The sequence below is a fragment of the Strigops habroptila genome, chromosome 14, assembly GCF_004027225.2.
Source record: "Strigops habroptila isolate Jane chromosome 14, bStrHab1.2.pri, whole genome shotgun sequence".
Taxonomy (NCBI): Eukaryota; Metazoa; Chordata; class Aves; order Psittaciformes; family Psittacidae; genus Strigops; species Strigops habroptila.
The window spans coordinates 4,079,982-4,204,335 of NC_044290.2; the positions used below are offsets into that span (position 1 = coordinate 4,079,982).

Below are 124,354 nucleotides of genomic sequence, written 5' to 3' on the forward strand. Positions count from 1 at the left end.
CCAGCCACATCCTTTCCTCTTGCTATCGTTGAAGTCAATGTTATTAACATGAAGGCAAATGCAGGGCACTTTTGAAGCCCAAACTTCTGAAAACATAGACCCTGTCTTAGTTCTAGTGTTGATAATGAAGGTGATTTTGCCCTGCATAGCAAATAGTCCATAGCAGGGACATTCAGTAGGAATATTCATTTATAAGCTTAGATATGAGGAAATTGTACCCTGCTCGTATAACACACGTGGCTATAAAGAAGAGTGGCAATACTTACAGGTAATAAAACTCACTCACTATTCGAAAACAGCTGCACAAACCACTATCTGAACTATTTCTCTTAAAGTATTTTTCCTTCTATGGAAATAATTTTGCCTCTGATGGTGATATCTCTCTTTTAGATTATTGCATTTCAAGGCTTTGCAAGCTGAAAGAGGCACCATCCTCTTCCATCCTTCTCCCTCACCCACCACACCAGCTAGAGCCCTACACAGGTATGTAACAGACCAGGGTGGAAAAGTGCTGGTTTTCACCCTGCACAAAAGAGGTGACTTCAGTGGGCACAAGCCCTAAAGGAAGAGGGTCCAGAGAGATGCCAGAAGTACCAGCAGCTCCGGGGAAAACTCAGTGGCCTGTGACCTGGGTTAAGTGGGAAAGCAGCAGCGGCTACATGGAGCAACCTTAAATGCCCAGATGAGAGGATCCCAGAAACTCATGGTATTAAACTCAGCCAAGGAATCCATTCGCGCATAGAAACGTGGTAGTGTATTTTGCTAGTCTGTACCATGTCTAGCCTCCAGCGTGCCTATGAACACACAGCACTTTTGAGGAAGCCTAACCTTGACATTCAGCAAACCATCTGAGTGACTGTAACATCCTCCCAAGCTCCCTGCTCAGATTCATCTCCCCCTCTTCCCCAAATAAAGACTTTTCTCATCACCCCCTTTCTCCTGAGTTTACAATGACACTCAGTGGCCAGGAGGATTCCCTGCAGTCTACACTCATGCTACAGCATCCAACAACTAATATTCATTATATATTACACACGGCAAGTGTCTTCCATGAGTTTCAGGATCCTCAGACAGGGTTCAAATGGTATGGAAAGATCATGGAAGGAAAAGCTTAAGAAAAAGGTGAAGGAAAACCATAATCTCTTTTCCAATTTGTGCAGTGACCTGGGAAATATTTTCCATCAATCCACATCCAGGCTATTAAAAAGAGCAGACCAGAGGAGGCGAAGGCAGCTCTAGATCAAATTATTGAACAGGCACATTCAGAGAACATGTAGTCCAAGCAAATCACACTGCTAACACATAAACCCAAATTGCAAGCTGAAAAGTCAGGTATTTATAACAGAAAACTTTCATTCTGTTATCTTCATCCACCTCCAAGGATGGATGCAAAATAACTGCAAGAAGCACAACATGAAAATCTGCCTCTGGAGCTTTGTCCTTTTGCTTTCTTAACACAACAGAATTTTTATCAGTTCTGAGAAGCTGGAACATGATGGGTAACTGAAAGAGGATCAAATGAAAACACTATTGTGTGTGGACAAATCAGTGATGAATAATTTGAGACCATTTCCAAAGAGCATTTAATCAGAAGGTTTGAAGGATTCTTATACATCTCTCCAGCAGTATAAATCACATTGATACGATGCCTTTCAGCTTGACCAAGACACAAAAATCTGCTTTCAATGAAATAAATATTTGATTTACAGCATTCCTACTCTGAAAGGAAAACAAGTAATTAGATATCACACTTCAGCCATTGTAACATTAGGCATTTCCTAGAGTCTGCCTCCCATAGTAATCTCCTCTTCCTTAAAGTCCTGTCTGTGTTATTTTTCAGGAAAGAGTTTGACACTTTTATCAATATATCGATTCGGGGCTGTATCTTGGGCAGATGCACAAAAAGCAGGAATTCTTTCCAATTATTTTACAATGTAAAGCACATGTCATTTTAAGTGCATACAATGATAGAATGTTAAACCATGGATTTTACTGCTTCTTACAATAACAATTCCTCTCATTTAAGATCACTCACTTCTTTTTGGACTAGAACATTAATGCACCACAAAGGAAAAGGGTTTCCATCCTATTTGCTTGGAAAGGGAACTCATTTAAAAGCCACACAGGGGTTTTGGTTTTGTTCTTATCATGGTGGCATAACTGTGTTTTCCATCACTTCAGAGACAGCTCTAATAAGATACACCTTATTATTAAACATTATTACAGCTGCCAAGTCAAGCACTCAAAAGACAAGAAATACAAGAATTCAAGTTTGGTTCCCAGCAGGTATAGATATATGATATTAACTTTATAATAAGATCTGCCTTTGAGTTCTCTGGATTTTTTATCCCCAGAACTACACCCACTGAGCATAATTTAGGCACCCTGAATGGGCCCCTGATGACAGCCAAGTCTCTCCATATCCTGCAAGCAGGATCAGGGACCAACCTGACTGCACTGAGTATTAGTCAATGTCCACCACATGCTACTGCTAAAGGAACATCAGTAAATAAGACACCAGAGTATCAGAGTACTCAAATAAAAAACGCATCACTGAAAACCATTTGGAAAAGCCATCATTTAAGCAACTTCCCCAGCATCACATCAGCAGTCACTAAAACTTGGAAGGGAAATGAACAGGCACAGGGCCTCCCCTCGATGAAGCATCCTCAAGTCACCATACAGACATCCCATGTGCCATCTAGCCCATAAGAGCTCCAAAACACACACACACTGAAGGACAGAATTTGAGAGGCATTAATGGCTTCGTGGCTCATCTAGATTGCACATACTCAGAATAAACTAACACAGTCCAGCACCGATAAGCACACTGCATGCCCTGAAAGCCACTTGGTCTTTCTTAGGGCTAAAGGCCGTCTATAATTAGCTCCATCTCTTTCAGATGAATAACAGCCTAGAAAGTAGCATCCTTAATCCTCACCCTTCCTTCTCATTTACCATTCTAATGATGGAACGCTAAACTAAAAAAGTGTTCCAGTGTAAAGAAACATGAGAGAAACAGGGGATTCTACCTCCCATAAAATATTGACTCACTGACAAAAAACCCAAAACATTTCTGATTATTAAACAGACATTTAAATTACAACTGAGAATGACTCCAGCTGCCAAAACAAGAGAACTCAATGTTGCAAAGCTCCAACACATTAACATCATGTGTGGACTAGATGACTTTTAAAGGTGTCTTCTGTTCTGCTGACACAGGGTACGCCGCAGTGACCACACACTAGCTGTATAATATGCAGAATTTATTAAACAAGCACACTAAAGCTAATAAGCACACTAAAGCAAGCACGCTAATGTGAATTAGGTAAATATCTCTATATATATAGTGAATAAGTACAATAAAGCAAATCAGAGATATAGGTAGGTAAGTACCGAAAAAAGTTAGCAATGCATTAAATTATTACTGTATAGAGAGAACAGAGTTTAAGAAGAAATACATCACCAATTACCCCTGAATCATCATCCAGGCCCACACTTGCAGCTGGGAAGCCCTATTGCAGCCGATGCCAGGAGTCTGAGGTAATTGGGAAAATTCCTACTCCCATAGGTAAGGCTTCTCTCATGGCCACAAGAGGGTCCCACTTTTATACCCTTAGAAACACAACCAGCTTTATGCCAGATCTCTTCTTGTTCACTCGCGGGCCCCTGCAGTTTCTCGTGATCTCACCATTGTCCACTCTGAGAGCATTGGCAAGGCATCCCAGTGCGGCCGAGTATGAAGGTCATAGAACAGCTGCACACCTATGTTTTCCTGTCTCTTTTCAACAGCCAGATGAATATCTATCAAATACACTGTGACAAACAACATACTCTCTTATGTCTCTCAGTCATGAGAGGGAATCAACTCTCAGCTAGGTTCCCATCCATTACATCTTCCAACCCAAACCATTATGATTCTATAAATCCCTGCCAGATTAATCAACTAGGAAAGCCACCAAAGTGACCTCAAGTGAGAATTTTGCCCATAGTACTCAGCTTCCCCGGTAAGACTCGTGCAGGATTTACACCAGGCAGGAATTCAGCTTCCGAAGGAACTCAGCTCTCCACAAACATTTGCTGATGGAATGCACTGCGCATAAGCCTGCTGCCTCAGTTACACAGGACATATTGGCGAGGCAGGTCAGTTTATTTCCATGGCAAGTGCTGAGCATTTAATTGCACAGCAAGTCCATGCCATCCAGTAATTACAACCTACCTGCCAATTAATTTTCTCTTTCCCTCTTCCTCAAGCCTGCAGCTGCTACATAACAGTGATCACACTCTGCCTTTATTCAAACAACCTACAATAAATACACAGTTAACCAAGAAGTCTATTTAGCAAGTAATAGCTGCTATTAATATTAATGGCAACTACACAGGCATATTGCTGGGAAAATTAATGTGTATGGTATTTACTTACTAAGAGCTGGGAGGCTGTTGGAAAGCAGATGAAGATCAGAGATTAAACTTGTTACTCAGGCCTTGCTTAGCTTAGATAAGCCAGCAAATGGCTACTCAAGCGTGGAAGGCTCTTGTGCAGGTATCCCATGAGGTTTCTTTAAAAAAATAAGTTGTTCTATTGGAACAAGAGAAGCAGGAATTCCCCCAAATCTCCTGATCTCTTCCCTCACCAGACCTGATGCACAGTGGAGCTTTTATCCAAAGCCCAGGTACCCCACGGAATCGTGCAAGCAGGACATGTGGAAATGCTTTCCTTTCCCACCCCATCTTTCAGAGGCCAAATCTATGTCCTGAAAATATATCAATTAAACCCTTTCTCTTCTGAACTGTCTATGAAAATCACACCTTAGGATCTTGCATTGCATCTGAGTGAAAATAAAGGACAAGCAGAATACCAAAATAGGAACTACAGGAGCTGAAGAGGTAAGAGAGGCATGCTGTGTAACAGCATAATAAAAAGAGTTTATTCCTAGCATTTTACCTGTGGAAAACAAAGCACTTCACAACAATGGCAAACATTATAATCTGTTTACAGCAGAGACTGATGCATAGCAAAGAATTTATCAAAAATAGGGCAAACCAGTAACAGCATCAGGAATTGCATCAACCTCCCAGCAGCCACTTCAGTGCTCCACAGCCAACTGTGCATCACCCAAGGACACCAAATAACTGACAGATGACTGGGAAAAATGAAACACCAGGAATGAAGAGGAATAAAAGAGAGATTCGTATTGTTCAGTTACTCCGAATGATATCCAACTGTACTAGCTTTAAATAACTGCAGTACATACATCTTCATCAGACCTATTCAAAATTAGACGAATCAAGTCCAAGAACTGCCTTTTCTCTGCCCTCATTTCCACTGCAAGTTACCTGAACAGCCACAGTGACGCAGACATTGACACTGCAGGTGCTTAAACTTTACTGGGTGAGAGTTTTGTGCCAGAACTCTGTGTATTTCCCTGCGCAAGAATAATACCAAGACAACGAATACATCTCTCAAAGTCATCCCTATTGAGATAGAAAAATGGGCGAGTATTTATCTAAGCTCTAACTCCAAAACGTTCATATTAGATCCAACATGTAACCCTTTCATATGAATAGTTTCATTGCTATAAATTAAAAAAAAAAAAAAAATCTTACTTTTTTGGTTCCTATCAGCCAAAGTTACTTCTGGAAATAAAGCATTGAAAATAGACACTTCTCAGCCAAACCCTACAAAAGTTCATGTTTGGCCAAGGACAGCTTGCTCTCAGATCTCTGAGAAGCAGCTAGAAAGGTTTGGGGATATGGATTATTTTCAAAACTAAAAAAATCCAGCATTCCACCAGAAGGTGCCAACAGCCCGAACTGAGGTGAATAAGTGCCACGTGCTGCTTCCCCACAGTGATGTACTGGGAAGGAAAGTGGGACAAAGATGAGTGGGAGATTGCCCTCACAGTAGGTCCTACCACAACTAGGCAGGACACATGGTTGTCTGAGGTCCAGAGCGTGTCCACGGGTACAAAGAAACTTCACCATCTTCTCCATAGGCAACCATCTGTTCTTCAGTCTTTCTTTTCAGTGCAAATATGCAGCAACACGGACGTTTAAAAAAAATAAAATACACAATACCCTCTAAGTAGTAAAAGCTCTTTGTTTTGCAGTCTGAACAAAATGCTGTGCAGAGCACTGCAAGCTTAGAGCAAACCACTAGTGGCCCCAGGCATCCTAAAGCACATTGGTGCTGTCCTGCCAGCCACTGTCACCGAGGAGTCAGAAACACTGAGACTCTGACAAACAAGTGACTCATCTCTCGGGCATCCCTGAGCTTCAGTTTTGCCAACATCCTCACCAGAGAGCATGCCAGAGTATGCAAACTACCCTGATACGAAGATGACTTCAAGACATTTCTCTATCCAAGACTAGAAGAGCAGAGGAAGCTCCGTAAAGTATCACTTTACTTTTTCCTTGGAGTCGCATTGGTTAAACTGCTTTAAGCTCATTCATGGCAAAAGGCTGTTCACACAAATGGATCCAGCTGCAGCAACCACCGAGATGATTAATTCACTTGGGCACCAAGGCTGACCGGACACTGCAGCCACAGTCCAGCCTGACCCAAACACAGCAACACATCCAGCTGCCACAAGCCTTCCCCAGCTCTGCTTCCTCCAGAGGCACTGGCAGCAACCCCCGGATTCTGTCAGGTCCAGACCTAGGCTGATCATTCCTGGACACCCCGACCCTATTGTACAAACTGTGTGGCAGATTTTTTACAATCTGTAGAAGAGTCCTTAGTGGGATTGCAGTGATTTAATTGTACAAATACAATTTAAGCAAAGGCTCAGTAGGGAAGCAAACATCAACATAGCTTTACGGTCAAAACAACAGCAGCTTTTGCTATGGAGCAACCATTAAGCCCAGAAAGAGTTAAACACAGCTCACTGTCCCAAAAACCTGTAAAGTAAACAAATAGCAGACATTTCTAGGATGAGGCAAGGTCCTCTTATCAGCCCGGAGGGAATTTATATCCATGAGTTAAGCCATAAGAAGATATGCTTATGTAACAGAAGAGTTTACACAGCACCAAAGGGCTCCAGGCGCTGCCTTAATGCCTCATAACCTTCCAGGCTCTGGAGCACTTTATATTTACACTCCCCCCTTCACTACCTGCAAGGTTTCCTGGGATTTTAGCATAGCGCTGTAGTATTTTATTTTACAAAAATGAAATGTAGTTTCATGCCATGCTGGCATGTGACTTCATTGCTTTGTCAAAATTAAAAAGAAACAAAGCACCATGTTCCTGTTCACCGCCTTTGTCATGTCATGAAGTTTACTTTGTTAAATAATACTAAGAGCTGAAAGCAACAGTGATCCAGCACCTGCTACGGGGCCAACCACACAGCCATGTGATGTCCCCTCATCACTCTGGGATGTTTTGCCATTTCATTTATTCAGACAAGCAGAAAGCACAAGGCATAGCTGGTGCAGCACCTCTCAGGCAAACTGCTCCTGGCTGCCAGTACATCAGTGCTTGCTCCCAGAACACCTACCAAAACACCCCAGAAAGTCTTTTTGTTGTTAATGATGGACTGCATTTGGAAACAATGTGCTTTCAAATGAATGAACAGCTAAAGAAGTATATCCTAATAAAGCTGACTTACATGATTATGGGCAGCTGCATAACCAGCCAAGGACCTCAGTTTTAACATTAATAGGGTCAACCTTTATGGTGTTTGGCTTCTGTCACTGTTCAATCTTTGACCTCTCTCCACCCAGTTTTCTCTCTACATCCCACAAATCTCATGCTATATAGAGATATACTACCAGAATAACACAGATCTGCAGCCCTTGTCTTGACCATCAGCTGGTGAGTGATGAGCAAGGGGTGCCCACTCTGCCTCATGCTTCTCTGCATTGACTGCCCAAGGGCCAGGTTCAGTGGCACCCATGTGGCAGCAGCAAGCCCAGACCAGCTCTGTGTTTCAAAACTACATCAGTCATTTGGGGAAGGATCTCCAAGGGCTAAATGTCATAATGAAAAATTATTTGGTATTCATCCAAAACCAAAACAAATCAGTCTCACTCAAGCCAGGACACCTCACCCTTGAATTCCCTCCAGGCAAGATCAACAGTAGATGACAGTGTCATGCTTCATAAACGTCACATACAGGGCCAAAACTGCTTCTGCCTTCACTGACTATAAGGGATGAGGGACCGTTATGCTCATCTGCTTTGGCCTCCTGTGTTACCTGAGCCAGGGAGCTCAGCAGGAATCACTCTAAATTGAAATTGTCAGGAATCATCCCTTTGCTACTCTGAAAACATACATTTTTTCCAGCTATTTTCTTTTGGGAAAAGGAAAGGGTTTAGCTACTACAGTTTTACGTAAAATGTATGTATGTGAAAAGGTACTTGTACGATATTACCCAAAATACAGTATAAGCACAGTTACCCAGTACCATCCTATTATGTTCAACTACATATATACATATACACGCCTCAATGCCTCTATGCTAAAAGGCCCACAAAAAAACTTGGTTTTATATCAAGAAAAGCAACAAAGGTTGAGTGGCATGTGCAGAGTTTTAATACCAGTGTTATTCATAGAATCAGAATGGGTTGGGTTGGAAATGACCTTAAAGCTCAACCAGTTCCAACCCCTGCCGCAGGCAGGGACACCTTCCACTAGAGCAGGTTGATCCAAGCCCCTGTGTCCAAACTGGCCTTGAACACTGCCAGGGATGGGGCAGCCACAGCTTCTCTGGGAAAAGTCTGTGCCTGCGCCTCAGCACCCTCACAGGGAAGAGCTTCTGCCTCAGAGCTCATCTCAATCTCCCCTCTGGCAGGCTAAAGCCATTCTCCCTTGTCCTGTCATTACCTGTTCTTATAAAAAGCCCCTCTCCAGCTTTCTTGTTGACCCCTTTAGGCACTGGGAACTGCTCTAAGGTCTCCCCTTAAGGAGCCTTCTCTTCTCCAGGCTGAACAAGCCCAGCTCTCTCAGCCTGGCTCCAGAGCTCCAGCCCTCACAGCATCTCCTTGGCCTTCCCTCGACCCACTGCAACAGTTCCATGTCCTTCTTACGCTGGAGGACCCAGAGCTGAACACAGGACTGCAGGGGGGCGGGTCTCAAAAGAGTAGAGGGGGAGAATGCTCTCCTCAACCTACTGGTCATGTTTATTTTGGTGCAATACAGGATACTCTTTTCTGGTGTTCTGGGCTGCAAGCACACACTACCAGGTCAAACTAGGCAAGAGTGGGATGGATTGGAGTTCTCTTCTCCAGCAACTTTGAAGTCCTCTTATTATGTTAAAAAAAAAAGAAAAAAAAAAGAAAAAAAAAAAAAGTGGTGTGTGTTTTTAAATTAAAACAACAGGGGAACTGTGAAGTGGGTTTTTTTAGGGTCAGAACCAATCATAATGACATCATTTATATTTATAAATGCACATGACTCATTCGGGCATCTCTGTTGAAGTGGTGGATTTCTTTCCAGTAATTTAATAGCTGAATGAGTTTATCAAGAAAAAAAACAAACCCCCATCATTGATATTCACACTGAGAAGCTTGAGAGACTTTACAAAATCCACTTGCATTTGACACTTCTCCCAGCTCCAAACAGCAAGTACACAATTCCACAGAACTCTTTGTTCCTGGAAGATGCAGCCCCAGTTCAACTTCATATATCAGCTTGCCTAGAACAAACATTTTGTACTTACAAACAGCATCTTAATTGACTAGATGAAAAAAGCAGAGCATTTACTCCACATAACAAATAAGCACGTATTTTCTACGTCTTCTGCCACATTTCCAAGCATATGCATTAGGATAAGATCTAAGTGCTGAACACATCAACAAATCCCGTGTGCCAAAACTGTAAAGCAGTTACAGTTTTCACACCTGGATCTCTACCCAGGTACCAATGAAACCTGACAGTTCTTCCAGCATGAAGAAAAGAGTTGTGTGTCTAGACAGACACATGCGGTGAATTAGATCGCTGTCACTTGACTCGTGGGACTCTCCAAACTGAGTTATGATCTATTTGTATATCTGATTTCTTGCATATGCCTTAACCATTCAATATCTTTGTCATGCAAACCACAGCATGAAGCATATTACTGTATTAATACTCCAAATATTTTTAATCCTTTAGGCAAGACTTAAAATTTTCTGTAATTCAAAATTTTCAGTGACTGAGTTTCCAGTGATGAGAGCAAAATGATTGCTTCCCATACCAGAAATTGTAAGTAGCTATTCCTTACTTACATCTCCCAGCAGAAGTCACGGATGCTTGAATTCATTTTTGTTAGGGATTAACAGAACATACAAAGCATCATTATTAAGTAGTAAAACCAATTAAATTACAATAGCCTGGAAAATAATTTCATATTTGTATTACAAAAATGTTAATTCCCAAAGATGCCATTCTCAGTCCTGACCTGGCTTCTTTACACTGAAATGGCAGAGGGTGGGAGCATTTACTTTAAGCACTTTTACAGTGAAAATGAGTGCTGGAGTGAAGTCCCAAGCAATTGAGCACATGAACTGAACACTCCAAAAGAGGGTACAACAGCAGAAGACACCTCATTCTTCAGGACAGCATGTAGCTGAGACCCAAAGTTAGCAACGATGCAGAGAACTGAGAGCCCACTCAGTTTTAGTTTAGAAATATTCAAGGCAAAAAGAAAGAGTATTTCCACAGTCTGACTTACACAATTATTTTGCTTTCAAACAAGAAACTCCATTAAGATGGGACTTGCTTGCATGCATATGTTTTCTATCCCCTGCCTGGCATTTTCAGCAGACCCTGTGATGATCATCTGGGCTGGGACTGGTCAAGAAGAGCTCTCCAGCAAAGCCATGCAACGTTTCTCCATCACCACCTACCTTTTGCTTCTTCCTGACCTATGCAAGATAGCAGCTGAGACACAAAGTCATTCCCAGAGCTCTCAATCCCCAGGGCCACACTGCCAAGAGGAAGCAGACTCTGCATCAGCACCACTGATGGTAGTGTCCCTGGGGCCATCTCTGCCATCTAACAGAGCAACTGGACATGGCTTAACAGAACCATACTAGAGACAGGGTCTCATATGGAGCTTCCTTGCTTCTTCCCTACATGTTGCACCTTGGTTTTATCTTTGCAACACCCTCCCAAAGCCCTGATTAATTATTCAAGATTGACACAGAACCCTCTTTTTCCTGATACTCATCTCACTTTTTTATACATGTACATTTCACACACACTTGGACCACTTTTCACCCCCTCTGGCATGTCAAATTCTGATATAATTTATTAATCAGTTGAGACAACAGCCTCCAGGAGCCTATTCTCGTGTTTATGTTGAAGCACCAATGCTGCCAAATCCAGAGGACTGCAGTGTCCAAAATAGCAGTTATTTTGGCAGTGTGTAGAGCTACATGTGATGTATCCAGCACAACAGCAAAAGCTCTAGCAGCTTTTTCTGATCTTTTTTGAATGGAACAGGAGGTATTTTTCTTAAGTGCAAATCATTTAACATTGCAACAGACACAAAACTCATTAAGCCAGCCCAGACAATGATCACACCATCATCGTAATTCCATTGAAACCACTTGCCTCTTTCAAGAGGACCAACACAATACAATCATCAGAACATTTTTCTGGCAGTTAGCACCCTTATTTGTTGTGAGGGTGAGAAGTGAATTGAAGCTTCCTCAGTTTTCTTTTGTTAAGGTCCCAATTAGAAAATCAGTGACTTCCTGAGGTTGCCACAACATTTCAATGACCCAATTTTTCCACTGAAGACCACAAACTTCATTGCACTTCACAAGCTGAGCAAATTGAGCTGCTTGCTTGTGAACCAGCACCAGTATGACCTTTACTAATCATCTCTTCCTATTTAGAATAAAATTCATGTTTCTTATGACTTGTGGGTGTTTTGCAAATGCAGTAAGAGAATAACAGCATGGTTTCTACAGGATGAGAATGCAACATGTGAGAAGAGATAATCCCTCGCCACATCTCACAAGCCCACATGCTTGCAGGAAAGCAGAATATTCCCTAAAAAGCAGCATGCTAAGGAGATGGATTGCAAAAATCCCATTATATAGCACTGAGTGGAAATGCCAGAAAGCCACCCCTACTGCCACTGCCCTCACATCCCACCCTGAGCCTGCAGGGAAGAAGTTGCTGTGTAGGTGATGAGAGACACAAATCTTTTCTGACAGCCTGACAGCAGGCTAAAGCCACCCAAACCTGAAAATGACTGTCTAAGAACAGGCTGGTTTTCAGCTATCCAATATCAGCTGAACCTTGCATTCATTTCTGAGCTAGAAAGATGCTAAGCAGCACTTCTTCCACTAAGGGCTGTGTGCCTTCACATTTTAAAGCTGATAGGTAAAAGATACAGATAGAATAACTTCATGTCAGTGGGATAAGCAGTTTTCCATAAGCCTTGCCCAACCGTTCACTATTTCCTGCAATTCACGAACTAGAGAACACCAGATGAAACTACAAGGCAGTAGGTTTTAAACAAAGACGTGGAAATACTTTCTACCCACAACCGTGTGGTTAAACTGGGGAACAGTCTGCCCCGGCATGTTATGGCCAAAAGCCAGTGAGGAGCCAACACTGCTGATGTCCTCACCTCCCCCTTTCTGATGATCACCACCCACAGTGATTTTTTTCTCTCTTACTCCTGAAGATGCATACAAGGAGATCATTATTAGCTTGACCTAGTTTCCTCAGAGATGCTACAGCAGTAAATCCAGGGACAGGACGAACTTTATTGATGAGATGTCCCAATTTTCATTCCTCATAAATTGTTTCATGTTGGTGATTTTTCTTTCCTCTCGCACAAAAGTCAGGGCAAGAAATGAAGACTACAGCTAGAGCTAACATGGCTCAAATCAGCTCACAATCACAGACAGAGAAAAAACTGTCAAGCTCTCCTATGCATAGCTATAACACACATCCTACAAGTTGTAGCAATGCATGTGGGCAAACGTTTTTGAATATCATCAAGACCTAAAGCAAGTCTTTAATCACATGTATGCTTACACTTCTCTGATTTCAGACTGCTGGAGCTTAGATTCAGGCTGACACAGAAAAGCCAAGCAATAGCATGGGAAGAAATGCAATTAGGGAGCTGGACAGGCACCGGGAGCAGCATGAGTGAAGGGCTAAGGAAGGAATGCAGTCCTGAAACCAGGAGAAAAGACTAAGCAAAAAAAATAAAAGTACTGTCTGGAGAATAAATTACCTGTACTGTTGCAGTATGCAAGTATTTCCAATGTTGCCACAAATTGAAAGTCCTCATTTGCAATGGACTTGCAAGTCATATCTGAGAATATTTATACAGAATTCTGCTGCAGCTGCTGTGTCAGGGTCCTTCTTACTACACACCAGAGAATCCAAACAGGAGTAAGTCTCTACCTTGTAGCAGAAAGCATTTCATTTCTTCTGCTGCAACGAATTCCTACTGAAGTTTTTCCTATATCTGGGGGTTTCATAACACCTCCGCCCTTTGTAGATTCCTGCAAGCCTAGTAAAATCCTGGACTCACACCTTCTTCCCCTCCATGGGTCCTCTAATTGGGTTTTCCTCAACTGCTGTCTATTTTTACAAACCTTGCTTTTGTTTGCTTTAGCTGCAATTGGCCAAGACACTCAAAATTTACATGGGGAACTCTCAGCAAGGCTGATGTGCACGGAGGATACAATCATAACGGGTCTGGTTTCTTATTAAAAAAAAAAAAAGCTAGAATATGCCATTTTTCTGGCAGGTGTGAGGATGTGTCATTTCAAGGAGGAGATGCACAATTAATGATCAGAACACTTTGATATTCTACACTCTGGTTCTTTTCCTTCTGGGCTGCAAGTCTGGATAGCTTCAGCCACAGAGAGGAAAGCTGTGATAACGAATGATGTGTGCAGGGTGTGCTGCCTCCTGCCTGTGCCAGCAGCCTGGGAGCATCTGCTGCCAGAGATATTCTTTTTTAGCAATAATTTATTATCTCTCTTAAGAAATAAGAATCCCTAAACTTCTGCCAGTATACACAAATCTCTATTTTGCACCACTTCTCACTGAAAAATCTTCCCACCATCCCACCATCTCAGCTGTAAATTTAGGGTGATAGTTATAGTGGGACTGTCAGCAAGTGAAACACAGACTGTCACAGACCATCTTCAAAGGAACCAAAAAGTACTGATACTTCTCCATACCCTCAAGTAAGATATTTTCATCCTGAAACATCACAAGAACAAAAATTATACTAAAAACAACTCTGGCACCAGCGAAACATGGGAGTTTCTTACCTTATTCATTATGCATAGATGAACATTTATACAGCATCCAAGATATGCATCAGCAGCAACAGGGGAGTTAAGGGAAATCAGCAATTTCTGCAAAAACTGAGGTCTTATTACATGAGGAACATGCAAAAGGATTGCAGGGCACTTTACAGACTTGGGCAGGTATTACTCTCACACCTCAGTGCTCCTGTTTGCTTTTGTCCTACCCTAAACCAGGCCAAGATAGTCTTTATCCAGAGCCTGTACTTAAGTTTGCCAGGGGAAAAGCATTTGCACCACAATGGCGCACTGAGATTCTGGACTTTCTGTACAGAAAAAGGAATGGAGAACTTTTCCTCCAGTTCAGAGTCAATTTCAATGCAGGAGTGAAGCAATGAGCTAGGTAACTCCTGCTTGCTTCCCTGCAAGGTTCCTCCAAACCGAGTAATTTTTAAAAGATGTTTTGTTGCCTAAACAGGAGTGCGAAACTATTGGAAGAGAAAAAAGCAGATGAATTTAAAATAAAAGAACCTAGGGCACAGATCTCACTCTTCTGTCTCCTGCAGAACAAAAGGACAAGGGAACATACAGCTCTGCACACTGCGGTAGATGAGGGCAATCATAGTGGCTTCAGGTATGAAAAGCAAAGATGGGCTCTTGCATAAATCTCAAAGCATTCAGAAAAGCAGCATTCCAGCAAAAAATGTGCTTATTGGCTTTGGTATTTACAGTCCTTTCCCTCGCCAGACAATCTTGTCTTAATGGTATCCTATTGGAACTCCTCAAAACGCACAGACACCCACTAATATTTAAGTGACAATCTAATGATGTAGCTAACAAAACCAGCTGGTTTTCACCATGAAGTATTACTGACAATCCTCACTATATGCCTAAAGTTTTTGATAACTAATCTGGAATTCCTATTAAAATGAGGAATTTCTAAATCTCAGTGCTGCACAGTCTCTGATGACACCCCTTTAAATTTGGACTAGCCAGAAATACAGACTTTCAGCCTTAGTTAACTGCTATTGATTCTCCTGAACTGGCACAAGGGGAGGGAAGCAATATTTTAACTTTCCTAAGGAGAGTTTTACTTTGAAATTTTGGTCTTAATATCATGACTTCTTGCTAGCACATGAGATCAAAATGATGTTGTCTAAACTAATTACCCTAAAGAATTCCCAGAGAAAGCTCAGATGGAAATTAGTAATCCTCAAAATACTTTGATTTTTCTGAGACCATTTCCTCAAAGAAAACAGATTCTTCAGAGAATTTTCAAACAGATTTTCAAGTTCTTTCAAATTTGCCACCTAGAAGCGAGAATGCAAAAATCTCCAGACAATTTGTGTTATGTTTGGGCACTGATGCACACAGACAAGGAGTGGCATATACCAAACTTTCTTCCCTTTTTGATCCTGTCACTACCTTAAAAGCCGCTACGCAGCGAAAAAACTAATCCAGGCAAATCTGAAATGTGAATAAAAGTAAACTGAATAAGATTTCTCAGAAGAACAAAACTTAAATCTACTCTTCCACTTGTTAAAAATCGGATTAAAAACAATGATGTTGCAGTATAATGTCTGTCTTCATTCACCCTCTATATAATCAGTAAAGTGACAATTCAACACATCTCCCAAGAATCTCACTGCCTGGAATGCGAACACGAGAAAACATTTGACTCTTTCAGCTGTTAAAAAAAGAACACATCCATCAAAAATGGACCATTAGGTCAGAGGGAGAACTGGATTTAAGAGATTATCAGTGTATTGGAATGTTACGCTTGTAGTATTCCCACTACAATAAGCGGTACTTTAAATAAATAGTGAGAATTACATGTGTCTTTTCAATTATTCCTACAGTGAATTTCTTGCTGAGGAAAGTTGTTGATCCTATTGAAGGAGCACAACCAACCACGGTCTCCATAGGGTTGCCACCTTGCCCCAACACACCTTATGTAGTCAGGAGACCCAAGGACCTGGCCTAGTCCAGCCCAAAGCCCAAAATTTAGTTCTTGGCCTCATCTGTGTTAGAAAAGCTTTCCTGCTGCTGCTTTAAATGCACAGCAAACTCTCTTCCTGCAGAGACAGCATATGGCAGTACGTGATGACTGATACCAGGGTGCCAAATAAAATCTGTCAGGCTCATGAAATTATTGTTGCCACTGCAGCCACAGGGAGGGTTTGCTAACCTCCAGCTGGTTCTGAGCAACTCTGCTCTTCCAAGTCCCAACAGGTATACTTATACCAACAAACTTTACTCCTGGTAAAGTCAGCGTGCTCCTGACATGACTTTTTTTATCCCTCCTTTAAGATTTCCTACCAGAGCAACCCTATCATCAACACATCCATCTTGAGCCCTTCTTACCCTCAAATGAATAAAGCCAGAAAGAATCCTGTCTTTGCAGGCTGCTATAGATGCACTGCTGAATGACTTTCCTCTTATTACTCCACAAAGCTGATGTGAGAAGAAGGGACGTTGAGAAGTTGAGCAATTCTTTGGGTTTTTTTCCAACTGCTAGAGTGGAAAGATTAAAAAGAAGTATTCCTGTTCCATCACAATCCATCTTCCTACCCCAAAAAAATCCCCACTTTGATCATCATGTAACATTTCTTGACACTGATGTCTACAAATATAACACCTAACACCCACTTCCAAAACATCTGTTAAAATTCTAAGCACAGCACATATACCACAGCACACAGAGATAAAGAACAGAGAATTAGAAAAGAAAAAGAAAACTAAAGATCATGACACTTTCAGATGCATCGGTGGTGGTGACCATGTAGGGTACTAACTCATCTATGTGCACCACTGTGCAACGACAGCACAGAGCTCTCTACAGATCTTTAAAATAATTGACATGGGCTTTTATCCATGAAATGTGCATCATATTTCTTAGGAAAAAATCATAAGGAGCTATAACCTAAAAAGGATCACATTTCTCAGCAACTGGCACCCTCTTTTGCTGACAGGGAAAAACATAATCAGTGCTAACATTTTGTTTCCGAAACACAGCTTCTATTGTCATCACATTTTGACTCACCAGCACATAGTATCAGCCTGTAGTTGGCAGATTTAATTTCCTGCTAGTGCAAATACATGGCCCTGTTCAAGCCCACAACTTATCCACCAGTGTAACACATGAAGTGTCATAAGCTTACATTTCAATGAAATGAATAGTCCAAATTCTCTGCTTTCAAGAGCCACAAACGAGGCAATATCCTTAAATTCACCAGCCCAATAGAACTAACTTGCAGTGACAGCTGCCAGCAGCTTTTCACTGCACTCATGAGGAATCATCACCATTTCTCCATCAGAGGAGCTGACAGTGCTAATGGTTAAATTTAAAAACAATTGTCTAAATTACCAGAAGTTGTAAGCTAACACCAGCATAAAGGCCCGGCACCTCAAAGCCTGGTCTAATTAGTGCAGAGAGCAGGGAGAAGGTTACGGTGGACAAGATCACCTCCTGCTGAACAGAAAGGAGGGACCAGGTTTGTGTGTCAGTGAGATGTTTAAGTTGCTTTTTTACTTCTAGATATTACTTGTTGCTTTTCCTGCACCACTACTGTGCCCTCTGCACAACCACCAGCCAGTGGGACAACATCTGGCTTGAGATCTACCTTCAGTTTTGGGAGACTCCTCATGGGCTGAAGGTAAAAATGGGTTGACATGAAACTTTCTGCATCACCTAAAACTTTGAAGTTTGTAACCAGCCCCCCAGGAAAGCTTTCTGCTGTGTTAAAGCAGGTATTTCCCTCTTGCTGCTGGTAGGAGACTTTCCTTGCTTTTAAATCTCGAAGCATGGGTTGCGGGAGGGAGCACGAGATCTGTGCAAAAGAGGCTCTTTGTTTCTGGCTTTGTACATCATGCAACACATTTCAGTCCTGGTTTGTGATAAGCTCTCTAAATTGTATGATGAGGCAGGGACAGCAGGTTAAAGGCAGGCTGATATCTTCACAACCACACTTCAGGCTCTACTTTGGCCTTTGGCAACATGGCCCTGGGAGAAAACTTCCTATTTTCTCTCTCCTCAGTACTGTTTTCTGCAAAACAAATAACATCTCTGCAGAAGAGGAACTATTCGTGCACATACGTCAAAAGGCAGTTCATTGAGATGAAGGACTTTTCACATTGTTGTGCAAACTACAACTCCTCTGTGCCTACAGCTGCTTGAAGCATCACTCCAGCAACCCAAAATGCATTGAAAATACTCATCAGTCAATGTTCTTCCTAATGAGCTATACAAATCTGGAAAGATCTGGAAGGTTGAGCTTTTTAATCACAATATACACAGGAGAGCTGAGAGCACAAGGAGGTGTGATAAAATTACCCCTTCAAATACCAAGAAAATGAAGATGTTTTTCACCCTTTTTTCTTTCCTCCTGGAAGTCTCTCTAAGAGTCCAAGCAGTTAAAGAGGTAAACATTCTGTCCTCTAAGAAGGATGAAGTAATATTTAATCAGTAAAAGACTTTCTCTTTACTATAGATTGATTCAATCTATTGATTTTCAAAAGAAAATCTGTTTCACTGGAGATCTTCATGCAGTCTAATTAAAACCACTTTCTTCCTCAGTTACTTAACACAGTGCCCAAGCATAGATCAACACCACTTTGAAAGGGTTCGCAAAGCTGCCAGAGACTGGCCACTGTGTCTGAGGAGCAATAAAAATTATGCTTTTTTACATATATTGGATAATTCAGTTATTTCATAATCAGCTGCACTGTGTCAGTTTAGTTTATTCACCTGTTATGCTGTTTAAAAATGCAAAGGACACAGCACTTCATTGTCGTTTCATGTGCTGCCACCTAAATCAGCTGCAGAATCATTTCCCATCTTCTGAGAGATGCCACCACCTCTCTGCCATCGTGGTCACACTAAGGGTTTAACATAGAAACAGAGCAGATCTGCACTCACATAGGAACACCCTGCATGCAAGTCACTGAGCAGTGCATCACATAAATACATGCTTTGTGTTTAGCGGTGGCTGTAAGGGGAAAAAACTAGGAACAAAAGAGAAAGTGGGTACTCCTTTGTGTTCACAGTGGTATAAGGAAACAGGTGAGAGACCAAGAGACTCCTGCAATTTGGGTAAGGATTTTGTGCCCCAGAAAGGGTGACAGTTGTTCCAGAGAGGAAGAAGAAGGCACAGAGAGTGGTGGAGGAAGCAAGTTATATCCAGACCACCAAGAGATAAGAGGTGTTTCCTTAAGACTTACGGTTCTCATTATTTTTACTTTCTAGTCCTTCTCTCTCAATAGTATTTTGGCTTTCACTGCATTGTCTGGTTCTTTCTAAAAGACCCTTGAAACGAGGAGCCTTGTTGGAGAGAACTAAGGGATTTGATAGCCTAATTTAATATATGAGAGGCAATTTCTAAATGCTTTTCCAGGAGAGGGAGGTTAAAACTTTGCTAGCCCTGTAATAAAACCACCTGCTATCAGCTCAGATTGGATTTGAACTGGACTGCAAGAGAGGCGAGACCTTGTATCCCCTTAACAGCACATCTCCCTCTTGTCTTCAACACAAACCAGCAAAAAGAAATTTCAAAATATTTCTGTTGTTGTTCTTTCCTTCCAAAAGGAAATTCTTTCTCAAAGCATTTTCAGTGTCAAAGGACATCACAACCCAGCAGGCTGGTTTCAGAGCTTTTACTACAGGCCTTTTATGTCCCTTTGCAGTCAGTGCTTTGGAAACCTGCAGTGATGGAGAGATTGGCTCCCAAGACTTGAGTTCTAAAATTCTCCAATTCAGACCACCACAGAGCTGCATTATCTAATAACAAGCAACTACAAACTACAGCTTAGCTGTCTAGGGGCAGTTTGCCACAAAACCTTAGGAAGCTTTTACCTAGCTGCCACTGCTCCTTTACTGCATCAATAAAAAACTGAACACACCCATGTTTTATAGTTTAAACATTAACATTCCTATGATTCAGAAAGCCACAGTAAGGCTCTAATGCATGACACTTTCATATCTTAGTTAAAAATAATCTTATAATTAATTAACTTTAGTTAAAATGAGGAATTTAACCAGTAACCTCTAATTGCTTTACTCCGTAAAATTGTAGTTGTACCACAGACACATTTCTATACTGAAGCTACTAGACAGCGGTTGACTTTTTTTAATGCCCAGACATTTTTCCATCAGAAAGATGTGGTTTTAGTAAAATAAATATTTTTATATGGAAAATATCATTTGAAAGGATATTAAAACTATGTTTTTAATAAATTAACCTTCACAGAAAACTGAACGAACTTCTGGTTTTAATCTGAGAACACAAGCACTCCCTTGGGGAAAAGGGAAGAAACTTAAAAGGTGAAAGGAAACAAAATCCAGAGAAGGAAAATGGAAAACTCAATACCTGCGTTGCCAAAGTGGCACTGGAAATTTATAGCAAGCATGCTTTTATTTAGCAAGTGCAGAAGGTGGAAGCAATTGGTCCAAGTTTATACAGTAAGTCAGAGGATGAAAACCCAAGAAGGCTCCCCTCCTCTGGCAACAGCCACCAGAAGGAATCAGCTTCAGAACAGCAAAGGTTGGAGCCAAAAGTGGTTTCTTTTACTCTGTGCAGGACTTTCACATCAAAACTTGTAGTCACAGACTCTGTCATAGTAGTGGTATCATGCACATTCCCCAGCTGCAAACACTCATTCACTTGTGCAAGTTGGTAAAGTAATTTCAAGTTGGTTTAAAACCCCCAGATGAAAGATGAGTGAGAAAAGTGCTCCAATACCAGCCTTTAGTCATAGAATCATAGAATAGTTAGGGTTGGAAAGGACCTTAAGATCATCTAGTTCCAACCCCCCTGCCATGGGCAGGGACGCTTCACACTGGACCATGTCTCCCAAGGCTCTGCCTAACCTGGCCTTGAACACTGCCAGGGGTGGAGCATTCCTTGTAGGCTCCCTTCAGATACTGGAAGTTGCTCTGAGGTCACGACACAGCCTTCTCTTCTCCAGCCTGAACAGCCCCAACTCTCTGAGCCTGTCTTCATACGGGAGGCGCTCCAGCCCCCTTACCATCCTCGTGGCCCTCCCGTGGACTTGCTCCAAAACTCCTTAATACTCAGAGGTAGCAATACAGAAACATTCAGACCCAGGCTGCAGGTTTTTTCTTACTCATTTCCTTGAGGGTTCATTTATGCTGGATACCACTAATGAGCTTGATTAATGAAGAGTCAAGTCTTTGGCTCCAAGCTAGACTACACGCATTTCTAAGATAGTTCATGGAACAGTCTGCTTCAGAGCAGGGAGGTACTTTGGAAAGCATCAGAATGCAAAACATCTGCACAGGCTCCCTTTGTTTATCACCTCTCATGGGCTCCAGAACATAGTGGCTAAGTAAACAAGAGACTGTTACAAGCAGCAACCTTTTTCTTTCAGCTCTGACATCTTTGTGGCATCTACAACCCAAGCTCAGCCCTCCCTTGTTCTTAGAATAAAGCTGCAAGAGGGCCAAGATGCATTCTTAAATACACCTTCATTAATATTAAAATCCAACCTTGTGAGGGCAACGCTACTCCCAGTGAGAATAAATTAGTCAGATTTCCTCAGTTTGCCAGCCAGCCAATTAGAAGACAATTCTTGTTTGTACACAGCAAAACAGTAGCAGCAGTCAAGCACAACTGTTGAAATACCATCACTCCATCCAAGGCAAAACCACACAGATTTCTATATGATGATGATTCTTCCATTCATGGGAGCTCACAAATCCCACATGGCAGTGTTGAGAATAACAGTAAATCTTGATGCTTCTCCCAGAAATGACTATGCTTACAAAGAGCACACTGAAGTGAAAGGATATCATATTTTTCCTCCTTTTCTTAGGATTCTTTCTGGCTCACCCTTTCCAGGACCAAGTTTCAACAAATCCAAGAACTTCTGACATTGCAATACCTCATTTTCTAGCCCTGCCCTCAGGATCCTGATGAGGATTTCATTACAAGCTCTGTCCCCCAGCCTTACTGCTCAAGTTTCAAGACTTTGAATGGAGGTGTTTCAATACAAATTTTTGGAAAGGGGAGAGAGGGAAGGAATCCAAATAAAAAAAAAAAGACTTATCTGCTCTACCATTCCATTTCATTCAGAGGCACTTTGTGAGAGAGAATGAATTCTGAGTATCAGTAAATTTGCATAATCCAGCCACCCACTATCAGGCTGCTTAGCTCAAATTTGGCTATATATTTTCCCTTGCCAAATTGTTCCTGCAGCAGGCCCCTTACTTGGCAGAATTGCTGCTGCTATTCTGGCTGTAGAACACATTTAGAGGGGAACACTTTGTTCCAGTGTGTCGAATTTATCCTCAGCAAACTCTTCCTTCCTGCTCACGGTGCCACCAACACCAGAGCAGCCCCAGCCTCCATCCTGGCTCATCCATCCTCCAACTCCACAGCTCCACCACTCCATCTTTTCTTGGGAGTCTTGAACAATTGCCAGAGTCCTGTCAATGGAACCACGTACCCTTAAATAACTCAACTCAATGGGCAGCATGAAAATGCTTGGTGCAGGACTTATTTTGTATAAGTGGAGTGACAGGAGCTGCGTTTAGAGGCTGATCTCCAGCCTAAATTTGGGTTTCTTTAAAACTGTGACAAAGTTACATGCCTTTCTTCTGCCTCAGTTCCCTCAATACAAACCACATACAATAAAAATCCCTATGAAAAAGACTGCTGGACAGAATTAATGCAGAGTTTCTTCTCTCATCCCGCCCCAGCTCATCAGGCCTGGAGACTGCTGTAACAACCTACTCTTCTCTTTGTCCAAGTTATCATCATCTCCGTTGAGACACGGTGATAAAAAGGAAGTGGGAGATGCTGTCTGTAAACCCAGACCCCTGAAAGGGACAGAATCAGGATTTTGGTGGTTTAGGTTTTCTTTTAAATTTGTGAGAGGTAACCATTAATTCCCCCTAGGAATCACTGAGGTTGCTTACTGTTGTTCCTGAAACAACGCTAGAAGACAAAAGCTTAAATACTTAAATGCTAGTACCAGGTTGCAGGCCTTTAAAACATCCAGCAGAAAAGTACCGTCAAGTACTCTGCTCCCAAACTCAAAGCTCTTTTACGAGACAAACATTTGCACTGAAATGAAAGAACCAGATGTGTGTTGCCACAGAAAATGGAATAACACAACTTGTAACTTGCTTATACCTAACTTTGCCATAAAATCATTAACCTTTTAGAGCTTATTTTGAAAGAGCTGAGCACTTTCTATTCCACATAATATTCTTCTGAATAGAAAAGCACTCTCAAGTGAATTTAGACTAATGAGAGAAGTCTGTGATAACACTTGAACTCACCCATTTATCTTTTGAAAAGAAACAGCATAAGAACATTCACTATACTTACAAATTTCCTTCAGGTTTGTTCTCTATGATGAGTTTAATTCCAGACCAGTTCCATTAGTTTTGACTTTGGTGGTTTTATATTGTGCTTGGTTCTTCCCTGCGAATCAGTTTGAGATGCACCAACAACTTGCATCTGAGAGTCATGGAAGAGTAATTAACTCAGGGTTAACATCAGCTGGGTTCACAAATGAACAAGTGATTCAAAGGTTAAAGGCTTCACATTCAATTCGCCAGATATATCCACACAGAGACTGCCTTAAAGTAATTTGCAGTAATTAATACATGTTATGAGCTGGCAGTACCCAATACAGGCACGTGCCAGATTTATGCTTGGATGGGAGAGAGAAGGGACACTGCTGTCAGGGAGAGAGCTTTCTGCTTGACACATATAAAAACATAACTCTTGTACTACATCATCACTACCTTTTCTAAGCCTGGCAGAATGCAGCCAGACAGCCTGATGTCTCTAAACCAAAAAACTACTGAGGATGCAGTTTGGCTTCTACAGCAGTCAACTATTTTAACACCCCCATCATTTCTACATTTGTATTTCTTCGATGAAGGTTACACTTGTTGCTGCTCCTGAATCTACCATCCAGACCGGGTTTCGTTCAGAGCTGTCTAAACTGAACTTTCAGTAAAATGGCATCTTTTCTCCTTAATATAGAGCAATAAATCTTGCTGTTGGGAATAGCAAATTTGTCTTTCTCTGTTGAGAAATAACACAACCAGGAAAGCAAATTACATCAAATTGAATATCTAGCCTTCGTATTCCCAGTTATTAGGAAAAGGGAAAAAAAAAAAAAAAAAGATATGCAGTAACTTTAAAGGAAGCCATTCTGCCAAACAACTGTCTCCACCTGAAAAATGAGAATTACTAGCACTCTCTTACCTTGTGGATGAAGTCCCAAGCGAGCTTCAGGCCTAAGTTGTCTTGTAAATGCAGCACGGCTTGAGCTCAGACATGAGGAGGAGGAAAACACTTTGAGAAGTGCTTGAACTTAGTTTCATTACTTATCACTGAAAATTATTTGATTGGTTTCTGAATGAAACCAAATGAGCTGAAACCACCCATTTAAAGTATCAACAGCTCCAGAAATTAAAGGTAAACACCCTGAAAATCAATAAGCCTGATTCCTAAAAGTGAGGATGAACAAAGTTAAGCAGAAGAGTAGAAAGTGAAAAATCCAACCATCCTGACGCTGAAATCCTTAAATGGTGCGAAAAGTAGCTAGAGAAGTTACAGGCACTTTAAAAATGGGATAGTTTACCAAAGCACCAATGTACATATTCCTAATAAGTTTCAGCCCAATGCTGGGTTGTTTGGAGTTTGGAGACATTTCTAGAGAGAACAAATGCATCAGGACTTCGTAACTACTAAAAAGAAAGAAGTATTAAAGAAATGTCCATATACACAACAGAGGCTGTGGGAAAACCCTTAATTCTGTCCCTACCTAACTTTTGACTTGGGAATTCATAGAATTCATATAAGGCATTTTTGCTACTTTATTTCTTAGAATTGTAGAATGGTTTGGGTTGGAAAGATCCTTAGGATCATCCAGTTCCAACCTCCCTGCCGTGGACAGGGATGCTTCACACTAGACCATGTCTCCCAAGGCTCTCCAACCTGGCCTTCAACACTGCCAGGGATGGGGCAGCCACAGTTTCTCTGGGAAACCTGTGCCAGCGCCTCAGCACCCTCACAGTAAAGAACTTCTTCCTTATATCTAATCTGAACTTCCCCTGTTTAAGTTTAAACCCATCAGCCCTTGTCCTGTCGCTACAGTCCCTGACGAAAATTCCCTCTCTGGCATCCTTGTAGGCTCCCTTCAGATACTGGAGGTCTCCACATAGCTTTTCTTCTCCAGGCTGAACAGCCCCAATGTTCTCAGCCTGTCTTCTTACAGGAGGTGCTCCAGCCCCTGATCATCTTCGTGGCCTCCTTTGGACTTGCTCCAACAGCTCCACGTCCTTCTCATGTTGAGGACACCAGCACTGCCCACAGTGCTGCAAGCGGGGTCTCACCAGAGCAGAGCAGAGGGGCAGGTTCACCTCCCTCAATCTGCTGCTCGCTCCCCTTTTGATGCAGCCCAGCACACGGGTGGCTTCAGGACTGTGAGTGCACGTTGCTGGGTCATGTTCACACACGTCCCCCAAGAGCGGGTCAGACCAACAGACGGGTACCTCTGCACCCTTCAAGATAGAGTCTCCTACTACTATCACCCACCACTTTCTCTTGGATGCACTGGTATTTACCCTCTTTACTGGTGCTGCAACTGGTTGTTCTTCTGTTGTGGTGGGTGTCATCTCGTCAGCCCCCACAGAGCTGTGAAGTGGTTCTGGGTGGGGATGTCAGGCTTTGGAGGAAGCCCCTTGCTTTTATTTGTCCTCTCCCTCCTCTGTTGTTGTTTCCCATGACAAATTTCCAATCCCCTGGATTAATGCCCTCTTTCCTTTCTGTGTGTGCCACTTGTGCCTCTGCTCACTGGCTGCAGGTCGCCCACAGTTTGAGCCCAGAGGCCCCAGTCCAGCTCCCTCTCAGCTTCCTGATGTCCCTCAGGTTTGTGACTGTCTCCCTCAGCTCAGCCACCTGCTGCAGGAGCTCCTGCGCTGGGCTGCACCGTGTACAGCCCAGTCCACTGTTCACCCTTGCCTCAAGAGAAATGTCGAGGCGCTTTCTACACCCCGAGCTCTGTGCTGCAGCCTCCCCTGTCACTAGCTCCTCTGGGTGCCAACACCAGCCACCACCGGGGTCAGGCAGCGGTCCCCAGCTCCAGCCTGAGGCGGCACACATTCTTCCCACCCAAACCGCAATCCACCATGGGGACCCCCATACTGGTTATCTGCAGGACCCAGCTCCTCCCATCCCCAGTCTGGGGAGCTCTGGTTGAAGCACCGGGAGCCCAGGGTTAACTGCATCTCTGCAGGCAGTCACCAGCTGTCATCTTCGAAGGCCAAGGGGAAGCGGGAAGGCTCCTTTCCAGAGGGTTTTGCAGCTGTTTATGGACAAGTGCCAAAAGCAGAGATTCTGGAGTCTGGGATTAGGAGCCTATGGGGGTGAACATGCCTCAGGAGCAGCAGACCCTTTCTGGGAGCTCTTGGGGTAGGTACTAATGGTACCCCAGACCTCATCACCCCATTCCTGCCTGCACAGCACATCAGTAATTACCTCGCGCATTCCTCCTGCTCTTCCTCCATGCGCCCTGCTCCCCAGCACCTCAGCTGGCTTCACCCTCCTGTTGGGGACAACAGAGGGACATCAAGAGCATGACACTACAGATGCTGCTGTGTGAGTGAGGCGGGGTGATATGGGGAGCTTCCTAGGCGGGCGTCTCAGCCCTAGTCCTGTCCCGGTCTCAATGCCAAAAACCTTCCTGGTGTGTATGATGGAGGTGTCCAACATGGTGGAGCTCAGCACAGGCAAGCAGGTGCAGGAACAGGGATGCACCTCCCACACCACAGGGTGTCCTGGCCAAATCCTGCCCGGCCAAAGCAACTCTTTAATTAGCCTGTTTTTTCATGGAGGAAATGGCTTCCAAGGCAAAATGCCATCAAAAGCAAACACCCAGCACAGCAGAAGTCTGAAAATACCCCCACAAGCCAAAACCCAGATCTCATGGGAGGTGCTGAGCCGTCTCAGCCATCTCACCTCCACCTGTAGCTACGCTTCTCTCTGCTTCTCCACTTCCACAACCTCATCATGCTGCTGCCCTCTGCCACCCTCGGCATCCTTAGGCACAGTAGGACATGCGTGTTGTCCTCAGTCCTCAGTGAGCACAGCCACTGCTGTGCAAGTTTGTCTGCTGTAAGGGCGACCAGTGACATCTACACTTCAGTGCCGCCCTTGGCCGCACACTACAAGCCCTTCACTTTGCTCATTATCAGTTTACAGTTGGCAGCTGCCAGCATCTTAAGCTAACTTAGCTTGGACTTGTCCCCGCCAGGCCTACAACACAACTCTAAATTGAAGCAGAAACTTATCCCTGAAATAGAGTGCAGAAAAGCCTAATTCCCTTTCTGACACCAGAAACTTTGAATGTTTCTTAAATCAGAAGCATCAAATGCTCTCAGCTCTATGTAGACTTTGATTCTCTTCCACAGAGTTTCTGAAGCCTGCAGATAAAGCAATATTAAGACATCCTGCCAGAGCCATAAAGCTTCAAACTATACGAAGAAAGACAACTGATTTTCAGCAGCCTATCTGGGTTGCCTGGCTGGATTAAGTGTGAGTAAACCCTTCCACCTTGCAGGGTAAAAACTTCAGGTATTTGCACATTTTCTGATGGCTGAAACACAAGCCAGCCCAGTGTGACCAGCTGGAAGCATTAATGTGCAATAATGTAAAAGCAGTCAAATACATTATCATGACTGTCACTCAGCAATAGCTGTGTAACATGAATAAGGAACACATCAAATCTGTTCTCAATAATTAGCACTATGTGTTTATATAGGACTAGGGTTGCATATTAAAACGCACCTGATTTATTCTTCATAAGCAATAAGTATTTACTACTACATCTGTGTCAGCTGTATAGATTCAGATCTCATTTTTTAAAACTATTAATTGGTATTTAATTGGCATGTATTACCATACTAGTTATATACATCCTAGTTGTGAGTGCAAATATAATTCTAATAATTACATAACTAGTTATGCTTTCAAGAGCCTAATATGTAATGCAGTGCAGACAGCTTCCCTTGCCAGAGAAAAACAGCATGTAACACACACAGAGTAACATTTTAGAAATGCTTAAATCCTCTTTTCAAAATGGACTTTGGTCTAAAGAATTTTTTGGCTTCCTAGTGCTTAAGTCCAAAATTTATTATGCCACTGCCATTCTAAAACTCTGCTATACAACCCTACCAGCATTTTGGTTCCAGCCAGTTAGCATATACAAAGCCCTGTAAGACCACCAGACCGCTAAAACAGGCTGAGTGGCGCTGTACCTCCATGAGGATCCAAGGTGGGATTATCCCTCCTAGTAGAGAATACCTATGTTTTACCTACCTCTCAAGCTATTTAGGGTACAATGTAAGGCTCTTTTCCAGCAGCCAAATCTCCCCTGACGCTGCAAGTGTCCCCACATATCCCCCCTCTAAGCACTGAAGAAGGCAGAGAAACCCCAGCCCCTTTTCTGCACTTCAGAAGAAAAATCCATCCCCTAATTGGTAGCTGTGAGGAAAAACCATCAGGTCCAATTCTTTGCTCCGACACCACCTCCCATCTTATCTTTCCCAAGTCCCTCAAATACACAGGCTGCTGGCCTCATTTTTGCCAACTTAGAGATATTTCTATTTCTACCTGTAGCTCAGGGTACAGGAACTCTGTTGCAACATTTCACAGGGCTCAGCAACAATCATGCTTCCAAGCCCAGATACATGTCTTAAGATGAATACACTCTCTGTATCTCTAGAAGCCTACAAAACCATATTTCTGTATCTGAGGCCAAAGGCCTACAACTTCCTAGCCGTTAGGCAGCTCAGCAAGAGGCAGAGGGTACCAGAGCCACCGGCCTCACCACACCCCAGAGCATCCTACAGCTGTAGTTAATGGGGACAAAAAGGCTGCATTTGTCAGTCTGACAAAAACAACCCCAAGATGCAGCATTTTCTCAGAGTTCAATGACTCCTCACACAGAGCCTCCTCTCTCCTGAGCAACACTCCTGCAGCCCTTTATCCGGATCTCTTTGCTTCCCACCAGCAGGAACAAAAAGCCTGAAGCTATTCAGCTGCACTGACCAGGCTTTCCCCCCTCAGAGTCTGACTGTGTGAGTGATGTTTATCTTTCATTTCTCCTGTTGAGCCCAGTGCAGGAAAATCCCCCTGAAGATAAATCCCCTCTTTTTTAAATGTTAGATTTTAATGGAAGTAGTTTTTAGTCAAAGATTTGCTGATGGCTCACAGTGAATAATAAAGCCTTTGGCTTATAAACAATTGCACTTGTATTACCTGATCTTTCTTTTTGTCATGCCTCACTTTTTATCTTGTAGAGGTTACTGAAGTGGTTTTTGTTAGTTATTGCTCAAAAGAACCATTTGATTGTGCTTGTACAATGCAGCCACAAAACTCTGTATCATCATTGCTGGAGTCGTCCTGATAGCTATTACCAAATAAATGCCTGACCATCATAAGCAGTATAGAGAGAAGGATGATGGAAGGTAGGAGAGCTCTTTATGGGTCCCACACGAGTACCATACCAGTCACCCAAATGGGAAAAAGGATGTTTCCCCTATTTTGGCATGGCTGCATGAATGCAACTGACTGCAAATACCAATTTACCTTAGAGACATTTTCTTCACATGAAGCTCACTACCTGGGGAAGCGTGCTTCAACAGAGGGTCTCTTCTGGAGATGCCCGGACAACAGCAGTGCTCAGGACTACCAAACACACACACACATCCCCTTTAGCCAATTCTAGGTAAATTTTATATTTAAGGGAAGCATTAACATTGCACGTTTTGAGACCAAATACATACAAATTATTGCAGACAGTTAAAGCAAAGGCACAAATTCCCACCAGGAAGCAAGGAATAGTTTTATGGCTGTGAAGCTTTGTGGAGCCAGGAACATGCCCACTGCCATGTGAGCTGATCGTATGGCACGGCAGATTTTGATGTTCTCTTTGCCATATGTCATGTACTTCAGAGCTCTTGTGCAAGCTGCCAGGAGGCAAGAAAAACATACTATTAGTGGGGGAAAAGCAAATATTCCATTTTCTAGACAAACTGTAGGGGCCTGAGTGCTGGGCTGTCTTCAGTAATAAAAGTATTAGTGTTTTTACATAAATATGCTGGTCTAGTCCTAGGCTGATTAGTAAAGAATTGTAAATGTACCTGGCTATCCTCAGCCTGCAAAAGACTATGCTCCTAGTGATTAGTTCTTAAATCTTGGAGTTTCTGAACACTGATTTTCTAACTGATTGTGTGCAAGTTGCCATGAAAGTAAAAAAAGGGTCCAAACCCCTCTCCAATAAACAAACAGATCCCTGTGGTTCCACTGTTCCTCTCCAGTGCTCCTGTTTATCCTCATCATCCACCAGCCGCCATGGTGACAAATAGATGAGTCCCTGAGGAACAAACCTCTCTGGGTCAGTGTGACTGAGGAGCCAGCAGCAGCTGGTGGACTTGGCCATGGCATTGTGCAGCTTCTCCAGGCACTGTCTGAACAAACCCCTCTGCCCGGAGCAGCCCACGAGGGCTCAGGCAGCACATCACTGCAGCAGCCCCAGATGGAAAAATGACTGTTGCAGTGCTGTTCCGAAGATAATTTCAGGGCTGGAAGTAGAGCACACAGAGTAAATCCTCTGCTCTGTTTGGTCAAGGCTTTTAAAATCAAGTTTATTACGGATCTAAAGAGCGACAAAGTCTGATCCAAAGGCAATGGAAAAACTAGAACAAAGAGGACTTCATTGCTCTCACTAAAGCCTACGGAAGCACCCACCCAACTGGAATTTTCACTGGCTGAAATCCCCTTTCAGCAGCAACGTCTGACAGTGATAGACTCTGACACATACCCTCAAATAATTAAGCTAGAAAACCATTAGAATAAAAATATAACAAATGGTTCTCAGCTTCCCCAGAGGCACTAAAATCTGGAGGCAAAAGTCAGCTTACAGATGAAACTGGCGGCAGTCAGAGTCCCTGCCTGGTGCTGCAGGGCTTCTGCATATTCTCCTTTCCTGCATAACACACACCTGCACCAAGAGCCTCTTGGAGGAGTTTAGGAAAAAGAAACCCATAGGAGGAGGCAGATAATGATGAGGGAAATTACTAAGTGGAGGCAAGCGGGTTTGAGTCGCACACATGTCTATCTCCTCACCCCGACAGCTGTGCCAGGAGGCAGAGCACTACCCAAGAGCTCTCAGCACTGCTTTGTAATGCCCCGAGCGTGGCTGCTGCTGGAAGAGGTTTAAATAATCCACCTCAAAACGGATGCTGTGATGCCAACCTCCAAGGCAGAATCACCGCTCAGTTCAAACATCCCCAAAGCTCTGAAGCTCTGTTCAGAGGAAAGGATATTAGTTCTTGTTCAATTTTTAATCACTGGCTTCCTCCAAAACCCATTGAAATCTAAGGAAAACTGCCTGTGACTCAAGTGAGTTCTGACCCAGACACTAATTTGATGCTTGACTGGGAATTGTTTCTTTGGCAAAAGGAGATTCTTTGGGCTTCCACCCTTTTCTCATATCCATTAAGAGTTTTTATATAACTTTTATAAAACCAAGATGAAAAAACATCCGTTTTCCTATTAACGGTTCCTCCAAAGCAGGGTGGGAGTTTCCCTCTCCACCATCCTAGCGGCAGCTGACTGCTCCCCATCAGCTCCTCTTGTGGTCGCTCGTACAAAATGCAGACTATTCACCTGAAGGTAATTTCTCTGTGTGGACAAAGAAATATTACAGAACTCAGGAAATAAAGGAGAGTTTCCAGAATAAAGCCCTTTATTAACAAAAGGCTGAGCGGCTGGGATGAAAGCATGCTGTATGTTTTGCATACTCCTCCAAGTGGAGTTTAGACTGTAGAAAGAGATGATTCTTCTTTGGGGGAGAAATTTGCAGATATAAATGCTATCATTTTTCCATCAGTAGAGTGGGATGTTTAATGGGACTAAAAGCCTTCCTACCTTGAACAAAAACAAATCAAGTACCAAAAGCAACACTGCACTGAGCATAGAACTTCCAGAGCTTCTTCAGCCACATAAAAGGTACCTCAGATTGCCAAATCAGAGCCGCTGCTGTCCCTGGCAGTACCTGTGCTCTTCAGGCCAGATCTCTGCCAGATGTTTGGCACCATCCCTGCAACATACGGGACTGTGCAGATGCTGTGTTGTATAACAACAAAAAACCTTTCCAGGAGCCAGTACTGTCTCCTTTGTACTCACATGCATGGTGAAGAAGGATGCTGGGGTTTGGGTTTGGTTTTTTTTCAGTGTACAATTCAGTGTTTTAGGTGGGGAAGAAAGAGTTCAAGTCTAAGAGTAACACTGGTTTGAGTTTCCACAGGAAATAACTTAGGGTTATTAACATGTATTTTTTCCATTGTAAAATGATCCCAAATTCTCTAACACAAGGAGAAGATCCTAAAAACCCTGCCAGAGCCCTTACTGCTGAAATTTACTGTGATAGCACACAGTTTACACTGTTCCTCTACTGCACAAACCAAGGACAAAGCCTTTGATCTCTTGCTTGCAATTATATGGAATTGGACTCAGCAAGCCTCATGGTGCCTGCCTATAGCAAGTGTGCAGTGTGCCACTGGCCAGATTCTCCACGGGTGCAAATCCATGTGGCGTCTCAGACCTTCTGCTGGCAGTGACTCTACCCTTCACATGTGGCAGCAGGAACAAGAGAGCAATGCACTTGCTCATGAGCGCTGTAATTAAGAGGTACCAAAGCAGGTCCCTCTTAAGTTCTTTATATCTGGGAGGGCTTTTAAAAACCCACTCAATTACATTCCTGAAATAACACTGCCTGAAACCTGTTACACAGTCTTCTTTAGAGATCTTGGAGAGGGTTCAGATTCTCTCCAGTGACTCCTCCAGTGCTAGGATGCTTGCCTCTTAAACATCTGAGCGGGGAGAGAGAGCTCGAACTTTTAATTACAGTATACCTGTAAAGTCAAATTGAAGGACATATTCAACTGCATAAGACATATAAACATATGTATTAACAAAAAGCTTTCAGAAGTGGTGGATCAAATTTGCTTTTGCTTCTAGATTTTTCAGATTGAAGCTATTCCACTGAGATTGGTGGGTTATGCTGTGCACAGTCCACGGTTTTAAATAAACCTTTGCACCCAAGTGAGAATCCTTGTTCAGAAACAATTTCAAAGCGAGAAGAAGGCCTCTGCATATTATTGCAGAGCATAAACATGGTTCCAATGAGATTAAATTGCCAAGATGTAGAGATTATATATTAGTGTGTTAGTAACTTGAGAAAAGGTTCTATATGGCACACGCTATTGAGTTAAGCAATGCAGCCAAACCAGTCTCTGGGTATCCCGTGGGATATTATACTGCAGTTGCTTTCGATACCTCTTTGTCATCCACTTCCACTACATCATTACATTCCATTTTCAGGCTCTGAACTAACAGATGATAACTTTGAGCCTCTAAGTTTAGGCTTAAGAAATGAATGTATGGATCTCATCTGACAGCATATGTTTGGGATCTAACGAACCTCACCCTTGTGCTTTTCAATCTCTGCCTTTCTCACGTGGATGCTGTATCAAGGCCTCTCCGAACTTGGCAAAAGCTAAATACTTTCCTGATGCTTTGCCAAGTGATCAGTCAAGTCTTTTCACTTCCTACTGAGTAGGAACCCAACAGGAAAAGCGTTGGCCAAATGGTGACAGAAGAACATCACAAGAAACAGCAGTGCTCACCTGGCCAGGCAGAGCAGCACAACTAAAAGCAATCTCATCCAAAGGCTGGATCCATGCATCACGACGCCAGTGTGCTCACAGCTGATACATGCCGAAGGACACAAAGGCAGCATTTCACATGTTCCCTACCTTGAACTGCAAAATTCACTCTCAACAATAATATTCCACATTGAAGGCACTTCAGGAGGACAACAGCTTACACTGACAGTCCCTAACAGGGAGCTCTGCCTCTGTACACCCACTGCTTCTCTTCCACCCAGCCAGCACTTTAGTTTTGAAGCCTGTCACAGCTGAGCAGAACAATGAGAGCCGCCTTTCAATTTGCCAAGACAACAGCTTTCAGCTGCCCACCCCAGATACTCTGACCTTCATAACAAAACAACAGAGTACCAACTATTCACTGAGGAAACCAAGGGCCTTATAAAATAGACATTAGACATGGCTGCTCAAACAGCCCTCATCATGTGGACTCCTATTATCTACTTCCTAATAAGCAGACAATTTTGTTAGAAAACTCTAAAATTAGGCAGTAAGCACCTGAAAAAAAAATTCCTATTCAAAACAGACAATAAAATGCAAAATGGAGCCTTATTTTAAGATGGCTGGGCACAGTTTTGTGCATTAGTACAAATGCCTCTGGAAGGGAAATTCTGCACAGGAAGTACATTATTAATCATTTTCATATCAATATTTTTTTGCTATTGCAAGAAAAAACACCCAGGGATTAACAGATTTTGAGGTTCATGAAAGACAATTCGATCCTTGATGACTTAGGTTTGTACGCAGTATGTCCCTGAGGTCTTATTCTGACATTAATTCTGCAGTGAGCTCCATATTTCTGTTTGATTAAAATACATCTTCCAAAAAGGCACTTTCAGCCTTTACTTAGACATCTGGAGAAATGGAAAATTCACCACTTCTTCTGGAATCTTGTCACCCACACTGCTGAAAAATGTGTATCTTGTGTACACAGACAAATGGGAAATAACAGTATTCCAGACTCCTGCATCCCCCCCTTTCTAATTCTGATTGATCTTGGCTGTCATACGCTCCAGGCCAAATTCCACCAGGCACCAAGTGCCATGTCCGTTCTTGCGGCTGTGTGGAAGAGGCTCCGTGCATGGCAAGAGCAGAGCATTGGAGGGGAGAAGTGTTTCTTGCTCAGAGAACAGTCTTTGGTCTGCTGCAGAAAGACTCCAGGCAGCAAAACTATCTTTTAAGAGTTTAATAGGAGTAAGTTCCCATGGATACGTGTCCTACATGCTTAAGAAAACAAGTGTCTTGTGCATTCACTAATGCTTAGAGTTGCCCAATTATAAGTTCTTCTGCTGGAAGGAAGAAAGGGAAGTTGAAATTAGGTATTCACTAAACAGATTAAGTCATTCTCTGTTTAGAATGTATCACTCTGCTTATCTCTATCATCTTATGTAACCACCCAAAACAAAGCAGGTACCATGGCAAACAACAAATTACTTATTCTGTTCTCTTTTGCCCTCTGTCCTGGCTGTTAAATGAAGACAGAAAACAAAACAGCACAGAGAACAACTCCAAAACAAAAAGGAGACGGGACTGCAAAAGTTGCATGCAACCCAATTCTCAGAGATGAGCTATTTATGCCAAGCCCGGATCTCACTCAAAGTCTGTGGCAGTCAATCCCCTTGACTGCCATGCAGGCAGGATTTGGCCCTGGTAAAGTATCCGCCTGCATTCCCAGCTGCTTGGTCCAGCTGCTGCGAAGGAATGCGGGGCTGCCAGCAGAAAAATATTTCCAGCTCAGCGCCTGGATCTAAACTTTGTCAGTGCTGAATCTGATAAAGCAGATCCCTGCTTGACAATAATTCAATTTAGCTTCTTCTTCCTCCCCAGCATTCACATCATGTTTGAGCCAGCTACTCAAATGAATCTAGCTCTCACCATTTGAAAGAGACATGTATGTTGATGAGCAGTATGGGGAAGGAAAGCAGAGTTACACGTGTGCGCCTGTTAATTTTACGGCAAATTACAGCCCAGTATCCAATACAATACTTCTATAGGTCTGAAGCCAGATCCTGTGAGCCAACAAGAGTTTCACCACTTTGTAACATGCTACAGAGAATTAGATGACAGTTTGCACAAAAGCACTTTGAGGAGGGATTAAAACAAGTAAATAAACACGTTGCAGTCATTTTAGCACTCTGGTTTAAGCAGAAATGTTTGAAGGCATAAAAGCCAGTTAATTCCTATTGGAAATCAATAGAAGCTGGGGAAATACAGCACTCTGTCCTTTGACTATGGTCTGCCCTAATCTCTGCTTTCTCTGAAATAAGATTGAAATGTAAGGTGCTCATTGATTTTGCAACTGCCCCCAGATTTCCCACCTAACTGGAAAAGCTGTCTCTGTAAAAACCTCATTCATCACACTCTGAACTTCACCCTCTCCAGGCGAATCAGCTGTCACTAAAGCTCAAATATAAATCTTGCTATAACATCGCCATGCTTTTCAGGGTAAAATTCAGAAGATAAGCTATTTCCACGAAAAAAATAAAATAAAAAATTAAAAAAATAAGCGTCTCTTTCAGCCCCGGTTTTGCATCCACCTCCGGCTCGCTCTATCCCTGGCTGTGTCTGATACACAGTGTGCTGTCTTGCCCGAGAAACCCGGGGGCACCACTGGCTCTGCCTGTTGACCACAGCGATTTCTGACTGATGACTTGAAGCGGAGCCACGGGTCCTGTCGCCAGCGCCGTAAACCCGGGAGGGAAAAGCCGAATTACAGCAGAGCGGCCGGGAAAACTTTCGAGGAACCTCCCGCAGCCTGCATCTGCCGGGCGGCTTTTGAGAGAAACCCAGGAGAACGGGGCGCTCGCGGTTTACCCCCAGCGCCGGGGCTGAGGGTACCTCGGCGGCAGCCCCCCTCGCTCCGCACCATCCGCGCTGTCCCCGGGACGGCACCTGCCCGCTGCGCTCCGCGCTGCCGGAGCCTCGGCGGGGCGGGGGGCGGCCCTTCCCCCGGGGGCAGCCCGGTACCGCCCTACCTCCCGCGGGGGGCGGAGCGGCCGCCGCCGGGGCCGGGAGCTCCGGGGCTGGTGCGAGGCTGCCGGGGCCGCCGCCGCCGCCCATGGAGCCCAACGGGACGGCGGCGGCGGGGGGCAACGCCTCGGCGGGCGGCGGCGGCGGCCCCGGGAGCGGCCCCCTGCTTATCCCCTCGGCCTTCGGGACGGTGCTGTCGGTGATGTACGTGGCCGGCGTGGCGGGCAACGTGTACACGCTGGTGGTGATGTGCCACTCCGCTCGCTGCGCCGCCCCTATGTACAGCTCCATCGTCAGCCTGGCCTTGGCCGACCTGCTCTACCTCTCCACTATCCCCTTCATCGTCTGCACCTACCTGGCTCAGGACTGGTACTTCGGGGACCTGGGGTGCCGCATCCTGCTCAGCCTGGACCTGCTCACCATGCATGCCAGCATCTTCACCCTCACTCTGATGTGCACCGAGCGCTACCTGGCCGTCACCCGGCCCCTGGACACGCTGAAGAGGTCACGGGGCTACCGGAAAGTCACAGCGGGGGCTGTCTGGTCGGTCTCACTGCTCCTTACTCTGCCCATGATGCTGATGGTCACCCTGACCGAGGGGGGAAAGGCAGAAGGCAAGGTGAAGAGGATGTGTGCACCCACCTGGAGCGTGGACGCCTACCGGACCTACCTGACAGTGCTCTTCAGCACTAGCATCATGGCCCCAGGAATCATCATTGGATTCCTTTACACGCGCCTGGCCAGGACATACCTAGAGTCCCAGAGGAACCCCCCCCACAAGGAGAAGAGCAAGAGGTCCCCCCGACAGAAGGTCCTCATCATGATTTTCAGCATCGTGCTGGTCTTCTGGGCCTGCTTCCTGCCATTTTGGATCTGGCAGCTGGTGCGACTCTACAGCAGCTCCCTCCAGCTCACCACCCAAACCCAAAAGTGCATTAATTACCTGGTGACCTGCCTGACCTACAGCAACAGCTGCATCAACCCCTTCCTCTACACTCTGCTCACCAAAAACTACCGGGAGTACCTGCGCAACAGGCACCGCAACTTCTACAGGTTCACATCCTCCTTTCGCAAGAGGGGCTCCAACCTACAGTGCTCCTGGGGACGGTCCATGTCCTCCAGCAACCAGTACGACTACAGCTCGGAGGCCCTGGGCATGACGGCGCTGAAGGACAAGTGAGGAAGAGGAGGTGCTCCAGAGACACCAGGACCAGCAAAGCGTCTGGCCAAGGTAGGGCTTTGGGACCCCTTAGCCCTAAAGGGTCCTAAAACCTCATTTCTGGCAGTCACTTCAGTTAGGGGCAAGAAGTTGTGTGAAGCCAAGCACTATGAGATGCATCCAAATTTCCGTCTGGCTTAGGGCTGTAAGGGGGGGTCCTGTTGGGAGCCAGCAGCCACCCAGTACTAACCCTGCAGGGTTTCGGGTGCAGAAGATGAGGTGGATACATAGTTGGGTTCTATCACAAACTCTTTCCATGCTTTGCTGAGTTTTGCCCAGCTCCAGCTCTGCACACCCTTCCTCTTGCGTGGTTTCTCAGTGCTGTCTTTGAGCTACAGCTGGGTCAGATCTGCAAAGGTCTGAAATTGTCCTGGTATTGCTTAATTTAGCTGGAAGCCTTGGGTTTGCCCTATCTATTACTGTTATCTGTTTCTAGAGTGTGTAAAGAGACCTTTAAGCCCCTTTTCCTATTACCTTATACTGCACTACAGTTTCATCAAGCTTAAAGTCTCTATTTTAAAATTCATTGCAGCAGCACTTTGAACTCCAAGCATTCAAAACCCACAAGGTAAGCTGTCAGAAACCACAGGATTATATTAAAATATAAAAAAAAAAAAGCCCTGTACTTTTTTTAATGTTTCTACCTAAGGTGATTTGAATTTGCCACTGATTTTAAGTTGGTCCCTTTCTTAACAGTCAACAGGGCTTAAAAAACTGAAAATTTACCTTGAAAAGTAAGAAAAATGTCATATAATCCTATCACTCAAAGACCTGAGGTTCAAAGAAAATTGACTGAATCCTGTATCATGGGACTCATCATAAAAGGGATAAATTTATTCATGACATTTGATGAGAAACATTTTTCCTCAATGTATTCTGCTTATTTTCTCCCCGTAGAAAATCCTCACCACAGATACTAGAGATGCCTGTAAGCATCTAAACAATTGTAAGCCCTCAGTTTATAAAATAACTGCTGACTAAAAACTGGACCGTCATCAGGTTTCCCCTCACATGGTCTCTTCCCCCAGCCTGGGTGGTGTATTTACCAGGGGAGAGGCTGCTGTTCCCAGCTGTTCTCTGCAGAGCTCATGCATGTAGGGATGAAGTTGTGTTCAGTATTCCTCTTTCATGTTCAGGGGCAGGCTCTGGGGATAGGTGAAGCACGATATGAGTTGCATAAACTATTGTTGGCAGCTACTGGTACCCAGGGACTACTGACAATTGCTTAAGGCACAGTCATTTGCACTTTCTTATGGCATACTCCAACCCCTGTGTGCTTGAGAGGAGTGCCATTCCAGCCCTGCTGTATCTCTCTGTTCCTGTGTCCTTGGGTGATCCTCTTGTGTCACACACCAAACTTTAGGATATGTTTGTGCTAAAGCAGAGACACAAAGTGCCGACACCACAGCCTGGGATTGGGAGCAGAGAACACAGCCCAGCAACATGCTGGATTTTACACACTCAGCTAACAGCAGAAAAATAAAGCCTTCAGGGCACATGTTGGATGAAGACCAGGGACACACGTTCCTGTGCCAGGAGTCGGGCATTCTTCTTCTAGATGCAGTTGTTGGGGTGTTTTTTGGGGAGAGGGGAATAAGTAACTCACCTTGCTCATATTACTTGTAATCATGTGACTGTCTTTGAAATGCTGGTGACCACTTTATCATGTTCCAGCATTGTGTGGACTACCAGGCGGGGAAGAATAAACAGACCTAATGGAGCCCATTTCCTTATGCGAAACAGGGGGAGTAGCACACAGTTCATGCTGGGAATTGGCAGGGAGCTCAGGCTTCAACAGTTTTTAGGAACAACTTTTCAGGAACTAATTCTTTTTTTAATTATGAGTTCTGAAGTCATTGTTACTTTTCCTTTGCTTCCCATTTCTGAGGCTGGAAGTCACTCCCATATAAGAATAACAAAGATAAGACTTAAAAGGTGGTGTGGGAAGGTTGGAGAACGTGCGTCATCTATAAGGTGTGCTGTGCCATCCTGCTCTTGGGAAGCGTGATGGTGGGGCCGGACAGACATCCTGGCTGCAGCCCTTCCAGGTCGCACATGCCATTTGCCCACCCTGAGAAAGAAAATTATATTTCCTTATGGCTATAGAAAGAAAAACCCATCCTGATGTGCATCCTGCCCTGACACAGTGCTGATGTGTCTTGATTTCTATTGCTCAGCCCAAGGAGAAGGTCTTTGGAAGCCCACATAGCCACCACAGCATTACAAGGCTTCTGTAGTATGGATGATTACCATGTATGAAACAGTTGCAAAGCGTATTGTATACCTGTTAACAGGTATGGAAGGGGAAGCAAATGATGAAAGAGCTGTGTAGGTATCAAAAAGAGTATTAGGGAGTACACTTTCTGCTTTAACAATAAACATAGTTATTAGTAAGAAGAGGAAACAGAAAACAAGTCATGCTTAGGAAAAAAGGCATGAAAATGCAGAGCAGGTGAGATCTATACTTGTAACCTAATTTGGGGATAAGCAAACAGAAGGATTTGATTTGGGGTATACTTCCCAAGACATCAGCCCCCAGAAGTGATTCTGCTACCCTGCTCAGCGTCACAAACAGTGTGTGGAGGATGTGCTTTCTGTGCCACATCATCAGAGCATTAAACATCAAAGGGTTGATGGAGAAGCATCCAGATGAAAGGCAAAATATTAGATATTTGTCACTCAGTAGGTTTTTCAACCAGTATGTGCTGCATCCTAGTCCCATCTCAGCACTGGTTCTCTCTCCCATCCTACAAGGTTACTCTGGTGAGAGAACCGGTAAATTTGACGATGCCCCCAAAGCGGTTTTGGGGCAGAGGAGAGCCTGTTTAACTGGCCAGCAAGCAGAAGATGCTGCTGTGTGTAACGACTGATGGCTCTTCAGCAGCCCATGGAACATGACATGGTGCAAACACGACTCCCCAGGAGCCTCTCGTACTCCCAGGGATCAGAGCTCAATTTAAAAGATGAATTACGTAAACAACATCCCTCTTATTGCCCCATCAGACCAGTTAAACTGCCAAAAGTCAGTAGGTTTAACCCACTCCATAAATATCCTGCAAGAGCAGAGGTTTTAACTGAGTTCCTGTTGTCTGTAATTGGGCAAGCCTTGACTCTCCTTCATGTGCTCATGTTTTGGAGATGAGGACACAGACTTTGTGTATCTTCCTTTAACAACAAAACCAAATTAATCAAAATTAAACAAATTAGTTAGCTTTGGAAGGGGATTGCTGCTGCCTGTCTGTAGCAGAGAGTCCTGTCCAGCCACCTGTAAGGGGTAGCATTGCCCACTCCTCACCCAGAGTATTTTGGGGAGGGTGTTGGCTTGGTAGGATTCAGTATTCATAAGCACATGTCCTTGTGTGCAGGCCATGCAAAACTGCTGTAAAGCAGCTCAGGCTATTTCCTCCGTGAGGGAGAGGTTTTACCTATCCCCAACACTAAAAAGGATAAGTAAACTCCCAAAATAATGAGATTAAAAACACATCTTGTCTCCTCAACCACAGAGGCCACAGAAAGGTATGAAAATTGAGATAGACACACAACCAGATGGGACTTTACAAACTCCACATCTTGTCACTTATGGTAAATCTGAAGTATCCCAGGCCAGGGGGCTGAAGTAACAACAGGAAAATCTGTCAGGCTGTAACTGAGCAAAATGTGTGAATTTCATTGTAAACAATGCTACTTTGGCTATTACCTGCTCTAGTGGAAGGTTTCCCTGCCCATGGCAGGGGGGTTGGAACTAGATGAGCTTTAAAGTCCCTTCCAATCCAAACTACTCTATGATTCTATTCTTCTACATTCCAAGAAGGCAAGCTATATGTACCCTAGGATCATTTATCGTACCCAAATCACTGTAATCCTATGGTTTTCAATGCTTTTTAAAAACTTATCAATGATATTTTGCTGCAGGATTCAGCAGTCCTTCAGCAAAATGGAAATGGTAATATTTTAGGCAAGGCAACAGCATTGTTCTTGTTGGGCCAGAGCTTGTCACTGCAAAACTCCATACGTGCTTTACGAGAAAGAAATTAGTTTAATCTCTAGATAATCTTTCCCAGCACCCCTGAGGGTTGAGGGGTTTATGATTAAAAAAAGACAAAAAGGCAACCCAGACTGTGAAAGAAATGCAGTTTCATCCTGAGTGCTCTTTCCTTCCTTTGATCTAAGGTAGTACCTGCTGCAACCCTGACAACTTTTCCACTTTCACTTGAAAAGAGAGAACACCAGTCCTTTGTGGGACAAGTGTGAATGGTTGTTTTCACCAGACACAGGAGAATCCATTTGAAATTGACTGAATTTTTGCAGACTTCATCTTAAGTCGCACCATTTTTTTATTATGTCTCCCCACTTTTTTAAACCAAATTTGCAACAAATGCTCAAAAGCCCCACATTACAATTTAATCATTAGTGCAAGCAAATCCTTAATATTCTAATTCCTATTCCAGCAGTCATTTTTGGTGCTTAGTGCGTGATTGAATACCAGGGAAGCCAGTGAAAAAGGGGTGATTTTAGGAGCATTTTGTACCTTGTGCACTACAAAATGCACAGCTTGCTGCCCAGTTGCATTAACCAAGGAGAACAGGCAGGATGACTAAATTCATTATCTATTCCATTAGCATTATGAGAGGAGAAAGTGCATAAACCTTATACCCCAGTCCAGCCCTCATGTCATGGAAGCAGATCACACAGCACCTGAGAAATCCTAAAAACAGCCCCAAAAAGTCAGACGTCTTTGCCGGGAATTTTGGCTGGTTCAGGGGTGCTCGGCTCCTACCGTTGTATTTTGGAGTCCCTCTGGTGGCAGCAGCAACCTTCCATCCTGAGGTCTTGGGAAGAAAATTGGCTTTTTATTTTAGGTTCCACACCACCAGGGCACAACCTAAACTATAGAATAGCACTTAGTATCTTCAAAGTATAACATTACTACAACATCTGAAAGCGAAAAGCCTGTTTTGAAGACAAAGCCCACTCCCAAGTGCTAACTTCCCTCTCCCACGTTTCTTTCCATACTGAACCTAGACTAACTTTATTCCTGCCATTTTGCACAGCACCCACACTGCCAGCACCCACAGAAACACCCAGAGCTGGTGACTAAATACAGCTTAGCCTAGATGGAAGGGGTTTTTGCTTTATAATATTGGTCGTTGCTGTTAGTTTCAAGTTTTTCTAGGGAATAGGAGAGACATGGAGTTAATTGCTGTGTCTTATAAGAAATATATTGCTTTGTCTTCAAAATCATAGCTGCAGCTTCACAGGATATAAGTACCCTTTAAAGTTATTGTTATTACCATTATACAAGCTTTTTTGCCCTTGTTTGGGAATGTATCTAAAACACAGAGGGGAGAAAGGATGTGCCAGTTGGTAGCAAAGTGTCGGGGGGGGTGGATAGTCCAGGCTGGGTTTTGTGAGAGCTGATGGAGGAGCTCACTGCCGGCTCGCTCAGCCAAACCCTTAGGATGCCACAAGGTTCTGTCAGATTCCCAACACTGAAAGAAGTTATTGAAGTATATTAAAAAAAGGGACATATGTTTAAAGGGTTATTTTAAATGTAAATATTTCTGCTCAACAATCCAGCTTTCTGCCCACACCGAGTTTCTAGCATGGGGTTTATAACTTTAGGGGAGACTAATGTCATCTCAGCAGGTTTTGAATAGTCAGAACTGAGCTTTGTGATCTGTGGTCCCAGCTAGAGCTGTCTTGTCCCCCCAAAAAAAGGTTCCCAATGGGATATACCAAAGCAAAACTACTGTAACATTTTCCCTTTTTTCCCCATCCAAGACAATTAGAAGAGGAAAGGGAGAAAATAATCCCAAAGAACTCTTCTGGCATTTGGGCTCTATTTTTCTGGTTCTCTCAATTTATAATTTAAATGAAACATTTTTTTGTAAACACTAGGAGTGCTTCTGCAGTGAGAAACAAGGTGAAGAGTTAGGAAGCATTTGTTGAAATTATTAGAGAAAGCTGAACTTGCAGAAGGTCCCACCCAAACCCCTCGATCAAGATACCTGGAGGGAAAGTAGTAATAAGCTTATGCAAAAATCAAACATCCAGTAATAACAGCCTGTAACAGTGCTTGGCAGAGGATACAATTCTAAACCCAGAGTGGTGTTAATGCTGGAGAAGTAAAATACGCTCAGTTTGTTTCAGCTTGTTTGGGCCAGTGTCTCTCTGCATTGTTGTTAGCCTTTCCTTGTGCATTCCTGTTACGATCTTGAATTCAGCTCCTGAATTCTTAACTCAAGCCAAACATGAGTTCATCCAAACAAAGCAAGGGAGATTCCTAAAGCTAAATGTGGTGTGTTCATAAACACAGCCTTTTGGAGACAGTTACCACTTCGTGTATGCACCCCTGCAAACCTCACCAGGGACATCCATCAAATTCACACCAATTCTATGCCTTTTATTTTTTTTTAAATATCAGCTTGACATTTGAGAAGCACAGAGTTGGCTCTTGCAAGAAGCCTCCCAGGAAAAGACACTACATAGCAATGACTTCTCAGGCTACACTGAATTTAAAATCTGGAAGAATGAAGAAGGTAAATTAACTGTAAAGCAGTAATGCTAAAAGGGGAGAGACAGCGACACTCTTGAAGACACACGTAGAGGGAGGACACCTAAACCTCCAGGGACATGCAGGTCCCACCAGAAAAGCTGTGCGTGGCAGTGGGCACTACCAGCTCCAGTGCCGAGTCCTGCAGCATCCTCCCTTCAAGGGGTATGGGCTGGCAGCTCCCAACTATCCCTGTAACCCTAGCGTTAAATTGAGTTTCTGCTTTTTCTTTATAACAGATTTATTTTCTTTCAGTTAATGCTGTGGAAGGGAAAATGGGAATGGCATTACTCTAAAATCAGCTGGAACCCTAGTTACCTCTAACCACCACATTCTGAAAGAACCTTTTTGCCCCTGGACAATGTTCAGATTAAGGAGCAGTAGCAGGAGTCCATGGGAGTCCACAGCACTTGCCTGTATCATGCCTCATGGTAGCAGCAGTTATCTGATCCCACTCAAGTGTATATATTTGTCTCTTCCTTCACATCATCTGCTGGTGGGGATTTACAGGCCATTCATCCCCAGGGCACTAGTGCTGTTGATAAGTAAGCAGATAGGCTAAGAGCAAGAGAGCTAATAAAATCCAGAAATTTCGAAGGGAGTTGATGCTGGAGACGCCTACCGAGATAGCACTCACCATCAGAGCTGGAGGGAGATTAACTTAAACCAGGAAAGGTCAGAAGTCCTGGCTTCTCATAGAAAATCACTGCTGACTTATACTGTGATCTCAGGGAACTCGCTTATTCTTCCGCCACTGTTCACTAAGTGCCTAGAAAACAGCAACACCATTTCCATCATCTGCACAAGTGTTTGAAGATGTCACTGATGTGTGTGAAATGTTCTGAGATCCTTGGATGAGAGGTGCTAAATGTGCAGAAGGTGAAAGGCCTACTTGTAGGGATGACTTAGGGTTCAGGTTAGCTATTAATGGTCAAACAGAGGAAATGTGGGTGTACCAGAACGTCTCCATTTTTGATTAATGGTAGTTGGCTGGTTTCTAATTAATGGCAAAGATGATTGCTTACCCCACAGCAGTGGCAGCTGTGCGCAGCTGGCTTCACTGGGAACACAGCTGAGACGAGCTTCCTGATAAAAACATCATTTCAATGCATCCTTACCCTCTCTAAAGCCCCTCCTCGAGCAAGAAACAATATCAGGAGGTACAGTAGGGAAGCAAAATCTTTCTTCCTTACCTCCTGGGAGCCTCTTCTTCCCCAGATTATGGGTTGGGGGCACTAACAGCAGGATCGTGGTGCAGAGGAGGCTGAACAGAAAGAATTATCCCAACGCTCATCACTGATTGCTGAATACAGCAGAGCTTCCCTGACATTTTGTTGTTGGCATCTTTTTAGAATGATTAAATCTGTTGAGGAACCTCCGCCTGAGGCACAGCACGAGTAATTCTCAACAACAGAAGCAGAAGAAATAGCAACCCACTAACTTTGCCTGGCTGTTTTCATTTGTTTGCTTGTTTTAATACAAGGGCGAGTTTATTATGGCAAACACGTCTCAAACTTAAAAGCGCCTCCTCGACCTTTGCAGCAGCTAATTTTAGGCAGGATGAGAAAGTGAAACCCCACAGTGTACAGAGCCCAGTAGTAGGGGAAAAGCTGCTTGCAGGTCTGGTTTAAATGGGGGGGACCATAGTGGAAGGATTGAGGACATTGCTGGAGCATCACTTGATCTTTTACCTCCATCCATATAAAGTGAATGTTTCCTGTAAGAGGCACTGTGCACCCTGGGTATTCAGTATCTATCTCTGTTACTCAGAAAAAAACCCAACCCTCAAACCTGTGAGAAGTCTTGGGTTTAGTCCAATAAAAGACAAGAAAAACTTTAAACCTGTAACTTCACAGCTTTGGGAAACTGTGTCCTCCTGACTCTGCTCTCCATGTTCACAGCCCTAGCAGGGCCTGTGGAAGCAGGACAAGAGGGGCCTCGGGTGTGGGGAGAAGGGCTTTGACAAGTGCCCTACCTCAAAATGCAAGAGGGAAATAGTTAGTGTGTCACACTGAATTATTCATTAATCTTAATGAGAGCACAGAGAAATTGCTTTAGGCTGAGAGGAGGCTCAGGATGGCAATACTACATCACCATCATGCTGCCTCTAGTAATGAGGCTTTACACCTGGCATGAAAATAGGACAGGGGTGAGATGGCACCCAAGGGGGCTCCAGAGCAGACAGTGCACAGGCAGCTGCCAGGAACTTAACAGTGTGTTGAAATCTCACCTCCTGGCAGGATCCTGGTGCAGAACCAGCGGTTGATCTGACAACCACGTGCCCCGTTCAAGATGCAGCCAAGTCCCAGCTTGACTTCCTTGCAGCCCTCCTTCCTTCTTGCTCTATTCATTGTGCTCACAAGTAAACCCAGTGTGGGAGGCTCTGAACTCCACTAAGCCCTCAGGATGGAGGGTGAGGAATTACAGTGGCAGCACAGAGCAATTAGGAGCAGCGTATCTCTGCCCCTCTGACGGACGCAGAAAGAAAGAGAGAAGCTCATTGCCACAAGCACATTAACTTAGATCTCAAAGCAGCATCTTAATAGGCATTTTTATCTTCTGACACGTTCTTCAGTAAATGCTTATCTCGGAGCTGCGTGGCATTCAGAGTCAGCCTGTGGAGGGTCTATGTATAATTACAGACTTCATTCCAGGACCTGCCTTAACGATGTGCATTCCCATCGCTTGCCATAGATGTAATCTCCTGCCCACGCTGAAGAGAGGTTGAACAGAAAGATCATGGTTCAAACATGACTGTTTAGGTTATTTGTTCAGTAGAAATGTGGCTGGTTTTAGCATGTTTCTGTCTTTGGTGTTCTTACTTTAATCTTATGATTTCTTGTTCTGTCTCTGCATGTTCTGTCCTTTGAGTTACATTTCCTTCTCAGCAACAAGTTACAGCCTCCTCCAGGGACTCTGCTTCCGTCCCCAATTTGCTCCATAGCTAAAACTACCACCCGTCAGACTCTAATACTCCAGTGAGAGTTGCAAGGTGTTGGGGAAATTGCCTGCCTCTTTAATTTCAAATCTGTTGTTTCAGGCTGTCTGCAGGGAAGGCAGAAGTCTCTATTGATTTCCAGAACCTAATCAGGAATCAGGCGTGTTTCTGCAAGTGTGATTGCTATAAGCAAATCCTTCAACTACATTACAGAAGCTATGTTTGCATAGCTAGGAGAATAATTTGACAAGCCTTACTGTTGCTCCAGCCTCAACCTCCTCTGTGCCCTCATTTAGGTTGGTACGTCTGGTTTTGCAGTCTTGTGGGTTTAAAGGATTAAGCCATTTTTCCAATCAAGCCAAAAATAATTATTTCTTGTCCCCATCAGCTTCACTGTCCACCCCGGGCAAATAAACCAATACAACTGATGGGCCCTGAAAAGTAGCACTTGTGAAATGACATCTTCAAACCTGTTGTTAAAATCATGGGTGAAAAGCTTCAATGCACTTGAGCTTATTCTTGTTTAAAATACTGTTCAGACCAGTAAATAGCTGAATTCACAATCCAACAACTTTTACCCTGCTGCAGCTAGAAATACCTTTAAGACTTGTGTTCTCAGAGGATTTGGGCTTTACTTTCAGTTTTCTCCTTTCTGGTCAGTGAGTAAGGTAGCAGCTTCTGTCTTTAGAGATGCATATTAGCCCCCAGGGAGGCTTTGTAAAGCTCGTGAAGCAGAATAACCATCAGGAACCTTTATATCTTTTGCGAAAGCACCCATGAAAACAGCATTTCAATCCACACTAATAATTTTTATGATGGATCTTCAGTAGGGAAGGGACTATACGCTTAATGGCTCAGCGTTAGGGAGCAGTTTTCCTTACGCTGCCTCTGAAGCTGTGGGGTTTTTTCCTGTTCAGTTTTCAATTACTTGACTCACACTTCATGGACTTCATTTCCCAGCACATGAACAGCTGGTGGTTTCTGAGGCTGCAGTTGGCAAGGGCAGAGCCTGCAATAGGTGGTAATTACTTGCTGAGCTCATTGTAATTGTTCAGTTACTGAATCATTTGGGAAGGCAGGGGAGTATTTGGTTAATTAAGAGCTCCTTTAATCACTGCTAAATTTAGCCTTCCAAAACAGTGCTCACCTTTCCTGGATTTGAAAGCCTCTGCTTACCCACACTGCCTGGGAAGCAGGAATGCTTTCTCTTTAGTCTTGGACTTCAGTCATCTAGATGGGCCTCGCTCTTCACCTTGTGCTGTCGTGAGTTTGGTCCTTATTTCCCAATAGTTCTGACCCTCCCACAATTGGCTTCATAGGCATTAAGATCCCTCTGAAGCTGCCATCAGTCTCCAGCGAGATGTTTAATTAAAACCAACTTCCCTGTAAGCGCTCAGGCACTTCAGGGACCAAATTCTCATCTGATTCAAAAAATGCCATTACAGACAAAATAGCAAAGTATGAGCATTTAATAGAGCCCAGGAAGCGTGAGCAGGAGGAAAGCTTCTGAGCCCTGGTCATTTTTCTGTGGCTGCTGATCTAACAGAGTTGCTGGGCACATGCTGCTTCTGTTTGAGGTTTTTGATAATTTAAGGCTTAGGAAGCAAGTTATCACCCAGAGGATGCTTTCTGGAGCCTGGACTAACTCCCAGAGGCTCTGGGGAGCCTGCAAAGCAGTGCTCAAGACAAAAAAAAAGCATTTACAGCTTACTGTCACATCTTTACTGGTGCATCAAGGATGTCAAGTATCTGCATGTGAATTCAGTCAGGCCTCTAACTGAAGGCATTTTATTTGAGGACTTTTGGGGGGAGTTTTGAGGGAAGGACTTAAATGGGAGGTATCATTTGGCTCAGGATGAGTACAACTTAATTTTAAACAATGAGCTAATAGATTTTAAATAATTATTTTCCTTTGGGTTTTTTTTTTACCCTAGATTAATCTAACACATCATATTCTTCATGCACAGTATCAGTCAGGTGTAACTACTTCTGCAGGTACACCCATGGGATTTGGCTGTGCAAGGAGGCTTTGCTTTTCCTTTTTTCTCTCCTTTCTGAACACCTGCAGATCACTTCCATGCTGTAAAGAGTGTTCACTAGCATGTGCCAGCTGACAGAATTATCCCCTTTGGACTTCCAAAGTGAAAATGTTTAGAGCCTCCAAGAGGTAGCAGCTCCTGCAATGCTGCCTGTGGTACACACGAAGTAAAGAGGAGGAAGAATCTGTACTGAAGCTCATCCTCCACAATATGCTTCAGAACAAAGCAAACATTTTTTCTGTTAGGAAGACATTAGAATATTAGAATTGAGAATTATTAGAATATCAGAATATTAGAATAAGCCAGACCTCTTATGTCTGGAGACACACCAGCCTTTTACAAAGGCACCCATGAACTTCTTGTATGTTGCTTTTCATGTAAATGTTGTAAAAAAGGAAAATAATTGCAAAAAAGGAAAACAGCTTTTTTATGCAAACTCTGCAAGGTAAATTCTGCAAAACAGAAGAGCTGTCAAAGCAGGTTGATTTTAAAACCTGACAACCTTGACAGGGTCCTTGCAGCAGCACGAAGCCACATCATTGCTGCAGTTACCTGTGGTTGGGAAACTGTTGAATGCAACGGAATCCAAACTTTGTAACTCTCAAACGGGCAGAATAAATGATCTGGAATGATAACTAGTTGACTACTCTCCATTGGGTCCTTCCTTGAATGTTTTGCCAAACTGCTCCAAATTAATGGAGCTCATCCACTCCAAGTCTAGGCTGCTGAGAAGATGAGGAAGCTCATGGTGGGATCTTAGATTTTAAATATTCCTCTTTTTTTTTCTTTTTTTTTTAAACACAAGGACAAGGCATAAGGCACATCTTCAAGAGATCCGCTGATTTCAACTAGAGAAATGTTCTGGAATATTCTCTTTCTTCTCAATTAGTTATTTTTTTCTAAATTAATAAGTCTGAGACATCTACTTTAGCAAAACAAATAGTCCATCAACCGGGCAAGTGACTTTGCTTCATTTGCCCCCTTAGCTTCATCAGCACTACATATATGACGCCCTGGAGGGTTAATGTCTGTGTTTGGGGCCACTTCCACTCCTAGAGCAGTGATGAAGCTGCAGCAAACTGATCTCAACCCTCAATAGGAAGTTAAATGTCTCTCAAAAACTATTTCAGTCTCTTCTTCTGAAGGGATCCCACACTCTGCTGAGGTCCCTGGGCCATCAGTTAGCTTTACCTTTCCCCACCACATGTACTTGCAAGGTATCAATCCCCATCAAGTGTCATTTGGGATGTCAGACCTTGCTGTTCAGCACTCACCATTACCCAGATTTAGCATTTGCTACTTCTCAGCACCTCTTCAGCAGCAAGTGTCACCCTTCCCATCACCTGTAATGTCTTCCTGAACCCTATAGAAAAGTCCATGTACTATTTCCCATTCCCCCATAGAGTCTTTCCTGCTGCCACCACCTCCCTAGAGTCTCCAGATGTGTCCTCCCCATCCCAGCTGCTGACTGCACTTCAGATTTGACAGCCAGATCACACCATCTAGCCCTCACCATACCCTTAACCTCCTCCTGGGGTGGTCTCTACCACCCACCGTGAGCAGAGCCAAGGGACACAAGGGTTTTCTTGGCTTCCTACACAGGAGTGTGTGCAGTCAGAATTCTTGTAAGCATCAGTTTTACTGCCTCCTCCCAACATAAACTGGGCAAATTGATGGGAGTCCTGGCCCTGAGGATAAACACCATCTCCACTGTTTAGAGAAACTGTCTCCTGAAAGAGTCATGCAGCTGAGCTGACACCCTCGCTGCTGGGGAGCTCCTTCAGGGTATGGGAGGTGCCTGCTGGCAGGCAGAAACCTTCCCCCATCATCAGACATGAACAGGAGCAGTCGCTAAGGAGGATTAAGACTAGAAAAAGTCTGCAGTTAACTCAGATCCCATAATAACAATCTAAAACTTGTTTTGCAGAAATACAGAGAATAGCACTCTTCACCTAAGTCACTTGTAAAAATGCCGAGGGCTGATTTAAGCCTGTGCCAATACAGAGCTTGGCTTTTAGTTGCAATACACCAATGTTGCAAAATGCTCAGTTTTATGAAGTTTCCATATTTCAGATTAGTTTCAGCTTTTTAGCTGTTGAGAAATAGTAAATCCTCATGTGGTTAGAAAGCATTCTTGGCTGTTATCTCTAAAAAGAACTAACTTCAGTATTGTCAGGCTAGTACTCTGGAAGCAGACTGAGATTAGATAAGCTCTTTAAGTGAGGCATTTTTTCCACACCTGTGTTCTTCCCAACAAAATAGTATTTCTCAATGTCAAGGCAGCTAATTTAGGGGCAGATTCACTTGTCACACTGATGCAAACCTGAACCACTGGCTTGCTTCATGAATAAAGCTGACTTAGATATACACATGCTGTCCTCCCCTTCAAGGCCTGGAATACAACTGGAAAATACTTGTCTTTTAAGTGATCCAGTCTGGTGAGCCTGGACTACTCAGAATGCATTCATCAAGCATGCCATCACTAATAGAGAACTAAAATCTTATTCATTTAAAGCATTTTGCAATATCCTAGTCCTGCTCCCACCTTTGCCTCCTCCGTACCAGGAATGAGCCCTCACCTGTGCCTAGGAAGTAGCTATGGATGTCTAGAGAAAGGAGTGACTGCAGCCTCAGGAGGCAGGTTAATAACCAAGCTGAGCCTTCTTCCCTGCTGCACACCCATCCCCTGCACGTCCATCCACAACTAGAAGGAAAGAAAACTGAGGTTCAATAACCCTGTTCAGCTAATGGGCAGGGGAGAGGCAGACAATGAGACTTAAGATAATTGATCCACTTACTCCATTAATTAAAACCAAGGCTTTAAAGCTCAATTCAATCAAATAGTCTAGTTAAGAGGATATTACTAGGTATTACTAGATATTACTGTTCCCCATGACCCTTGGCTATCTTCGTAACTTTAATATATAAGGGTTATATGTGTCCACACAATTACAGTCCTATTACACCCCCCCACTCCAGGGGAGTCAGGTGAAGAGCACAGCTACTGTCAAACTCCTTTGCTTCTGCCCTGCTCGGGATCCTGCAAATCACAAAGCTGGCCTGACCAGAGGACCGAATAATTAATTTAGACCTGAACATCACAAAAGTATCTCCCTGTACAGTTCAGCTATGGAAAGGCTTTTGATTACTGCCCTTCTGTGCATGCTTTATGGCTGAAGTATTTAATTTAAGGAGAATGATTAGAAGAGGATAAGTTTTAATGGCCTGCTCCCAAGCCTAGATAAAAATCTTAGCTACAGAGTGGAAACGTGTTTAACTTGTATTGAAAGTGATAATTTCTGCAGCACGTTGGCATTCACTGACTCACAAGCCATCTGGAGGTGCTAAAAGCATTTAGAAAACAAAGTCAAGAGGTCTCAAGTTCCAGTTGTAGAGATGAAAACACCAAGGCTCGAAGGCAGTGGGCAGTCAGCTGTGAAGATGGAAGACTTCAAGGCTCTTGGCACTAATAAATGTGACATGAGTGAGTGCCTTCATCACCTCCTCAACCACGTGCTTTCAGCTGGGCACGCTTCAAGATGAGAACAGCTTTCCTGAGAAATCCACATGCATTTATTTCGTGCCTGTGCTGAGGCAGAGGAATGAGATTCTCCCTGCCTGCATGTGGTCTGAATGGATGAAGGTCTCAAAAAATGTGTATACCTAGAAAGGGAAGAAGCAGGGAGAGGACTAGATGTACAGAGACTGTGCAAGCATGAAAAAGCAGAGTAGAACCTCAATGGAGAGTATCAAAGTGCGGGTGCACATCCCCTACTCCTCAACTAAAGGATTATGAAATTAATAAAACTTTGTTCTTTTTACAGTTCAGAAAATTCCAAATTTTTTGAACCCTCTTATTTTCTTTTTCCAAGGGAAAAACTTCTGTATAGATCTGTATATTTACAGATTCAGTCTTAATTTCTTCTTGGATTGTTTCTTATTTACAGGTCTAGAGTCCACCTAGTGCCAGGAAAGGTACAATAGACAGATGTCATACAGGGGGGACACTATCACCTAGAAAAGGCCCAGTTGATACACAAGATACATGCAGAAGATTAATTTATCATTTTTTAAAAGGATGGATGCAGCATGACTTGTTTTAGCATACTCAACATTCACAATTAATTCAAACAGAAGATGGACAATAAATGGTACTAAGGAAGAAGTCCCATGGAAAATTTTCTGAAGGGTTTTAACAGCAAGAGCTTTGCTACCTGCAAACTCACAGCTGCCAGTTCTGTGCCTGACCTTCTAATGAAACAATAAAGCAGACTGAGGAGGGGGAAAAACATCAGCTCAATGTTGATGCAGATGTTTCAGCATGGGAGAAGGCTCCTGTAGCTGCTCTCTGTCTAACACCATCTTAACCTTAACTTACCCCTCTGCTTGACTGGCTTTTCTTGTATTTCTTTTTTCTAGTAAATGACAGTTTATTTTGATCATATTCCTGTCTGTGGAAAGGAATTGCTAACTAATTCCTCTCTCTCTTTAAAATAAAGGGACAAAGAAGAAAAACACATTTTTTGCCCACAGAACTGTCATAGTGAAGTAGAAATAATCCAAGTACAAGATCGCTTTTCTCAGTTATTTTGTGTTGAGAAGTGTAAGGACTAAATGGGCTTAGAGTTTGGTTTTACAGCAGCTTTTAAGTTTTGCATCACTTGGCAAATGTGGCCTTTTTATGGGGTTATTCAGTGAACCATATTTAAAGCCCTAATATGCAGAGAGCACTCCCAGAACATACATAAATCAGTAACATAAATCAGAAATAATATTTGCCTGCTAGAGGGAATGGAAGAAACCACCATCCAGAGCCAGTACAGGCAAAATGACTCCATTAGGAACTGCCGTTGTTTATTCCTCCCATATTTTATGGTCTGGTTGGTGAGTTTGACGCTGAGGAGGTCACCTGCGAGGTGTTAATCCTCCCAGAGACTTTACCCAGGCAGTGAAAAGCAGTCTCAAAAGAAAACATCAAGATTTTTTTCTGTGGAGTCAGCAGCAAAGGGTGCAGGCATCTACATATACAACTCAATATAATTGTATAAACTGAGGAACAAGGAAGAGACAAATTCTCAAGGTGTCTGTCCAGAAAAATCATGCCTTAGTAACCTAGTTGGCTTTTTTTGTTGTAGTTGACAAAAGAATGGGAAGGATATGAATTTCTAAAATGAGCTTTTTGAACACTGGAGGCCTATTCCAAGAAATTTCTAGAAGCAAGTAACAGGAATGCTCCATAAATCTCAGCTTTTCTCTATAAATAAGCTATTTTCTTCAAGACGAGGCACTATGGTTTCAGGTGCATGCTCCTTCAGTACTTCTACACTGAGTCATCAGCTTGAAGTCTCCAGTGAAGGTCTCAGTGAAGCTCATTATTAACAATATATCTGACCTGGCAGCTCATGGATTCAGTCAGTCCAGATTGCTTAGACAACCTCAAGATTATCCAGCTGTAAATCTCAGTATTTTGAGGGTTTTGCTTTGTTTGGATGCATCTAAAGGTTACAAAAATAAAAGAGATGGTACTTCGAGGCTGCTTGATTGATCTCACAATAAGAACTAACCAAGCAAAGCATTTCTTGTTGTGACCCTGCAGTCTGATCTGCATGTGTAGCATCCTGTTAAAGTCAATGAGGGTTCACAAAGGAGCAATTCTACCATCAATACAAGATAGTCACTGACAAAGAACAAAAGAAAAAGAAGAAATTAAGTTTCTTACCTGTTTCAAAATTCAGTACTCACTGTGCACAAGTTATCATGAGAGACAAGAATGCTCAACAGCAGGCAACACTGATCCCTATTTCAGCTATATAAGACAACAGGCAAGATGGAAATAAGTATCTCTGAAATAAAGGGTGTTGTTTCAAATATGGACAATGCCTGTAATGGAAGAAAAATAAAGAGTATTTGGAAAAAATGAATGCTGAAGAATGAAAAATCTGAAAAGTTGAGCAACACTTGACAGTTCCACCACTGTTAGATATTCTTCTTAAAGATTAATACGCTTCATGGGCTAAAAGGGTTATAGGGAAAAGCTAGCTGCTTTTCAGTTCCAGCCAGCCAGCCTATGAATAAATAATGGGCTGAGCTTACATACCCTGTTCAATATATGCTACAGGTAAAGGTTAAATGTGCTGAGACAGAACTGAGAGATTAAATAAGTGGTTTGAGGGGAGATGATGGACGATCAAAGATAGATGTGCAGTTTGGAGACAAGACAGTTATTTTCTTTGGACAGTCCATCCTGAAAAGCTTTAGTACAAGCCTCCAGCATTCACATGGAAGTTAAAAAAATGCCTACACAGATACTTTAGGCATAAATTGATGATCATCGAAAGAGTTGACTGGCAGGTTTCAGCAAACGAGATGTAAAATTAGCTTTCAGCTTCCTAAGGTTTACAAACACAGAGACAAGGCAGAGTATGCTCTAGTTCTTCACGGTATTTTACAAGGAGCACCAGGCACTCAGAGAATTACCCGGCACTTTACAACAGCTGTCCTAGCCTGATTTCCCAAGAGGGCTGCCTTTCTGAATGAGGCTAAACCACTCTATGCATGCCAGAGCCATCTGCGGTTCAGAAAAGAAATCACTCTTCTGCTACTCTTGGAATGTTTGGTTGGATTTCCGCACAAGAGACTCAATGGGGAGACAGGAGTTGGGATTGATTTCTTTTTTGCTTGGGAGAGGAAAGGGAAGGAAGGTGGCTGGTTCTACTTCCTTCCCTCCAAGGAGCCCTGACCTCCAGCAACATTTCCTGGGCTTATTCGTAGGATTTAGACAAGAGAAAAATATTGCACAAGGCTACACACGAGCGCATTAGAGAGACCCACTTCACATATAAACACTGTGTAAGGATATCTAGATGTAGGAGGAATGTGAGGAACTCTGTACTAAAAACAAAGTCATTGTTATTTACTAGGAAAAGGAAAGCTATAAGGAAGTTCAAATGTACTAAAATTCCAAGGGAAGAAACTAAACCAGATTTTCTTGACAGCACAGTCATTATCAATGTCATTTCAACTACACTTTTAACATGGGCATCATTATGTGCTACAGCCTTGAGCAGTACCCTATTGAGATCTTGACCTTATAAATAAAAATAAGACAACTTAAATTTCTGCTATAAATCCAGATTAAGATATTTTTCTAAGTAGAGTATCCTGGTAAACATTTCTGCACTTCAAATTCATCAAGATGGAGCTCAGAATATTTTAGATTGACAATACATATTCAGGAAAATCCCAACATAAACGTACCTTTCCAAACCTTCATTTGATTTATGGGGAATCAAAACCACAATGATTCCACAACTGCTTACAGAATGAAAATCTTATACGTGAGAAGTGCCAAGAAATCCAGTCAGAATTCCTAAAGTCATGTCATAGGGGATAAAAATTAAAATGCATGCTACAGGATTGAAAGCTGCTTTACACTACAAACCTCATCTGATCACATACCTGTTTGTTTTACAGAGGTTCCCGATATTCCCCCAAAGCTTTGAATGGAAAAATAGTTTCAGAAGTCACACAATTTCACAGAAGTCCTCGGGAAGCTTCACTCACTCTCTCAGTATGGATCCAAACTCTGGCTTGCTCCCCTCCCATATTTTTCTATTTCACTCTTTGACTTCTCTCAAGCAGGTTTTGCCTTTCAGTACAAATAGTTTTCTTTCAAAATACAAATCAACATTCCCAAATCCTTGTAACAAGTATGCAAGGCTGTAAATCTAACATCAGGACTTTGCCCCAATTCACACCGAATATGTACTACTGACCTTTCTTTACTTTGAACCACAAGGGCTCTTTACAAAGGCTCTCACACAACTGGGAAACATCGAGGCAAATCCTGCTATCACCGTGTGTGTAATTAAGAGCACTTGTCTCCAGCAGCTTGGCATCAGATTTATGCTGGTTAAACAGAACAAATCCTGACCTCAGCATAATCAGGGTTCTAAGAAACAGAGCACTGCATTTCCCAGTAGCCACAGGCAGGCTGAACCTGGAAGAGAGACACAGAAATTAAATTATTTCAAATGCAGAATTATCTGTCAAGAACTTAGAAATGATGCGCTTAATTAAAAGTTATTCAGGGTATTTAAGTGGACTACAGTAAGTTAAGCCAAGTTCGATCATTGAATTCTGCAAATTCTGCTCTGCCCCAGGAACATCAGCCTTTCTGCAATTACTGTTTTCCTGCTGGAGGCTTTGATTCCACTGTACTTCCTCATTTGCTATTTAATTTCTTCACAGATCTAGATGTTGCTTTTAGTAGTCCAGATATTGAAGCTTTGAGTAGAAAAATCCCAGTTGGTACTAAAACATACAGCATCTTGAGTTGTTATGCCTCTTTCAAAAGAAGAACTCTCTTCACAGGTACAGCACACGAGTTTTCCCCCAAATTATATTTGACAGGTTTAGTCATCATATTGAATGCATCACTGAAGCTTAAACACTCCAAAAGACAAATATTAACTTGATTTGATTTGTGAATGTCAGTCAATTCATAGCATGAGATGCACCATGTCTGGGAGATATTTCAACACACAGGGTCTTCAAAAGATGACAATCCAGGAGATTAGCTGAGTTTTCCCCCGTGGTCTAACATGATTTTTGTGGAGCAGTAGTTTATGGAGGGCAGTTCCGAAAGTGCCATTTTCATTTAGCACAACCCAAAGCCCACGAGACAGACAGCAGTAACTAACACACACTTTTAAAAGTGGCAAAGCAATTTCTATGACAGTGTTGCAGAGCAGCAGAATTTACAGGGAAGTAAGAGTCTTGGAACATCACACCTCAACCTGGACAATCCCAACCTAAATGCACATAGGTCCCTTAATCTTTATATTCCACTGCTTTCAGATATTTATCTGTAAAAGGCCCTACATCTAAAATGTCAAGGTAACATCAAGAATTTAGTTTTAACTCAGTAAAGCAGGTGCTGGTGCTCTTTGTCTGGCTTCACGTAAGACAACTTGGGAGTTATGCAAATTTCTTGGAATTAACAGGCTTTGAGACAAGTATTAAGATATGGAACCCAACATACTTTATTATTTCCATCATCCAGCTATTTTAACAATTCTTCCTGGTCAGCACAGACAAGGAAGCCTTTTTCAGGTTTGAGAACAAAGAAATGAAATTACAGCAGTCTAATCCTGCTGGTGTACCAAATGAGAACACTCACAATAGAACAAGTCCAAGTGCCCGGTCATCATTCCTCCTTATATTGATCATCAGTGTAATCCCCCCCAATACTTATTATTTTCATGAAAAGCTAGATTAAAAAAAGTGAAAACTGTATGCATTAAAAGAAAAAAAAAAAAAAAATCAAAGCACATTCATAGATTTTCAAGTTGTTTCACAGAAATGATATAGACTATTAATGAAATAAATCAACATCTTTGCTTCAGAACTTGACTGAAAAAAAGTTAGGTTTTCCTACCATTTACTTATCAATGTGCTGAGCTACAAAATCTTTGCTTTTAATAAGAAAGCAAGGTAGTTGGCAAGATTTGTTTATTACTTTATCTGTACTCCAGTGCAATCATCCTCTCTTCTCCGAAGTTGTCGTAATTTATTATTCAAGGAAAACCACAAGCTAATGGTCCTAGTTAACAGAAAAAAGTCTTTGTACTAAACTGAAAAAGAGAAGTCCAAAAAGAGCTACTGAGAGACTTTCTGAAACAGATAAAACATTGCTTTGGACAAGATAAACCACAGTATTTCACAACACAAGATTTGTAGTTGTGTCAACAATAACTAAAACCTGAGTTTCCTTCAACTTGGTCTTCAGATTACATTTAGGCCCAATAAAGAGATGAGTTCCAAGTGTTTTACAAAGCATTTGTAATCCAAAAGGAATAGGCTTTCTGGCCAACCAGAGAATTGTATTTCAGACTTTGTATTAATTAGTCCCTGTTTGCAGCAGAAAAATATCTGTAGTAATTGAATAAAAAAGTCCCAATAGCCAAACCACAGGTGTATCCCCCACTAATGCCCATGCTAAGGAGAACACATTCATCAGCAGAAGGTACATTCAAAAGAATAAAACTCCTCTTGCTCTATTAATTTGGGCCAAACTTCCTACAGTCATCTTAGTAACTGAAGAGACTAAATAATAGCAGCATGGGGAGTCGTATCAAGACATGGTCCAAAAGATTGTTTCTATCCTTTAAAATGAAGAATTTTAAAATAAATTTAAAAAATAAAAAATAAAGAGCCCACTCTAGAACTCTTCTTTGTAGCCTTTGCCTTTAGGACATGAAGACAAACCATTTTCAGCATGTACCAAATCTAAGACTGTCTTTAAGGCACAGTTAGCCATAGTTACGAAAAAGGACATGTGAAAACAAAGTGTATTACAATATATTAGTGCAGCTGGGAAAAATCTAATTGAATGTGAGGTTACAAGAGGTGTAATGTCCCTTTTTCCTCTCCTTTCACAGGGCTTCTCTCATTCCATTTGACCTCGTGTTCCATCCCCAGAGGGATTACGTCAAGACTGGATCCCCAATGCCATGGTCTGGGTTGCAAGTGAAGGAGATGGTGATGGCATAGCGAGTGCCCCAGTGAACCTTCTCCACCCGATGAAGGTTCTCAGATCCAGAGGTGAAAAAGGAAACCCGGCCTGTAAAGACAAAGTATTTAGTCAGTGACATGGAGTTTGCCACTCAGCTATCAGCTCTCTGCACAGTTCTGCTGTTGTCTCAGTCCAGCTGTTCCCTAGCTACCTGAGAGCCCATAAGTCATCACAAAGACAAACTGTTATGAGCTTATGCTACACCCTGACAGCTTTATGTACTGTTTAAAACACGTTAATCCTTTGTGCCACAAAGCTGGAGACGTAATTCCACCATATCTCATAGTTTATAAAAGGCAGGAGGAAGCCAAGAATATCTGAAGCCAGTTCTTAGTTGCCTCACATTAAAAAAAGGCAACTCTAGTGACTGCCAAAGTGTGTTGATTTCCTCCCTCCTCCCCTTCTAGTCTGGACTCTAATTTTAGACCAAAGAAGGAAGAAGTACTATGAAGGTGGCAAAAAGTCTTCAGTGAAAAAATCCTCAGCAGGTTTACAAGCAGCTGTGGCAGCTTCTCAGCACTGTACCAAGTATTTGCTATAGCTTTTTGTGCACAGTCTGATCCCTCGCTATTCAGCCAGGTTAGAAAGTTAGGTATCAGTCATAAACAGATTACTTGTCCTTAGAAAGAGCCACTCCATCAATGCATTGACTTGGATATTGTTCTATAGATGCAAGACCTTACTCCTCTGCTTTCATCCTGTCTGAGCTTTGACCATAACCCTGCCTTAGGGTTCTCCAGGCCTTAAGTGGCACCAAGATGAAATGCAGTTACTTTGATAATGATAGCAAGCATGAATTAGCATCCCACTTGATGAAACAGCAGAATGGAGCCCTCTGCACTTCCACATTATTAAACTGTTCTGAAAACATAAAAGTTTGATGTTTAGCAAGTAACTCAGAACTGATGCAACTCTGTAGTTGTGTTAACTGATGCTCAAGTTCTCCTGAGAAAGCCAGTAATACTCATACACACACCAGTTTCATCCCCATAGCGTGCGATTTCCCTTCTCAGGCCTTTAATTCCACTGTTCAAATGAGATTACAGTTTGCTATAAAGCTTACCATAGGGAACTCATGTTGACAATTAACTCTGCCTGGGACTCGTTCACAATCAGGCAAAATGAAACACTTAGATGCCTATTTAAAATTTGCACAACAACAAGATAAACTATTCCAGCCATTACACAAACTCCCCTGCAGAAATGGATACCAGGCACGTAGCTGGTTTTCTCTTCTGGAAGTGATCCAAAGATCCAGAAGTTGCTTTGCTTACATCCTCCTAAGCAGCACATATGGAAGGTTTGAATGAAGCTAGACCAGCCTTATGGAGCTCGGTTTACCCACTAATCAATAAAGTCTGTCTGAGCAGCCTCTGTGTCCCTTGCACATTCAGTTCCAGTTCACTTTTAATCTTTCATAGTTCAAAGAGTCGTTCATAACTGCCAAACAGAAGTCATATCATACTCTGCCTGTGGCTGCACATCAATAATGAGTAAAGCTATATATATAAAGAATAAATTCATTCATATACACAGCTCATTTACACCTTGGTGTCCTGCTTTATTGGATGAAAGACTAAATGACGACAATGTATTCCTATCCTGTAAGAGTTGAATGAACAGTGCTACCCTCAAGGATTTTATGCAAGTCCCTGTGTCATGTTTCACATCATTCAGGTAGTATTATTATTAGTCCCTCACCTACTCACCAAAAGCTTTGCCTTAAACTGATTTTCAAGTTTTATTTGATCTGTTAGTAGTAGTAGTAATTCAGAGCTAGACAAGTTTCAGTGTATTGTTTAAGCCAGTTAACTGGATTTTTTTGGCTATAAATATGTCTTGATTTCTTTCTTTTAATAAATATGTCTTCATATAAATGGTGTCTTATAGCTCCTTGTGCATCTGGTCCTATGTGTCAACTGGGGTCTTCGAGTCATTGAAGAAGCCTAGTCAGTTTCCAAAGATACTTTTTCCCCACTTGGGAAGAATTTCTTTTAAACCTACTTCCTTTGCAAACCTCTGAAGGAAAGCAAACTCTCTCCATGGTGTTTTTAATAGTATAAGTGTTAAACTGTCAATAAATATATGGTAATATCATTACCCAGAGACTTCTGAGGAAAAACGTAAGATAAAGTAAAGCTGGGCTATTACCAGATAGGATGACTCCCAGGACTTTCAAGCACACCAAAACTGGACCCCTTCATAAATTTGCTTCAATACACAGTACGTGGAAACCACTTCAAAGATTAAATCAGTACAAGAAAGCACGCAGGCCACAACTAAGCAAGTTCCTTCAGAAAGTGTGGACCTACTCCTAGGTTATAACCTGTCCTTGCTCTAGCTATTTTTTGATCCATTTTGAATTAAGATTTTTAACCCCTGAAGTTCCAAACTATGAACCATATTAGCAAGTTAGTAGGATCATATGTAATATAGGTCTGGTTTTAGCTGTGAGATTGCGTTCAAAATATTTAAAGTGCACTTTTTAAAGTGTTACACACTGCCACAACTAAGATAGCTGTGACAGGGTTTCTCTTTGAGAATGAGAGGAAGACATGCATAGGGAAGTTCCTCTAAGCTCTCCATTCTATGAAACATTGATAGAGTGAATGCTGAGCTTCGTAAGAGAGAAGCATTGTACTACAAATGCTAAAGAATGACTATGCCACTATTCATTGCAGATAAAGGTACATCTGTACCTACCATTTCCTGATGAAACATTTTTGAGGCAACAAAAGCTCAGGAGAAAGTGTGTAAAATTCTAATCTCACTTCCTTTGTCCTTTTCTTTCATTATTTAACAATGGCCTCAAATCTGTCTTTTCTCCCCTCCTCTGACCTGCCTGCACAGATTTCTTTCCAACATGCTTTTCTGCCCTACTAAAGAAATCTACCTCCTAGCACTTAATTTCAGTTTGATTTATGAACACTTACTGCTAAAAGTGTAAGCTTTTTGGAAATCACAAGCTACTACTCAATACAATTTTATAGTATATTATCTAACCAAAAAAGAGAAAGTGTGGTCCTTAAGGGATGAACTTTTGGAGAGAAAGAAACAACAATGGGATCATCTCCTGTTTTGAGGTCAATGCTTCAAAGCTTTCAGAAAGAGGCCAATCTTTGAGCTATGTTCTGAAGAATGAAGATTAGAATGGAGGTGTCATGGGGTTAGAAGTGATGCCAAGTGCAAATAATTTTTTTTCCACTGACATAAATCTATAGTCTGAAAAGTATTTCATCCTGACTGTGAACATCTGACTCATTTTTTCTTATCACTGCAAGATGCCAAAACCTCCTTTCTCACTTCTTTAGTTTCATGATACTTTCTATCATTTAGCTGTCATCTCCTCCTTCACCTCTACTTCCCACTCCACAAGAAGTCAATCAGGCAGAGCATACCACAGCATTTAGTGCTTTTAATGCTTAGACGTACAGCGCCATATTAGATAAAAGCTTACATTTTGTACACCCTTCTATTGATTATATTTCCTATTTCCTGCCCACAAACACTTATAACTTCTTTATAGCTGTTCCCAACTGGCTTCACCATTTCCATCAGGCTGTCTAGTAACAGGGATTGAGCTATAGTCCAGCCTCGTTCCCATGGAAGAGCGCAACAATGGACTGGAGGAAGTTCCTCCAACACAAACACACTTGTTCTTGCCTTTTTTATTAGGAGAGCAAAAAGCCAAAGAATTAGAAAGATCTGTGGTAACCCCAAGACCTGCAAGAACTTCTTTCTAAATGATTAGCTTGCCTGCATAACTCCACAGGAACAGAAGTAATCAATCCTTGCCTTTGATCTCTATTTGACAATACCTGAATCTACAGCTCATTTTCTCTACCTTTCCATGTTTTCTCTCTTTCCAGCATTAAGTGCTAGAAAGTGTGTTTCAAGATGGGTTTGGTCCAATAAAGGATTAGCTGATGAGCTTCTGTTCCTTGCAGACTGCAGGAAGTGTTATCATGAAGAAGTTGCTCCCCTTTCTAGTTCACAGATACACCTCCAGCGCTGCTTCTGTACTAAGATCAGTCAAGAGTTAACTGTGAGTGGAGCTGCTTCTCAGTCCCTTCTTTCTGTGGCCCTTGGTCATCCACATAAATTTTAAAAGCTTAGAATAAGCACAGAATAAAATGTATTGGGGATAGAAAATTCAGGTGCAAACTCATTTAAATATGCCACCCTCTCACAGTGACCTAGGACAAGGAACCTGTAAAAAGCAGCAGCATCCATCAAGACCGAGTCTGGTCTTTGGTGTCACTGACACACGTCAAACTCTTAAAACACTACCAAGCTTCTGATGTGAAAAAGCAGGAAAGGTTTTGCTCCTCTTACAGGAAGCAAGACCTTAATTGGATTAGAGGTAACCACTTGTTCTCCTGATTTTTTGAGACTCAATTTTTGCACAGATCCACAGGAATCATTATCTATGAAGACATACAAGTGCCAGTTACAAGCTCCACTGCTATGGATTTTATGTAATTTACATGAGGTAACACTTATTTTCCAGACTTAACAAGCAGCAAAAGCAACAGATATTTCACTATGCAGCAATTATATCCCATTTAATTACTCCAACAAAACTACTAGAAGAATGTATGTATTAACTGTGAGCTTTTGCTTTTCTTTACTTTTGCATTCCCAGGTTTTAATCACATTCATATTGCCCCTTAGCAATAAATTCTTTTTAGATGTACTCAGAAAATAACCACTGCAAGCAGCAGCACACAGGTAGGAAAGAGTTATGCATACATATATTATAGTAAAAGCATCAGTATTCTTATAAAGCTTGATCTCAGGAGATTTTATCAGTGCTGAATTTTAACATTCAGTTGCACTTCCATAAAAAGCAGCCTACAATTTGCTACCTAACCTCTGCACCGAGAGGCTGCATAGATTGGAGGAATATACAAAGGAAACAATTTTCAATTACAACTATGCCCTGGGCATGTAACTGACTTCAGCAAAACCACTTACACTGATTTGTTTCCTTGTCTCAAACAAAGGTAGTACTGACCTATTCTAACATCATTAATGTGAAAATTAATTAGTAAGCACCAATACTTTGCATTTAACACATTCTGTTTTACAAGTATTAAAAAAAATATCCTCTGTCGTTCTTATTCTGGCAAGAGAAAAAGTAGTAAGGCATGACATTAAATTATAACAAGATGCAGGGAATATATGGAAGGACTTTGAGAACCATAATATTAACATACCACAATGCTCTTAAAAATTACTACAATATTATTATGCCTCTAATATCAAAAATTCCTTGCATAAGTTAGGTTGGAAGAGACCTTGGGAGGTCATCTGGTCCAATTCCCTTTCCCAAATCAAGCCAATTTCTAAATTATATCCAACTTTTGAGTTCCATCAGGTTGCTTGGCGTCATATCATTAGCACAGATGAGTGCAGCATTCAGATGCTGACATTTCCCCAGGTATGTCTCAGGCACACATATTTCACTATCCCATGTCTGTTGTGCTTGGTTTTGATCAGGGGGCCTGAAGTAGATGACCTCCAGAGGTCCTTTCCAGCCTCAATTACTCTGATGACACATGGAACAGGCCATTCACGTTAATACCAACTCTGGCAATCATCTTCTGCTTGCAGCATGCCTGTTTTGCCACTGGATTCCAAAAGCCCCTTTCATGCTCCCAACACTTCACATCAGACTACTCTTTCTGCTTTCTTGGCAGCATCCTTCTGGCCCTTTTAGTTTAATACACTGCCAAACGTACTTGTTAACTCTTTCAGTCATGAGAATGTAAAGAAGAAACTGCAAATTGTGTTAAGATTGTCTCAACCAACACGCAACCATGCAAGCAAACAAGCAAGGGAATGATAACTGTCCGCTCATGCTTGTCCTTGGTCTGCTTAAACTGTGGCTGAAGACCAGGGAAGGGAGGGGCTACCCCTGTCTGATGCCCCTGACAGGTAAAGGGGACAAAGAGGGCTGGGGGGGTGTAAGAGGTCTCACCTCCATCCACTGTCCATGGCAGCTGGCTAGGGGCACTGCAAAGACTGAGCTGTTGCTCAGAAGGAAATGAAGCAACTCATCTGCCTGATTAAAGGCAAGCAGGAACAGTTTATTTGGAATTACAGATCTATTCAACATCTTTCATCTTAGGCACTGACAGCTTTGACTGCCTGCTTAACATTTATCAGCTCTAAATGTTATTCAGGAAAGAAGGAAAAACTGCATCTCGTCTGCTGAGTGACACCAAGACAGAAGCACTGCAGGGGAAACTGCACAAACACAACTGTGTTCTCATCCTTGTCATCTGTCAAGGATTAACTGCTAATTCATTCTCATGTAAAGCATCCAAGAAAAACTACCACATAATTAGGCAAATAATCTGATAATATTTTCTGTAATCACACAATAAAACTTAGATATACTTATTCAATTACTTATAAATAAATGTTGAATGAGGAGAGCTTCAAGCAAGTCCTTACCTAAACCCCACAAAAGTAACATGGAATGACAGCATCTGCGAGTGCCTGATCTGAGGTGAAGAGAGGGTGACAGAAGAGAGGGCTCAAGCTTCTCTAAACAGTTTTGCTACATATACGCTTCTGTGCTTGGCATAAAGAAGCCTATGGCCTAAAAAAACAAACCAAAAAACATGCGTCTGATGAAGCCTAGTTACAAACCAGTCCCAAATTTATTTACTAGACAGGGAATCACCTGTTATAAATAAAATCACTGATCCACAGACTGTCCCACAGCCAGCCTGTAATTTGTAGATTAACAATATCTTTTAAATTACTTGCTTATATTTTAAATCCAGAAGCACCTGGACTGAAATCCTCCAAATCAGTTTTTAAAGAAAATAAGTGAACTTAATTCTTTCCTACTAAAAGTACATGAGCATTTTTAGACTTCAACAGAACCCCTGCCTGCTCCTCTCCTATCAGCACAGTTGGTTGCTCAAAATAACAGAAGCTTCTGCTCTGTACCTTGTATCTGAAGGTGTGACAATCTAATGAAGTGTTTAGAAGTGAAAACAGCATAACTGTGCTCTCTCCAAATCACAGTTACCAAGTCTCACCAAGGCCTTCCGGTTCCATTTCTTCACCCTACAGCCAAGGGAATGACAAGGACATCACCTTGGCTCTTGCCTTCCAGTTCTCCCCATCAGTGTTCAACCTCACCCAACCAATACTGCCAAGTCTGATCTGTTCTCCCATCCCAGAGCACCCTGGGAAGCTCTAAAGGTTTCTAAAGAAAGGTTTCTAAACTGGACTCCTATAAATGCTTCTCCTCTAAGAACAAAGTGTTGCAATTTCAATCACATGAAATACCTCTGGATCATCTATTTTATTTTTCTTGACCTTGCTAAACATGGCATGTTTAATAGAGCTGTAGTCAAATTGCCTGGATTCCAACTTCTAGGTTTTGGACTTCTGATAGAGAAGGGATTCATCCTTACATTTAGTAAATCACTAAAGCACAAACACAAGGGTAACTTCTGCTGCTCATTTCTTATTCAAAGAATGGCCTTTGAAGAGAAAGACTTCATGATAGCACCCTATGGTGTGTGATATTAACACTCATAAAGCTTAGGAACCAAGAAATGAAACATCATTACTGAACTATACAGTGTAGCACAGCTGAACCTGCAGTTAATTTGGTATTTTGTTTTACTTTATCTGTTACATTATCTGAATTTCATCAAGTAACTGGTTGAAGCTGATTTTAATTTGCTCCCTCTTTATGCCTTCAGCTCAAATATCATGAAATACTGGCCTGCACATGTATAACAAAAAATAAAGTCCTGTGCAGCAAGCAAAGCACAAGTTTCACACCACATGTGTTCACTTATATGTATTTTATACTGGGGATAAAGGCTTAGATGCCAATTCTCAATATTGACAGTGCTTTACAACACACTGTGGAGCACTGTAACACATTTGTTTAGCTCTCTCTGTACCCCCAACACTCCTCAATCCTTTCAATGGTCCAGCTAGTGCAGTGACCATTACTATCCTCAGTAGCAGAGCCCCCCAACAAGACAGTGTATTCTGTATAAAGTAACTCATGTAAGCACCATGTTAAGTGCAGCTCCAACCTGCACCTCCCAGGTACCTAGCTTTATGGGTCCAATTAGAATATAATTTCATTTAATGCCATCAGAAATCTACCACCAAGCACCACTGCATTACAAAACCGGAGCCTGGCAGACACCCTTCCATGGAAAATAAGACAGAAAGCAAGGGAGCCTTCAGAGTTCTACAAAGTAGTGAGGAGCTATTGAGCTATTTTCTACATATTTCTATCATAATTGGAACAGAGCCTCCTTTTTCTACCATTTCTCCCTGCAATAATCTTACCAGTCCCAGGTGCAATTTGTGGTTAGTATTACAAATCAGGAAGAATTGCTGTCCCACAACTCATGAACTTTACATAGCTGGTTGATGCTGCGGCTGCTCATGTCAGCTCCATTTATTCTTCTCTAGGACTGACAGCTACTCCTGTGGATTTTTAAAAATCATTCTCAACTTTCAGTTGTTACTGATTTAACATCAAGATGTGCTCCAGTTTCACTGGTTGGAGCAGAACTAAAACTAGGAATACCAAGAGATTATCACGATCTAGACAAGCTGGAGGATGCAGATTGAATGCAGAGAAAGATCTGGCTCTCTCCACTCAGTGGGGAAGAAAAAAAGTCCACTGTTTCATGATACAAGATGGATTACTAAACATATGCTTTAAACACAGTTTTCACACCTTGTGTTAATGTTGTGTGACTTCTAAAAGTCTTACTTTTCATGTCATTGCACTTTCTGTCACTTTGCTGCATTTTCTCAGCTTTTAGTAGTGAATTCCTCCAAACATTTTATTTTTTTAAAAGAGCACAATACAAGATATGAAAAAGTCCCATCATTTACCTTAGAGTACTGCACTTATTCTGATTACAGGATCTGAGTCTTGTGATGTCTAACCACTGCAATAAAGCTACACTTAACCTCAGTAAATGTACACACAGACACACTGAAGCCCATTTCTGCACTATGAAACAGCTAAAAGCATTCTTAATGTCTGCTTTTCCTTACCTGAACAGAACTACTAGTGGCTTAGACTTTGGGCATACACTTTTTTCCTACTCAAAATGAAGAATAATCCAACTTCACAAGTTCCCAAATAGCTTAAACCCTCATCTCAAATATTTTTACACTTTGAGAAACACATACTTCTGACAGCTGTGAAAATATGCTAAGTTTGATATTCAATGAAGAGCTGCATTTTACTCACCAATGCACATAATTCATTTTGTGCCATAGATTACTTTCTTCCACAGACACACAGAAGTGATTGCAACCTTTCCTTCTACCCTTATATAATAAACAACTTATATGAAAAACTCCCTTGTGAGTGAAGATGAGTGCAAAGCTGACCTTAAAAACAAGAATGCTCATGCAAATAAGGAAGACAACTGGTACTGAGAATCCATTCCAACTGCAGAGTTTCACCTACACTTTATGATAAAGTGAAGTCTGATCTGTCTAATATCACCAGTCCCCAAGTTCACACAACACTCTCCAAAATTATGACGTTTCAAATATGGTTTACACCAACAGATTTAGTAGCAACAGGAAGTATACTTATTTTAGCACTGGAAAAGGAATGCCTTGATGTCTGCCATTTATTCTTAATCCTCCTGTATCTATTGAAGATTCCTGAAACAGGTTGCAGGCCAGCAAAGGAAAACTAATGTTGTAAGGGTGTGGGTTTCATTTTGAAGTACCTCATTCTAAATGTTGCTGTATTTCCTTTAGTCTCTTGAACAGAACTACCCCTGGTACAAAGGATGGGAAAAAAATGCCAGTACATCAGTTTTGGAAATAGAATTTGCCTAGACATTTAGAAGCAACAGATACTACTTTAGAACTGTTTCTGTATCCAAAAGAAAGTTTTCTTTTCAAAATAGTATTACACTTGGCAGTAAGAATTCTCTTACTCATGGTACAGTGAGTTTCTTGCAGCAGGCAGAGGTCCTGACTTAAGTCAAAAGACACATATATACTTCTGAAGCCCATCAGGACACAAGAAAGATGAGTTTCTTAACGTCACATTTGGTTATGAATTAGACAAAGGTCTGTACATGTGATTTGGCACCACTGCGGTGACTTGTTCATGTCCATTAAAAAGGAAAAAAAACCCAAAAAACCTCAAGAGCCTCTAGGTTAATAAATCATCATTCCTTCTTAAAGCTAGAGGCATTCGTTAATAATTGAACTAGCCAATATTATAGACCATGCTACAAATTATATTGAGAGTCTTTCACTAGACTATCCACAAGTGATGTATACTTAGAGAAGTGATAAGCATTTTAAATCAAGCTCCACTTATTACGAAACAGTTCTCCCTGTCCCTAACTGTCTGGCTAAGACAGATACTTAAACAGTAAGTCCTGGGAAAGCATTTCAAGCAGCAGTGGGACTTGCCCAGGCAGCATTCCCAAACACAGGAAATCCCACAGTGTTTTATTTTTAATTGTCTTGTCTTGAATTTCAAATCACTGCTTTTCTGCTCTGCTGCATCAGTAACAATGCCTTTCTGTTCCCTACTGTCAAGCCTGACACTAACAAATTCCTGCTCTCAGAAAAAGAAATGTGCTCATTTTGGTACACAGTATCAGGGTCCCAAAATACAGATTAACTTTCAGACAATAAGAAGTACCAGGTTTTAGCACTGAAATGGCATTAGCAATACAGAGAAGGTAAATTAGATGTCAAACACTAAAACCAAACCACCAATTATGACAGACATCTCTAAAAAAGCCTGAATCTCCTAAATGAGAAACAACAGCTTGCCAAGACATGGTTTTGAAGTTTGGCTTGGAGTGACAAGCACAAAGCATAAAGCAAAACAACCCAAACAAAAAAGAACAGAGGGAAGAAGAGAAAGCACACTGCAAAGGAACATTCTGAACATGAAAAATACATCAACTTGTACCAGCAACAGAAAACACCCTGGGGTCATTCCCTCCTTCACATTCTCTCACAAGCCACATTTTATTAGCAAGAGAAAAAACTAAGTGCACTTGCCTTCTCACTGTGCTTCACCCCTACAGCTTTGCTCCTTTGCTCAGAGGATGCTGATAATTTAGAGTACACCATAGGCAGTGACACCTGGGACCCCTGAAAACTGCGTTTAGACTGAGGAGTGTGTTAGAAAGGTGTAACTAGTCTTAAACTTATCTCTTGTATACATGTAGAACACTCGGTCTTTCACAGGCCATTCCCTACCAGCTTTGCCTTGTTTTAAAAGGTGTTTAACCACTTCTGTGGCACATGTACTGGCAATAGAGCAGCCTGTAAAAGGGAATGACCAAAACCAGGTGCTGCTAAAAATCCTTCTGTACTTCATCTGCTCTCCCTTCCTCCTCAGAAACATCATCAAAAGAAACGCTTTGCAGCAGAGCCTGAAAATTAACCAGATGGGGCTGTGTGGAAGCAATTTCACAGTTGCAGACTTCTTGAAATTAAGTCAGGGGCACACAGCATACAGAACTGGAGTGAGTGTTCCTCCCCTGTGCAAGGTGTCCTCCTGGCTACCTAGAATTCAACTAGGATTTCTACAGCTATAAAAACATGTTCATCTTAGAATTGTATCTGGAAATAAAATCGTTTCATGTGTTCCCTTTTAAAATCATTTTGCATGATACTTTCAGTTTAGGGTTCATTTACAATCACAAACCCCAAAACAATCAAATCTACAATTCTTGATACCAAACCCAGAATGCAGATAACCTCAAAGTTTATCTAAGCCAGCATTACTGCTGGTAGGTGGATCACTTTATCCATGAGTCAAAACCAAAATCCACCCCCGTTTGCAGGCAGCAATAGTCGGTAGTCAGTTCTGCTTGGGATGATGCCTGTCAGCAGACAATTACTGAGGCTGTCCTTAAATTTCCATCTTTTCTCTCTTTACAAAAAAACCCCACAAAAAAAACCAAAACCAGACAGAACACAGTAGGAATATAAAGTTGGCCTGGATTTTTTTTTCCCCTGCAAAAGTGTGACTGGTCTTGCATTATAAAACATTACATTGCTGTAAGCTCAGTACTCACCTGCCAGACAGCGAATTGAGGCTGAGCTATTTCTTCCTAGGCATCCTGCCCCAAAGTAATTCAAGTTTCAAATGAACCACTTACTAAAAATAAAAAAGTCTTAAACCAGCCTTAAAGGCTTTTTTCTTTTTGTTTTGTTTTGGGTTTTTTTTTAAGCTATAAAAGCTTAAAAACCATCAGAACACTCATCCCTGTTAGATCTACTGAAAGCAGAATTGGACTTGGTTATAATCAAGTTACTATGGTTCATGCTACTGCAGGTTAACAGAGCTATAGTAATCAATCACCTTCACACCCAGCCCACAGCAACTACAGGTTGCTGAGCCCCGCCATGAACAACAAAGGAATTTCAAGCCATTCTAAATGGCTTTATTTTGGATTTGCTGTAGTCACATAGTTATCTTTGCTCTTGACACAGCGACCTGCTAAGCTGTCATAACTGGATTGCAGTTGTAAGCTCCACAGCTTTGAAGGAAGTCACTTTGTGTAGCTTAACTCCAGATATTTCAAACCGTGGCCACATTTTAACCTTTAACTTTTCTGCATCATCAAACTGAAGACAAAATGTTACATTATTCCACAGTTATTGCTGATACAAAACCAAGTCTCATTACAACCACCAGCACACCCAGTTAGTAACTGGCACTCTTTGGCCCGCCTCAATGCGGGCAAACCAAGACTCTTACCTGCTTGGGGCTCTATGGTCTTGTTGGAACCTGCATCCATGAAGACAAACCGGCCACCACCAAAGTCTTCACTGTAGTCAGAGAGATAGAGCAGTGAAGTATAGTCAAAAGAGCCGTAAGTTACCTAGGAGTAAGACAACATTACCAGAAGTTACCAAATTCTACTCATCTCTGCAAAGCACAAATAAACAGATGGATCTGATGGGGTTTTCTAATTTTCCATTTTTCATATACTTAATAAAAAGGTCTGAAAGCTGAGAACATTCTTTTCTAGAAGTTATATATATTAGTCTCTTATTATATATATTAGTCTCTTATATATTATATATATGTAATTAGTCTCTTATATATATTATATATATTAGTCTCTTATATTTACACACTGCATACAAGACTAGCATGTTATGTTTATTATTTCTATTATTAGTTTCCATAATTAAAGTGCTCCTATTAATTTCTACCATCTTAAGTCCACTAAAGTTAGTAAAATACACACAGGGTCAAAAGCTACACTTCTGCATTGCATCAAAAAAACAGAAGGGCTCAGATCTGTTTATACTATTTCAAGATAAATTTCATCATAAGGTTAATGAGACCCAAGAACAGCCTTTGAGTAATTGATTCCACCCACTAACTAGTCATGGTTATAGGTTCCTGGAAACCTCACCTTTTACTCTTTCACCAGCTACCATGCAGGAGCTTCATGGTAACAGTGAATCAGACTGCCCAAGTAATCACACACTTGTTAGAGGAACTTCTACTCTTTCCCATACAGGTTTGGTTTGAAAACCTTCAAATGTGACAAAACACCCCATTTTTAAGTATAAGGTAATTTTCTTTCCATTTTTGCTCAATACGTATGTTGAAGATGGAGAAAAGAAACACTATGTTTAAATGATCGGAGTGAAGCTATATAAATATTTAACACTGAGTTTAGCTGATTCTGAAAATATTTCCTTTTCATATCTACATGTCACCAACAATTACAAATATACTTAAAAAGCAATGGCTGTATTCTCCAATTTCTTTACAGCGTATGACAACTCAAGCTCTGCATTACACTGTCAAACAGTGAAATGTGCAGCATGGTAGTACTGTATAAATACACAGCATTGGCAGAATGTTTTGACTGACCTGGTGACTGTTAGAGGTAGGTGCTACTTCCAAACTTAGAAGTTTCCTAAATATTTTCAATTTCGTTTTAAGTTACATTCATTAGTGCCAGTTAAATTTTGGCTCAACAGCAGTTGTACTTATTATTCGGTAAGGGCAATGACTAAAGAGAACATAGCAGCAGATGGGATAGGAAGACATTTTCATTCTTACTCATTTTATTCTTTTGACCATAAGGGCTTAAAGGAAAAAAGCCAAATGTGGTGATATGCTGTGCTGCACAGTTTGAATCACGAGAATAAGAAATGCTTTTGTGATCCCATCCTCCCCATATTTACCCAAACCTTAGAAGCAATACAAGGCAATAAATGGGAAGTAATGAGCATGTGGTGCTGCAGCACCTCAAAACAGCCATTCTACAGCCCTCCTCATGTGATCAGCTTTGCAAAGCTATTTTCACCTTCACTGATTTGGTGATAAAACTTCCAGTCAGTTTAAGTCTTTCAGCCAGTGAAGGCACTAGCAAAGCGAAGAAGTTTATTCAACTCATACTTGCAAGTCTAATGCATTACAATTGCTTTTATGAACTCTTCAGTGGTGCAGCAATCTTTGCTCTATCAGTGCACTCTCCATCCTCTCCAAGGTGGCTGCACCAATTTTGAACTTTAACGAACCAACTACAAACCACTGTAGCCATACCAAACACATCTGACTTCTACAGATGACTAATTTGGGAACCAAGCATGCAATGGAAAATGGCTTTTCTGTTCCTGTTCTTGTTCATTACTAACTCAGAAGGTAGCCAAGCCTGAGAAATGCAACACTATGAAAAGGAGGTACTAAATTATACTCAGTTATTTCAAATGCTAGAAGTCCCCTACATATTTCAAATGTATTTGTTACCCTGGTAATGATTTCCAGTGCCAGAAAGGTTAATAATTGAACCAGAGTTCAAACTGTGAGAAAAGCCATCATTAAAAGCAGCCATACAGGCACACTGCAACAAATCAAATTTCTATAGCTCCTTAGGAACAATTCAATAGGAAAAAATGTAGGCATTTTCATTCAGCCTGATACTTCATACAGTTTAGTGTGCTCTTTTTGAGCACCCTTTACCCAATTAAGTCAAACATAGCTAATATTTAATGGTAGATGTTCATAATATTTATACAATACTTCTTTAAAGACTATTATTATAAGCACAGCTAATTGTTAGAATTAGCCAGCCACATTTTGCAGTACAACACCCTTGGGTTTTTGAGGGACACAAGTTTATACGCAACTACACAGTTGTAGGAATATACAATGGGCTTGTAGTTACTGAGAAAAATATGCAGAACAGCATCCTCTGCTTTCCACTGCAGAAGAATACACAAACACGTATTCACTTTCTAATCAGCATAGGTCTAGCATGGTATCTTGCAGAAATAAGTCAAAACTACTCTTCCTGTGAGCCTCTACCTATCTCTGTGCAGATAATCACAAAAATAGCCTTGATGCTACTTTCAATCTGCTATATATTGGTACTATCTATTTAGTAGACAGTGTAAGACACGAGAGAGCATGTCTCAATTACGAGGGGCTGTAGGTGAACCAAGATAACAGGTTTGAGCACACACGAGAATGTTTCCTCAGATTTTAAAGACAATGCTGTCCTAAGGCAGAAGTAAGATACTTTTATGTATTTCATTAAATGTCTAACAACATGTGGTAAAGAAAGAGAGTGAAAAGTCTGCTAGAGCAGATAGCAACTGCTATCAGTGATAGCCTCAACAGCCAGAAGAGGGAGAGCTGCTAGAAAAGTTTGGGAGATGGAGAGCATATCACAGCTAGGGAGACTTGAAGGTTTGGCCTGTTCAGCTTAAGAGAAAGAAAGGCTGAGAAGGGACATGACTGCTACCTATAAATACATGGGGATGGGAGGAGATGGACGTGGGAGAAGGGGAAAAAATAGCTATAAACTGATCATGAACAAGTTCAGGCTAAAAAAGAAGAAAATTCAATAAAAACAAACCAAAACTGATCTTATGGCACATGATATTGACAATTCTATGAAGGATGACAGGATCCTCGCCCAGGCAGGGGACTGCAGGAATCTTCAAGTCCCACATCACTTCTATTAGAGAACATTCTAAGACTATACTGCTGTCAGAGTTGAGCATGCAACAGCAATTCCATTATAAATCAGACATTTGAAAGGCTCAGCTCCAAACAAATTCCATCCAGGATGAAACTCCACATCTTCAGCCAACACTCTTTAGTTGATTTAGATGCTTATAAATTCAACAAGATTACATGAGTCATATGGGTGATTTCAGGGTTTCCATTCCTATGTAACTAAAACCCAAATGAGTTTTAGGGAAAGAAAAAAAGAAACAAAAAAGAAAAAAGCAAAGCCTTATACAGACACAATAGATCTGTGCTACTCCATTATGCAGTTAAAATCTTCCAAACCAAGGATATTCAGATCGAGAAATATAACTGCAATAGACTCAGCAATACAGGGAATAAAGCGAGGGGTATTCATGCGCTTCAAGAAGCCTACATCTTTGAACCAACAGCATCAGACTTTGAAGTAAAAAATGTGTCAGATTCTTTTTTCAAAGGCTGAATTTTACCTTTCTTTTGGAAAGAGGCAGGGAAAAAAAAAAATCTGAAGTCTTCTAGGAACAACTTTCACCTTAATTATTATGCAGAAATACATAAAGCAATTTGTTCTATTCCAAGGAAAAAGGATAAATAGTGTTACATCACAAAAACGTCCAACAAACCGGCAAAATATTCAACATGCTGAGTTTTATTCATCTTTCTTCAGCTTCCTAGAATTCATACTTGATTTGGAGTAGAGGGCAAGATGCTCCATCCCTGGCAGTGTTCAAGGCCAGACTGGACAGAGCCTTGGGTGACATGGTCTAGGGCGAGGTATCCCTAGACACCTTGGTGGGTTGGAACTAGATGATCTTAAGGTCCTTTCCAACCCAAACCATTCTACAATTCTGTGAAAATTATCTGCACCTCAAAACCATCCCTACTACCTCTGGTCCTAGGTCCACTTCAATTGTTACATCATGGCTTTTTACACTAGCAGCATCCAGAAGCTGGTCTCCTCTTTGTTCTATCAGTGACTGCAAATTCCACCCTGCATTACCTTCTTTCAAACAGTGGCTGTCTCGAGTATTATTGTCACCACATTTTCTAAGTTTAAGCTGCTTCTGCCTATATGACGAGAAAGGGCGCAGGAGCTTACACTAATGTATTGAGCAACAACAGACATGATACTTCCCTCCGAGTGACTTTTTCCAGGAAATATTTTAAAGTCAAGGAATATTTCTCCGATTTTTCATCCTAGATGTCTCAGGTCATAGATTTCAAGGTACACTGCCCACACACAGACTCTAGCACTGAAGCATTACTTAGATTTTGATAGGTTTACGGGATAACTTTCATTTGTTTGCATCTTTAATGATCCATGACTCTACAGTGATTCAAATGTTTAAATTCTGAAGATGTGAACTGTGGGTATTCTGGTGTGGGGATTTTTGTTTGTTTGGGGATTTATTTTTTATTTGATTTTTCCATTGTTAGTTTGTACTCTGCTAGGCTGCACAGAACCTCTGAACTCAGTTAACTTCAGAAACAAACTCAGTTCCAATCCCCATTGAGAAATGTGAAGTATTAAGCTATGAGCTTTACAGATAGAAGACTGAATTAAAAGGAAGTCACAATGCTTCCATTCTAAGAACAATTAAACATTGAATTATTGAAAGAGGGTATCATACCCCATTAAAGTACATGCAGTAAAAAAGCTTCAATTCACATATAACTGAAATATGTGTGTTAAGAATTTATCAAGAGGCTCAGATCAACAACAGCAACCAACTGACCACTTTAAAATAGATCCTACTAGACCTGGCTGAAAGAGCAACTGGAAACACAGGTTTGATGGAACTGAAACACTCTGTAGGTGCAGGTCAATTTAATCAATGTTTCTGACAAGACAGATTCTCAAGTAGTCATTCACACAATTTAGTAAATCTAGCAGAGCTAACTTAAAGAAAATAAAAAGGAATATAATGGCATGTGTTTCTAAAACTTACTTATCCTTCCACTAAGTTCATCCCCCAAAAGATTTTTTTACAAGCACCAGTTTTCAAACATGTTTGATTGTTTAATATAAAATGGCTTCAAAGTGATCTAATAATAACAGAAGACATTTGCAACCCATCTCAGCCTCCTACTTACCTTGTCAACGTGTGGGTGCCAGTATTCATCATGTGTTGTCTTGGCTTCTGTGTTGTTTATTCTCGAGAAGAACGTTGGCTTAGTCAGGTACATGGAAGAAGAGTTGATACCAAATGCCTGCGCAATCCTTTGTTGAATTCTCTGTCTCACATCTCTGCAAAGAACACAACACAGCATGCTAAGTGACACACCTCTCTTGCTGCTTCTGCATTCTTCATTCACTGTTGCTGCTCCTTTAGAGCTAAGCTTCTTCCTCAGCTAATAAATCGTGGGGAACATACATCCGCACTTTCTCTTCTTTTGCCTTAAATAAGGGAGATCTAGTACATCAAAAAAAAAGAATCCCCCAGTGTGTGGGGTTGAGGCTGGTTTTAGTTCTTTCAATTCTCCAAAAGAACAATGAAAAACCCAAAAAACCCCACACACCAAAAAAAACCAATTTGTCTCCTGTGGCCCAGGTTTTAAAACTTCTTTGTATGAAGCTTTAAAAGTTCTGTTTTCCCGAAAAATTCCCTTCATATTTTGTTTATTAATTACTGAAAAGATTAAAGTCTCTCACATTTGGATATTTGGATATTTTGGAAATTTGCATATTTTTAATCCAAAGCAGATAACTAGGAAGTTGTATCTTCATAAAAGGGTTATCTCTGAAGATCTTTCAACTATTTTAACACTAATTTTAAACTGACTGATGAAGTCCCTGGCACCATGAAACTTGGAGTTCTCTGTCAACATATGCATTGGTGTCAACCAGGTTTTCCTTACAAATGAATGCAAGGTGTCTTTCCCAACTATTTTCAAAGATTCAGAAAACTATTTCTACCCTAGCTATTCCTGTGTTTCTTGTGAGGCAGGAGAAGCAGAACAGGATTGGTTTTGTTTTTAAGAGTATGAAAATAGAAGACAATCACACTACACAGAACTGCTTGTATAGCAGCATCCATCTTTCAGAACAGCTACTGGTTCATACAGGGCTAGAATAGGACCATCTACAAGTGCCAGCCTTAGTTCAGTCAACAGCACTTTTAAAGAGAAGGGATTTGTGATTACTGAGTAATACCACTGGCAAATCCCACCAGTAAATACATAGTTAGTATTTAGCTTTGAGGAAATTTAAAAACCAGCAAAGAATGCAGTTAACACAGTGAGATGAAAGGAAAACATTGGGTGTTTTTTAAGGTGTAATCCTCTGTGCTTAAAATATTTATGTTGTTTTCTCCCAGTTTTACCACGTTCTTAGCTATTGTATTAGTCTTCCTCCCAAGTGCTTCAAAAGCAGCATATAAACAAGATAGTCTGAGTAAACACACTTCAGGAGTTGTACATGGAATTACATTAGCAGTTTTGTGCCTTTTCTGCATCAGACTTTTCTCCAGTGGGTAGTACTGAACTTCAACATAATTGTCAAGAAAGTTTTTCCCAAGTATTTCTCTAGGGAACCTAACTGCTAAAAGAAATGACAATATTAAACCCAGACCCACAGTGTTAGGCTGTCAAAGTCACCTCTTATAAAACTAATTCCACAAGTACTAAAACAATCCAAAATATTTTGTTCACATCCTGTCCCTCACCAAAAATAAGAAAAAACCAAACCAACCATGTGCAGAGTTGATTTTTAACCTGTCGCACTCTACATTTTTAGGGGTGTAAGCTTTAGAGGCCAATTCAAGCTATTTTACATGTGAGGTATCAAACCATCAAATGAAGTTAGAGCTGAGATTTTCAGGTATTTACATGGCTGCATGAACTGAGGTTTCAAGTTGATTGAGAGGTATGTAGGGGTAGAGTTTGGAAACTTGACAACAGGAAAGGATCTACAGGTCCTTCTCATGTCTGTGGCAGCCTGATCTTTCTGTCTCTTTTCTTTCTAAGCAGGCCTTCAGCAGAGGCTGCCTTACATTTCCCAAAAAGGATTAAGTATAATTACTAATTTCACTTCAGGAACTGACAGCAGCTGGCACTTTGAACAACCAACACAGAAATTAATAGCCTAACCCACAAATACTAAAATAGCCTATTCCCTGGCTCTGACAGGAGGTGGCCAGTAGCCACAGCCAGCTGGAATATATCTACTCTGAAGCAGTTAGGCTACAGCCTTGACATAACTTTAAAGCTCCAGTAGTTGTATTGCTCTCTAAGCAGCACTGCTTCCTCTTTCAGGCTGATTCCTTTTCCACTTTTACAACCTTTCTAACAAGACCTGCTGTCTGATGTTTATAAGGCTCTGTTGAAGCTCCAGTCCTCTCTGAGGCTTACGTGCAATGGCTTTGGCCCAGACTGAATGTTCTACAAATCAAGCAAGAAGCAAAGCTCTACTAAACTCTTCCTGATAGACAAAGCAGCAACAGAACATCTACCTGGTTTGGATTAGCCAATGGGTTATCAAAAGAAAAAGAAAATAAACTCAGCAATTTAAGTACGATGCAAAGAGAAAAACATGATTTTTCAGCAGGCAGGGGAATTAGTGACTAAGAAGACAGAGTAAAGAAGCAGTGAGGTGACAGGTCTAAAAGCATGACTTTAGGTGCCATCTCATCTTTGTGGAAGCAGCTGCCTTCAGCTGACTCAGATAGCTGGTTTTGGGGAGTGTAAGCATACTGCTGGCCTCTTAGATCCCTGTGTGCTATTGACTTCAAGTATTACTTTTAATCACAGTAGCTTCTTCAAGCGCATGAGGTGAAGAGAGGTGCCAGCCTTGGAATTCTTCAGTTGACTTGTGTGCTCCTGCCTTTTCCTTCCCTGTGAGCTGTCACCCTACATATCACAGCATCACTCAAGAACGATCAAGACAATAATGGAATATGTAGCAGACTAACATGAATTTTATGCACATAAATATTTGCCATTCAACAAAACAAATGGTAAACTATAAAAAAGACCCATTGACTGTAATGGATCTTGGACTAGGCTTCAGAAAACAGGTATTTATCCTTTGCCCTTAAAGCTGTACTAATACGTAATCAGACATCATGGCATCACATATCCAGAGAGCAAGTTCATAGCTTTCCTTCAAGAAAGAGATCCACAGGTAAAAGAATACTGACCATTCACATCAGAGCTCAATGAGCAAGAGGGGTTAACTTGCCTATAACAAGTTGAAAATAAAGCAAAAGTAACTTTGCTTGATGTGCAGACTGCAAAGTAATTAAAAGTTAAGTCTGAGTGGAAGAGGACACTTAATCTTCTAGTTTGCCTTCAGTGCTCTCAAGCATATTTGTGGGAGCTGCGGAATAACCAAATAATTTTTTTCAGCATGTGCTGGATTAGGCCCTGAAGACAGTAGGAAGTAATTTATTAATTTCAATGAACTCCAAATCTAACATGGAAAAAACAAGTAAAGTAACTCAAACTCATGTATTGGTCACTGGAAACAAAACCCCTTTCCAACAAGCTTTGCTCATAAAAAAAGCGATTCACAGGATGACCTCTCTAAAGGAAAATGGTAGGGACAGAAAAGAAATAGTCAGGACTGGATCCACATCCCATGGATGCTCTTGAATTTTTAAGCATGAAATATTATCCTGATACATAAACTGTCATCTGATACACCTCCAACAAGTGCCCAAGCAGTTCATATTTAATAGAGACTATTAAACTGTAAAAACTCTGTCTACAAATATGCACACATTTATTGCACTGTAATGCACTGCAAAAGATAAATCAATTATAAAGAATCAACAAGAAAAACTAATAAAAGGCTTCTCAGTCATGAATTAACTGCAGATTTCCACTGATGTTTGAAAGAATAACCCATATGGCAAAGATTTACTGGAAGGAAGCTCCAGAGAACAATACCTTTGAGTGCATAAATGTTTTCTTGCTAGAGTATATCCCATACTGCTCAAAAGCTACAAAAACTCCATGAAATCCCTAGCTGAGCCAGCACATAGATATTATTTATACACATAATAGTGTTTAATACCTACTTTTTAATAATGTGGCATCAAATTAAATACACAGGCACTATTACCTTGAGAAGAAAATGTAAAATTCACAAGAGAGGACTGTTTCTCAATGCATGTGAATAACCACCAGGACTTCTCACTTTGTCATACGTAAGCGGCTGCAGTTCAAAATTAGTTTAAGAAATCACAAAGCATAGAAGAACTTCATGCTTAAGAAGGTGGGAGGAGGAGGAAATAAAGATCCAGAACGCTGATCTTACTAGAAAACATTGCATTGCACTATCATAACTAACAACAGGGAAATCTTAGCTTGTAGCTGATGCAAGAATGTGTAAAAAACATCCATTAACAAGTTTGATGCCAAAGGCATCTGTGTGCTGCAGGAGGTATGTTTTGCAGGATGCTTTGTGATAATCTTTGTTACCCTTCGAGCCATATTGTCACATTTACCCCACTGCAGGAGTCACCAACAGGTTGACAAACTCGTCAGTGCAAACATGACCTCTGCTTCAAACTCCATAAGGTATCTCATGTGCCTCTCTGCAATAGCAAATTAAACACTATACACGGGAATCAAATGTTTACCTTGCAGTAGAACAAAGGCATGACTTCTTTTAGAGATCAAAGTGTTCCCTAGAATCCTGTAAAGCATGTATCTGAACGCACACATCTGTACCCCAGCTCGTTCTGTGCCCACGGTATGCCTGATACAGCACATAGCTATTCTCAAAGCTAGTATAAAGTCACCTTTTAGCCTATAAAAACTTCTCTACAGCCTGCTTTCCACTGGCTTGGACATCTCAACATTTATCAATATCATGACTGAAAGTTTTTGTTTCTCTCCCCTAGTATTCCAGACACAGCTGATACAGCCTATTGGTGAAATACTTCAGGACAAGCACACTGTACTTCATGTGTAAATCGCATGACAAGATAAGCCAAACTTCAGCTTAGAAGGTGCTAGCAAGGAAGGAAGGAATGAGCCAGCTTGGATCTGGTACAGCAAGAGCCACACTTCTCATGCACCAAGAAGAAGCAGGAGCCTCCCCTCCCTTCTTGATCCTGGCCCACTCATTCTTCATACTTTTTCCTTCACATCATCCATATATCAGAAACTCTTGGGAGAGCTCTATTACAAATACTTCTTTCTGCTGGAGAATGTAAGCATTTATTTTCATGAACACAGCAACTATTCTATCATTCAAACTGCTTTGGGTATACCCTGGCTCTGATCAGATGCATTAAACAGAGCTCTGCTATGGCAATAAATACATAGGTGCAGCACCCCGTCAACAATACAAGTAACAAATTAATCCCTCCCAGAATTTCTCAGCGAGTCACTGGATAATATCAAAATGCACAGGCCAGACTCAGGGAAAGGCAGAACAGAATGCTCTGAAAAGAGCATACGACCACATGCCATAAACACAGGTGCTGAAATCTACTTTGGATTCAGGGTGATGAGGAAAAAAAAGCCAGTGAAGTAGCTAGAAGTCTATGGAACATACAACTTAAGACAAAGGGTGTTCACTAGATTGCAGAGTTGCCAGATTAATGTATCAGCAGCAGCATAAAGGACCGAGTAAAATAACCAAAAGTGCCACAGAGAAGTTTCTGTAAGATACAAGCTCTGCCAAGCCCAGCAAAAAAAACCCTCCAATATAGTTAGGAGCCACCACAAAGCACAATTCAAGTACAGCGACAGGAACACTCAAAGGTTTGCAGAACTATACAACTTTCCTAGCTCAGTTGTCAGCATCTCCATGCTGTTCCCAGCGACAAGCCCTAAAGGCAGCAGAAGCAGACAAAGCAATGCTCTTCTACAGCCAGAAAGTTCTAACAGAAAACATGAAGAACTTCATGCATGAAGAAATAAAGGGAGAAAGGCAAACTATCAGCTCTTCCTCTGCTATTTCTATAGCTCCAATTTAAATTGAAAGATACTCAGAATAAATCTTTGATAGTGCCATTTTCTGCTGAAGTCACAACCCTTAAACCAAGCATCAGATTTAAAGGTCTCTCTTCAGGATAAAGATGCATCTATTACATGAAACAAGAGGAATTGCTGTAATATGCTTGGCAGATGGTGGTTAAAGCATCAGCCTAGGAACCATAACTGATTCTGAGGCAACATAATTTTGACAGAGTCCATTTAGAAACCAGCCTCCTGGCTCAGAATGCCTACTCAGATGTGTTATTGTTGCAGTCATTAATACTTAGATATGAATTACATCGAGTTCTTCCTCTCAAGAGTGTATTTTTAAGCTGACCTCGGCAGGTAACTGAAAGTAATGAAGATAAATGCTCCCAAGAACAGCATAAAATCATTAATTAAGGACATAAGGTACTACAGCCCATGTTAAAGCACTGCCATTAATATGAAAAGAAGCATTTAATAATACATTTTGTATTAGGTTTGTATCCAGCAGACTGAAATGTCTCCTCTATTGGCATGAAATACTAATGGAATATCGATATTCCCTAGCAGCTGTCTCATCTCACAGAGTAAGGATCAGAAATTCATAAAAACTGTTGAAAAACTGAATGTTTCTATTCACATGAAACAGAAATATTCTTTAGGAAGACGCTGCGTCCATACAGTCATGTTATTTCTACAGATTCTTTGATCTTCTACAGAAAGGGAGGCAAAACAGTTACTATTTTCAAAATAGTCTCTGCTATTTTGGTGAGGCAGAAACTATGTACTGTCTTTATACAGTCAAAGCTCAATAATAATCAAGAAAGCAGCTTGCAACCTGCTCTAGTGGAAGGTGTCCCTGCCCATGGCAGGGGGTTGGAACTAGAAGAGCTTTAAGGTCCCTTCCAACCCAAACCACTCTGTGATTCTGTGATTTTTGGGGGCAGAAGTAAACACGTTTTAAAAGAAGTTCATCTATAAAGACGAGAGTATCTAAAAAATAGTTGTTGAATGGAAATAAGCTTTAACTGGTTAATATTTTAAGACAAAATTCCAATACTAGTGAAACTAATAAACCTATTTGGGCTACTTAATAGTACTTCCACCACTAGAGGGAGGTCATATTCCTTCCCAAAGGCAAAAAAAAAGACTACGAGTTGAAATGATCAAGCCACGTATATTTTAAATTATGAGAAAGCAACTGAAACACATAACTAAAGATTTACTATGTCTAGTCAACAAAGAATGCTTGTACCTAAACTTTGGCCACACACCTTTACAAACACAAGGAACTCATTACGTTTGTGGTCTTCGTTAAGTATAGGAGCAGGTCCACAGGAAAGTGAGAAGCATCAGATGCTAAAGCTATTACATTATAGAGCTATTTCATATTCTGGCTTCTTAGAGGGAAAGTATGCTCTGCTTCTCTAGCCAGAACATTAGTAATTTGAAGTCCTTCCACTTCCTGCTTTACCATTTTTAATGTTTTGCTACACTTCACCCAAAAAACCCCACAAGCTCCTAATGTGATAATAGCATAGGATTGTCTATCATCTAACACAACACCTCTTGGATAATAAGCATGAAATAAGAGTTAATGCTAAGGGATTTTACATCCCAGCTATTAATGTTCCAGCAAATCACCACGAAACTGAGATAAAGCAACTGTCCTTGCTTGCAGGGCTGGCATCAACCCCTTATACAGAAAGGAAAAGGTGTGGTGCTGCCACTGTTCTGATTACATTTACACCATCCATACTGTCCTGACATTGGTCATGCAGCTAAACTTAAATAACATTGGCTGCTTTATCAGGGAGTCATCAAAAGGCCTTTCTACTTATTTTCCTCAAGGCATCTTAATTTTCAGAGAGATTACTATTTTGAGCTGCATAATCAACTGGATGTCTGAATCCAAAGGACAATCCCCTCCCAACCTGCAGTCCACAAAAGAAATAAAGCTATATTCTGTGGTTCATTCAGCAGTTTTTGAAAAGCTTTACCGATATAATGCAAAATCCTCTTCTGTGAAGATGTCTTGAATTTTGTCCCCAAAGTACCTGAAAAATTAAACAAGTCTGAAAGAGGAGTTTCTGAATCAGAGTGCCTGAGCAGCACCAAGATGCATTCTCATCCCCATCTGTGCTTTACCCACAATCAGAAAATGAAAACACAACGCAAAAGAATCCTACAAATGCTTTTGAACATAAAATGCCAAAGCCTTGCTAAAAGGTTTAATGCTACAAGATTAAAGGATCAAGAGACAGCAATTGATAATGGAATACTCCAGACATGAGAAGAGTCTGCCCACACCAGGAAATAAGCACTTGGATTCAAATTTAAGAGTTCAGACTATTTGATTTCTTCCTCTGCTGACAAACCAGACTATAACTGTGAAAAAACACCATTATTTACTGGTGTAAGAACTCTGAAAATAAAGGTAATGGTAGCTTTCAAAGAGCCCAGTTCAACAAAAGATCAGTTTTCCTGCCACAAAAGCACTATAAATGGTCATGGAAACTGTGGTGAACCTAACCAGCTCCTACAGTTTGTCATTACTAATTCCAGCCCACAGGGTTTGAAAAATGGGAAAAGGCAATGAGCACTGAAGGTGTAGGATAACAAGACGCAGCAAGCCAAAGCCCCCTTTACCTGTACAGATTAACAAAGTGCTTCCCCAGGGAAAGAGCTCCGGAATGCAAGTCCAAAATTGATGCCTGGGAAAGGAAACAAAAAACAGGAAAAATGAGCATGAAAAGGTTTTATCATTATTTAACTATGACCTTTAATAACTGTCCCAAGTTGGCTCTCACTTTTCATAGCCTCCCAAGTAAAAACATTAGTTTCTAGCATTTGGATTCACAATACTCATGCTTACTTTACAACTACAAACCTCCTTCAGTTTGCTATGTAAGTGCATAAAATATTAAAGTACTACGAAAAAAGCACAGGACTTCTACTCCTGAAATTCAGATCTCTCAGAGAATTGCGAGAGTCTTCCTCCATGCGCTAGGGGGATGACACTGTGTTCCAAGATCCCTCCTTGAAGACATTTCCCTTCCACACAAAGATGACTAATTTTCCAATATTTGTGAAGCACTCAAATAGCAGCACTAATATTTATCTTGCCCATCGTTTGTTATTAAAACTTCTCCTTCACCATGAGTTCCTGTATACTTCTCATATTTAATACAGACATAAAAGTCTGTTTAAAAGAACAATTATAATTCTAAGGCTTACTAGAGCCAAACTTCTTTTCCTCAATTTCTAAACCACTGTAAAAGAAAACCAAACAGTGAAAAGTTTTTACAGATGAAAATTCAATCTATTTCTTCATCCAATTCAAGCTAAACACTTCTGCTGAGCTCCAGACCGAGCTCAAAAGATTAGTATTCAGATTTGCCAGGAGGGAGAGCTACCTCTCAGGTCTCTAAATTACTTCTCTAAATCAAGTCAAGTACACTTTTGTATGTCCCTTGCTGTCCGCAAAATACATGTTTGTTTTGCCTCAGTTAACCAGTACCTAAAAATATGACTGCCGAATAGCTGTCTTATTTATTTATACTGGAAATATCAAGTAGCAACTGTTAATTTACCTGACCAGCAACCAAAGTAATGACATCTTTGATATACAATATCCAGGCAAACACACTCATCTTGGATTTTTGCATTTCTTGATGCACCACATACCATTCCCATTATTCTAACAAATCCAAACAGTAATAATACCAGTAGGTAAGCTGCCTGGAAAGAATGATACCTTCCATTTTACCAGCAACAGGAATTTCTGGGCATGGTTGGAACAGCACTGTTTGAAGTCACTTTGTCTCTATACCCGAATGCAGACAGGCTGGCAAATGAGCAGCAGCAAATCATCAGTCCAGAGGCATGCAAGAGCTGCAGTGTCAGGCTGGCAACACAGCTTCATGCTCACCCCTAGTCTCAAAGCACATTTCTCCCACCTCCTCTGGATCATGTCGGAGAAAGACACCCATGAGAGTCACTCAGTAAAAGAAAATTGCTGCAGGCTCAATTGAGCTTCAGAGGTAAATCAGAGGAACTCCACTAAAGTCTTCTTTTGAAAGGGATATAAACAACTTTCTTTTAATAAGCCTACCCAAATAATTCTATTTACCCCTTTGAAAATATATAACATAATGAGCTATTCAAGTGGACATAGCATGAGCTTTTCAGACCCCCTCATCCAACAGTTCTCCGAAAGCTTCAGAGGACTGTTAAGGAAACAGAGCAGTTCTTGTAATAAGCTTTACTCCAGCTTCAGCAGCAAAATATTTTCATTTATTGGTGTCTGGTTCTGTGCAATTGTCTAAGCTACAGCTAGAAGCAGTTAAACTGCTCCCAGGTAGCTTCAAAAATATGCCTGTGATCATGCTAAAGTAGATTACATGGAGAAGTAACAGGACACATCAGGAAAAGATGAATTTAACCTAAAACCAAATTGCCTTTCAAATACTTTCAACATGCTTCCCAAACACACACATTTCTTCTCACTTCTCAAGCTCCAGGTGATTACAGTTGGGAAGATGCAAAATAACCAAATTAATCAATTAAAAGACACCCCCTAAAAACTGTAAGTATTCATAGTTTGAAAGATAATAACTAAGATGTAAACCTAGAAAAGCCAGATGAAGACTGGAAAGGGAATCTGAAAAGGAAAGAATATTCTTAAGGGTTGTTTCAGACAGGGGAAACAACTGAATGTCAAACAGACAAGGACTTGATTGGGCATGAGCACAGAGCTATTTAACAGCCACCTTGAACAGAAATTGAAACATTTATTTTGGCCTCTGCCATTTCAGAACATTAAACATTTCCAGCATTATTTCCTACACTGGGAAAAACACCTTAGTGGAAACCTGTGTCAACACCGTTACTTCAAGTTCAGCTCTCTGGACAAGGGTCAGCCTGCAATTCAGATGAGTGGTCCCAGGCTGAAAGCTCTATCCAGTTTATCTAAAGATGGCAGGAATGCTGCAAACAGACATACCCAAACACCTGTTTCCAAGAGTCTTGTTTAAAGAACTTCTATATAAAGTAAATTGAATTTTCTTCAAAAAAATAAAGCACAAATATACATTCTTGTGGATTTTCAGTATTGTCAGTCTCACATTCACCACTCTCACTCCTAAAAATTCAAGAGGAACATGCAACTAACCATGACTTCTCAGCATATGGCAGAAAGGATTAATTTCCCAATCTTTCAAAGCATGATGGGCCCTGCCTTTAATCAAGAGATTGGCAACCATTAAATATGTATTCACTTCTACAGCAATTCCTCTACCCCTTAAAAATTTTTAAGTGATACTTTTACAGAAAACAGCAGAAACTGCCCAAAAGAGAAGAACACGAAAGCTTACTTCTGTTTGTGTACGGAGGAGCTGGTAACACCCCAAACCCTCCCAACTCCTGCAGGAACATCCACACGCTCAGAAGAGGGAAGAGCAATGGAGGTTCCACATGGCCACCAACTCCTGGGCAGCATCAAACTTACTCTCACTGCAGGCAGCCTTAGACAGGCTCTCAAAACAACCCTACCTTGAAATCCCTGTCCAGCTTCCTAGAGTTAAGTCTAGATAAACACACCAACACACAGCTGTAAGTAAAGTGAAAGACATTGGCAACTGCTATCAGGAGGCTAATCAAGAAGGAAGGAAACTCTGCAGCCTGTAGTAGAGGTATGAGATAAAAGTATTATGCAGAGGCTTTATCTTGTCCCTGGAAAAAGAGAAAACAACAAAAAAAACCACAGAGCTGAAAGCATTTTGAGGACTTCAGAGCTTGGTTCGGAGGGCTGAAGGCAGAATAAGGAGGGATATGGTCAGCAGAACCACTGTTCTACGCATGGGTCAGTGGGCCCACATCAGAAACCTTTGTTTGGCAGCACAGCTATACAGGTTGGTTGCTTATCCAGTGATTAAGAACTTTGGTTTTCCCCTGCAAAAACGGAGGTTTACGTGGCTACTCCTGCCAGTTTTGCTGCAACACAGGGAACAGACTGCTGCTGACTGGCTGCAACAAGGGATTTCTTTCCTGAGGCTCCTAAATAAATGCCAATAGATCTGATGATACTAAACAGTTTCATTTACACTAGGGAGATGTTATGACGGCAGCACCTACACAAATGAGAACAAATGAGTCATTACCAAAGTGATAATGCAAGCAAAGATAGTGTGCAAGAAAGTATTAGGTAGGGAAAGAATCTTAGAATCATTTAGGTTAGAAAAGGAAATGTCATTATCTTTAAGAAGAAGAAACCTAAGCTGGGGCAAACATCATGAGAACTAATGTTCTTTATTCACAGAATGTGAATTGCAGAGTATAAAACTCTTTTACAGAGACATACAAGGGAAAGCAGCATTCTGGAGGAGAAGATGCTCCTGTATGGCTTCTGTTTGAAGTTAGACTAAAAGATTAGAACAGCCTCTTTCAGCCTCACTCCCTGTGTAAAAGTACAAATAAATCCAGGAGAAATTACAGAGGAAGAGAAGCAGCAAGCTCAGCATGACAGCTGGGGCATAACTCCTGGGAGGTTTCAATAATTCAGATGTTTGCAGGGACTTCCTCAAAACAAAAGGACAGAAAAGGAAACAAGTTTTTGTGCTATACTTCACTGCTCCAGGGAAGCTGGAAGATAGCAAACAAAAGGAGGAGAGAATTGACAGAGTCACAAACTGCAAGTTTAGGTCTTTCATAAATTATATGCAGACACAAACACAAATCCACTTCTGTGAATTCAAAGTAAGTATAACAGATGGGGGAGAGAGATATATCAGAAGTGTTGCTTAAAAAGGGGCTAAGAGGAAATGAGAAAGTTTAAAAAATGCAATCTGCACCCTAGTAGAAATCTGAAGAAGTTTTATTTGGAATAGTGGAGAGATCAAAGTGGCTAAAGAAAGAATTAAAAAAAGAAACAAGGAGTTATTTAAGGAATTTTTAAGGAAAAAGATCACAGCCTTAGAACAACAGACATAGCTGCACGGAATTATCCAAACACTCGAAAGCCAAAGAAATTTCAAGCAACAAGCCAGACCTCATCCAACAGGCTTGAAGCTTGAGCGGCATACAGGCAAAGGAGCGAGGTGAAGCAAGACTGGAAACATTTTGTATGTTATGTAGAGAAGAGATTTGAAAAGGTAAAAGGCTCAAATGAAGAAAGATAGTTTAATCTCTACACCATCAGCACACATCTAACAGTATTTAATGATATCTGGGAGCCAAGATGCACTATTGGGAACATACCACGACATTGGGAATGCAAGCACGCACATCAAAAAAGTAAGATAACAACAGAACAGGGAGAAAGAGGCATAAAAGAAACTAGGTGAAGAAACTGTATTCAAAGGCTTCTCTTAAGCATGCCCTCCTGGATCACTGGTCAGCCCTTGTTTTTAGCATCTTTCAGTGCTTACACTGGATAAGGCCTCAATGCACTATTACACAACTTCCTTCTTGGACCCTTCCCTAAGGACTAACAGCATGCAATAACTTTCTCATTTACTGATGATGAGCAGTGTGAGAAGGCTTGGATCAGAGCCCAGACATCTCAATGGACATTGGATTTCTTAGCAGACCTATTTTATTGGAGCAACAGAATGTTCCTCCCCTCTCTCATTTCCCTCCCCTCAGAAAAAAAACCCCACTCACAATGATGCTTCCAGAATGTTTACCTCACTTCATGCCTCTTTCAAGCGTTCTCTGCCTCAGTATCCCCAGTTCCCTGATCCCCAGCTGGAAGTTAGCTTTCTGTGGCCCAAATCCATGAAGGTCTGTGTTATACACTGCCCTTCTAATCCCTCTTTGTGGAAGTCTAATGAAAAAAATCACACGTAGGTCCCAAAGAACAGGATAGGAAACTCATCTGACAACACTAATGACAGGAGTTAAGCTGGAAGTCCCCACAGGCACAGTAATATAGGCAACGTGGCAAATTATGCAACCACAGAACTGAATAGGGATCATCTAAGGGATTCTGACAGAACAGAACAGAGAATTTTAAATATATTGTAGATGGACAGCACTGCATAAGTTTGTCAGGTTGTAATTTTTGCAGGTCTTTCTCAGCAATCACAAGGATGAGAAAAATCTTAGTTTTTCTTTGAAAGCTTTCTCCTAATACATGCCCTAATTCAGCAGGGGCCTAAAGAAGTTCATGTGTTCACAAATACTCAAGAAAATGTCTGTTCATGCACAAAAACATCCTAAGAACAAAGACAGGGGAAAGAAATGAAAATAAGCATGCTTGTTAAAAATGAAAACAAATCCACTTCTCTTTAAAGAGTATTACTCAAAGGTTGTCTGAAGATATTACACAGCATTTTTTGTCACTACACAAAACCAATTTTCACATGATGTTGTGAACCAGTGTAGTTTAGTTTCAGAAGTCTGACTTGTGCAGTTCTGCTATAGTAACTGTTTCCAGATGGAGAAGACAAAACCAGTTCCAGAGAGGCACCAGAATGAATAATAGGAAATCTCAATTGTATTGCAGAAGTCATGATTACACTGCTAGCAGAAGTAATAATGGGAGAGAAAATAACTTCCCAAACAATTTTTTTTCCCCCAAGTCTGAACGTAAGGAAAAGTTCTCCATCTCCTTGAGCCCCCGAAATGATTTATAATCTATAATAAAAGAATGTAAAAAGTAACAGGACACTGCTCACCCCTCCATCAGATCCTCCCAAGGACAGTCCCCTCTCTGCTATTCTGCAGGCAAAACAATAACCTCAGATGAGAACTGAAGTCTGATTACTTTCTCCTTTAATGTCATTATTTACAACATCTAACTTCAGTAAGTGGTATTTGAGGCATCAGGTAACCCAACTGAGTTAAGAGAAGCTGCCATTTATTGGCAACTGAATCTTGCAGCCTATCATGAAAATAAAGTATCTGAGCTTGTAGCCCCCTTCCATAAATCCCCAAAACACCCCCAAGAACACTCTTTCAAATTTGTTCTGGCCAAGTGAGATTAAACATTAAAAAACAATCCATACCCTGATTCTTAGGAGCAGGACAAATAAAACTGGACAATGCAAAAACACTCTATCAAAAAAATCAGGATCCCAACTGAATTTAAAATCAGAGTGGTCACCCAACTAGTGAGCAAAGCACTTACATAAGCTGCAGATCACTATAAGCATGACAGTGATATTCCCCACTGACATGATTATCAAATGCAAATCACACTCAAAGAAGCTGGTAGCTTTTCTAACTGCAAAATTTGACAGTGTCCCCTACGATTTGATTAAAACTCACCACTAAGTGTTCATAGAGCACTACAGGGTCAGCACCAGCTCATAATTACCCGGAAAGACTCAGCTGAAAGGAGGTTTATGTTGTTCTGGTTTTAAAGGCCAAATGGAACAGAAGGCCAAGTGAAAATCCTTTAAAACATATTTAATTCGTTTTCCTTTCTTCTCTACAACACCCATGTCCCACAGAGCGAGGCAGACTCTATGGAAGAGAACTGCCTCCACTACAGAAAAACTACTTCAAAAAAAGAATACTAACTGTTTTAACCAGTTCAACCCATCCTCCTTCAGCTAATGTGCTCTGTGCTACACCTTAAATGCTGGCACAGTCGTTAAAGTGCTCCTAAAAGTTTGAAGAGCTAAAAGAAAAATTACCTGCGGATTCTTTCAGCTTCTTCCCTTGTGATCACTGCATCGGTCACACCTCTTCCACATTTCCTAGGCGTGCACCCTGGAACACAAAGAGGGGGAGAGAAAAAAAACCAGATCATCTTCCAAACAAGGCTCCAAACGAGCCTCTAATGTTGTCCAACTCCCCTTTCAGATTCACAACATTCAGAAGGGACATTGGCACTCTCAGAATATTTTACATCACTTAAACTACAAGAAAGTTACATCTTCATTTTGGTGTGTTCTGCATGCAATCAGAGAAAAACCAGCCAGTGTCACTGGTGATTCTACACAGATTCAAGTCCCTAGGACTCATCTAAGCTACATCACTTTCCCTGCTATGACTAGTGAGTGTCATTCACGGGAGTTACACCAACTCAGCTGACAAGTTATTTCCTGCCATGTCCACACTGCAATTCAACAGAATGGAGATGATCTAAAAGGACTAAATCTCAACACACGAAGTAGCGCAGCCACTGGAGACGCGGCTGTCACGCACGACTCAGAGCTTCCAGTGCTTTGGTTAAGCAAAATGTACAACACCACTGCCTTTAAAGACAAACTGCCTTTCCTGTTGATCTGAAAATAATTCTTGTAAACCTTAAGTTTTGCTACAAGTCGTTACAAATTTGTTACAAACTTTGGGATTAAAATTGATTTACTGATGTTCCTTTGCATATCTACCACTTCAAACTAGTGAAGATGGCCTTTGGTTAGTACGGAGATATCAGATGCATCTCTATGTCATTGTACATGCAGCAAGAAAAGCTAGATCCACTGATTTTTCCCCTTCTTCTCAAGTGCAGAAACATTTCAAGCTGTGAAGATACTAACAGGGTTCCTGGGAAGGTGCAGGATCTTTATGGAGTATCAATACATGCTAGTTCATGTATTAACACAAATAAACTGAATTTAACTTGCGTTTTGGTATTCAACTCGAGATCATGCAGTTTATTAGCAGAGATTCCTGCAGTCAAGCACTAAGAACCACTGTATTTGTCCACTGGAAAAGCAATGTTAACATAGAAAAAGCAGTGAATTTGAACATTCTAATCATACTGCCAGGATAATAAAAGCAAGTATATTTCAGATTTGCTCAACCCCCTCCCTTCCCAAATACATGAGGAAGCAGATAACATTCTGTATGGGATGTCCATACGAATATACCTTGAAAGGAAGCTTTTTATATGAAACTTTGCACAGAAGTGTCTTGAAGCACACAGCTTGGACATATGACAAAAAAGCCTCTTAAAATTCATGGCTAAGACACCTAACATGGAATTTTAAAAGCTCATGGAAAAAGCCAGCAGCACGTTTCAGGTGAAGAACACATGAAACTTCTTATGAAATTAGAAGACTGGTCCACAAGTCTTCAGGCAAGAATAAATAAGATCAATTCTGAGCCACCACAGACCTTGGGATGTCACACTTGGCACTTTACTGGGGAAGATCCATATATAGATGTAAAGCCACAGAAGGGTTGGGATGAGTGTATTTCCTGACATCTGCCAATACACTTACTGCTGCTGAACTGAGCTCCTCTTCAAGGATTATTTGCTCATCAGAACACAAGAGAGGGTGGGGGGAAACTCAAGGAAAGAAATCAATCAATTCACCCATGCAAGTCAAAAGCAGCCATCTGCTCTGATCAAAAGCAACTATGATAACCACGACCACAGACTGACAGCAAGAGAAATTTTGACACACCATGAGTGCTTTGTAGGAATTTCTGCTCCATCTTACTGGATATACCTTGGCTTTGCTCAGATGTGCTGCAAAGCCCTCCATTTACACCAGTTTCAAGAAGAGAGAAGCAGCGAGCAAGAGGTGTGTGTGTGAAAAGGTGAGTAGCAACAGCAACCTACCAAATACATATACTGTTTCCTTGCTTGGGAAGAGACCCTTGTTCAACAGATGCTTAAATGGAGTCAAAGACACCCACACCAAGCAGAGTGTTTAAACACAGATCAAGGTCAGGAAACCAACTGGATTACAACACAGATAATTCATTCAGATCACCCAGTGACAATTCACTATAAAAAAGTATACTGCCGATATCCAAACTGTGCTTCATAGCATTGTGACATCTTCATACCCAACAGAACATTGGGTAGGGTGTGGAGTATGTTGTGTGATTTGTGATTGAGCTAACTCACAAATCTTTGAGTGGATCTTATGTTTACTAACAAAATCTTTAGGAAGGTTTTTTAGTTCTAGGAACCCACATTGGTTCCTCTCTGGCTGTTATTTTTGCACGCATCCAAGTTTAAAATTGGGTGCTGGAAGCTGTTACTGCCTCAGCCATCTGTCTCCTATTCAGTACACAGGAAACAGAATGTAACATAGGGGTCCAAGTGCCTAAACTGCAGCTTTGTCTTCTACTTAAAGTGGTACTTGGCCAAGAACCATACGCTGCCAAGACCAGGATGATTCACAGGAGTAAAAAGCCTCATCACGATGTTCCCCTAATGCTGTTCACCTCAAAGCAGGACATGAGGAGACAAAGATTTATCAGATGCCATCCCACAACCACACCAACAGTCTAGATGCTAGACCTTTTCCTCCACTGCTCACAGGCTTCTTTGCTTTCCACATCCACTGAGCTAGTCTCTGGAAAAGAGACTGTCTCCTGGGCAATGATCATGGATGCTTTGCACACTGACACAGTAAGTCAACACATAAGAGACTACACAGGAGTTTCATCAGACACACTAATAGCCACAGTAGGTTTAAGTAGTTAACCATGTCTCAAGACAGCAGAAATGGCCAAGATCTGATCACAGGGTTCAGAATGCGGATGAGACTGTGCTCATAGAACACCTTTTGCAAATAAGTTAGGTGCTTGTCCTCTGAAAAATTACACTTTTTCCTGTATGAAGCATGGTTACTGGCAGGCAGCACTATGGAAATAAACCCTCTGCTCTGTGACACCAACTATCATATCATTTGAAGCACACTAGCAGCTCGGTTGCACCAGTTCGGTTTGAAGCAGGGACAGGTGCATAAATAAAAAGCTCATCTTAACTCTGGAAACTTTACAGCTGAGCATCAGACACCGAGTGATGGCAGGAATGTGCCTCCTTCTGATGCAGAGCCACCCGCTGTGGATGTCAAGCCAGAGTAAAGACAGAGAATGAAAAGCTATGGAGTGATAGGAAGTTATTTCTCAAGTGACTAAAGCTCCGGAGCTGACTCCAATCTGGCGGAAACCCTTAATCCACATTTACTGCCTCACTAAGCTGTCAGTAACACACGTGGAGCAAAGAGCTCAGCTTTGGCAGGCCAGGCAGGCTCAGCAGCTCACCACCACCCTCTTGTGGGCTCCGGGCAGGAGACGAGAAATAAAAAACGAGCAAAGTTCATCATGGATTCAATTAACTACTTAAAACAGATGCTCACACATTCCTAATACCACTGATCTCTTCTGAAAGCATAGTAGAAGGGAACACATGTAAAAACGTCTGCTAAAAGCTAAATCACATAAGCTAACAAGCAGCAGCAAGCAAACACCTAATTAGAAAGCTGGAGTACAAACTCTCACAAGATGACATGCTTTTGCTTCTCCTGGGTTGACACCAGCTGTGTCAATCGTTCCCAAACAAAGCCAAGAGAGGTCACACTTCACCCTGCACTTCACATTTGCAGAGCTTGCTCCCCATGACACCACAAGAATAGAGAACACATTTGTTCCTCTTCCTGGGCAAAAGAGAGAGCATCAGCCTAGCTCAACCATGCAAACTGCAACCTAGACTCCCACTGCTCTTCATCAGAGAAGACGAAGCCCTTGCATTTCTCTCAAAGATCCAATATCAACATTCTAATGAAATAAGTGCCAGAGGAAATAAACACCAATTTGACAGAAAACAGCCTCAGCTGAAAGACAAAGACAGAAAAGTACTTTGCAGGCAGCATCAAAACCTGCTGCACAATTACATATCTCAAAACAAGTGTATTAGAAGCTGGAATTTGTGCCATGACCACATGGTAGCAGCACAGACAATATCCTAAATCAGTTCTATTCCATACTCTGTATGGCATTTACCCACAAACTCACCCACACACCTATTACAGGAATCAACAGAGTATGAAAAGACACGAGAAACAGATCGAGCAAAAGATTTGTTTCATAGAGCCCAAGCAAAGCAGTTTCAGAAGAGAATTATGTAGGAATGACAGAAAAACCTCTCAGAAGCATCAACTCCTGGGATGGCCCAAGAGGCCTGAACACTCAGGGATCTAATAAGACACACAGCAAGCAGGTGTCTGGCAGGAACAGAGGGGGTTTACACTGTTAATTTGGTTTAACAGACATCAATCAGCAGTTAAGGTCCTCTGGAAACTGCCTTATCCCACTTCACACAATCCTATCCAAATACCTTCAAATCTCTTCTGGCTGTCATAGTCCTCCGAGCAAGGGATCTCGATGAACTTGTCCTGCAGGTTCTCTCGGCGACGGGCCAGCACCTCAGTGACCCCATCCTCAGCACCCAGGTACCTCCAGCTCAGGAGGGCACCGATGGCGGCCGTGGTGAGGAGAAGGAACGCTGCCCTCAGCCACCTCCACCGCGACTCCTGCTGGCCTCGGCTCCGCTTGGCACTGGGGAGAGAGACAGAAACAGCTCCACATAAGCAACAGATCCACTCCAGAGCCTGTGATGGCCCACTCCAGCCACCCAACACCAGGAAGACCCCTGTGTTCAGCACTGGGGAGGCCACACCTTGAATAACGTGTTCAGTTCTGGGCCCCTCAATACAACAGAGACATTGAGGTGCTGGAGCGGGGCCAGAGAAGGGCACCGGAGCTGGTGCAGGGCCTGGAGCACAAGTGTGATGAGGAACGGCTGAGGGACCTGGGGGGTTTAGTCTGGAGAAGAGAAGGCTCAGGGGGGACCTTATCGCTCTCTGCAACTGCCTGACAGGAGGATGGAGCCAGGAGGGGGCTGGTCTCTGCTCCCAAGGAACAAGGGATGGGACAAGAGGAAACGGCCTCAAGCTGCACCAGGGCAGGTTTAGATGGAGATGAGGAACAATTCCTTCCCCAGAGGGTGCTCAGGCATTGGAACAGGCTGCCCAGGGCAGGGCTGGAGTCACCGTCCCTGCAAGTGTTCACACACCGTGCAGCCGAGGCCTCAGTGCCATGGGTTAGTGGTGGCCTTGGCAGTGCTGGGGAGCGGTTGGACTGGATGAGCTTAAAGGTCTTTTCCAGCCTGGCTGATTCCAGGATTCTATGGAAGGGGAGGGCTGGCACCCGTGTGACCCGGCCCCGCGAGCACACACGGACATTCACAGCCACCCGCACTCTTTATCCCTCCTTCGCGCCCAGAGGCCACAGCCCACACTCCCGCCGGGGCCGGCGGCACTGCCCCAGGCCGCTCCCCTCACCCGTCCCGCCGGTACCTGCTGTGGCGGCGGCGGCCCCCGCGGCCCTGCCCGGCCCCGGCCCCGGTCCCGGTCCCGCCGCCCTCGGGACCCCGCGGCGCCGCCCGCCGCTGCGGAGCCATCGCGCCCGCCGGCACAGAGCGATGCGCTCGGCACCCCCCCGCCTGCCAGGGGAAAGCAATCGGCCGCCGAGCAGTAGCGTCTCAGCGGAGCGGACGGCAGCACTCCCGGGAGCCGCGGAGGGGCCCGCACCGCGGCAGCGCCGGGACACCGGCACCGGGGCAGCGGGACGCAGCCGAGCGCTTTACACCAGCGTATAGCGGCGGCGGCGGCGGCAGCCCAAAGCAATCGATGCGGACCGGCTGTGCGGCGGCGAGCGCATAGTCCGTAACAATCGAGGGCGGAGCGGCGGCATGCGGCGCCTGGTGCACCTGGACATGAAGGGCGCCGCGCCCCGCGCAGCGTACCTGGCGGAGGTGAGGCGGGAGCCGGCAGCGGTGGGGCTCCGGGGGATCCTGGTGTGCCCCGGCTCGCCACCACCCGCCGCTGTCCACTCCCGCCCTTCAGGTGCTGCCGCTCCTTCGCGCCCTGGGCGCCACCGGGCTGCTGCTGGAGTACGAGGACACCTTCCCCTACGCGGGGCCGCTGGGGCCGCTGCGGGCACCGCACGCGTACAGGTACCGACGGGCGGGCCCCGACCCCAACCCTAACCCTGACCCTGACCCTGACCCTGACCCGGACCCCAACCCCGACCTCCCGCTCTTCCCGCAGCCCAGGGGAGGTCCGGGCCGTGCTGAGCCAGGCGAGAGCGCAGGGGCTGGAGGTGGTGCCGCTGGTGCAGACCTTCGGGCACATGGAGGTGAGCGCCGGCCCGCGGCAGCGCGGTTTAGACGCCTGGGAGCGTGGGGCTGGCTGAGCGGGGTGATGGTGGGGGGGTGGCTTTGCTGGGGAATCATCGTAACTGCGAGCGCTGCAGTTATCCAGCTGGGCGCTCCGGACATGGGGGTGATGCTGCACTGACCGCCCTGCTTCCTGCACCCCGGGAGGTGCTTCGTGGTCGGAGACCCCCCACAAGAGCATGAAGCAGCAGCCGTGCCCCTCCTGCCTGTAGTCGTGCTGTCGCCTGCGCTCACACGCAGCCAAACCCCAAGTTTTAGCAGGACAAGTGTTAGCGGAGCCCAGGTGATGCGGGGCACGTTGCGGCTGTTCCCCAGGCTCTCCTTTCTGTTGCAGTTTGTGCTGAAGCACAAAGAGTTTGCTCATCTCCGGGAGGTGAAGGTCTTTCCCAACGCCCTCAACCCACACAAGGAGGAGTCGCGGGCGCTGGTCAAAGCCATGATTGACCAGGTCATGGCACTGCATGAAGACGTAAAATGGTTTCACATCGGATGTGATGAGGTGGGACTTATCTTGAGCAAGGAATGTTTTTCTTGTCAGGAATGATGGTAAGGGCCAAAGCTTCTGCATTTCAGTGGTGCCCAGGCGACGCTGGGGTAGGATTTTGGGGACAGAAAACACCAACTCAAGCCAGTGTAGAAAAGTCTTTTTGAGAATAAGTAATTCCAGTAGCACGGGTTGTCATCTCTATTGGTCTGAATGAAATATCAAAAGTGTTGAAGACAGTTTCTTAAGGCAAACTCAGCATTTGGATTTAGGTCAAATGGGGATTTAAAGTGAGATATCAATTGAAGGTATTCAATAAGCATCATGTGAGTTTGTATGTAAGATGCTGGCTCGTTGTTCTGGCCAACTTATTCAAAGTAAGCCCTTTTATGGGGGGAAGTGTTGAGGTTTTTTATCTTGGTAGTTTGCTTCCTTGAGGAGGAGCACCTTAAGTTTTCTCCTTTCTCAGAGTTTCTTAAAACCATCCGTACGGCACACAGATCCCTGAAATTCATTGTGATCACCTTAACTGTACTGATACTATTTAGTATTTTCTATCCAGTTGCATGGGAGCTAGTGGCAGGGTTAGGTAGGGAGCTGTAAGCTTTTATAAGGCAAAACCCTATTTATGTAGAATAAACATAGTTTAGATAGAACCTGCTCTAAAGCAGCAGAGAGTTTAAATGCTTATCCAGCTTAACAGGCCCAAACCCACTCTCTGCATAGGACAAGGATGCTGAGGCTGCTCTTGGACATGCCCCCAAGTCAGTTCTAGATTCACGTAGTGAAATCTCTTTCCCCAAGACAGGAACTTCGTTTTATATAATGCAGGACCTATGGGTTGCTAGATATGAACTGATTAAATCTGGTGAGAGCTACTTCCAAAGAAAATACAGCATGCACTAATTATTCTTTAAATATTTTAGTTTCTGTAGGAATATTCCCTTACGTGATGCATTTAGTCATGGCTGCAGTCTCCTGCAGACTGATAGAAGTGCTTGCAGTGTCTTCAACACTGAGAGATGCTTTTAAATACATCCACTCAGTGTGTCACACCTGTGCAATAGCTTTTGAATACTGTATGATTTCATGGTATTGTGTCAAACTGTTCCACTTATTCCTGTACACGAAGTCAGGATTATTTGCTTGGTGTTTCAGGTCTACTACCTTGGTGAAGGAGAGGAGTCAAAACAGTGGCTGCAGCAAGAGGACAACACCCCAGAGAAGCTGTGCTTATCCCACATAAAAGCAGTAGCGAGTTGTGTGGCCTCATCTTACCCCGCTGTGACACCCATCGTGTGGGATGACATGCTCCGAGGGATGAGTGAGGAAACGTTGGCAGGTGTGTGGCCAGTGATGGGGTGAGTCAGGTTTTGTAGCATACAAAAAATGTTCACACAACCAGTTAAACCAGATTTGTTGGCAGCTGGAAATAGTGAAAACAACACATCTGAGAATAGCTGAGATAGGATCCGTTAGACTAGAGAGAAGAGACACTCAGTCCTTGGCTACGACACAGGCTTTCTGCACGACAGGAGGTAAGTCTCAACACATATACTTCAGTTTTGCAGCTAGTAATACACAGTGACAAACGAAACACAGCGGTTGCCATCAATTCTGCTTTCTTTACACATTAAACCCCTCCAAACTATTAGCATTTGTGATCTCGGTCTAAATTTCTGTGCCTCTCACCACCTACTCATGTTAGTTGTTGCTCTGTGCAGCATCTGGTTCCCACAGAGAAGCTGCAAGCCTGTAAGCATCTTTGACAGTATATGTGATCACAGTGCACATCATGAGGAACTCTGATACTGAACTGTGGGGTAGCTCCAAGAACTTGACATCATGAGTCTTGCTGGTTGAAAAATAGGAAACTACTGCTAAACTGTGAGTAGTCCCAGCACGGATGGAGTTCCAGCATTTTCAGAGCCACCTGATGTGTCTGCTCTAAACAGATTTAGACGATACCAGAAGAGCTGTGCAGCTCCTCCAGCAGTGACTGACCTATTCATGGCTTTAACAGTGGGAGGTCATCCCAAAAAATGCAGATGGGACTCACGGAGTTTCCCTAAGAGCAGCACAGCTTCTAGGAAGGTGCACTCTACTGCCACAGGCAAAACCAGACTAAACAAGCTAAAATGGGATGCAGTTAAAATACTGATTTTCTGTACAGTTTACTGCAGTTTCTCTAGGGGTTGGTTTCTCATGTTTAAAACTAGTCAGGGGTTGATTATTAAAAGATTTGAAGCTAAACTTGTATCTTTACTTGTACTTTAAAGGTATCTTGAAAAGCTAAGTTCTCTGCAAACACAGCTCAGACAATCTTTGACTTAAAGGCAGAATATTTCCTTTGAATTTAGCTGAAATCTTGTGCGTACAGTTTGTAGCTCGGCCATTTCAACCAGCAGGTATACAGATAGATGCAAGGGACTAAGAATGAGATGAGCTTGGGATGAACAGGCTCTCCCATGAATTGTCACTGCTGATCCATATTAGTGGTTTCAAAACATCTGAGGACTTGGTGGCCCCTGGCACATGAAACCCACATGCTCAAAGTCCGGCCAGGCTGAAAAAAGGCTGAGGGCACTTCAGCTGTAACTGAAGGATTCTGGTGACAAGTCATAGTTCGTTCTAGTCATGTGCTGCTACACCAGTGATACGTACTTAGTTCTCACTTCTAACTGGCTGGTTTCTGTGACTTAAAAGAACTCTTTCTTTCAGAATCTGGGGTCCCACAGCTTGTGCAGCCGATGATCTGGGACTATGCAGCAGACCTGGATGTGGAAGGCAAAGGTTTGTACATCTCTGCTGAGCTGCATAGAAGTAATTATTATGCTTTAATATCATAAACATAGTCCTTGTTTGATAAATAGTTGGTACTATTTCTTTTCTTTCAACAATCAGTTGTCAGATGATGTGCATTCTCATTACATGCCTCCAGTCCTTAACATTACAGCAATTTAGCAATTCAAGGGAATGGAATATAGTAGCTGGGCACATGAAACCAGGAGGGCAGTCACCAGGGCAGGTTGCTCAGAGAGGATGTCAAATCTCTCATCCTTGTCAATGCTCAAAACTTGGTGGGACAAGCCTGCTGTAACTGGACCTGGGTTCCCCTTAATTGGAGCATTACCAGTCAAGGCTGAAAATAGAGGAAAACTTGTCCTGTAAGTGTTCTTTTGTGTCTTATTGCAGTGCATCTCATAGAGAAGTATCGTAGATGTGGCTTCTCCAAGGTGTGGTTTGCTAGTGCTTTTAAAGGAGCTACAGGAGTGAATCAGTCTCTAATCCTTATTGGACACCACTTAAAAAACCATCTTCAGTGGCTGGAAGTGGCAAGCAAAAGCCCTGCTGATGTCCTCGAAGGTATCGCACTGACCGGCTGGCAAAGGTAAGGAACATCCTTTTAAATGGTTCTAAGGGTCACTTGGAAGCAAACTTCCACCCAAAAACTCCTTAAGAGGTCCAAGGAGGCTGGGGATTTAGAAGGGAACTTTGCAACCCTGCAGTCCTTACTGTTGGTTACTGGTGGACCTCACCCACTGGCTACAAAGGGTGGATTTCAGAGTTCCAGCTAACCAGTACAGCATTTATCAGCAAGAGTGATTGTTTTGGCAGACACCAACAACAGAGATTCCATCTGAAGGCTTGAATGTACTTTGTGCCACCTTAAACTGCTTATAGGCTGCATAGTTAATACATGGTGTATATCTGAACATCTAATCTGGATTAAAATAGAACAAAGTTGCATGGGAGAGAAGAACTTGTTAATGTAATGAAGGAGAAAAAGGGGTTTGTGCAAGCCAGGAGGTCTGAAAGTATACCAGAGAGTTGAATTCCAATTTCTGTTCCTAATTTGGCTTGAGAAAATAAATTGGTTTGTAACTGTTCTTATTAGTAAAATAGGAACTCTTGGCGTGTCAGAGGTAGAAGGTCCCTTCTTGGAGACAGAAATCAATGTTTCTAAAGCTCTTTGAATTTTAGTGATTGAAATATTAGGACTTCCCACTTGTTTAGTGTGTTCTAATGGTAAAATGTCTAATTAATGAATGTTTTCTTATCTAGGTATGATCACTTCTCTGTTTTGTGTGAGCTTCTCCCAGTGGCAATTCCATCCTTGGCTGTATGTCTGCAGACACTAAAGAATGGTACAATGGCAACTTTATTCTCTCAACTTATGCCTAGCACAAGAGTGAAGTGACCTTGCCCTAAGGTTGGCACAGGCTTATCTTTTGAGGTGGTTTGACTATCTGATCATGGTCTGAATTATGAACAATAAATTACACATATTGCATGTTTGTGATATGGGAGCAGAGAAGGCTCTTGGCCTAAGTATTTCAAAATAGCCATTATATACTAATCATTTATTATGTTCTCACCTGCAAATGGTCACAGACTTCTTCATGCTCCTACTAAAAATAACGTAGGCAGCTGAATTGCTTTTGGAACTGATTTGAAGCACTATTGGTATATAAATGAGACTCATTTAGATTTAAATTAATGAGACTAAATGAGATTTAGATCTTGTTTACATGTAAAAGTTGTTTTAACTAATCAATTTTCATCTAGGGAGCACGCTATCAGGTAAAATACTTCCTTTCTGGTTTCTTCACAGGCAGTTGCCAACAGAACTTTTATTTTGTCTTATTGCATTTCTTATTTTCAAACTAAAAACAACCCCACAACCTACTGGTTTTTAACGAAGGCACTAAAAATATTCAGTGCTCATAGTAGCTCGTAGCTAGGAAGTGCTTTACCTAGCACAAGACAACTATGTGAAACACAACTTACTCCTCCCGCCCCTTGTTCTATTTCCATTTTACCTTTTAAAAACCATCTTCATCCAAGGAGAACCAAGCCAATGCAGAGTGCTCCTGAAAAACACTTCTATGAACATTTTGGTTATTTAAGCTCCTTTTATGTATTTCCACTGTCTTCTGCCAGGTGGTTATTCTGAAAAGGTTAAAGAAAATGTGGAAGAGCTCCTGGGAATGTCTAACCTGGAAATTGATACTTTCATGAGGTAAAATTCCAGCTGTAGGATTCAGATGCTTCTCATGGTGTGGTAAGTTCAGAAACTAACGGATCTTTTTTCCCAGCACAAGTTTGGGAACCTTTCCTGGGAGCAATATCCTTACACTCGTGACCCAAGTTAGTTTCTACCTCAAGTCATCAGTGGATGAACTTCTTGAAAGGAACAGGTAATAAGGTTTACGTTGATTCTCTGCTGTCTGCAGGAGTGTTGGAGCCGTGTCATCTCAAAACAGGGCATAACTCCAGCAAAGCGATTTAAACATCGAGCTCTGTTTCAGGCATTGCATCCCTATGTACTGACACCTCAGCAGAACATAGCATTTTGATTCAAATTTCAAGTATTTCAGCAGGACTCCTAAATAGGATGTGCTGCCTTATCTCAAGAATCTAGTTCTTCCCTGAATTAAATCTGTTCTTTAAAGTTAAAATTCTTTTTAATGGTGCGGTTACAAAAAATGGAGCTTGATATAAAGCTTAAATTGCAACACATGATCAGTTATCCTCATCTGCCAAGGACAGTCTTTTACAAGCTGGTTCCAAAGATATGTAGACTTAAGTTTACTTACTCTTAAGCATTCTGTTTGCGCAGAAGTTCAGCTAAAGCCCTATCCACCTCCCTGCCAGCCTACAAACAGGTACATTGCTGCTGTGCCAAAACCTGCTCATGCTAACATCTGTTTTCAGGTATGTCACAGGCTGGTTCAGCCCCTACCACAGGAAAAGGAAGATGATCCATCCTATAATAATGCATCACTTTCAGCCAGATGCAGTAAGGTACCACCACTTTGCATTATAGGGGGAAACAAAATCTGTCATATTTTGGGCATTCAAGTACATACAGTTTTGAGTCCTTGCCTCTTTCTATAACTGTTTCAGAAGCATCAGTGGAAACCAGACAGCATGAAGTATTCATATTATGGTTTTAAGCATGTTTGTCTTCTACTGAAAATATATTTTGAATAGAAGAACAAAATTGGTCTCTGACAAACTCTTCCTTGTACATGGAGTTACTCCTGTACAGACCTGCTGCCTCTTAACAGCAGTTGTTCACCTCCATGTAGGAGCTCCCTGTGGGCCAGGTTCCAGGCAGGGGAAATAAAGCCAGACCACCTCACCTTGCTCCCTGCCACTATGAGCTTTTCAGAGCTTGTCCTAGACATCGTGCTGGCTCATGCTAAATAGATAATTAGTACTTTTTTTTTTGCTGTGGTGAGTACACAATTGCATCCACTCTTCCTAATAAAAAAACCGGAATTAAATTCCCAACAGTGAGTTTCAGTTATACTTTAAATGTGTTTAGTGCTTTTTTGAGTTCATATTTCAGTACTGTAAAAGTCATTGCTTACAGAAAGTGCCAAGATTAATGGTACTTAAACACAAACCTTTTGCATCTGCACAAAGTCAAGTCCTTTGAGCTCCTGTAATAGATGCTCCTTTCCTGTAAAGGCGTTTTAAGGCCTGTAATCCCTTTAGAAGGCCCAGTAAGCCAAGCCTCCCTTGGGACAGAGCTCACCTACAAATGTGATTGTTTCTGTCTTACGATTTCTGCTTAGTCTTCTCTCCAAGTGGAATGCTGTGGTGCAAGACCTCCAAGCAGCCATGGAGCAAGTTTTCCACACGTGTACTATAGAGGAATGGATGGAGGAGAATGTCTACCCTAGCCTACAGAAGCTGCAGCAAGTGGTGGATGATTTAGATGAAGCAATAAAGGCACAAAATTAGGGACATTTCAATTAGTCTGTCTTACTCCATGGGAAAACAGGGCTAGTGGAAATCAGCAACTAGTCACAGAGCTAGTTTGTCAACTTGAGAGTTGAAGCAAGAACTGTGGTGAAACAAAAGTGACCTGAAGGCAGAAAAGAACTTGTTAGTGTATTAGGCTTCAGCTCTATTTTAATTTTCCTGTCTTAATGCATTGCTGAGCCTTGAATCACCTGCCCTGTGAAGGAGATTTGCTCCCCTTGCATAAGAGAACACAAGAGAGAGTCACAACTCAGCTCTTTTACAAGGCAGGAGAAAGACCCAGTTTCTTCCAATTCCACTATTTGTAGTAACAGACTTTCTTACATAACAATGACCTGGAAGAGTTCTACAAGTTCTACTCTAGTCAGTAGCCAACATGTTCTCCTTTGCAATGTCTAGAAAATGGAAGATTTAGGATACTTCAAACATGCTTTAGGTCCTTACGTTCTGTACTGTGACCCAGTCTTTCAGCTGCATTGAAATGCCATCGTGACAAGTCCTTCCACAGCATGTAGCAGTTGATTTGTTCCAGGTTTTGTTTTGGACTTTTCCATTCTTTGAAATACATAAAACATCGGTCTTAAATCCAGCTTTGATGAGCTTGAGATCAGGAAACTGACCTCCAGCCTCTCGCAGAAGTCTGAGCAAGAACTGCTGTCGATCTGCTCACGAGGCTGCAGCAGATTAAGAGATGCACCATCATAGTCCAGAGCAACAGGGAGCTCTGGAAAAGGAGCTTGTTACCAGCAGTAACAGTGACACTTGGCTGTGAGGGAAAACTGCCTTAACATGCTGGTCGTCTGAACTTCTTACCAAAGCATCAAAGCTAAACATCATCCCATCCGCACAGAAAAGCACCATCCCAGTCACTTTAAGGCATCCATTTCACTGTGTAAAACCTGAGAGACTGCAGGCTCATCCATGTTTGAAGCATGACTGAAGTCTACTGAAGGAGGGGAAAATGCTGTTATGTTACATTCTGCTTTAATGTTGAACTTGTAAGAATGTATAGCAATATATTTTGTGGACTTAACTACAGCATTCAGATAATCACCACAATGGAAAATCAGTTCAAAAGCCTGGTAGTTAAGTATGTTACTTTACCATGAATATTCAAAATATTCCTGTTTGCTTCATTTAGTGCTTTCTTGAAAGTCTTATTTTGGAAGCACAGGTATTGACATTTTCTTGGAACAATCTGTTCTAAAGAGCACAGCTCTAGATCCAGGAAGTACAAGTACAGCATGAGACAAATCTAATTTAATGAGAGCTACAGGAGTTAAGTCCATATGCAGATTTTTATCTATAGAATCAATGGCTATGTAAACCTTAATTACAAAAGCCACATACCTTGAACTAAACAAGATCTTAATTTATTTTACTTTAATAAATCCTTTGATACTCAAGAAGTTTGTGGAAACGTGCTTTTTTTTTTTTTCATGTGGTATGTTGGTTTGGTTTAAAGGGGGGGAAATGGAAATACATTCACTTGTGGAGAGTTGGCTATATCAGCTTAGATGAAACTGAAAGCTGGGCTGCTGTAAAAGTGAAAGCAGAGCCAGTAAAGAGCTAGGTATTTGGGTTTCCTTTACCCTGTCCTCCCCCATGAACTCCTTCAATAGATCTGTGCCAAGCAGTAATTCAGCCAGCCATTGCTATTTTAGTACATTTTAATTAAAAACAATCTAAAATGCTACAGTGACACAAATTATCAAAGTTGATTTTATAAATGCACATTTGTTTAAAAAAAGACACTACAGAAGGCCTTGCAATTTTAAAGTAGCAAAGCAGTTCCTAAACATTTTTGCCTCTCAGCAATCTGCTACAGCGTTAGAACTAACACTATTTATTACGTGAGCCAGCTTAGTTTTTGGTATCTGTGTAACTTCATAAATACAGCACAAGAGGCAGGTATCAGCAATATAGGATAAATACTTCCATTTCCTTTGAGACTTGCCCAATTGATCCTACTTACTGGAATACCTCAATTTGTGGAATACCAGCATATTAGATTCTAGCTTAGATAATACAGCTTTTCCCTCTGTATAACATGCAGTCTAGCTGTTGCTCAGTGCAACAGCCAAGGCCATGATCCATCTGACCACATGCATGCAAGAAACTCCAACTGTGCTCTTCAAGCTGAAGGTGAAGCACCTGCCAAGTGGCACTTACCATGCAGTTATAATAAAGGACAGAAGAGAAAATGTTAGTTTTATGGGGCAGGGCTTTCGATCTAACTTAAGGGCTGTTACACAGGTTTTCAAGTCATTTATAAGTCATACGAACTACAGCTGTCCAGGCTCTAGTAACTAGGCAGCCTGAGAGGCAAAAAGTTAACACATCCCTGGAATACTCTTCTAGGAACTTATGATTTCCTAACCCAAACTAGTCATTCCCATCATTCCTTTTAGTACAAGCCACCTTACACCAGGCACACATAAGGCTATGTTTACTGGGCCTTTTTATTTGCTAGGCCCAAGAGAATTGAGGAAAAGCATCCAAAAAAGCCTTCAGCAAAATAGTGGAGTGGCAAGAGGATCAGGGTGTAAGAACTAGGTAAGAAAAGAACCTGTTCTGGGTTAGCAACCTGCTGCTCTCAACAGCTCCTTCAAGTTGAAGAGTCCACAGACATTGCGATACCCAAATCTACATTAATGGCAATTTGCAAGTTAATTTTCCATGCACACGGTTATTGCAAAACATGAAAATCTGGCTGTTCCCACTACAAGAAACAAGGCTTTTGAAGACAGGAAGCTCAAAACCTGGATCAAGAGAAAACACATCAGCCTGTGATGTACATTCACATACAGCATCATCCAATTGCCAAGTTAAGACATTCATTACCTGCTCCCAGTCATATTCATCAGCCAGCAGTGCCCTACATACAGCCCACAGGCAGAACCCACAGCGTTTAAAGACTTTACTCAGTCCCCCTTCACGTACAGAACTCGGGTTCCCATTGGAAACTGCTGGTTTGTACAGCAACAGAGCTGCCACAGCAAAGTGGAAATGGCACAAGAGAGGATTACACCAGCTGTGCCAAGTGACAGGCTGAGGAGTGAAAATACTCCTCGACACAGTGCATGCCAGCAGGCATCCCCCTCCTGCCTACCATCCAGCCGAGGACTGAGGGGTGAGGGGGACACTACAGGGTATCTTCAGAGATGATCACTGGACATCAACTCAAAATGTGACTTATGCTACAGAATGTATTTCAAGCAATGTTCTATCTTACTATAGGTCATCCCCCTTTCCAGGGATTCAGAATTTTCCTTATGCTGTTTTAGTCTTTGCATAGTCCATGTTTATATATGTTACTAACACGAGATGCACAGAAGAGCTGAGCAGCAGCAGGGCACACAATGCAGCACAGGGTTAGATCAATAGACGTACCTTTCTAAAGGCAATTTTTAACTGGAAAACCACAGTGGTTTCTATCTTCCATGAGAATGTTGGCTCTCATGGAAATACAAAAGAAACCCAGTATAGCCAAGATCAAACGCAGGTAGTTTTATCACTTTTCATCCACGATCAAATCTGCAGGCTCAGAATTTAAGGGCACTGCACATCCCTGCAATGTAGTCCCTCTAAATGCCCTTGCTCGAAGCAGTGGTTACCCACAGGTTGAGCCCTTTTGCTTACATTATGCCATTAAATACTCCAGTTTCTTCCCTACTTCTTGCTGGAAGTCCTTAGAAAATCCAACATTCTCATTCTACACTGTGGTTTAAAAGTTCTCCATATTTCCAACCTCATTCTCCTCTCTAAAACAAGGATGTATATATATACACTTAAGGTATATATCACAGTGGATTTAAATGAAGAATTCCTGTTTCACTTTTATTACCCATTCAAACTAGCAGTAAGAGCATCTTTGTCTCACAGCTGATATACTAGCTCTAAGTACCTGGACATGAAATCTTGGTACCACCCGTTCTTTGGTCAGATAAGCATGTCCTTGGTTTCAGATACAGCTGAAACACAAGAGGACATAGCTTCTGCTGAAAACTTTTCATAGCTTTCTCTTCCATAGAGGTAGAGTGCTTAGAAACAAGAACTCAGGTTCTTTTAAGTCCTGAAGAAACTGCTGCCAGAAAACATTTGCTCTGGCCAAACATGAAGGCAGACCACACACTTACCTTGTACCTCGTTCAGATCTCCTAGAAGTAACCACGTAAATATTTTCTAACTCAGGTCTTAAGACCCCACAATTCCTAAATAAAACCTAGTGAACTTTAATACCAGCAGTTTTAGCATGCTGAAGGAACCTTCAGCTCTTTGCAGAAGGTTCCTTTTTTCTTGTACTGACATGTTGATATAGGCATGGTGAAGTTTTAGTTCTAGACAGAACATGTGGACTAACAGAGGTAGCTTTAACTTCAAAAAATATCTTGGGAGACTCGTATTTTAACTACATGTGAAACCGTTGGCCAGAACAGAGGACACTACACACCTGGAGCAAAACATGGGTGCAAGACAAACACTGGATCTATCCCAGCTCTCTTAAAAAAAATATTGGTATCATTTCAAGAGGGGAAATACTAAACAAAACTAGACCATGTTTCACAACAGTCTCTTCCCTCCCTCAAGTCACAGATGTGTTCTTCCTTTCTAAATACACAGTTAAATTAGTAAATGTTGAAGTTTAGAAAAAGGTTATTCTGCCTTGGGCTAGACTATGCCCAGAAGAAAAGTAGAACAGGATTAAGCTACAACATCCCAAAGATGTTGAAACATCAACGTGATCATTTTTTGTTTACTATTTACAGCTCCCTGGCAGTGCAGGAGAAGAGAGAACATAACAAGGTGATCAACCTGATGTTTCCAGTTCCAAGACAGTCACTCAGACTTTAATTTCCACTGGTATCTAATTGCAAGTCAGTAGTAGAGACTATGAAAGTGCCACTATTCTGCATCACCTAATCGCATGTATGAAACTGCTTAAAACTAATTCAGCAATACATTCAGTCATTTGCAACATTTCAAGATCAACCTCACAGCATTGTGTGATGAGTTACAAATTCAGCTCTGCTACGTTTCATGTACTGTACCTGCAGCAGATGTTTGCACTAAGTTTACATCTGTATCTCCACTTCATCAGTGGGAAAGTAACACATGATTTCAAACCAACTCATTAATAAATAACTACACCTAGACAAGTTTGAGTTCAAAAGCCAGCAGTGCCCATGTGCAGGAACTAAGGCAAAGGAGCACATAAAACACAATTTGCTTTGGACTCTACAACAGCAGTATTGGGAGTGCAGATCTCAAAGCAGTTTAGCACTAATGAGGTACCCCAAAACAGATTCCTCCCATTGTAAATGCACATGTAGAGAAATGCCCAGGTCAAAGTTGAGGGATTTTTTTTTTCTGAAGAACAATCAGTATATTTCCCAGATGTTTGTAAGCCTCTGCTTTCTTCAGCTCATGATGACTATTAATAGGTATCCTGTGGTTCATCTGCATCACTAGGCTCTGTCTCGCTGCTCTGAGAGAGATCTTGTTGGCTCTCTGCTCTATCCAGTTCCAGAAAACTACTAATGAGTTTGGCAATTGCTTCCACATCACTGTGGAATAGAAGAAACAATGTAAGAGTTAGCGGAACTGTGGTGTAGGCAAAACAAGAACAGGCATGCTAATTCTTGAGAGTAACTGCTTGAAGGGACAGTCAACATATGACATAAAGCATGACTGACATCACCCCAATTGTGAAGGCATATCAAGCCACACCATTACTTCCATATCAGAACAAATCAATCCTTTTCCCCACGGTCCCTGCTGCAAGATTCCTATTACCAATGCTTAAAATAAATCCTATGTTAACTGATAAATACACTGAATAGAATTAAATAGAATTAATCCCCTCTGCCACTGCACAGCTGAGGTTGTGAGGGTAGCTGCAGCAGACATGCAGCACTAAAGGGATCTTGGATACCTAAATACAGTCAGTCTCCTGATGGGAGATACTGGTACCCAAAAGTCTGCAACTGAAAGCATAAAAGTTACAACTGAAAAACACAAAGTCACATCAGCAAGTATGAGAATGGAGCTAAGATGAGTCTCATTAGCTGGCAATTACTGACCCAGGTGACCGGTACTTCCCACCTCACACATTCTCCTTAAAGCAAAGTCCCCAGCGCACCTTCTACAGCCCAGCACCGCGCTCTGAGTCAGCGGGTGGGAGAATCCAGTGCCAAAGCGGAGCACAACCACGTAACCCTTCCCGAAATACCGCACCGTCTCCTCTTCCACGTTCACATCTCGGATCTCATTCAGTGCAGCCACCACTGTAAATGCATGTGGAAAACAAAACAATCTATTATCATGACAGTAAATCCTCAGCGCTGCTGCTAGAGAGTTGCACCACTGGGACTACGTGTTCTTGAGTGCTATTGCTCTGATCCCATACAACCAGGGCGGTGCTCCAAGAGCAAGTAATTGCTGATCTATTCAAGCAAAACAAACACTGGAGATGCTACAGCACATATCAGGTGGTACAGGCCCTAATGAACAAGATATATTGCCTCTCAGGAACTGGGGACCATTAGTTTATTACTTATACTTCCTACTTTAATGACAGTTTAACCATGTTTCTGCACAGAGTAGGTAAAGAGGTGTTAAGTTTACTGAGACTGAACAAATACTGAAAGATTTAACTGTCCAGGGCACCTGCTGATCTCTGCATGCCTACATTAATGGTACTTGAAACATACTACCAAATAACCTCTCGGGAAGAGACATGCTTGGGTCCCCAACATAAAAACATACCCTACAGAAAAGTTCAGAAACATTAAACATCCTTTTCTCCACATCTCTTTATCTTCCATCTCTTAGTTTAAAAACCAATTCAGCTTAAGGACACTGCAAATTTTGCCAGTTTTCTATATGCATATTGAGAGTTGGTTTGATTTAGACAAGCAAGTAGCATTAAAAAAATCTGACACTGAAGAGGATCCTACTTCAGTTTGCAATGGAGCTGCTGCCTCACAGTGACTCAACCAAGTCACATACTAGACTTCAACAGCCCTTACTCCAACAGGAAGCTCAAGAGAAATAAGATACTGCACTAAGCTGAGCCTACTTAATATGCTGCTTTAAATGCATATTTTATTATCTGTAGGATATAACATGCTTGCTTGCATACAGTCTCTATAAAGATTTGCCTGCTGCCAAAACCAGATTAGATTACAGAAATCTCAACTCCTAGATCCAAATTTTAAGCCTTTCTACTAGTCCCACCTGCAAAGCAGGCTAGCCAAGGGAAAAGCAAACCTGCACATTAACATCCCAAAGGAATGGCTAAGACTATTATGGAAAGTAATGTGGAAACCTTGGATTAAAATAACTAACAAGCTGCATTCAGCACCTTAACCTGAAAAAGCATTTGAGTCCCAACCGGCTTATGGTAACATCTGCTACTTAGGAACAAAGCAGATGTGGAAACAGATGTGACTAATTTGAGTATGAAACTCCAGAGCAGCTTACTGAATAGGCATGTATGCATCTCTTCTGTCTGCTCATCACACTTGCTACCACATACTGCTTTCTCACCTTGTTCATGGCCTCCTTTGGAGAAGGTCAGTATTTTTTTGTACAGATTGAAGGTTTTCAAGCAGACTGTTCCCTTGTTCTTATCAAATACAGCTTCCTGTAAAAATGAAAAATAAAGAAGTCAAGATACTCTTAAAAACATCATCCGTAGCTATGCTTCAAAGTGAAAAAAAAAAACAGTTATATGGGAAAATAATCTTGGTGACAGAAAAGTACATAGCTATTTTAGAGACGTTCCCCAACTAGAGTGAAAACCACAACCTTGCTCTTGGTTTTAACTGACTTTACCATATCTCCTGTGTTACCTCCAGAATGAAGTTGAAGCTGGTTTCATTGCCCCTCCTGACACATTCCTTATGTAATAAGAACATAAGTTTCAGTTACGCCTTTCACTAACATAGTCTAGACTAAGTCCCCCAAAATTCCAGTATTGTGCTATATGGGCCAGGTTCACACTAGATTTAAAATATCCCTGACAGACAATGAAAAAAGGATGTCTCATATCTGTGGGGTGCTTATTCTTGTGACAACTGAGGTCAGCAAGGTGTCAAGCCTATATGATGGCTTTACTGCTCTCAGTCCAGCTCCCAGCAAATCAACTAACAGATAAACCAGCTTCACAAACACTCTTTCTCAATGGAAAACAGCTGAGTAGCCTGGAAGGTTAGAGCTATCCTATTTAGTGGTCATTCTGTCATTAGCTGGAACAGTAAGTACAAAATCATGTTTTAGCAGCCAAATGTGCTATTCTTTCTCCCTCTTCTATATAAGAGGAAGAAAAGGACACAAAACTGTTTGTGACAAGTCTCCCCTTATAAAAACCTCTTATTTTTAGCTTCTCATGTTCATGCTTGTGTAGTGAAAGAATTATTGCCCTAATTCTAGTTCTAGTATAGCAACCCCAAAGGGTTTCCTTAAAACCAAAAGCACAACTTGTCTGTTTGAACAGAGCAAGAGCACAGAGCTGCTGGAATCAGCATCTGCCAACTGCTTCTGAACTTGCACGACCTCATATTTCCCGAGCTCAACATCTTACCTCCCACTGCTCCAGATTCTGTGCTGCCACAAAGAAACACCCAGCCACATAGAAGAGCTTCCAGGCCAAGCTGTCTGAACAATGCAAAAAAATGCACAAATTTAGGGGGTTTTCCCTTCTTTGGTATTCAAGCAGCCAGTTTTAAGAGCAACATGCTCCCTTTAAAGGCAACAAAAGGAAAAAGGGTTTCTCTGATGCAACATTTGTGCCTTTAGTTGTAAGGCAAACTGTTTTACAGCTCTCTCCCAGGATAAAAATACAGAAATTCTTCATATTCTTCCAAAGACTCCATCTACACTGGGCTCCACATCATGCAGGATTACAAGCATATGTATTGTTGGCAAGGCTGTAACATCACTAAACATCTTCCTCTTCTCTACAAGCAAAGGCATCTACGAAAGTCTCAACCTGCTGTCAACCATCAAATACTTGTGCTGAGGAGGACAAGAGTAAGGGACAGTGGAAATTCACTGAGGCGAACATATTTATTCATAAAAGGAGGCAGTCAGGCCACTTTGGCAAACAAGCATTTGCATTTTATGTCCTGGAAACATGGACATAAACCATGTAGCAACCTAAACAATTTGCTTAGTCAGGCTTTTACTGAAGACAGTAGAACTGTGCTCAGTATTGTTTCAGAAAACTTTGTTGCAATGTCTTTAAAAAAGGCTGATCTGGCTGGTGCCTCAAGCAGCTTTCGCTGGACTTTGCTCTTTAAATAATAATACATTAATTATATTGGTAGCATATTCCCACACACTATTAAGTTTTAAAATTTTATGTCAATAAGATGCAGCAAAAGAATCACAGGACAGCCTGCAGGACAAATTCCATCGACAGGAGGATAGCTGGCATTCAGTACAGCCTGCTCCTGCAGGGGGGGCAGGAAGCAGCAGTAGCGTCTGTTCTCTAAAGGTGTCTGTATGAGTAATCTCTGCTAGTGATGATTTAACAGTTTCCAGAGAAACAGAGCACTTCCACCAAAGGCAAGGTAATCATTTCATTACGGTGGCAGACAATCATTGCATGGCTTCCCAGGAGAGCTGTGAGGACCAGCTAATCACATTTACCAAACATACTGAAAGTACGAAATGCTACAGAGTGCTAAATATCATCATTAAAAATACTCTTGCAAATGGAAAGGGAGGCAGAGTAAGAAATAGAGCATCAAAGTATGGTAAGTCATACACAGGCAACAATTAGTATTGGATTTTAATATACACACCACAAAGTGCAATAGGTACCTATACTGCCTCTGAGGCCAGACAGAAGCTGCAGAGAGGAGCCATCAGCATGAAAAACAGATCAACAGGAAACGACTCTTTAAAACAAAATTATAGGCCATTACCTGCACTATAATAAGCAGCAGCCAAACCTATGGAGGCTATTCCTAGGATGAGAGGGGAGAGAATTAGGACAAACAAGCAATTCAAACCATCTAAAATTCCCTGATAAAAATATGAATATTCATAAGCTCATCACTTTTCAAAATAGGGACAAATGTGATTGCACCATTGATCACTATATGAAAGAGTCAGTTGGGGTTTTTTTGCTCTGAACTCGGTATTAAAAACCTCCTGTTCTGCAAGACACTAAAAGCACAGGGGTTTAGGTCAGAATTACAAAGGTGGTGACAGAATTGGGAACAGAACATCAGAGGGACTCTCAATCTACCCATTACACCACACTTCCTCTCGAGCGCAGCACAACTCAGCGTGCTGACAAACACCACGACGGTTATTCTTCCCCTCTATGTGCTCTGTGGAGCCAAAAGAAAACTTGTGTGATCAAGCTGTGCCAGAAGCTGCCAGCTCCCTTCTCCCACTGAGGAGGAAGCAGTGTAAGAGGGCCTCGCACCCCAGAGGGCTGCTGCAACTGCAAAGATCTTGTCTCAATGACAGTTTGACAAGATGACACCACTGAAAGCAACGGCAAGGTTGGAGTGTTACTGCAATGGGACCTGGTCTGTTGGAAAGCAGAACACGCCACCTTTTCCCCACCAGCTCTCTCAGTGTGGCCAAAGTACAACTCCATTTTTCTTTCTGCATGTTCAGTAGTGTTTTAGAACAGATGCCTTTCAGAACATCCTGTCTGACTTCCTATTACAGCGTTCACTGGCAACCACACACAAGATCTAGCCACAGCATTGCTACACTGCAGGTTTTTCCATTTCTGAAGCCTACATGTTCTTCGGTGCAAGTATGCACCCCCTTCAGAAGCCTCACATTTACACTGCAATATGACATATAACAAACTTTCTTTTCCTGATCTTCCAGAACTGCCTTAAAATTCTGTCCATGAGCCTCTGAGGTTCTGCAGATGACAGACTGAAAAACTATCAGTCTCACAGTGAAACTACCATGCAGAGAAGACTTCAGACTCACTCAGTGGCTACACTAAAGGGAAAGTTCAAAGTGTGATGATACCTCTTCTTGAAAGATGCCTGGAAGACAGGCATCTCTTCTTAGAAGCTCTTTCAGGAATTTATTCTGCGATCCCCTTCCCTCACAGCAAGCTCTGAAATAAACTGAGGAACATTATGGTCTTACCAACAAAGAGAGACCAAGATCGGATGCCAGGGGACCTCTTCAGATGAAGATAGGAACTGGTGCGGTTTTCAACCAACATATACATCTTCAGACAAAACTCCCAACAGCCCAGGCTGACTCATGAAACCTGACTGGGCAGAAAAAAATGACAAGTGAGGCTTCAAAATCACTGTTGCCTCCAAACATTTTTCAGGACTTATCAACTCTTAATCTAGTCTATAAAAGACGTCCAGGGTAAGAACATTTTATTCCTTCAGTGATCTTGCTGTTCTCAGACACTACATGACACTCTGCAGTTCTGCGCTGCCTGGCTAGTTTAGATACAAAGTTCCAGGGGATATTTTTTTCTTTCATTTAATAAAGCAAACTTAGCCAAGTCTTTTCAGTTAAATAAAAAGCACATATGACTTTCATTTTAATCTCTTAGCAACACATCCGAGAAAATCTGAAACCGAAAGAGACAAAACCCACTTCTGCATAAGACACACTCCTTCCCCTCCGGATGCCAAGTGTCAAATTTTGATTTTCAAATGACTGCTGGAAGTTGATCTCAACAGACTGGAAAATATTTCTGCACATACAAAGCCTTCTCCTGCCTGCAACCTAAAAATCCATCAACAGGTTATCAAATAAGATCGGTGCAGAAATTTGGCAGTATTTCACAAACACCACATCCTACTTAAAACATAATTCACATCCCAATTAAATCCATTAACGCAAACGTTGATACAACATCCTCCTCCCCACCACCACCCCCCCATATTCACTCAGCAAAGTGCAATCAGACAAATGCCAGTATTGGCTTAATGTTGGACCCTCCAAGTCAACAGCATCATCTCTCACAGAGGCTGCTGCTTGCACAGAAGGTGCCTCAGGGAATAAAAACCATAGAATCCTAGACTGATTTGGGTTGGAAGGGACCTTAAAGCTCATCCAATTCCAACCCCCTGCCACGGGCAGGGACACCTTCCACTAGAGCAGGTTGTTCAAAGCACCTTCTTAAAAGTTACACTTAAAATAAGTCAAAAACGCACCTTTAAGTGAACACGTAAGTTCTACTGGCCAATTTTACAATTATGGAGAGAGAGGTACTTGGGGGCTGCTAATTTCGGTTGAATTTATTTGGTTTGACATTAAACTGATCTTCATCACCAAACTAAACATTCGCACACTTCCTCCGAGCTCTTGATTGACGGCGACCTAGCAAAAGCCACCCAAACAAGCACCTTAAGAGCTTCACTACAAGCATCCATCAAGTCAGGACGATGCACAGGGCTGAACTTTCCGCACCCGCCTCCCCGCAGCGAGAGCCGTGCATCAACAGCTCTCCCCACCACTGAGTGCCCAGGTAGAGAGAGCACCTGCAGCGTGCTGCCAAATCCAGAACAAACCTCGGGCTTACCCCCAGCGAGGTAACACGGGACCCCCGGCTGAGGCTCGCCCGTACGGGCAGCACCCCAGCCGGGCCGAGGGGGCAGCCCTCCCCTCAGGTGCCTTCCTCAGCCCAGCGCAACCCGTGGGGACCAGTGTGCAGCCGATGGGTCCCTGTGGGGCGGTGCAGCGCCGCTCTCCACAGCCCCCCAGCACCACATCTTCCTGTGACAGACCCCATCAGTAGGCTACACCTCAGCCCGCCCCGGGGCGGACGGGACCCCTTCGCCCCCCTCAGCCCACCCCGCCAGCGGTACCTGCCCAGGGCGTGCAGCAGCACACCCGCATGGACGCACTTTGAATGAGACACCCAGCAGCTCCACTTCCTGTCGTCCCCAACCATAAAGCAGCTTAAGAGAAAACCAAGAGGCGCCGGCGCGACGCCCGCCTTAAGGAGGATCGGAAGCGCCAGCGGCCATTTTGGATGAGGGTAAAGAAAGCGGATAAATGAACCTTCCCGTGCGCTGCCTCCCTCGGGCCTCGTGTGTGAGTGGAGCAAGGAGAGCCTCGCCCAAGATGGCGGCTCTCTGCCCGCATTCAAGATGGTGGCCAGGCTTGTGGATGTTGCTTGAGTAAGCGCGTTGATGTTTTCTTACCTTGCGTGGTGTTAATTGCGGTAAAAATAAGCAGAAATAACAGTGATGATCACACAGGATTAATATTAATGGGATGAATTTCTGTGAATCGTATGTTGGCTGAAGGGTTGGGTTTGGAAAATTGGGGGAGGAAAGTTTCGAATTCACTTGAAATGCCGAGTAATTTTCCTGTTAGGGATAATAGGCGACATTTGAAAAATCTCTTGTGTTTCTGGCTTGGTTAAGTATCATTTGCATGTGAAAGTTGTTTCTGTTCAATCCATTAGAGCAACTGCTCATGTTCTCTTTGGGACAAAATGGGTGAAGTGTAAGCATCTGTAGTTTAGCTTAATTTCTTAAATTCTCTGTGTCTAAGTAAACTTATAATTTCATCTACAAACAATACATTCAAAGGTGTCCCTGCCCATGGCAGGGGGATTGGAACAAGATGCTCCTTAAGGACCCTTGCAGCCTAAACCATTCCATGATTCTCTGGTCCTCTCTCAGTTGCACAGGAATGTGGTCCTTTCTGAATGACATACTCAATTTTTGGTTTTATTTCCTGATAAGAATCTAGATATTCCAGAGTGTTTGTGCAAGACCATAACCTGGTGTAAGTTTGTTCAACTGTTCTGAACACTGTTGTTGGTGAACAGTGGCTGAGGTACTGATCAGACAGTGTTTTTGTAACAGTCCAGAGTGAACTATATGGAGATGGAGGGAATCCAAAATGACAACAACAAAAAAACACCAAAACCTCAAAGTCCATGGTATAGACTTAACCGACTTGAAGTAGTAGAAAATACAAAACTGATCTGCAATTTTTCTGTAACTATCTTAATGGGAAAAGGCTGTGAGGAACTGCAAGAATGAATTGGCTTATGAGTCATGAGGTACCAGCTGCTGGATTTGAATGAAATAGAGGAAGTAATATCACATGTTCTCAACCCAAAGAGGCAGCTGACTGAGGCTCCTGGGAAGAAATACATATATAAGCATTTGTTAGTCAGCTTTTATAAGCAACTAGCTTCTCCAGAAACTGAATGTTAAACCCTCTTGGGTGATACAAGGCAAAAGATTTCTTGTATCTGTAATAAAGTGGAATAAGCAAGAAATTCATTTGTCCCCTCCACTCAGTATAAACTACACAGCATATCACTCTGTTATATTTCTCTGTTACTCGCTGCCAAAATATTAGCAACTGCATGCTTCCCCAGTTCTGCAGCGCTTTGAAGGTAAGTGATGTTCTGCCTCCCAATAAAAGAAGGAAGAAGAAACATGTTTTAAAAGCCTGATCTTGAAGGAACAGCATGAATTCCAAAGCATGTTGCTGCAGAAACAAAAGCTGTTTGCCAAAAGAAACATTCAGAAATATGTAATTGACTATTTGTAGGCTTCTTGATAACACAAAAATAGATTTTTGTAAGACATTTTATAGTAAATACACTTGTAACTTTTAAGTCATTCTCTAAAACCAAGAATATGTAGCTAGAGCAGAACTGGCCTTTATTTTGTTTGTTTGACACTAGCTATATTTCTGGCCCTTTTCGCTAATTTCAGAGCATTTTTTTCTAGCTGCTTATACTTCTCCCACCCCCAAGGTCTTAAACTTAGAAATTCAGCTGTGCAATAAGCATGTGATCTTATTAGCATGCCAGGATAGAAATCCCAGTGTGCCTGATTTTAAACAGTTGGTTGGAAACAGTCACCAACCCAGTGTTGTTTTGCGGTGGGACTGAATTGGCTGCAAGTCCTGGCTGTAAACGAGCTCATCCCATGGAGCAATGTGTGGTGCCCCACTGACCTCTAGGGGAACAGTGTGTATAAAGCCTGGGGAGTACTAATTTCATGGAATACATGTTTACCAGCTGTAAGTAAGTTTTATTACAGCTAATTCTGACAGCTGTTGAGTGGCATATGCTGTCACTAGCTTGAGGAGGCATTTACAGCTTGTAATACCTTGCAGGGCTGATGCATAACCCTTTAAAGCTTTCTGAAGTCGTGCAGTGTATTGTTTTCATCAACAAAAACTTAAGTTTTCTATTTCATTCTTGGTGTAAATGCTTTAGGCACAGGTATAAATGTTAAATGGAGCAATGGAGGCCAAACAGATCAAGAGAGGCCATAGAAGCCAGTAATGCTCTGAAGTGCTACCTGCTGTTGACATAGGAAAGCTTTTATTTTGTGAGGTTTTTTGGAAGCAGCCTTGCAAAGGTAAGAACTGTTACCTCCCCGAGGACAGATTAAACCCGGGTGGTGCTTTGTGCTCCCAGGTTGTCAGGCAGGGTGTGATGGTGATCGATCCCATGTTCTAGGGGAAAATGGCATCAATAGCTAATGGAAAGAAGAACTTGCTTTTGGCAATAAAATAAATGGGACATCTAAGTAGCTAATGATTACACAAGTATAGTCTTATACTGTGCTCTGAAACATTGATTGCTTGCACGCTTTTGTGTTTGTATGGGTTTTTTCTCTTTAATTCTTAAATTGAAATTAATTCAATCCAGGTATTTCCTTAGGATGAAGTAGGTGTGCTTAAGATGCATACCTAAGATGTCCTTAGTGTTTCTGCAGATGTTTCAGTTTTCATGTAGTTCTCTTTTTTTTTTTGTTGTAAATATAAAGAAATATGAGGGGAAATAAATATTGTAAATATGATTTGTGCAGAGTTACAGAAATATTCCAAACTGTTGTGTCTTTTGACGAATTGCTGTATCAGTTTTGGATAATAAATGTAAGCATAATCATCAAAGTGTGAAACAGAAGGATTTTAGCTGTGCCTTTAAGTGCAAATCTCAACACATTCCTAATTTAGAGCTTTCATCTGTGCCAGCACCACATTTGTCACTGGAACTATGGCTATTGTATCCTTGTGGAGTAAGTTGCGAGATTGGCATAGCTATTTAGGGTGAAAATGTTCATCCAAAGGAACGGAAACAAGATGTCAGAGAATGCTGCATTCCTGCAACTCTGCAGGAAATGCAAGTTCTTTAGTTGCTTGGAGATTGCTCTAGTGATCACAGTGCCTTTAAAAAACCGGTGTTAATATGCTAATGGAGAATGTGAAAGCATTTTGACTGAAGACAGCAGCAGCACAGAAAATGATGACTGAAGCTATTACAGCTTTTACCTGAAGCTAGGGTTAGTGATTATTTTTCCGGGATATGTCCAAAGCGGTGTCAGCTTATTTTTCTTTAAATGGGCAGTGAGAAAGTGTTTCTGTTTGCTTTCTTTGTGGTAAAGCTGAAGAATTCCTGATTTCCTTGGCCCTCCCTGACGACTCACCTGTAGTCTCTAAATTAAAACCAAACAAAAGGCATTATTTTTACATCCTGCTCTGGAGTTATCTTTAAAACACTGATTAATTTGACTGTGAAATCTTGAACAGCCAAATCCACAAACATTTGCATCTCTGGATTGTGATATCTCTTACAGGAAGTTGCAGTCAAATAAGTATTTGGAGTTCTGCATTTGGGGGCAAACTTCTGCAGCCGGGGCTGTGGCTTGCTCTGTCCTCCCGCTGCCGTGGGCATGAACAGAAGTGCTGCCTGAGGGTTACAGCATGAGACGTGTAACGGGAGGGGATCTACCCGGTGCACTTGATACAGAAAAGTTGCAGCTTAGACAGGAAATCGCATGTTTGCTGGAAGTTCTGTGGTTTCATTTCTAAAATGTCATTTCGTACTTGCAAACCCCTGTGCAGCTGGAGGTGTGTGATTGACATGGCTGTTTGGGCTGAGCAAAAGGTGATTGAACCTTTTCGTTTAAATGTTACGAGCCACGGTTTGGGAAG

At 42.1% G+C, this 124,354-nt stretch overlaps 4 protein-coding genes across 10 annotated transcripts; 2 read left to right on the plus strand and 2 right to left on the minus strand.

The window, feature by feature from the left end:
• The first annotated feature begins 36,970 nt into the window (after positions 1–36,970).
• On the plus strand, positions 36,971–62,154 carry LOC115616850 (urotensin-2 receptor-like). Its single transcript, XM_030506623.1, has 2 exons — positions 36,971–38,183; positions 60,144–62,154. The coding sequence occupies exon 1, from the start codon at positions 37,041–37,043 to the stop codon at positions 38,130–38,132; it is 1,092 nt and encodes a 363-aa protein (XP_030362483.1). The 5' UTR covers positions 36,971–37,040; the 3' UTR covers positions 38,133–38,183; positions 60,144–62,154.
• OGFOD3 (2-oxoglutarate and iron dependent oxygenase domain containing 3) lies at positions 58,722–99,557 on the minus strand. 2 transcript variants are annotated; one of them, XM_030506624.1, is made up of 9 exons: positions 99,278–99,557; positions 98,257–98,477; positions 93,866–93,941; positions 92,903–92,945; positions 86,874–86,938; positions 86,225–86,281; positions 78,402–78,555; positions 73,047–73,170; positions 58,722–60,325 (listed from the first exon to the last, which is right to left on the minus strand). In XM_030506624.1, exons 1-9 carry the CDS (start codon positions 99,379–99,381, stop codon positions 60,189–60,191), a joined length of 981 nt encoding a protein of 326 aa, XP_030362484.1. In that variant the 5' UTR covers positions 99,382–99,557; the 3' UTR covers positions 58,722–60,188. The 2 variants fall into 2 exon arrangements, with proteins under 2 accessions (XP_030362484.1, XP_032776188.1); XM_032920297.1 differs by lacking the exon at positions 73,047–73,170 and having other exon boundaries at positions 99,278–99,474.
• HEXD (hexosaminidase D) lies at positions 99,462–110,247 on the plus strand. Its single transcript, XM_030506621.1, has 12 exons — positions 99,462–99,735; positions 99,827–99,936; positions 100,031–100,118; positions 100,493–100,657; positions 101,801–101,984; positions 103,364–103,435; positions 103,838–104,033; positions 104,708–104,790; positions 105,587–105,665; positions 105,742–105,843; positions 106,361–106,450; positions 107,230–110,247. Exons 1-12 carry the CDS (start codon positions 99,673–99,675, stop codon positions 107,396–107,398), a joined length of 1,401 nt encoding a protein of 466 aa, XP_030362481.1. The 5' UTR covers positions 99,462–99,672; the 3' UTR covers positions 107,399–110,247.
• LOC115616852 (cytochrome b-245 chaperone 1) lies at positions 109,818–120,464 on the minus strand. Of its 6 annotated transcripts, none has more exons than XM_030506629.1 (7): positions 120,283–120,464; positions 118,556–118,682; positions 117,355–117,396; positions 116,007–116,080; positions 114,971–115,067; positions 113,562–113,706; positions 109,818–112,986 (listed from the first exon to the last, which is right to left on the minus strand). In XM_030506629.1, exons 2-7 carry the CDS (start codon positions 118,638–118,640, stop codon positions 112,857–112,859), a joined length of 573 nt encoding a protein of 190 aa, XP_030362489.1. In that variant the 5' UTR covers positions 118,641–118,682; positions 120,283–120,464; the 3' UTR covers positions 109,818–112,856. The 6 variants fall into 6 exon arrangements, with proteins under 6 accessions (XP_030362489.1, XP_030362488.1, XP_030362486.1 ...); XM_030506628.1 differs by having other exon boundaries at positions 120,244–120,464; XM_030506626.1 differs by having other exon boundaries at positions 118,556–118,686; positions 120,283–120,463.
• Between the last annotated feature and the right edge of the window lie 3,890 nt (positions 120,465–124,354).

Coding starts and splice junctions, on each gene's coding strand:
- LOC115616850 (XM_030506623.1), top strand. CDS start 37,041: ATGGAGCCCAACGGGACGGCGGCGGCGGGGGGCAACGCCTCGGCGGGC.
- OGFOD3 (XM_030506624.1), bottom strand. CDS start 99,381: ATGGCTCCGCAGCGGCGGGCGGCGCCGCGGGGTCCCGAGGGCGGCGGG. Junction 98,478..99,277: donor GGCCGCCGCCGCCACAGCAG/GTACCGGCGGGA, acceptor CTCTCTCCCCAG/TGCCAAGCGGAGCCGAGGCC. Junction 86,282..86,873: donor CACTTTGTTAATCTGTACAG/GTAAAGGGGGCT, acceptor TTAATTTTTCAG/GTACTTTGGGGACAAAATTC.
- LOC115616852 (XM_030506629.1), bottom strand. CDS start 118,640: ATGTATATGTTGGTTGAAAACCGCACCAGTTCCTATCTTCATCTGAAG. Junction 115,068..116,006: donor AGAATCTGGAGCAGTGGGAG/GTAAGATGTTGA, acceptor TCATTTTTACAG/GAAGCTGTATTTGATAAGAA. Junction 112,987..113,561: donor GCGGTGCTGGGCTGTAGAAG/GTGCGCTGGGGA, acceptor TCTATTCCACAG/TGATGTGGAAGCAATTGCCA.
- HEXD (XM_030506621.1), top strand. CDS start 99,673: ATGCGGCGCCTGGTGCACCTGGACATGAAGGGCGCCGCGCCCCGCGCA. Junction 103,436..103,837: donor CCTGGATGTGGAAGGCAAAG/GTTTGTACATCT, acceptor GTCTTATTGCAG/TGCATCTCATAGAGAAGTAT. Junction 105,844..106,360: donor GAACTTCTTGAAAGGAACAG/GTAATAAGGTTT, acceptor ATCTGTTTTCAG/GTATGTCACAGGCTGGTTCA.